At 32.2% G+C, this 144,179-nt stretch overlaps 6 protein-coding genes across 17 annotated transcripts in view; 4 read left to right on the forward strand and 2 right to left on the reverse strand.

Moving 5' to 3' along the window:
- The first annotated feature begins 4,849 nt into the window (after positions 1-4,849).
- LOC143068615 (short-chain collagen C4-like) lies at positions 4,850-8,322 on the forward strand. Its single transcript, XM_076242808.1, has 5 exons — positions 4,850-4,961; positions 5,310-5,494; positions 5,852-5,914; positions 7,128-7,364; positions 8,050-8,322. The coding sequence occupies exons 2-5, from the start codon at positions 5,317-5,319 to the stop codon at positions 8,286-8,288; spliced, it is 717 nt and encodes a 238-aa protein (XP_076098923.1). The 5' UTR covers positions 4,850-4,961; positions 5,310-5,316; the 3' UTR covers positions 8,289-8,322.
- Positions 8,323-30,962: 22,640 nt separating this feature from the next.
- Positions 30,963-41,303, forward strand: LOC143068617 (lysosomal proton-coupled steroid conjugate and bile acid symporter SLC46A3-like). Of its 2 annotated transcripts, XM_076242815.1 has the most exons (6): positions 30,963-31,102; positions 32,421-32,566; positions 33,793-34,928; positions 35,492-35,575; positions 35,970-36,126; positions 40,738-41,303. In XM_076242815.1, exons 3-6 carry the CDS (start codon positions 33,806-33,808, stop codon positions 40,808-40,810), a joined length of 1,437 nt encoding a protein of 478 aa, XP_076098930.1. In that variant the 5' UTR covers positions 30,963-31,102; positions 32,421-32,566; positions 33,793-33,805; the 3' UTR covers positions 40,811-41,303. The 2 variants fall into 2 exon arrangements, with proteins under 2 accessions (XP_076098930.1, XP_076098931.1); XM_076242816.1 differs by lacking the exon at positions 30,963-31,102 and having other exon boundaries at positions 32,357-32,566.
- Positions 41,304-43,849: 2,546 nt separating this feature from the next.
- On the reverse strand, positions 43,850-68,115 carry LOC143068616 (presenilin-1-like). Of its 6 annotated transcripts, XM_076242810.1 has the most exons (14): positions 67,965-68,065; positions 67,709-67,768; positions 57,351-57,508; positions 56,633-56,811; positions 55,015-55,165; positions 54,639-54,706; positions 53,946-54,166; positions 52,966-53,064; positions 51,468-51,566; positions 51,020-51,055; positions 48,233-48,399; positions 45,878-45,995; positions 45,199-45,311; positions 43,850-44,127 (listed from the first exon to the last, which is right to left on the reverse strand). In XM_076242810.1, the coding sequence occupies exons 3-14, from the start codon at positions 57,486-57,488 to the stop codon at positions 43,972-43,974; spliced, it is 1,545 nt and encodes a 514-aa protein (XP_076098925.1). In that variant the 5' UTR covers positions 57,489-57,508; positions 67,709-67,768; positions 67,965-68,065; the 3' UTR covers positions 43,850-43,971. The 6 variants fall into 6 exon arrangements, with proteins under 6 accessions (XP_076098925.1, XP_076098928.1, XP_076098927.1 ...); XM_076242813.1 differs by lacking the exon at positions 67,709-67,768 and having other exon boundaries at positions 57,357-57,508; positions 67,965-68,115; XM_076242812.1 differs by lacking the exons at positions 51,020-51,055; positions 67,709-67,768 and adding an exon at positions 49,851-49,883 and having other exon boundaries at positions 67,965-68,115.
- Positions 68,116-74,299: 6,184 nt separating this feature from the next.
- On the reverse strand, positions 74,300-89,496 carry LOC143068618 (calmodulin-like). The gene is made up of 5 exons (XM_076242818.1): positions 89,473-89,496; positions 79,372-79,441; positions 77,165-77,311; positions 76,212-76,454; positions 74,300-75,167 (listed from the first exon to the last, which is right to left on the reverse strand). The coding sequence occupies exons 2-5, from the start codon at positions 79,400-79,402 to the stop codon at positions 75,142-75,144; spliced, it is 447 nt and encodes a 148-aa protein (XP_076098933.1). The 5' UTR covers positions 79,403-79,441; positions 89,473-89,496; the 3' UTR covers positions 74,300-75,141.
- Positions 89,497-114,615: 25,119 nt separating this feature from the next.
- On the forward strand, positions 114,616-132,795 carry LOC143068619 (uncharacterized). Of its 3 annotated transcripts, XM_076242819.1 has the most exons (12): positions 114,616-114,773; positions 119,563-119,680; positions 120,246-120,382; positions 121,877-121,964; positions 124,365-124,492; positions 126,387-126,477; positions 127,365-127,525; positions 128,487-128,627; positions 129,529-129,711; positions 130,405-130,575; positions 131,053-131,268; positions 132,633-132,795. In XM_076242819.1, exons 1-12 carry the CDS (start codon positions 114,737-114,739, stop codon positions 132,695-132,697), a joined length of 1,536 nt encoding a protein of 511 aa, XP_076098934.1. In that variant the 5' UTR covers positions 114,616-114,736; the 3' UTR covers positions 132,698-132,795. The 3 variants fall into 3 exon arrangements, with proteins under 3 accessions (XP_076098934.1, XP_076098935.1, XP_076098936.1); XM_076242820.1 differs by lacking the exon at positions 130,405-130,575; XM_076242821.1 differs by lacking the exons at positions 130,405-130,575; positions 131,053-131,268.
- A 3,536-nt stretch (positions 132,796-136,331) lies between these two features.
- LOC143068620 (ras-related protein Rab6) overlaps positions 136,332-144,179 on the forward strand; it is a 20,776-nt gene continuing 12,928 nt past the window's right edge. For 2 of the 4 annotated variants that reach the window (XM_076242825.1, XM_076242824.1), the window contains exons 1-4: positions 136,332-136,534; positions 140,919-140,977; positions 142,822-142,875; positions 143,881-143,986. In XM_076242825.1, coding sequence (XP_076098940.1) covers positions 136,465-136,534; positions 140,919-140,977; positions 142,822-142,875; positions 143,881-143,986 — 289 coding nt within the window. In that variant the 5' untranslated portion in view covers positions 136,332-136,464. Of the gene's footprint in view, positions 136,535-136,787; positions 137,093-140,918; positions 140,978-142,821; positions 142,876-143,880; positions 143,987-144,179 lie in introns of those variants that run through there. The other 2 variants (XM_076242823.1, XM_076242822.1) reach the window with 2 other exon arrangements.

Raw genomic sequence — 144,179 nt, forward strand, 5'->3', positions numbered from 1 at the left:
TGCATATAATTTAAGATCCAGTATTTGTAATCACGGATAAGAAGTTTGTTGTGTTCTCCAGTCAATTTTTTTATGTACCGAAGACGTTTTCAATTCATCTTTTCTTTTCTTTTTTCTGCTTTTTTCTCCACACTTATGAATTAGTATTTTCTGGTAAACAAATTCTTGGAAGTACCGTGTTTTTGTTTTTGTCAGGTATATACCTGGAAGTCTGTTTGTACCTGACAGTGCTGCGATCCCAGCATTTATGTTTCGTTGATTTGAAATGTTTACAATTTGTAAATATTAGAATCGAGGTTGTTTTTTTTATATTTTAAGCACTAATAAGCATTATTTGGTCGAAATTCGTATTATCGTCTTATTGAATTCTTGTTGATAATAGATTTGGTATGGCCTCCAAATTTTCCAAATTAAACCGTCAACTCAAATATATGACGTTATACCTTTGAATAAAGAGATTGACGATTCTAATGAGCATTAGTACGTTCTTTTAAAATGTTTCAGATATGGTTATGAAGTGTGAAATTTTATTTTATATTGTATCTTATTTAATGGAGTGGATAACACTATCATATCTCCTTAGAACTGATATATGTATATCATGTAGACACAAGTCTTAAAATCAAGATTGTCGTACTTTAATGTGTAACAAATGAATCATATTCTTAAATAAGTTTCAAAGTTAAGATGATAATATCATGTACAAATTCGATAATCATGCAAACATATATTTCCATGGAAACCTGGAGTGTTTCCATTCTCAATTGTATAAATCAACAAGTATCTTTGCCACAACATAACTATGCGGTAGTAGTAGAAACTTTCCTACATAAACAACTAAACGAAAATATCACAATTTGCTACCTAATATTATTATGATTATGTTAGGACCCTTACAAATATTTGTAAAAAGTAAAGTCACAAATAAAAGAAATTACAATATAATTTAAAAAAAGGATTGTCCCTAATCTAATGGAAATTTAAAATCCTCAAAACAACAAACGAATGGATACCAACTGTCATATATCTGACTTGGTACGTCATTTTCTTATTTGGAAAATGTTGGATAAAATCTGGTTTTAAAAGCTAGCTAAACCTCTCACATCAAATTCCAACCGTATTAAGTAAGCCTTTGTTGATGCTAAAAATGAGCTACATTCAAACATCATTAAAATACAGCAATGACTTAAAACAATTTATATGTGTTACTTAGTTCGATAAGACCTTTGATCTAATATAAGAAAAAAACCTATAAAGCAACCTTTTCAAATGGTTTTCATTAAATGCAAGGCAGTCATTAGAGCTTTGCAAAGACTCTCTCCATCATTATGACAACTACTAGTATACTAGTTCGGTTTGGTTAAATCGATTTACATTTGATTATGGAAGGTTAATTTTGTATTTGAAGTTGCAAGAGTTAAATAAACACACCATAGTGACAACCGATCTCCCAAATGATTTTCCGACATACGATCATTTGCTCTTTCGTATATTAAGGATTGAACAAGTTATACTGTGATAATAGTATCTAGATTTCCCCTTCATAGCACCGGACGATGACAAGAGATATTTTGAAAAACAATAATCAAACATTATACAATGTAGGAAGGTAATAACTCAAATGTTTAGAAAAATATTTTTAATGAAAGAGATTGAGAAACATTTAAGGTAAATTATAACACAGTATCTTGCTATTGCTCGTTGGTCAACCAATACTCAGTGTAACGTTTTCTAGTTTATAAAGAATTGTACTATACCATTACACACATACATGAATATCAATAATGTGGTCATTTCTATAAATTTCCTGTGTACAAAAATTTGGATTTTTCGAAAAACTCAGGATTTTGTTATCCCAGGCATAGATTACCTTAGCCGACTTTGGCACAATTTTTTGGAATTTTTTATCCTCAATGCTCTTCAACTTTGTGGTTGTTTGGCTTTATAAATATTTTGATATAGGCGTCACTGATGAGTCTTATGTAGACAAACCCCGCGTATGGCGTACTAAATTATAATCCAGGTACCTTTGATAACTATTAACACCACTGGGTCGATGCCACCGCTGGTGGATGTTTCGTTCCCGAGGGTATCAACAGCCAAGAAGTCAACACTTCGGTGTTGACATGAATATCAATAATGTGGTCATTTTTATAAATTTCCTGTTTACAAAACTCTGAATTTTTCGAAAAACTAAGGATTTTCTTATCCCAGGCATAGATTACCTTAGCCGTTATGGCGCAACTTTTTGGAATAAAGGATCCTCAATGCTTTTCCACTTTGTACTTGTTTTGCTTATAAATATTTTGATATGAGCGTCACTGATGCGTCTTATGTAGACGAAACGCGCGTCTGGCGTACGAAACTATAATCCTTGTACCTTTGATAACTATATATATGTAGGACTCTAAAGTGCGATGGTACTCTAAAGTACGATGGTCACTCTAAAGTACGATGGTCTACGCTAAAGTGCGATGGTGTCAGACGCTAAATAGCGCTGGTTTTTTTAATGCGATCGATCAGATGACACGCTAAAGTGCGATGGTATGCCACACTAAAGTGCGATGGTATATATTTCACGCTAAAGGACGTTGGTTTTCACCCCAAAGTGCGATAGTGTAACGGGAATGTCTTTTGTTGTTTGCTGTGTTAATATTATTTTAGTTTTTGTATATTGGTTATAAATTATGCCGTTGTTTTTCTCTTTTGAATTGTTGTACACGAGTTAGTGAGTGGTTTATATAACTAGCTATTCGACTAGAGCCGATACTTCACGCCTTGGGTCATAAGTTATTAAGTGCGCACATCAGCACCATTTTGTGTTTGGTGAATAACTGTTTCATTGACATTTTCTTAATTGTTTTTTAATGATTTTTTTTCTGTATACATCAGGCCGTTATTTTTCTCGTATTAATTGTTTTGCAATGGTCGTTCTGATAACCTTTAGTCATAAAACTACTATTTATTTGCTCGGTTAGCCATACGATAAATTATAGCTTCCAGTCTTGCTTGGTATGCCACTATCTTGTTGACGAATATCCATCTCTTTCACAGACATGACACAACATATTGTACCAAAATATTCAGGCTATAAAACTCAATTAGAAAGTTAAAAAGTAGCTTTGTTTTAAGTAAGTTTGATTAAAAACATAGAAGGAGTTTTTAAATTAAATTTGGACGAATTGAAATACTTTGACACTTGGTGTATTTTGACTTTTTCTCTCTCTTTTACGGTTTGAACCTTCCTCTTACTGTCGTCAGTTTTCTATGTTGATGTTTAACCTTTTATCCACTATCCTGACAGAAAAAAAAATTTGTCCGCGCCGACACAGCGATTTCGAAGGATTTGTACTGTGGGTGATTTTATTGGGAAAAAATCCTCCGCATACAGTTTTCTATATCACCTACTAAAAATGTTTCATTTGTATCTCTTGTTTTGTCAAGTAAAAAGCCTTCATCGGGAGTCACAAATATTCTCGTTTACCGGCATGTCAATGTTTGTATGTTCAAATGGCTTAAAACGTCATAATGCAAACGTTCACACTTTTGCGAACAAACACGCATTCAGGTAAAAAACGCACTTTAGCGTGTCGCGGCATTGCTCTATGGCGTATACCATCGCACTTTAGCGTGACCATCGCACTTTAGCGTCCCCATCGCACTTTAGAGTCCTACATATATATCTTCTAAAGTTACTTGGATGTACTATCTTTTTAAATTTTTTTCCCCATTCAAACAGTTTTTAACATAAGTACATATATTTAGGTGTCTTTATTTTAAATATTTTCCGACAAACATGTCAATCAACCAAACCATTAGAGACGAGAGTTGTTGTTGTAAGCCATTTAAGCTCAGCAGACTGCATTCAGTTATTGCCAAAATAAAACCACATTATAGGCTATAAAAGGTTCGAGGATGTGAAAGTTGGAAAGACCTTTCCCATCCCTCGCATATTTACGTAACAACACAAGAAAAACAAAGTAGTTAATCTATTTTTATGTCGTATTTTGAATAAGTACGAACAGCTATCTGCATTTAAAGTATCTATATATGTCTATACCGTTTTCAAATTCCGAAAACAAAATTCTTACAAAACTAAATTGAGCTATATAATGTTACAGGATGTTTTGAAGTAATACTATATTTCATTTTAACTGATGATCGGACGTGCTTCTCCTAGTACATGCGCGTATCAATTAGCGGCTAATGTCGTCTTGCTCCTGACAAATACATGATCGGTGCTAAGTCAAATTTGTTGATGTCATAATCCAAGCCAAGGGGGCGTAAGTGATGATTAACAACACATTCATTGTTATCTGTATCTTGATGGTGGCTGCATAATTTGTGAATGAATGACTTCAATTTGACTTCGAGTGAGGATATAGCTACTGATCAACGTTCCATTACAAGTGGCAACCCTGTAACAAGTGAATCATGACATAGAAAATACGTTATACATAGCATATAAACAGGGAGATATAGCATCCATATGCATACAGGTACGACGTGTTACTTCACTACAGATGAAAAGCGCTAATTTCGAAATTTTAAAGCAGAAATCCCCCTTGTCGTACATGTTGAAGTTGAACTGTCAACGTCGAGTTTGCGACTTTATTAAAATAGGAATTACTTTCAGTTAAAGAAGAGGATTCGATAAAATGATGCCATCACCATGTTCAACATTACTACAAAATTGGTAATTGGTAACATATTTTATTTAAAGGACACCACCTACTAGTATTTACACGAATGTAAAGTTTATGGATAACGGTTGTTGTTCTGTCACAAGTATTCAAATACATTTATTTGTAATGTAACTCCTTGCGTTCATGGAACAGTTAATATATTGTCACGCATCTACCTCATTATCAGATTCTTTTCCTATACGTATAAATTAAACACCAGCTAGACAAGTCTTTTAATCATTAGCCTTTTAATTTTTGGAAGGAAATTAAGGAAAGGTAAGTTGCAATGTTTTCATTTTCATTTATTCAAATTAAAAATGATTATAAACATCAATAACAATGATTATAAATCATACAAGGTACACAAGAGTTGCGTTATCCTTACGTATAATTCGTCGAATAACAAGAAAGAAAGACGACTAACGAAATGCTTATACATATTTGCTTTCGATATTTGTATGAACTTACCATTGACCACCTTTTATCAAACAAAGATAATTTAACAAACAACAAAAAATTCTTTAAGGAACGCCAGCTATCTTACTTTTCAAGAATCTTGATTGATAATTAATCAAGAAGTAAATGAATGTAAAACGTATGATCTGGATTTTATATGATTTGCAGAATCAATATGAGTATGCGGTATGCGACTTTGCTGATAGCAAGTGTTGTGTTGGTTCTCCCTAGTCATGACTGCAGGGACTCTGTACTTTCGGAATCAGACCAATCAATGCTAGATATGATGAAACATTACCTTATCACGTCAAGGAAAGATGAGTGTCCGCAGGAACGAAAAACGACCCACACAGGTTTTTATAAATGTGCCAAGTTTTATATATCGTGTTATATAGTGTTTATATAATTTAAAGACAACTACTAAGAGTGAAAATAATTAACTGATTTGTGTTAACAAATCATAATGTACAGTTTTCCCAAAAACAATTTTGATATAAATGTAGTTATGAAAATACTCATTCATCAATATATACAATTTGTAGTACTATGTTGTATTCTGATTCAAATAATACAAGTGTTATCTTTCTTTAAACATTAAAATAATATTTTCCAAATGTACTTTTAGATACGCCCTATAGAAATGTCAAATCATATTTGTTTTAGATTTGTTTTATTATAAATTTACATTCGTCTTTTATCTTTATCGTTAGGAGTAACTTATATTCGATGGGGGAAGAAAGGTTGTCCAGAAGGAGTTGACATTGTGTATACAGGTAATTTAACAGTATTTTTATATAAGCGTATCGGTATCAAGTATAAAATTTATAATTGTAATATGACGATCGTGTTTCGTCAACCATTTTAATCACAGTATATATACTTTTAGAGCATGGCTTTTCCGCTTTACGCCCATCTTAGTTATACTAGCAAATATTCTAAAATGTTGACATCAAAGTCTTAAGTTTACGTAGGCGGACATTCAGATGTAGAATACTAAACCCCTAACGGGAAGGATTGTGCCTGATGTTTATATGATGAAATCATAATCTTTCAGTCAGTTGAATTGAAATCTGGAGCTGGCATGTCAGTTAACTGCTAGTAGTCTGTTGTTATTTATGTATTATTGTCATTTTGTTTATTTTCTTTGGTTACATCTTCTGACATCAGACTCGGACTTCTCTTGAACTGAATTCAAATGTGCGTATTGTTATGCGTTAACTTTTCTACATTGGTTAGAGGTATAGGGGGAGGGTTGAGATCTCACACATATGTTTAACCCCACCGCATTTTTGCGCCTGTCCCAAGTCAGGCGCCTCTGGCTATTGTTAGTCTTGTATTATTTTAATTTTAGTTTCTTGTGTACAATTTGGAAATTAGTATGGCGTTCATTATCACTGAACTAGTATATATTTGTTTAGGGGCCAGCTGAAGGGCGCCTCTGGGTGCGGGAATATCTCGCTACATTGAAGACCTGTTGGTGACCTTCTGCTGTTGTTTTTTTTATTTGGTCGGTTTGTTGTCTCTTTGACACATTCCCCATTTCCGTTCTCAATTTTATTCAGATACAATATACAATACAATACAAAAGCAAAACAACAAACAAATCAGTCTATTTCGATTAATATATTTAGTGGTAAAATTTCATCAAACGAAAATAACGCGAAATGCTTTGATCGTCTATGCATAACAACGAAACAAGGTGACGTCATATGTGTTTTCGTAAAGAAAAAAACACCGAAAATTTTGAAGCGTCTTGTGCACCTCAGAATGCAAGAAAGATATATTAACAGAACAAACATAGATGAAATATGCGATATAAATTACAAAAACAATATTGAATTTTATAATATTACTAATATTATCCTATGGGGTAAAACGGAACAACCAAAAACAGTAGTGTGTGTAGTGGGCTTTCACGTAGTTGTTTTATTGGATTTTATCAACATTGTTCTTTATTATTTTTTAGATTTATGTTATGCTTTTCAGGACAAGTTGGTGGAAATCAATATACACATGGCGGAGGTGGTGTGAATTATTTATGTCTACCAAATGATCCCGAGAATGGCGAACATCAACCATATGGTAATCCCCAGATATACGGAAGTGAATATGAAGTTTCTTCAGGCCACAAGCCGTCCGGGTGGTCTGCTAATATGTACAACAAGGAAGTCCCATGTGCTGTATGTTACCAAAAACGAAGATCAATTGTCATAATGATCCCAGGTATGTTATTCAACGAGATGTGTACAGTTGAATTTATTTAAGAATTATTTGCAAATACCAATCAGGTTTGTCTGATACACAAACCAAACAATGAACTTTATTGAGAGCTTTTCAGAACAACTTCATCTATACCGTATCCGGAATGCTCGTAACCAAAGGTCACCAAAGAAAAGCTGATATAATACGGTTATTCTATTTAATAAGTGAGATATATGCATGATATATACATACTTTTAAAACCATTCTTAAGAATTTTTCTTCTTCCTTTGAATGTACAGCTTGAATCATTTTGATTTAATATTTTCCCCATAAGCTTAACACAGTTATAATGTTATAACAAACAGCGAAATGATTACAATAAAATTATTTTCATCATTAAATGCTACAATGTTCTTTATATGACGTAGATTATTATATTTTTAAGTTATACTTTTTATAAACTATTTGGTCTACCAATTTACAACAAAAACAAGAAGCCAATGAACAGTTTTAGATAATAACTGCCCATACATTTTATAGTCGTGCTTATTCACACACACACACATAGATACATACACATTGTGGTTTTAAGTTGTTAAATGTTCATAAGCATAGATTTAATCTAAACAAATTAAAAACCAGAAGCTCCTAACTTAAAACATTTTTTTCTATTTACAAATTATTATTTAAATGATTACTTTTGTAGGTCGAAAGTCTTGTTATAAGGGATGGAATTCAGAATATAACGGTTATCTGATGAGTGACCATTATACTCATACTAAGAAAGATTTCGCATGTGTGGACAGAAAAGCAGAAACATTAGACAATAGTAGTGGAAGTGAAAATGGCGCTTTGTTTTATCCTCTACGTACCAGCTGTGGCAGTTTAAGATGTCCTCCGTATACAAATTCTGCAGATGTTTTTTGTGTCGTTTGTACAAAGTAATTCAAAATTTGTGAAAATAAATATAAGAAACTGATATGGCTTCTCTTGGTGAATTCCTTACTTGTTTTATACATCATATATAAGGCTGGTTTGTCTGATTATTGCCTCATGTCTTTACCAATAGTTTTATAGTCATAAAAGTCTGAATAATCTTGTTAATCAGTGGTTTTCTTTTCTGGAACATTACTTTAGTAATAACTATTCATGTTTGCGTTTTATTTGTTTTCTAATGTACTGTTGTTAAAATTGGAATCCTTTGGTTGAGATTTTTAACATTAAGTAGTTGGCGAATACTCTGGAGTTATTACAGCCGATTCCAGTAACTGTGTAAGGGATAGTAATATCTTTGGTTAGCTTGCTTGCTAGCTGAACCGTAAAGTCGCTATTATGTAAGGTAAACGCTCCTCCTTTAAGAATAGACTAGTCCGACAGATAACCAATCTACAAATGTATCTGTCTTTAGGACTAGACTAGTTCGAAAAAAGGATAATTTACCTTTCCTAATAATGACTTCGCGGTTCAGCTAGCAAGCATGCTAAGCAAAGAACCAATCTACAAATGTATCTGTCTTTAGGAATAGACTAGTTCGAAAAAAGGATAATTTACCTTTCCTAATAATGACTTCGCGGTTCAGCTAGCAAGCATGCTAAGCAAAGATATTGAATTTACCTACACACCCCTTGGAGTCTGCTGTAATATTCGTTGGATACTTTTCGTGGATTTTGGGGTACAGGGGGGACCTCGAACTTGAATATGTAAAAAAAAAAAATACAGTTTTTTTTTAAAGGAATGTATGTAGTCTACATTGCCAAAACAATGAAATTAAATAATAATGATTATGCAACTTTTCAAAATCAACATAAATGGAATCAACATAAAATGGTACCCACGAAAATATATGAATCCATAGTATACACTAGCTGTCAGATAACTGCGAGTACTCTCAGATCTGTTCATTATGTCTTTTTGTGTCGGGATTTATAAGTACCCGCCCACGTCTACTTATATTTTTGTCCATCTGATGAGTTAAGCCTTTTTCAACTGATTTTTATAGTTCGTTCTTATGTTGTACTGTTATATCACTGTCCCAGGTTAGGAGAGGGTTGGGATCCCGCTTACATGTTTAACCCCGCCACATTATTATGTATGTGCCTGTCCTAAGTCATGAGCCTGTAAATTCAGTAGTTGTCGTATGATTATGTGTTACATATTTGTTTTTCGTTCATTTTGTTTTACATAAATAAGGCCATTAGTTTTCTCGTTTGGCTTGTTTTACATTCTCTTATCGGGGCCTTTTATAGCTGACTATGCGGTATGGGCTTTGCTCATTGTTGAAGGCCGTTCGGTGATCTAAAGTTGTTAATGTCTGCGTTATTGTGGTCTTTTGTGGATAGTTGTCTCTTTGGCAATAATACCACATCTTCTTTTTATACGTTAGATATATTTTGTTTACATCATTCGATGCGTTTGTATTCATGTCATACGTTTCCGTGTAATCCATTGTTTTCTGCACTTGTTGACAGGTATCTTTTTATAAGGTTAAACTACGGGAATTGTTAACACATGTTAAATGAGTATGTTGTATAAGAACTCATTAGACAACAGAAACCAACAGACAATGATTTGATGAACGAGGTTTCTTTAAAGTATTTAACAGTGACCTAAATACACAACTCATTGTAAGCTATAAAAGACCCCACTATTTCAAAATTGAATTCATTTCAAACAAGGAAACAAAACTGCCTGGTTTGATGCTTTACAATAAACAAGAGACATTAATGACAGACAGCAGAAAAAAGTACTGATGAAATGTAGTTGGTGTAAAGTGTTTACATTCCTAAGAATGTATGTATAGAACGGAAGTGACGTATTTGGTGTGAAGTTTACATTCTAAAGAATGTGTGTCTAGTACTGATACAATGTGTTCGGTGTAAAGAGTTTATATTCATAAGAATGTATATATCGTACTTGGTTTAAAGAGTTTAAATTCTAAAGAATGTGTGTATTAAACTGATGCATAATCAAAACGTTATCACAAATCAATTGACACGTGGGACTTCATTAAGCTTGTAGTATTTTCAAAAACAATCTTAACAGACATGTTCATGCAGCACAATCCACGAACTGCAAGAATTTGTTCAGCATTTATTATATCTTAAATGATGCATGCGTTAGATAAAAAAAAACCAAGACGTTGTATTATGGAGTATTGTTATCTTACTGACTTTTAAGGCTAAGCTTCAATATCTATAAACATATTTAAATAATTAATTTTGAAAATCTTAAACACTGTTCTGTCTCATCCGTCTCATTGGTAAACGAACTTTTGTCGTTATGGTAAAATGTAACGGTAACAGTCTGGGCAATTTATATTAAGTCATTTGCAGATATTTAGTCATGTTTTATATTCACTACGGTAAAATGAAACTTCATTACTGAACATGAATAAATAATCCATTGATAAGAGTTGTTAGATAATGTAAAGGTAAAAAACAAAACGTTTCGGACTTTTGGTGTAAACGCGTTAATATAATGACAAATATACTGAACTAACAGATAAGTTATAAGAGGGGAGGTCTATCAAACTTATAAAATCGAATATCATAAACTAACGGAAAAGTGAAAAACACCTTTTTTATTCCTGAGTTCATTTGATGAGCAATCCTACAAAAGATATGTGGTTTTGATTTAAAGAGAGAAAGTTAAATATTAGTTCGTTTTAAGCAGCCAATTTGGATCAGTTTTATCAAATTAGCTTAAAACATCTCTGATGAATTATTCACTTGTAAGTTATTTGTTGATACAAACTATCATAAATTATTGATTTTAGACTTTTGTTTTTTAATTATATTTTACGTTTCAGTTTGTTATACATAAAATATAAGAAACATTAGTAAAATCGGTGATCAGAAATTTGACATCTTGTGCCTCGTAAATGATAAATGACTGAACTCTAAGTAATAGTTATGACAAAATGAAAAAGAATTGTTACATATCAAAATAACATATTATTGAACTAAATGATATAAAAGAGAAAGACAGTCTAATAAATTATATTAGCTATCGTTTACCAACATACCTTTCTGATATTTCTAGTTTTGAGGTGAATCTAGTATATAATATTATCAGTATTGTTCATCTCCATTTTTCAAGTTTTTTTCAGATTGACAGTATATCTCATCGTTTGGAAAAAATAAGATGAGCTTTTCATTTTACCATACGATTAGGAACTTTCCTTTTTAAACTTTCTTCTAATTTCAGTTTTTTTCTGATTTTACTTTTCTCCTTTCAATCATTTAAAAGAGTTTATACCTATTCGTATGTTGCATATTACAGATCAATCATTTTATTAGTTAGATGAATAAACATATGATGGTCTTTGACAGTAATTATTGTAGTCATTCAAAGTCAGGAGCCTCTGGCCTTTGTTAGTCTTTTATTTTTAAAATTTTAGTTTATTGTGTACAATTTGGAAATAAGTATGGCGTTCATTATCACTGAACTAGTATATATTTGTTTAGGGGCCAGCTGAAGGACGCAACCGTGTGCGGGAATTTCTCGCGACATTGTTGGTGGCCTTTTGCTGTTATTATTGTTTTTCTATATGGTCGGGTTGTTGTCTCTTTGACACATTCCCCATTTCCATTCTCAATTTTATTTTAAATACTAAATAATACAACATTTGTATACCGCTGTTCGAAAGTCATGAAATTCAGAGAAAATAAATAAGAATATGTTACAAACTTGATGATTTCAAACTTTCAAATTGTCAACATCCTATTTCTCAACAAAAGGTATATTCTCCGCTATAGTATGACGTTGAAATATCCACTATTATTTTACGCTTTGCATGTTCACACCATACAGCCTTCATCAACATAAGTTTGCTCTGAACACAAGAGAAAAAACGAGTCAAATCAACGCTTCATAAATTTTACGGTTACAATAATGATTATGTTTGTTCATCGATATAAAAAGTCGGTGTCTAAACCTACTAGAAACATGTTTTCGTGAGAAAAATAATTGGCTACCGACCCACATTCGTTGAATAGGAGTCGAGATTGTTGTTCGGACAATTGCAACATATCCGTGATAATCAGTGGAATAGATACTATATAACGGTGTATATATACTCGCATTGATTATTATAAGCTTTTCAAGGTTATAACCTTGATTTCTCAATTAGGAATGTTTGGTTTTATTGGTTTATCACCATACCCGTATCAGAGAAATCCTGATAGAAAATAAATGCTTTTAAATATCCTACATCTATAAAAGTACATTTTGTATATGCATGAACGTTGCTACATAGAATTGTAAAGTTGACAATTTGTAATGGTTTGTTCTAGATCTAAAAGGACCCTTGTTGATGTGATACCGTCATTGTTTTTCTTCATTAGTCTTTGTTTTATTTGCACAAGTGAAAAGTGGAAATTTATCTTTGATTTAGATAAATAAATACTTGGCATGGATTGGTGGTATTACACATATTCTTAATTTGCAGATGATATTCAATATGTGAGTTGTTTCCTTTATTCAAATATCTGTGTTTAAAAAGTTGATATCACTTTATTTATAAATGAGTTATCAGTGAGGTTTTTGTGCTTTTTATTTGTGAATGTTTGGTGTGTTATGCCGGTTAATGTCACGTCCATCATTTGTCAGATAAACAGTTTCAATTTCAAATCTTTTACATTCGGTCAGGTAACAGGGTACGAAATACTGATGGTATAGAATTTATAGAATGATGTCTTACTTATTTATTCGCATCTGCTTTATGTTAATTACTTGATTCATGTTTAAAAGGAGTAGGTTCGGTAAAACCTCTTTTTGGCCCCAAAATATAGCAGTTTAACCAAAATTGTGAAATTGTAATCTTTTAGCTTTTTATTGGAAAGTAGAATGCTTCTGCTACCTTAATGTTGCCTGTTTTGGCAATACAATGTACATCTATCGGGTACTAGCATTATTAAGTCATGCTAAATTACTGAAAGCTCCACAATTTTAGCATTTTAGTTAAATTTTAAACGGTTTCCGTCTCAAATGAAAGTGGCCGCATTCGTGTTCATTCATAATATTGAAACGTAAATTGTATTTGTTGATAATACATTACATATATAAAGGTTGAGGATGAACACGGATGTGGCGACTTTCATTTTTGACAAAAACTATCTGAAAAGTGAGGTCTCTTGGCATATTTGAGATACTTTTCATATTTAAGCTTGAATTGGAGTATTTGTAATGACTAAATCAGTTATAATCTTTCAGAAAAACTAATTAAAAATCAATTGAAATAGACACCTAAGTGTTTAAAAAGTGTCCAGAAACTTTCGTTAGATGAACCTAAAATTTGAGGCCGAAATCGGCCCTTACCGGACCTACTCCTTTATTTTTATACTAATATTAATACGACGCATGTCTCGTGTGGATATGATCTAATAAGTTTTCTGAAGCCAATGAGATTACTCACGTTTTTCGGCTGGGTTCTTGTTGTATTCAGATCTCTTTGTTTAATTTTGTGTGCTATTGCTTGTCTGTTGGTCTATTTTGTTTTTTATCATGACTTTGCCAATTATTTTCGACCAAAATTTGAAAGTCCCTTTGGTATGTTTCGTCTCTCTTTCTTTTTGTTTTGTTTTACAGGTTATCACACTGTGAGGGATTCTGTGAGATGGAATCTTCAGGCACATATATAGAAGGTATGTAACTTCCTTATCTTCTGTAAACACATCTAAAAATAGTGATGTGGTTTCAACAAGTTTCCAAGTCGTTATAACGACTTATCTTAGTCTTTAAAACAGTTTTCTAACGCGAGGTAATAATAACATAAAAGAACACTTTACCAAGACACTATCCGGTTTTATAGAAACGATAGTGATGCAGAACGGTCTATAGATGTTTTTGAGGTGGGAATTAAAATCAGAGAACGGTCCAAATCACTTTTAAGGAAAACCGACGGAACTATATTTTTTGTTATCATAACTTTGATAGAAAAATGTTACATTATACTGTCTAAACGGTTTAGATATGTCACAAGTTGAATACGGAGCACCGACTTGATCGAAACACTTCATCATTTAAATACGGATTACTAAATCAATCTCAGCTAGATTATGGTGAAATAGAGTATAGATCTGTACACTTTCTACGTTGTGTATTGCCAATACTAATTCAGACCAATTGCCAACAGTCAATTAAGTAGTTTTCAATAGATTTTAAAAGTTGTTATATACAGTTAAGTAGCAAAAATTTGAAAACAACACGTTTAATAATTTCTTGTATCCGAAGCGCTTTTTTGGATTTACCTTCATCAAAAACTCTCAAAGCCAACCATTTAAAATCCGAAGATGTATAAGTACCGAAACCGTTGAAGAGCTATATGTCAAAAATACCTAAAATCAATAGCCAAATTTAAATAAAGCCATCCCTGCCTGAGGGAGCTGAAAACTTAGTTTCTTAGTAGCTTCACAATTTATAACAGACGATTTTAGTAAAGTTTAGGGATTAATAGTCCACCAGCAGAGGTATTGACCATAATGATGTAAAGCATTTGAAACAACACGTTATATTTCGTTTAATAAATCTTGCGTCCGAAGCGCTTTTCTGGATTTACGTCACCAGTGTCTGAGCAGAAAGTTGATGAATCAGGGTTATTTCAAAGAACATATCGTCCTTTTTCTAAACAAAAGTTCATCGGAAGGTACCTAGAACTTGTTGATAAATATTCCGTATCAAATTTTCAAATAATGCAAGATGTTCTTGAAGTATAGATTTTGCGTACTGATGTTGGTTATCATCTTAATAACCTGTTATAGTAGTTTTTATTTGTCTTTATTAATATTACTTTTACTGTTAAGTCCGTTTTTTTTTAGATACTCATTTGACGTGACTCTGTGCTTTTGTATACCATCATACTTAGAACGACAAAATTTATATAATTATTTATATTTCTTTTACTTATGTATATTGTCATACTTTGAATGAAAACAGTATTTTATTTATTACTACTACTTTTTCTGTTCAGTCTGTTTTAGTGACATACCTTTGCCGTGACTCTGTACTTCTGTATCCCGTCATACTTTGAACCAGACAATTATTTTATTTATTATTATTACTTTTACTGTTAAGTCTGTTTTTTGTTATATCTACTTTATTTGATTCTGTATTTATGTATGCCGTCATACTTTGAACGACAAAATTATTTTATGTCTACTTCTGCAAATTTCAAACGCGCAATTTTACACCAGTACTGAAAACCTTCCATCCTTTATGGGTGGATTTTACATAGATAAATAAAATCGTTTAATATATAAGTAAAATGAGGATGTTAAATTTGAGGTATGCCTTTTTGTGCTTCTTCGTTCATTGTCGTTACATTTGATGTTTTTAAAGTGATTAAGATGATAACATAGTGTTGACTGTACCCCTATTTTTGACATTTTTACCCATTGTGTCTGTTTGTTCACGCATCGTTGACAATGTAATGGAATTTGATGCGACAGTCATACAAGTGAGAGGTTTAGCTAGCTATAAAACCATGTTCAATCCACCATTTTCTATATACGAAAATGTCTGTACCAAGTCAGGAATGATGTTGTTATCCATTCGTTTGATGTGTTTGAACGTTTGATTTTGCAATTTGATTTGGGACTTTCCATTTTGAATTTTCAATATTTTTGTGTTTTTACTTTTTACCTTCATCAAGAACACTCAAAGTCAAACATTCGAAATTCAAAGATGTATAAGTACCGAAACAGTTGAAGAGCAAAAAAGCCTGAGGGAGTTAAAACCTTAGTTTCTTGATAATTTCAAAATTTATAAACAGACTATTTGAGTAATGTTTGTTTAATCATGTCAGTACCGAAGTACTGACTACTGAGCTGATGACACCCTCGGGGACTAATAGTCCGACAGCAGAGGTATCGACCAAGTGATGTAAAAATTTAAAACAACACGTTTAATAATTTCTTGCATCCGAATCGCTTTTCTGGATTTACCATCATCTGGAACGCTCTAAGCCAAACATTTGAAATCCGAAGATGTTTAAGCACCAAAACCGTTGAAGAGCTATATTAAAAAAAAAAATTAACTAGCCAAATTCAACTAAAGCCAACTTTGCCTGAGAGAGTTGAAACCTTTGTTTCTTAATCATATCAAAATTTATAAACAGACAATTTTAGAAAAGTTTATAAAATTAGGTCAGTACCGAAGTACTGGCTAATGACCTGATAATACCATCGGGGACAATAGTCCACTAGCAGAGGTATCGCACCAGTGATATAGAAAATTTAAAACAACACGTTTAACAAATCTTGCGTCCGAAGCGCTTTACTGGATTTACCTTTATCAGGAACACTCAAAGCCAAACATTTGAAAACCAAAGATGTATAAGTACCGAAACCGTTAAAGAGTTTTATCGGACCACAGATGAATTATCACGTTATAATTGGTTAAACGCCGTCACGTGGTGACCCCCTATGAGACCGTATGGGATTAGTAAGTTGCATATGGGGTTCATGACGCGTTAATGGCGACGTCATCTATTATTATTATACTTCACGTTAAAATGCCATATTTTTATTGGCTCAGACGAGGGTGTCAATTTAATCTATCACATGGCTGAGCGGGTGACATTTTTTTTTAATGTTACCCTCTCGTCTAGACCAATCAGAAATCGATAATTCAAAGAACAATGAATTGAATTTACATCAAGGAATTGAATACAATTCTTAAGTTCTACGTTTTGGCTCAGATTTTATTATCGACTGTTAGAATAAATAAAATAAAACATCTTGCTTGACTTTTGTTGTTTTTTTTCTAATGCCCGTAACGTTGTTATGAACGTGAAGTCATAGAAAATACTTTTTAAATAAAAGTAATCTGTAACAGCCAATAATGATAGGACAATCAGTATAATAAATTAAATAACACATAGCTGAGAGGGTGATAGAGCAGATTGGCAACCCTCGAAAAGGCAATGTCAACCTTGGCTTCGCCGCGGTTGACAATGTTTTCTCGGGGAACCAATCTGCTCTATCACCCTCTCAGCTATTTGTTATTTATATAATGTTGTTGCGTTTCATTGTTTATTTTTCAACAAAACGCCGCAAAATAAAATCCAGCGTCCGATAAATTCGTTATACGATTAACTACTGACCCCCTACGGATGTAGTTAGGTCAAAACGAACGATACGGAGAGATATCGATTTGCATATGAAATATCTTGGTCTTGGTTTTTGTAGTGTTTGTTAAGGTTCATCATAACTTACGGACAAAAATTGCTGTATTTACACCTCAAAAACTACTCTGAATACAGACTTACCTGTCCGGCTGGAAATGTTTTAAAGCCTGTCATACACTAGATATATAAATTAAAGTAAAATGATTTTTGTGTTTCAGAAAGATGAAATATTTTTATTTATTTTGATGAGCCTATCTATATATTTGAATGCCGGCATATGCAGTTCCCTCTATATGAATTCGTTTAAAAGCATACATGTACCAGAATACCAATAATTTGAAATATGTTGCTCCGTTATAAATTTGTAAATGCCTCTCATGGGAACTCATATAATCAAAATTAATATATTCTTCTCGTCAATACAAACCCTCTTTTAGTTCAACATAGTTCTGAAATAATCTATAACTAACTTGACCGTTCAATTGTTTGTATCTAGGAAGGAAACAGAGTGTCATCAGCTGCTGTCTTAAGTGTCAATTTACCTCCTGTTATATTTTTCTATACTACAGAAACTAAGGTAATATTTGTTGTGTATTTTATTGTCTCTGCTAACAAATAAAAACTTACTATATATTCTGCCTCGCTATGATTCCTACATACAATACAAAAAATCATAATGGACAAATATGTTTTTCTTAAAGAAATTGTTTAAGGAATGAAAGTTTTGAATATTTTAGAAAAAAAAATTCTATTGGTGGCAGGTCATGTTGTGATTCTTGAAAACACGTGTGTAGAGCAAAAAAAAAATGCTGAATCATCCAATACCTTAAGTTAAGATACCCTGACATATATAAATCATATATTAGAACATAAGATATTCATACCATGCCTGTTGGGAGAAAGATAAGATTAAGAGATGCCATATCTGATATATTCTAATAACAGACGAGTATAATTTGATTTGCAAATTCGACCTCAATGTATACCGTGCATATATTTAAAAATACAAAGATTTTGTATATATGTTAAAAAAATATAATTTTAGTTTTGTCATGACCTCATGGTTCATATTGCTCATAACAAAATTTTTCGTATATAGGCAGACATGTTTTCTTTGTTTTAAAACTGTCGTTTGTTTGAATATTTGAAATATCTTGATGTTGCCACGAAATAGGGTTTTAGCGCTGATGCAACATAAAGTAAAAATAAAGAAATTTAGTTATCTTTTATATTTTGGAGTTAAGCATGAAGTTCATTATAATTGAACTAGTACACATTTTTTAGGGGCCATCTGTTGCATGCCTTTGGTGTGGGATTTTCTCGTTTTATTTAAGACCCATTGGTGGCATCCGACTGTTTTCTGCTCTTTGGTTGGGTTGGTATCTCTTAACTGTTTCCATTCTCAAGTTTACCAAATATCTATCAATCAACCAGACATTCAAATCACTAAAATATTATTATTTATAGACGAAAAGAGTGTCTTGTGTTCAAAATAATAAAGCCTGTTTGTTTGTTAAAATAATTTGTTTCTTATGAATTTAATTAAAAGCATTTAATAAGAATTAAGATAAACGGCTAAAATTAAAATGCATCTATGTAATATTACTGTATTGATTGTCTAATGTTTTAGGAAAAACATCTGATACATGTTATTATATATAACTCTTGAATTTTATTGGAAAATACTGTTGACATGAAATATAAATTATTGATTTGGATGAAGTTTAGTATTGAAACACGAATTTTACTACTTAGTGACATTATGTTACATGTATAAATTTGTTTTTAACCTTGAAACTTTGAAGCATTGGTTATATGATCTTAATTACTAAGTTTTATAATTCCAATACAGCTTCTGAAAATTTGATTGTTTCGTGGAAGAAGTGATTCATTCTGCTTATTTTCAAAATTACTCTGGTTTGATAACTGTCATCAATTTATCCTCAAAAAATTATGAAATCTTAATACCTACGATTGTGGTGGTTTTTTTAAATTTTATTCCATTAACCTTAGTGTTACTTAGATCGGTCAGTGAGAACTAGTTATTTGTCCCATTCATACGCATTAACAATTGTAATAAATAAATGCAGTGAGGTTCCATAAATGATTTTAGCACTCACCTTGTGTCTTCTGGTAAATATCAAGCGTTTTTTCAAAGATTTGAAGTACAGAAATTTAGTTTCAAGATAATGTTTTGATGATTGTGATGCATTACATTTATAGCTACAGTGTCCAAATAGAGTGTTCACTCTAGACGTGTTATTTGGGTTTCTTCCAAAGTGAAATTTTATTTTTTGTCTGTTAAATTTTATTTCAGGGTACCAACCCAGTAGTCTGCAGATGTTGGAATAAATATCAATTATATTGTTAATTTTATAAATTAACTGTTGGCAAAAGTATGAAATATTCGACATACTAATGATTTTCTTATGCTCGGCATAGATAACCATAGACGTCTTTGGCTTTTTTGTCCTGCACTACGCCGATTGTTTGTTTAATACTATTCCCGCCATATACCAATAAAAAAATCAGCTATACAAAAATATATCTTGATTCTTTGTTGTGTTTTGTAGATTAGTATTTGTCTTGTTGGTAGTGTTTCGTTTTTTGCAAAGTCGTTGTCAGTTCATTTTTTCGACTAATGATTTTGAATATTCCTTTTGTGTTTACCGCATCCATATTTTGACTGTAAATATATGATTTTTTAACCATTTTAGTTTCGAACAATGTAATTTTTATAACTCCTGCTGTGTTTATGAAGTTCGGTAGTTGGATGTCATTAACAATTCAGAATATTTGTAACATTTCTCTGTGAAAAATGTCAGAACGTATTGGTTATCTCGCTTTTCTCTTATATTGCGAATTAAAAACAGTAAGAATTGGAATACATATAGTAAGAAACTAATGAACACAATACATTACTTCCTATAACAGACACTTCTGATTTCAATTGATATTATATATTGTCTTTTGCTATGTTGTCATGTTACACTAATGTTTCAAGTAAGGGTGAAAGTTAGTACCTATTAAAATGCTTAAACCTGCTGCATTTGTTTGCACCTGTCTATAGTAAGGAACCATATGTTCAGTGGCAGCATTTATTGATTTGTTTCATAAGGGTTTCTTTTTTGTTAAATATTCCGTCGTTGGTTTATCTGCTTGAATTGTTAAACATTAGTCATTTATGGGACTCTTTATAGTTTAACCGTAATTTGACCAATAATGGTTTACGTATACATATTGCGATTTGGAATGAGCAGTGGCTCTCATACCACACCTTTTTATATCTACTTACATTTCAAAACAATTTTATTCCAATAACTTAGAAAAATGTGTCACTGATTTGGATGTTCAAAACAAAACGATAATAAGCAATACAAAAGCAAATTAAATTCTGCGTGTCATAGTAAGTAGGACATTTTTCAACTATAAAGGTACGGTTCTATGTAATTAGGAAAAGTGGAACATTGATTTTCAATGAATTTAAAGATGGCGTTATAACTCTCCTGTATTATCCCGTTGCTACCTTGATGCTTTGATGTTTAGTAAATGATTTATCAAGTTACTCGTTCACTGCTGTCCCAAAATTGCCTAAAATATCAACTTTATCATAAACCACCAAAAAAAAGTTTGGTTCGTAAATTGGTATATTTCTACAGTTTTCTTTGTAAAGAAATCAGTTCTTTTAAATAAAGTACATGATATTCTCCAAAGTAAGCCCATTTTAGACCTATGTCAAACATAATATGATAATTTTGTGCAATTTTCAGACATAAAAGCTTTAGAAGCACCAAGGCCGCCAACACCAATCCAAATGTGTTGTAACCAAAATATTCCAGTTTTGATATAAAATTCATCAATATAAAACGTTTTTATATCGTGGATAGCGACCAATGTTAATTATGCCAAAACAATTAAAATTGTGGATTTGTTTTACCAAAATTTACTCTAAAAACCAATCATGTTTATTTTGCGGGCCATATATTCATCAATTTTAAAGGAAGGTGCCAAAAATATATATTTTTGTCTAACTTGTTTTATCAAAAGTTTTTCTATGTTTAATTTGAAATATTCTGGCCCAATTTAAAACACATAAAAACAGTTTACGTCCAATGTTAACCCTTCGTGAACCTTCTCCTTTTAAACTCTTACGGGAATCACTGTTCACAACCCGGAATTCAACATACAGTTTATTCATATTTTTTAAGTAGTTTACACATTTTTATCCATAACTATTCTCTAAAACACATACAAAATGTCAGACATATGACACATTTAGAAACAGCAGCTATGTTGATCAATTTAAGTCGCAAAAAAATCTTACACATTATATCAGTCGTTTATCTTATAGAAATAATATTATAATATGATAAATATTGCAAAACGTCGAGATCATTTTCAGTTATGAGGAAGCAAAACGGAAAAATGACATAAATCTTCTATTTAACATACAAATTATTAAAAATGAACAACCTATTAACTTGGTCACAAGTAAACACGTAGGCCTCTATTACTTACACCGGAAGGTATATGTTCTGGATTTAATCTGATCGGCCGACGCACTGTTTCCTACCAAAATTCATTTTTTATATAAAACTAATTTATAATCACTAATATAAAACTTGTGAGATATAATGAGGATGGTATTGACAAGTACCAAACTACGATTAAATATTCAATTGATCAATTTGCTATAATTTGCATTCAACTTGTGCAATATTTTGTACACAATTTTCCCATTTTCATCACATATTAAACACCAATTAAAAGCAATGCATATGTCACGTTATCTGTTGACATTAAAACATTAAATGAGAAGATTTTGCTAATGTAGTACAATTGCAAATAATATTTCATTTTCCTTTTTAATTTTTTCCCCTATTTGTTCTCGATACCGATTATTAAAATTACTACTGAAAGGGAGATGCTAAAGATACCAAAGGAATTACCAGGTACATAAGTCGAAACTGATTTTGGCATGGTAAAATAACACAATAATATTTTACGTCTCGACAGACGCTCATTATTCTGTTTGCATTCTTGAAGAATGTTAATCTATAAGTAATCAAGTAAACACTTTCTTGGGGGATATTTATTATATAATATAATGCACTAAAATCATAAAATATATATTTCATATTTGGTGTTTACAACCTAATATAATAAAACATTACACCCATGAATAGGCTAAATACTTTCAGGATTCGGAACCAATCCTACTGAAATATCATGACACCAAATCGCCTGCACTGTAGCCGTCCCGCTAGACCCCACGACCACCTTGGCCTGGTGATCCGATAAATCAATCTATTGTAGAGTTGTCACTGGCTCAGACGTTCTGATTGTGTCCTTGAATCATATCTGCATTTATAACCATTCACAATTGAAATCTACAGGTGTCCCATTGCCATTGGTAAAACATGTCCCACCATTCCAAACATGTATGTAGATCTATATGTAAGATTTTTAGCGTTAAAGGTGAAAGTAAAACCAGAAAAGCGATTCGAAAGCATAAACGTATTATTTGTTTTTTGCTCAAGTTGAAATTCATATATCTTGAACATTTCCCATCGTAACACTGTAACTGAATCAAATTATTTTAAATAAAAAGTAAACATAAGTTTCGTTTGTTACGTTTCACTTTATATAAAACAAAATGAAGATGTGGTATGATTGCCAATGAAACAATTCCCACAAGAGACCAAAATGACACAGACGTTATCAACTATAGGTCAAAGTACGGCTCATTGTCAAATGCCTGAACTAAAACCTGTAAACTTAATCTTACATTTACTTAATAGCTAACAGACATAAAATACTACAAATCTGTTTTTAATTTTTCGTCACCAGGAAATCGGGACCTCAGAGCTTGATTCTTTTTTTTTTTACTGAATAAAACTCATCATATCCCTTTGTCTGAAATAGGATTTATAAAACTGGTATGATACATGGTTCACGTAGAGGAGAGTAAATTTACTAGGCAGCTATAAAACCAGGTTTAATCCTCCATTTTCTACATAAGAAAATGCCTGTACCAAGTTAATAATCGGACAGTTGTTTTCCATTCGTTTGAGCTTTTAGTTTAGTCATTTGATCATGGACTTTCTGTTTTCAATTTTTCTTCGAATTCGGTATGTTTATTTTTAGCTTGTTTAATACTTGAAATGCACGTCTTGCTTTTTAACATGGATCTTTGAAAATTTTAATTTGTAGGTTTGAGACGTATATTAATATAACTTAGTATAGCTGTACATATGTACTTAAAATACTAAATGATAAAGTTTTTTGACATGATACGCGTCATGCCTATCTAAAAAGAATGAGAGGTGGTAGGATTGCCAATCAGACATCAATCAATTAGGACCAGAGCAAAAATAAAGATATATTCTAGTATTAATAGATTCGGTCATGGTCATTGGGTGCTCCTTAGACTATTTATACCTTTACTGTTTCAATCATTGTTAACAAAAATTGAAATGGAGTAAAACATCTTTGCTAAGTTTAAAATAGATATTACCAACGACAGTAGTAATGAGTCATTTATCACTCTTTAATTTTTCATCGATTAATGAAGCACTACATTTCCATTATCTCATATTCAATTCACAAACAAAACATCATTCGGGGTGAAAAGCAATGGTGTATAGTTTTACATCATTTGGGATGGACAAATTACATTGCAGGTTCCTTTTAATGCATGTTACCTTATCTTTGATCTATCCTATTGATGTCTAAATCGAACAATAGTTTTACAGATTTATAGATTGTAAATATATTTCTTTTCTGAAACACCTCCCATAATTATTCATACTTTGGTTTAATAGTGGTGAAGACTGTCGTAAAATGTTCATGTGTTGTTTAAAAGGTTAAGATCAAACGGAACAACTACACGCTCCAACATTAATCATCGAGTCTTATAGTCTGAAGAAACTCGAACAACTTTTAACGAAGGCAGTTTACAATATACTGACGCAGATAAGAAACATATAACGAATTATTTTTTTTCTTTTTTTTTAAGGTGTGATTTCTAAATAGAACTTTTAGACGTGAATAGTTACGGCGATTGTTTTTTCTCTCTCTAAAGTTTTCTAGAAACGTATCGAACCATTTAAAGACTATAATTTTACACTAATTGCAATCGGCATTTAATCATTTGAAGCGTATATTGAAGTATAATCGTAGTGATGAAGATGCGTTGTTAGTCTTTAAGGTGTACATGCATATATAAGATACCCTAAAAACAATCATCTTTGCTTTCGAAGAAAAAGATTCCGATATGAAATATGGCACAATATGAATAAACTGTTTTTCAGGTCTAAAGAATGATTAGCATCGTGTTGCAGAGCATAATATACTTCCTAGATAAAAGAATGGCATTCTACGTGAAATGTCCGCCTATTAACCAGTAAACGAGTTAAATATTTAACTTCATGTGAATCTAGCTTGAATGTTCATAATCAGGGAAGATAATCCCAGTATAATATTTCCAAAGTGACAATGAAATATCTGTCATAGTCAGGTTATACAGGTAAACATAAATAAAATACAAATGCAATCGATTTACACAGTTAAGTAAACTCACCAATTTGTGGAACTGAGTTTGTACAATATATAACATCAACAGCTACACTATTAAACTTCTATCCTAGTGTCCTTATACAGATCAATATATCATGGATCTATGGTCAATACATAATATCATTATCTGAAATCAATAATACAATTATAAGTACAAGATTCTATTAAACAAATAAATCTTTACAAAAAGGTTCTTTCATTTATAAACAAATATAATATCATCTGACTTGTTTACATTTAAATGTCTACGTCATTATTGACAATACCATACTATAACATAGGTCAAGGTCACTGTTAAAATAAATCAAACTCACCCGTACAACAAATACACAAAAGCTCTCAAAACAATCAAATTACATAATCATCTCTCAAACTAAAATCTCACACTCACTTGGACATTGGGGAAACTTACTTTTACCTTGCATATTAATGAAATATCATAATCAGGATTCATACTTCATCCATCTGTCAGAACAAAGGCTCTCAATGTAAATAAATGTAACTTACCAAAATATGCTTTATTTGTGGTTCCTGACTGAATCTAAATGTATCCAATATCACTGATAAGTGCAATATCATCAGCATATAGCAAAATTGAAACATTCAAATCATCAATGTCAACACCCATATTTAGAGCACGTATGTCTTCAGCTAGGTCATTCACATAAATAGAAAATAATGAAGGCGACATTTTACAGCCTTGTTTCACACCAAAATCAACAGGAAAAATATCAGTCAAATAATGTCCTAGTTTCACTGCGCTTTTAGTAGCATCATATAAAGATTGTATAGCCTTTAGAAATAACCCATTTATAGAAGTAGAAGTAAAAAGTAACTTGTTTGCCATCGGCAATCGATAACAGTGATGCTACGCTCACTCAGTATGCCAGAGGCCTTCCAGTAGGGATTTGAATATAATAAAAAGAGTAATGTACGTGCAAGTTCACGAGAAGAAAATAGAAAGTTTAAATATTCAACATTTTAATCAACACACAAGGTTTAGTCCTGTAGTATTTATTCATATTATTTGATTTAGGCGTTTGGAACCTTTGGCGACCCTACAGTTTAAATGTCTATTACACATACAATATGACAAGTGTGTGTTACAAACGAAAGTTCGCCTAAAATAACCCAGTCAATTGATGATCTGACTGCGCCAAGAAATTGTCTTGTCCACGCTGTTATAAAAATGATTCTATGTACATTGTACTTTTAAATCCGTTTGTCATTGTACATTGTACAACACTTAAACCATTGTTGTTACGTCATCTATTCTAGAAGCAGTTGATTATTTTTCAAGAATCCCCTGAAGATTTGACTAATTTGTAATATAACACTACTCACTATGGTTCATTGAATGAGAAATGAGTGGGTAGATTAGATAACAAGTGAAGACATGGCTGATGTTTACCAATAAACAAAAATTGTTGACAATACAGAACACAGAAGAATTATACGCAAGCGTAATAGCGCCACAGTTAAAACGTTTTTCTTATAATTGCTTTTTAACGTAAACCTTTGTGGCGTTACCACGCTTCCGTAGAATAGTTAACTAAACCATCAATAATTCATTTGGTTGGAAAGTCAATTAAATAAAATGCTTGTTTTCTGCTCTTTTGTCGGGTTGTTGTCTCTTTGGCACATTTCATTTTTATTTCTAATGCGTGTAGTAAAAAATGTCATTGGTAACATTTTAACGGCTAACGGCTACATCTAATAAAGTATAAGCACTAATATCATACATTCTTCTTTATAAGAAACTTTATGAAAATGATCAGATATTTATACATGTACATAAATTTATTTCACATGAATTATAGTTGATCCAAGACTGAGTTGTGTATTTAACAGCATATCGAGTAAAAATCCTTCACACGTTACTTTGAATTCCCAAAATTAACTTGAAGCGTGATGTTGATATTATTGCCATCCCTTTGAAAGGTAGACGGTGCACTGTTAATTTGTAGTTCTGAACGGGGTTTCGTTTGTTCTGATGGCTTACTGTTGATTGTCTGGTTGGCCTTTCGTTTCATTTCGGTATTTGTTCTTTTATATTCGCGAACTGCATTACTTTTGTGGCCTGTTATCTCGTCCTGACCATCTTCATATAACCTGGTAGCAGCCGTGGCGCGAAGCGAGTGGTTGGACCTGAATCCCTTCAGTCCGGCTTCTTTGCATAACATTGCAATCGTTGCTGACAGCATCATATCTATACCCACGGGCATAGCAGTAAACCAAACTTGTCAGTCGGTTTTGATAAGGGTTTCAAGTAAAAGGCATTTTTTGGTCTTTTTTCTGGGCTGAAAAATACAAAACACTTAATATCTTTGGAATAAATTCTAAGAACTTACTTAGACTCCCCCTTTCTTGTTTTTTTTTTTTTTTTATTATTATTTACTTGTATATGCCTATCCCTTCAGTGGTTGTTGTTGATTGATGTCTGTTTTATTCTTTTCTAAAATTGTTTTGTAATAAATTAAGACTTTAGTTTACTTAATTGAATTTTATTATAAATTTTCATGCTTGTGCATTTTATGGCCAACTATAAACAGGAAAGGAATTCTTGTTCTGAATGATTAACGATTTTTTAATCACGTACATCAACTTTATTTGAACTTTGATGGATAATCGTGTCATTGGCAATTATCTGCATAATACCACATTTCCTTATTCATATTGTATAGGTAATATTTTAAGGTAAATTTTCGACATGAAAAAAGGTATACTGGCAAATAAAACCTTGTCGCTATAGAAAACCTACCAATGAGATATGTAGTCTCTATAAAATTTAACAATACATCTCTCGGGATTTTCTTTGTTCTCATACGCAAAAGCTACTTTTTGTTTGCACTTTCTAGATTTTAACCCGCCTTGGTTATACTTAAAAACATCCTCTCTGTATACCAGGTAGGAGTCACCATTGGTGTCTGTGTGCTCTGATATTTGACTGTTTTCAATTCGTAGATCTCAATGTTCCTTTCCAGTACGAAACGAAACGATCAGTAACTGTTTATTATCTTAACACTTAGTAAATAATTCAAATAAGATTTAGTAACTGTTTATTATCTTAACACTTAGTAAATAATTCAAATAAGATTTAGTAACTGTTTATTATCTTAACACTTAGTAAATAATTCAAATAAGATTTAGTAACTGTTTATTATCTTAACACTTAGTAAATAATTCAAATAAGATTTAGTGTGAGCTTTTAGTTAGGAACCTGAATTTATATGTATTTTATTGAAAACTCGTCGTGATGAACAAAACATGTATACTGGACTTTGCCGTGTATTTATATGTATCATTCATACTATTTTTAACATTAATTGTGATTAGAACATACTCACCCCTTCTCGTCCAATGAAAAGTCAGTTTTTTCCCCTCCAATTTTCATAGTACATGGTTTTCCATGCACTATGAAATGCTATACATGAATGACTTTTCATTGTCAGTTAATTATGAAAGTGAACTGTCAATAACTGCACTAACGAAGTGTACAATCCCCTGAGGCATTTTCCATGGGAAAAGAGCCTACTGATTAAAGATGAAAGAGCAAAGATTAAAACAAAACATTTTGAATTTTGTAAATTTTCATGCATTTTCTAACGGTACACATATATAGAATAAACAAAAACAATTTGGGTAAGGATGTAGCCAAATAATACTTATTTAATTTATATACCTGACATTTGAGGGATTTTTTTTTTCTCTCAAGAAAAAAATGCCAGACTTCTGATATATAAGGCAAAGATTTTTTTCTCGGAAAAACATGTAAATTTATCAATAAAAAGTAAGCACTGTTGAATGGTCTGAATTTAAATATTTAAACAGAGAGTTTTATATTTATAAAAAAAAGTCAAATTTCAAAAAGGGGATTTATATAACATTGTGTTGCTTTTTAAAATAAAAAAAAATCTCAAAATATATAAGTATTAAATTTTACCTTAAGGAGAAGAAAAACAATTTATCCATTCGGTCCTCACAAACTATGTCCGAGCTTTTTCATTCCATCCATTGAAATGATGATTACCTATGTTTTACATTTAGTTCATTATAAAAAGTGAACTCTTATTTAGGTTGGAATATTACAATGTTAGAACATACTCACCCCTTCTCGTCCAATGAAAACTCAGTTTTTTCCCCTGTAATTTTCATAGTACATGGTTTTCCATGCACTATGAAATGCTATACATGAATGACTTTTCATTGTCAGTTAATTATGAAAGTGAACTCTTAATAACTGCACTAACGAAGTGTACAAGCCCCTGAGCCCTATCGAAGTGTACAAACCCCTGAGGCAATTTCCATGGGAAAAGAGCCTACTGATTAAAGATGAAAGAGCAAAGTTTGAACAAAACATTTTTAATTTTGCAGATTTTCATGCATTTTTAACGGTACACATATATAGAATAAACAAAAACAATTTGGGTAAGGATGTAGGTAAAATAGTATTTATTTGATTTATATACCTGAAATTTGAGGGATTTTTTTTCTTTCAGGAAAACAATGTCAGACTGCTGATATATAAAGCAAAACATTTTTTTGGAGAAACACAAAAACATGTAAATTTATCAATGAAAAGAAAGCATTTAATGTTGAATGGTCTGATTATAAATATTTATACAGAGAGTCTTTTTTTTATTTATAAACAAAAAGTCAAATTTCAAAAAAGGGGATTTATATAACATTGTGTTGCTTTTTAAAATAAAAAAAAATCTCAAAATATATAAGTATTAAATTTTACCTTAAGGAGAAGAAAAATAATTTATCCATTCGGTCCTCACAAACTATGTCCGAGCTTTTTCATTCCATCCATTGAAATGATGATTACCTATGTTTTACATTTAGTTCATTATAAAAAGTGAACTCTTATTTAGGTTGGAATATTACAATGTTAGAACATACTCACCCCTTCTCGTCCAATGAAAAGTCAGTTTTCCCCTGTAATTTTCATAGTACATGGTTTTCCATGCACTATGAAATGCTATACATGAATGACTTTTCATTGTCAGTTAATTATGAAAGTGAACTCTTAATAACTGCACTAACGAAGTGTACAAGCCCCTGAGCCCTAACGAAGTGTACAAACCCCTGAGGCAATTTCCATGGGAAAAGAGTTACTGATTAAAGATGAAAGAGCAAAGTTTAAACAAAACATTTTTAATTTTGCAGATTTTCATGCATTTTTAACGGTACACATATATAGAATAAACAAAAACAATTTGGGTAAGGATGTAGGTAAAATAGTATTTATTTAATTTATATACCTGACATTTGAGGGATTTTTTTTCTTTCAGGAAAACAATGTCAGACTGCTGATATATAAAGCAAAACATTTTTTTGGAGCAACACAAAAACATGTAAATTTATCAATGAAAAGAAAGCATTTAATGTTGAATGGTCTGATTATAAATATTTATACAGAGAGTTTTTTTTTTTTTTTTTTATTTATGAACAAAAAGTCAAACTTCAAAAAAGGGGATTTATATAACATTGTGTTGCTTTTTAAAATAAAAAAATCTCAAGATATACAACTATTAAATTTTACCTTAAGCAGAATAAAAACAATTTATTCATTCGGTCCTCACAAACTTTGTCCGAGCATTTTCATTCCATCCATTGAAATGATGATTACCTATGTTTTACATTTAGTTCATTATAAAAAGTGAACTCTTATTCAGGTTTGAATATTACAATGGGAGAGGATACTTTTGTAAGGTCACTCGAAAGTGTGAATATGTTCTAAATTAGTCAGAAAATACTTGGTCATGTTTTATGAAGGTTTAGGCCCTCGGCTTCGCCTTGGGCTTAAATCTCCATAAAACATGACCAAGTATTGTCTAACCTATAATTGTATTTTAAATTGAATTGATATAACATTTGGTATCCGAATTTATATTTTAATCATTTATACTGAGAGCTTATCACCAGAACATTTGTTATAGCCGGAACCCTGGTATATACTCATGGAATATCAGTTGGCACCACTGGAGTTAAACAAGCAACGATGGCATAACAGATGCTTGTTCCCCGTCATTATAGGAAAGCAGACAATGTAAGCCTGATTTGTCTAATTCAAAACTAAAATGTGTACTGCTTCAATGTGTATTTTTTTCAATGTATGACTAACAATAATATCCAGTTGTTTTTGCTATAATTCGAAAGGGGCAATACCTTTTTATGTTAACCTGTTTTTGGCCTTTTTCAAGGTATTGTTAACTGTTATCTGAAATTCAAACTGTAAACTGTTTTCAACCCACTGTGTTAACTGTTATCAGCATTTGTGAATTTGCTGTTAAAATTTTAAAATTGTCCCCCTCTTCGAAATCAGAAAATATTCTAAAACGACTTTAACCAAGCTAACTAAGATTTGTATTATCATAAGTCTGGAACAAATACTTTTGCTAAATGTATAAGCAATTATACTATATCTCGCTTAGCAGTTTAATTCCAAAATTGGAATTATGAGAATAGTTTGACCAGGGAAAAGCAGCTTCCTTTATTATTTTGGACTTTAATATAAAATTCTCAATTTTGATATTTTAGACTTTAATTTTCTGTGTTTTATAAATCATTTTATTTTATATTTTCAATTCTTTTTTACGTTTCATATACCGGACTCAAATCAACATGCTTTGATATGCAATTTAATTCTCAGTTTGGACATTGAGTGACATGTTTTAGTCTGTTAGCTATTTAGTGACATTTTACATTTTCATAATTATATTTTTTCAAATATCATAATCAGATAAGTAAATTAACTTTATTCTTCGAGTTCTAAAAAAAAGTTTAATCTTTGTCTGTGACCAATATTACTCAAATTAATTGTTATTTGTTATGTCTATATTTGACATTATTTGTCAATTCAAATGTAATTTTGATAAGCAAGATTTGAGCTCTTGACTTTACACTGAATACAGCCCATCTGTGATAAAGTATTCCATGCTGACTTATTAATTTATTCATCGCTAATTCCAGAGTATCAGTAGTTAGTTTTCACTAGAGCATTCGTTCATATTGTGATCAGGTGAATCACACAAGTTTCAGTAACAAGAGGCTCTTTTCAGGCTCTTATTACACAACTTCACAACCCAGTCGCCCAGTTTCCCCGGTGACAATAGGATCATTTCGTCGTATATATGTTTGTCTCTTATTTCGTTTACATAAATAAACGAAAAATAGAATTAATGTAAAAAAAAATACATGTATGAAGAACGTAATTCGTCTATATTAACCAGTGGATAAGTATCATGTCATCCATGTAAATAGATTTAAATGTACATTGTAGTTCATAATCGAAAGATTACAAATCTTATCATAACCAAACATAGTGAGAGTAAGAGTTTATATTTATACTATTTCCCCAATTACAGGTGATAGATTTTTGAGGATAACAATAGAAAATCGAAGTGGCACATGACCCTGTACATAACATTTTAGATAAACTTGTCGATACCATATCAAAATGAACAGAACAATTCTTTCCCTGCGGATAACGGATGGATTAGAGTCTACTAAGGTAATCTTTAAGATTTATTCATATGTAAACATATAGAAAAGCATACTTTATTATCTTATATAACATTATATAACATTAGTTTTATAGTTATCGTCATACATGACCAACTTAAGAGACTTGATAAATGTTGTTCCATTAAATGTCAAATTTATTTGAATCTTTTAAAATAAGAATTTCCTACTATACACTATAAACGCATATATGTATATCCATTGGTGGATCCAAAAGGGGGGGTCCGGGGATTGAGACCCCCCTTTTTTTGACCGATCAATGCATTTGAATGGGGACATATAGTTGGAACCCCCCCCCTTTTGTTCTGGGTTGGGAACCCCCTTTTTAAAATGGCTGGATCCGCCCCTGATATCTACTGTAATTTAAGTACCGTTTTATTAAATGGCTAACAGCAACAACAAAATCTTTATATAAAATGTAAACTTAACTTTACCCATGGTATTAGAGATGCGCTTGATAGAAATTGACCATATGCAAATGTATATAAATACATCTGTTAATTTTTCGAGTTGACAAAATCTCCATGTATATGCAAACTTATATTTTATGCCCCACCTACGATAGTAGAGGGGCATTATGTTTTCTGGTCTGTGCCTCCGTTCGTATGTCGTACCGTCCGTCCGTCCGTCTGTGCCTCCGTTCGTCCGTCCGGTTAAAGTTTTTGGTCGAGGTAGTTTTTGATGAAGCTGAAGTCCAATCAACTTGAAACTTAATACACATGTTCCCCATGATATGATCTTTCTAATTTTAATGCCAAATTATAGTTTTGACCCCAATTTCATGGTCCACTGAACATAGAAAATGATAGTGCAAAGTTCAGGTTAAAGTTTTTGGTCAAGGTAGTTTTTGATGAAGTTAAAGTTACATCAACTTGAAACTTAGTACACATGTTCCCTATAATATGATCTTTCTAATTACATATTAAAGTGTTGACCCCAATTTCACGGTCCACTGAACATAGAAAATGATAGTGGGAGTGGGGCATCCGTGTACTATGGACACATTCTTGTTTTTTTTGGAAGTTGTCTTGATATCCGTGTACTATGGACACATTCTTGTTTTTTGGAAGTTGTCTTGATATAAGAACCCTCCATATAGATTTTGTTTATCCGACGCAGCTCATAATTAACATTAATTCTGAAAATTGTTCATTGTTTCTCTAAAATAACAGCTATAATACAATTTCTTTCTTTTTTCCCTTACCTTTCGTTTAGATAAATTGGTACAATGGATCCCAGCGTTAATACAGAGAAAACAGACATCATGAAAAAAGACACAAAAAACAACGTCCACAATAACTGGCGACGATTTATTGTGGGTCCGATAATAGTCTTTTACACTTTTGTTTTCCAAGCAATATTTACCATAACATCGCAATATGCATTCTACATCCTTCAGAAACAGAAATTTGCCAATAAGACTATGGACACTTCTCAAAACAATCGATCAGTATGCGTGCAAAATAAATCTTTAGAAATATTTCACGAAATGGAGGAAATTCAAAAGGAGGTTGCGACATGGAACGTTTATTGCAACTTGGGAACTGGAATACCGTCTTTTGTGGCTGTAATTTTAATAAACTCGTACAGTGACAGAATCGGGAGGAAGAAAGCTTTCTTGATTCCGATTTGTGGAACGATAATAAATGCTTCATTCTGCGCAGCTGTTGCGTATTTTGAAATAAGTATTTACTATATACCAATAACATTATTCCTTGAAGGACTAAGTGGGGCATGGATAGGAATGATACACACTGGATATGCCTATGTAGCCGATATTTCAGAGGCTGGAAAGTCAAGGACACTAGCCATGGCTACACTAGACATTTGTATAGGAGTCGGAATGGTAATGGCTCAATTAGTAGTTGGATATTTGATACACTGGACTGGTTTCTTCATTCCGATGATAACTATAGACGCTTGTCTTGTAGTGTCCTTCATTCTGGTTCTTATGTTACCAGAAACAGTTCAAGCTGCACCAAAAGAGAAAATAAGCCCAGTGGAATATGTCAAAAATGTTTTCGAATTTTATGTAAGTCCAGAATTAGCCGGGAAAAGATGGAAATATATTATCTGTACAACAGTATTTTCATGCTCCATATTAGCATATTTTGGAAGAATTTCAGTAGAGACTGTATACCAACTGAGTTCCCCATTCTGCTGGAATTCGGTTCAGATCGGTTGGTTCGCTGCTCTCAGAAGTTTACTTCAATTTATGATTGGAATGGGTCTAGTAAAACTTCTACAGAAAGGTTTCTCTGATGAAATGATTGGTTTTGTTGGAGCACTGACGTCAGCTGGGTCGTCTGCATTGGAGGCTTTGGCTTACAATGATTGGATGATGTATTTAGGTATGTATACTACTGAAATGGTGTCAGTAACATGTGCTGTTAGTCTTTTGAATATATATAAAAAAAAACAAGTAGCCGAATAAAACGGATAAGTCGGTATGTCATGATTTATACAAGATTTCAAAAAGTACTAAATTATCAACATAACTAGGGTTTTTTGTTGTATATATGTATATGACATGTTTAAAGCAATCTATGTGTCGATTAGCAACAAAAAAAAAAGTCACTGAAGTGCAACAAAAAAATACAACGACAATTCAACACACATGTAAACCACGAATTCGAAACTGAATGTAATGTCTTATTCAGAAAAAAAAAACTTTTTTAAGTACCAAAACAAAACAGAAAAAAGAAAAGCATGACTTTTTATTGCCAGTCCCCATACCCTTAAGAAAGTTCAGATGAGCATTTCAAAGGCTTGTGTACAAGTTTAATCAAGCCATACGTACATTTGCGTTACAAGTCTTGCTTGTTCCAAAATTTTTTTAACAAAAAGTGATAAAATGTGAATATCCCTTTTTTTATTTTTTCCTGAAGAATAACCAAATAATTATCTATTACAGTTCCAGCGGTTGGTATAACAGCTGTCCTACCCCAGCCAATGATGAGAGGTATCATGTCAAAGATGACGCCCATGGAAAAACAAGGTAAGAAATAGAAAAACGTATATAACACATGTGTAAAGGATCACATTTTTTTTTACAATCTGCACTAACCATGCTAACTGAACGCCGAAGAAAAGCGTGTATTTTATAATCCGTGTGTTGATAAATAGGATATGTTGTTTTATACAAGGAAATCATACTTATGGTCAGATAAAGACATTTATCTTTACACAAACATGTCCTTATGTTAATAAATAGTTTATAAATAGGTTAATCTGGGAAACTTATAATGATATATGTTCCGTCTTTCTGGTTTGATATATATATAATTGCTTTCTAATAAAAAAAAATGTTATTATTGTTCAATGAATGCCAATGTAAAGGATAAACAAAAACTAAAACTTCACTAAATACTACTTTGTAATTCTGTTTCCAGGTGCCATGTTTGGAGGATTAGCCGCCATGGACATAGCGTTCAGCATGATAGCAGCAGTAACTGCTAACTCGATATACTCCTCTACCCTATCTATATATAGAGGCATTGTATTCTTTGTTCTATCATCTTACGATGCGATAGGAGCATTTTTGATATTGTAAGTAAAACAGTTTTAAACGTCATTTCGGTTAGTCTTGACAGACAAATGTAATTCATCCGCTTAACAAGAGAGGTTCAAATCTGTTGCATAGTTTTCGAGCATAATATATACATTTAGGTTCAAGAATGAATACAGTAGACCGAGTTTAATTACTCTTCTAAAATTATATGAAAAGTATTTCTTCAGATTTTCTAGTTAGGTTTTGCTCGAGATTTTTGTCTTTAAATGGTCAGTTGCATCTTCGTCGTTTGTTATTTTGTTGTTCACGTTTCACTACTGTGACCTCGTGTAATGTATTTAGATGAACTGGTAACATAACGAAGATTTCCCTACATAACAAACGGTATTTTAATAAAGTTGCGCGTGATTGTACTTTTCAGCATCTGTTCTCAGGTCAAGTATGGTCCCTAGTACTAAGATGTCCTACCAAAGTCAGTTTCACGGTGAACAACTGTAAACCAATTACTGACAACTGAAACTCGTGCATAATCTTGTTATTTAGACCATGCATTTACCCCCCCCCCCTTTTTTCCTTTCTAAAAATCAAAGAGCTGAAAGCTCTGAAGAAAAATGACGCCACTGTCTCTAATATTGGGATAGTTTTTATGCAAGTCTTGATTTTCACATACCGGAATTAGTTTAACAATGCAACATGTATCGTAAGCATATAATTGATATTCGTATATATGTGTGTGTGTGAAGTGAAGGTGACAACTGGCTGGTTTTTTAAGACAAATGAATAGGTCAAGACTACCTGAATTGTACAAATAAATACCGTAGAAAGGCTTGTTTATTTCTCACTGGTACATAGTCTGAATCCGGGTCCGTTCGCTTCCATTCACGTTTGCGCCCACTCATGTTCACCCCCTTTCACTTTCACACCCTACATGTTCGCATCCAATCTTAATTGGTTTTGTGTTTAATAACTCTGTAAGCAAGTGTTTTCTTATAAGTATAATTGTTGTCATTGTCTCAAAATAAAGTGAGACAGCATTTTTTTTTTGTGTTGAATAAATCTTAATCATGTTTTGCATAGCGTATTGCTAAAAATAATAATAATCCTTTCTAAATAAAGTGGTATTTTGTCAATGTTTTATTTTGTGTTGAATAACTCTTAATCATGTTTTGGTAAGTGTATTGCTATAACTTTGTTTCATTGACTTGTTTCAAAATGAAGTGAGATTCTGACTATGTTTTTTTCTGTGTGTTGAATAAATTTTATCATGTTTTGGTTATATTAGTGGATTGCTATATTTTGGTTTCTATGTTTTATTGTTTCGTTGTTTCAGATCAAAGGGACCAAGCTGTTAAAAACAATTATCTTTTGTGTTTTTCCTTTAAAATCTTCAATGTTTTACTCATACCAAGCTATAAATACATTCAGTATTTACACCAAAGCAATTTAAAACAACAACCATGATTTTCCAATTATTCAACTTGAATTTGAATTAAAATTGGGCGCGAATGAGTAGAGTGCGAACAGACCTAGGGTGCGAAAATGTATTGGGCGCAAACAGACCTGATACCACATAGTCTGAACCCCCTTCTCCCACAAAATATTAAGTAAATAATCTTTTTGTTACTGTTATCAAAGGTCTAATGAAACTCAGATAATTTCAAACATTTGTCAAAGAATTCTAGTCAAACCGGCACCTAGTTAAATTGGCACCTGGACAAATCAGCACCTGGTTAAAATCGACACCTGATATAGTCAATTCGTCACCCATGTTAAATATATATTTTTAACAGTATTTTAAGCAAAAAGAGTAAAAATAAGAAAGGGGTTGCCAGAATTTTTTCAGTATTTAAGCAAAAAGTGTTAAATACTAATTTTCACATTTTTGGGTGTTCATGTACATTTTGTATATATTTATTTTTCTCAACTAAATGACTTTTTTGGTGTATTTTTAATGATATATATATATATGAGTAGTCCAAATAATTATTACGTCTGGCAAGGCTTTTTTAATTTTAATCTGGAACACCTTCCTATGACCGCAAGGCTATGTTAATTTTTTTCTGGGACGCCTTCCTACGAACGTCATAAGAAGGCGTCCCAGAAAAAAATTAAAAAAGCCTTGCCAGACGTAATAATTATTTGGACTACTCATATATATATATATCATTAAAAATACACCAAAAAAGTCATTTAGTTGAAAAAAATAAATATATACAAAATGTACATGAACACCCAAAAATGTGAAAATTAGTATTTAACACTTTTTGCTTAAATACTGAAAAAATTCTGGCAACCCCTTTCTTATTTTTACTCTTTTTGCTTAAAATACTGTTAAAAATATTAAATATTAAAAAAGACGTCATAATTATTTGGACTAATACATGAGATATTGGATATTTTTCTGCATTATTTTAACCAGTTGAGCATTTAACAGGATTGTTGGCTTAATGCTGTTTAAACTTTACTGAAAAAAAAACACCTTAAATTTGCTAATTATTTGGCATGAAAGTTTGATTTATTGAAAGGGACTCGTAGTTTTCCATTTTATTTTAATAATTGTCTAATTGTTAAAACAACAGCTTGGGTAAGGGCTTCGTTGTTTACCTTTATACACAACAACATATTCACTTTCGTTTCGTTGTTTACCTAAATACACAACAACATATTCAGTATGTACTTGGTAACAGTAATTAATTAATTGAATAGAAAATATTATAACAAATATTATTGGATGCCGAATTGACGTCAAATAGGTGCCGATTTGACTAGATGCCAATTTAACCAGGTGCCGACTTGACTTGTACGTTTCAATTCCTCTGCGATCGTTTGCGGTATTTTCTTGAGAAAACCTATTTTCCATCATCAAAGAGAAGAAGAAACTGCTTTAAAATGATTCTGGAACGCTTCATGATTGTTAAAATAAGTTTAATTCACTCAAAAAACAATTTTAAAACTTGCGATGTTAAAGCACGTTTAAAAGAAGAAATTAACCGGTGAGAGAGGAAATCCGTACATGACAGTTATCACTATAGTACGACTTTGAAAGTAAAACAGTTCAATCCTTTTGTAAAACAGTCTTTAATATACCTATCACATTAATGTTTGAAGGGTCTTAACCTTATTCAAACCATATAAGTCGGTACGAAACACCAAAACGGAATGAACAATAACCGATTACGTTTTGTAGTTTACAAATTCTAAACTGGTTCCCGTCAAACTACAACACTTTGTTCGAGTGTAGTGGAATACAAGCAGAAACCAGTTAGTTTGTAAAATAGTAAATATGAAACCGAGTGTAAACTGGTTCCTGACTGATTACTACACAATGATCATGCATAATGATAACACAAGCAGATTCCAGTTTGTATGGAAAATAGTAAATACGAAACCAAGCGCGGTAGGCAGAGAAATGTAATGAAGTTCAGGTCGGCAGTAATGGAACAATGACTGCGTCATTTTCCAAAAAAACCGTACTATATGAAGCAAAAAATACGTTTGTGGTATAAATTGTAGGATATAACATTAGAGAAGCCATGATTGCCCAACTTCAACCACTACTAAACAAAGGGTCAATGGACCCACACAAAAAAAATAACTAATAGGGCCATGCATATATGTCAAATGTATGAATTGATTTTGGGAGTAAAGGGATTAAAACTTTCTGTATGTTTTGGTCGATATATTTTATACATGTGGTGCTTCATTAATTAGCTTACATACTATGACCCCTCAGGTTATCTAAAATACTAACAACTCTGCCCTTGTCAAACAAAGGTTGCAGATAAACATAACGAAACTTTATCATCCATTGTCTAATATCGCACATAGCTGACCTTTAACTGCTTCAGACCAGACTAGGTCAATTAATAGTAATCAGCTGATAACCTTATTGTGATAGCATACATCGATCACTGTTTAATTAATAATATAGATAACTTTTCAAAATACGTTTACCCTGGCACATGTTATTACGATGTCCGAAGTCAGATCCCTCAGTGGTTGTCTTTATTTTTTTATTTTTTATTGTTGTACTTTTAAGAATGAGGTATTAATTTAAGACCTATAGTCTCGTTAAATATTTACAGAGTTGACTCAAGGCAGTTCAGACCTTTTCGATTGTATGGAGGCTCATCTTATTGTTAAAGACGACATTTTGTTGTCTTTACTGATTAATGTTGTTGACACAGTCTTTGTCTGAAGAAAATTGAAAAAGCCGGAAATATTATATCAAGGATCAGGGCCTGAGAAAGGCATATGCAATATTGAAGAATATTACTAGAATATGTCACTTATGTAATTTGTTGTGTACACCTATTTAAAAAGTGTTCTTTTAATATCTACCAATACGTGAGATTAGACGTAATGGTAAATTGTCGAATTTCACTTGGTTCGTGAAGCTTGCATGTGATGTTCACACTCGTTATTGGATATATCATAAGATGGTCCGGGCACTGCTAGACTCCAAAGATACTGTGTGAAGACGTTTATGAATTGTACCACATTGATGATCCAAAATACAACTTTGATACCTTACATTTTTTTTTTTATCAAGTCATGCTGAAAATGGTCCATGACTGAGAAATCAAAACATTATGAAAATGATCATAGTTAACTTTATATTACCATACTACTTTAATTTATTTTTTTAGGATACTTTACATTGGATCATACAGGACTAGCAAAGGCACAGCAGCAGAGAAAGAATACCTCATCTCATCATAAACAAGATTTCTCGAGACTTTACAAGATTTATTTTTTTGCATAATCACAGTATTCAGGAATGGAGATAGATATGATTTTTTGCCCTTGATGTAATATTACTTATTTTATTCTGTCATAGCATGTAAACGTTGATTGAATGTGATTGCAGCTATTAACTGTAACTTTGAATATGATATAAAACATTGTTTGGAAATATTAAAGATAAAATTATAATGTGGAAATAGTTTATATGTGCATATAGAAACAAAGGCATAGTAGCAGAGAACGAATACCTCATCTCATCATAAAAAAGATTTTTTGAGACTCTACGGGTGTTTTTGCATAATCGCAGTATTCAGGAATGAAGATAGATATGAGTTTTTTGCCATTGATGTAATATTATGTGCTTCTGACATAGTATGTACACGTTGATCAGATATAAATGCAACTATTAACTTTAATTTAAAATATGATATTAAAATATTGTTTTGAAAATATTAAAGATAAAATTATATTTTGGAAATATTTAATATGTACAAGTTTAAATGTTCTGGGCTGTTTGAGTTAAATATAATAATTGCTTGGTCTATAACATTGAGGATATTGTCTTATTCAAAGAGAGGAGCTGCATTTCAAGCCTTTTGAAATTGATAACAAATCTGGATAAATAATCAATCCATTGGTTCCTTGTGGTTTGCTTGATATCCAGTGGCAATTATTTCATGCATGTTCAGAAAGAGAATAAAAACCATTGACCAGGATGAAGTTTCACTGCCAAACAAAAAAGGAGGGGGGTTTATACTCACCGTCACCATTATAGGGACAGAGCGTATCTTGCAATCTTGTCACCTACAGACCTCTCCAAGACCTTGTGCAGGGGTTCCTTAACATGCCGATCAGGACATTTTCTGTGCACAAGGCATCAAATATGATAATTTCGTTTTAGTTATGGCTACATACTTAATAATATATCCAGCATAGGAAAACAGATATGTCTCTTAGAATGGGACAAAAGACCAAATTTGTCATTGCATGATCACAGCAAAATGAAAGCCCCTTTTTGGCAAAAGTTAACTAGCACATGGGATATATCTTTTCGTTGTTTGTATTGATGGGTTGTTGTTTCATACATCACAACCCTTATTCTCTGTGTACATGCAGCTTGAGATTAAATTATATACGAGCAAATAGGTTCTTACAAAAAGATATTTGACTCAAGCCTACACATTTTAATAAGACATCTTTATTGTGAGGCAAAAGTTGAAAATGAACTGACAGTTCCATGGCATAAAATGTAAATGAATTGCTTCGCTGAGCGCAGCTTGATACGACCGCAACGGTCCAACCCTGAACTGTTGGGGCAAAAATGAACACACTGTTCACGCTTGATACAGGTCTGAATTTGGAATGTGATTAAATATTTGACACATTGTCCCCCAAAAAAATTCTTTCCCTCAAGATACAGTCATAATCTCAATTCTAATTTCTAATGGAGATGCAACAATAATTACCCATTTAAATACATCATAAAAGTCTTAAAATAGAAAAAATAATATTCCTTAATCAGTATAAATTTATAAGTTAATTGACAGCTAATCACCTTAAGTCAATACAACATTTCTTTATACATAATTTTAAAGCAGTTTAAGGGAGATAATTCATAAATATGTTTGGATAACCTTAATATATTTGGATTACCTCCCTCACACTGCTTTAAAGTTGTTTTTAATAATTGTACATTGACCAAGAACCACTTGTTTTACCTCTTTTTCTGCCCCTAATTCCTAAACGGTTGGAGCCATAACCCCTCCAAAGCCAATCTAAACCATCCCTTTGTGGTACAATTTCAGAGAGATCCATACACTTAAACATAAGTTATTGTCTGGAAACTAGAAAAATGCCTTTTTGGGCCTCTTTTTAACCACTAATTCCTAAACTGGTAGGACCATAACCCCAAAAATCAATTCCAAACTTCCTTTTGTGATTTTAAACCTTGTATTTAAATTTCCTAGACATCTACTTACTTAAACTAAAGTTATTGTCCGGAAACCAACAGTCTTCAGAACAACGACAACATAATACCAATATACGACCACATTTCTTTTTTGCAGTCAAATAAAACCAAGAGACAAATAACAGTACACAAAACACAAAGTTCTCATCAACAGTATGTTGCTAATTTCAATATGAATATATAATCATTAAAATAAGTCAATTTTGGCCTTAAAAAATCCCATGTCTAGCTTGTAACAGATATGAAAGACACTCTTCAAATAATTACTGATGTTTGGCTGATTTATGGTTTTGATCAAATAATATTTTAATGAGAATATTCCGAGCGGTGATCTTTTTTATGGTCACCTTAGTGTTCAATGTAACTTGTTTCGTCTCTGGTTTAGTCAAACCAATCTCAATTAAATTGGTATTTACTTCTTCTTGGCAAAGCATTCAGCATTTAGAAGTAAAAGCAGAGACTACTTTGGATTTGATTAGCTAAATAGCTTGTTATCTGGGACAAATAAAAGGGGAACACATTTTTTAACCAAAAGCAATAGATATAATATTTTCACACAATACAACTGAATTGTATCATTTGGTGGATACAATCCCTAAATTTAAGTGCTTAGCCAGTTACTGTTAATTCAGATATTATTGTGATGTTTTTTTTGTGAATGGTAAAATGCGACAGTATCAGTTTCACAGTAATAATAAATTGCTTTGCTAAGTACAACTGGATACAACCGCACAGGTCCAATCCTGAACAGTTGGCGCAAAAATGGACACAATATTAGCACTTGATACAGGTCAGACTTTGGATTGTAATCAACTATTTGAGACATGATAGGTTTCTGACATAGAATAACTGTAATCGAAAAACTTAGAACTGGTCATATGATTTGAATTTATATTAATTTTTTTGCTTTTTGGGAATCATATTTATTAGATTTAACATTTTTGCCAGGATTCGCAATAACAAATAAACACAATAATTTCTGAATTACCAGTATATAAAAGAAGCATAAAAATTCCTAACTAAAGAGACTATCATCAAACAGAATGTATAAAATAGTTGTTTATTACATACATTATACTAACGTTCACATTTAGTAAAAGAAAATGAAATAAAATGATAAATTACAACATAAAATAATCTCCTGGATTGTTCTTTATTGCACCATGTGCTAGGTGTACACTTGTGCAGCTGCAAGTCTGTCCATAAAAGGTTGAACAAGTTCACTTGTGGCAAAGTTAAAAATCAGTCCAAATGTGATAGAGATAGGTAAGGCTGGTAATGCCTTACGGAATATGGCTAATAATAATAATGTGAAACATAAACCCTGAAATAGAAAAACATAATACCTTATAATTTCTTTTCACAATTAGATTTTATACATTCTGATATACTGTATATAAATATGTTGAAAATTTTCAAGAGTGTGACCAACTAATTTAGACATATCACCAAGTTTATACTTCATGCACAACTAACATGTTCAACCCCACAACATTATTTATGTGCCTGTCCAAAGTCAGGAGCCTGTAATTCAGTGGTTGTCTTTTGTTTATGTGTTACATATTTGTTTTCGTTCATTTTTTTATTTAAATAAGGCTGTTAGTTTTCTCATTTGAACTGTTTTACATTGTCATATCGGGGCTTGTTATAGCTGACTATGCGGTATGGGCTTTGCTCATTGTTGAAGGCCGTACAGTGACCTATAGTTGTTAATGTTTGTGTCATTTTGGTCTCTTGTGGACAGTTGTCTCATTGGCAATCATACCACATCTTCTTTTTTATATCAACCATTGTCATATGTGGAGAAGATGCTGCTTACCCTTCCAGAGCACATGAGATAACCCCGATTTTTGGATGGGTTAGTGTTGCTCAGACTTTACTTTTCTATGTTGTGTTTTGTATACTGTTGTTTGACTTTAGATTGTTTTTTTTTGCCATGGCCTTGTCAATTTGTTTTCGACTTATATCTTGGTATCTTTTTCCTTTCTTTAACAAATTGTTTCACATTATTAGCATGTATGTTTTTACTTTTTTTGTTTTATTTCAACCTCTGGAATTTTTTGATGTCATCAATGCATGAAAACTCTCTTTTGGTCAAAAGCTTCATTTTTTAGTGTGTGCATATGCCACAAATTGAATTAATTCTGTTAACTTTTTTCAGTCAAGTCATATATACATGTATATCTTTTTTTCTTCCTAATGTCAGAAGTTTATAAAATATGATGGGAAAGGTTCCAACCAAAACGGTATTAAAAATTTGTGGAAAAGTACCCAGTTAAGAAGATCTGCATTTTTTCATTTTGCAACATACATTTTTTTTCTCTCCAAAACCTGAATAAACGTCCAGACTTTTATTTTTACTATTTTGTTCCCCAAGATTTCACTCTATACTTACAATTAGAATGGCTACAAAACAAGCTAAAGTTGTATTCCAATCCCCATTGGACGAAGCTTTACCAACTAACACACCATAAAATATAAAGTCACCAAGTCCTAACTTAACTCCTCCTACAAATAAAAATGCACTTAGTAAAACTAATTAATTGTTTTTTGATGTGTGTCCAGTGGCAAATATTTGATAGATATTCTGGACAATTACCATGAAGACTTTATGGTGATGATAAGACATGTTCCCTAGCTTTTGTGCTACATGTATTAAGGTAGTATTTCATTGATTTATACACCTGAATGTCCTATTATTCTCATTTAAATCAGAAAGACAAATGAGATTAAATATGAATAATTTGAATACCACTGAAAAAATGTAGTTGTTGGGCTGTTTATGTGCTGATAGCTTGACACTTGATAGGAATCAGATTTAATGTCTTCATTAATATTGGAATTGAACATATTCTTTAGGAAACACACTGATAAACAATCAAAGTGCTATGAGACAAAAACTTAATAAAAAAAATCAAGGCCTTTCACAAAATCATTTTCATTCTTTTCTATGTCCTTAAAGAAACGACAGGCATAAGGCATTTCAAACAAACCATGGACATGCTGCTATTATTGTCAATTTCTAAAATTCTAAATATATGTTTTGATATAAAATAGAAAGAATGAACACCTACTTTCTTCCTCAGGTTCATCAGTACTTCTTGTACTATTTCTATTTTCTCTCGGCTGTCTTACTTCAACATCACTTCTATGTTGATCTGTTTCTCCCAAAGCATTAACAGCGCTACGTGCCTACAAGGAAATTTACACAAAATCATTATACTGATTGATTAATGGCTGGTAATAATAAGTTGCAAAGTAGGAAGCACATTCAGGTCGGGAAAACCGAGAAAAGATACTTTGACTATGAAATATCCAGTTGAGTTGAAAATTTGGCTCAAATTTAAGGGTCAGTTGCAGGATTTGAGTTAATTGGGACCACTATACAATACTACCCCAAAAATATGAAAAAAATTATGGACTTTTTTACATCAGAATAACTAATTTTGTCAAAGAAAGAAACTGTAGTGATCGGGAAGGACGTGCGCCCTGCGCCTATAACGCATATTGACAAGAAATGGCGCAAACAGTGACAAGTGTAAGCACCCACGTGGCGCACGATATTTTTCACTTCGTTTCGAAACGTTTAGGTATCGTCAAATGAATTTCCGATCGTGTTCCGTGCTGCCATGTGTCATTGTGTGTGTACACAACTGTGTAATGTTCCTCCAATAATAGGAGCACCTATATATTTTTGGGACGTCTTGGGTGTTCCCCTATGATAATAGAACCATGCGATTTAACGTCTCGGGTGTTTTCCTATTGTAATAATATAACCATGCGGTCTAACTGAAAACCCGAAAAACGTAATTAACCATCATTCATGATATATATTTTTTTATAAACAACTTTAAATTTGTGAAATTTGACTAGTACAGACGAGCTTTAACTTTAATAATAATCTCATTTAGTTTAGCTTGCTATTATTTCGATTGAAGAACGGTGACTGAACCCCAAAGACTTTTTAGGAATATAGTTTTTGTCTCCATAAAAGACGCTTAACTGTCCTTGTCATTTTCTGTTCTTTGGCTCGTTTTGACATTTTGTAAACATGACTTCAGTAATTTGTTGTTTTGTTCTATGAATTAATGGTACTCTATACTGTTATTCTTTTCACCGTGAGGAAGTTATAATAATACAAGAAGTTCAGAGGAAATGCTTGAAATGTCCTCTGATACAGAACATCTTGAATAAGTATGGTATCGACGAAGACCCAAATTTAATGTACAAAAAAAACATGAACATGAACAAGGCACAGGAGTTTGAAATCCTATCAATACGGGGGAAGAGAAGCTCTACTGTGATAGTGGACTTTGGTATATTTTTACCCCCTTATTGATAGGATTTCAAACTCCTGTGAACAAGGCAACAGTACCAGTTTAAACATTGTATAAAATAAAGCAGTGGCGGATCCAGGGGGGGGGGGGGTTCCGGGGGTTGGAACTTCAATTTTTTTTGGCCGATCAACCCCCCTTTTTAAAATGGCTGGATCCGCCACTGTAAAGGTTAACTTAATTATTGTTTTGGTTGGAAGAAGTTATTGTATATTCATTGAAATTGAAATTACAAATCACAGGAACAATATCCATGATTTTATTTAAAATCATAAAGGTAGGTATCAACACCTCTTTGCCAAAATATACTGATACTTTTTTTTTTTACAGAAGTCAATTCAAATGGCCCACTCATTTGACAACATGGCCCATTATTTTTTAAAATGACCCATTGAATTTATTTTTGAGGGGCCCTGGGACCATAGTGAAAAAAGCCTTCCAGATCACTGAAACTGTGCAATCTAATCATTGAAATATTGATACAAAAGATTTGAAAAGATAGTGATAATATACATTGTATGCTTATTTCTATTTGCATTATATTTTTGCACAGATTCAAGAAACTAATGTTGTTTTAAAACTTTTTTTGGATCATTTATATTGCTATAGTACAACATCAGATATTCCAAGCAAACTTGTACTTTACAAATGTTTAATTATACTACATAGTGAAAATTCCTTAAAAATTTCATTGATATACTATACACTGTAAAATATATGAGGTATTATCAAAACGTATCTGGCAACAAAAACAATATTTTAACTTGTTTTTATTTTTTTGGGGTCAAAATATGAGATCAGACATTTCTTGTTTACCAAACAGTTTAAATATCAAGTTGTCAATATCTGTTTGCCCCACAGTATAAAGCATTTGACTACTTATGCTGCCAAAAAAATAAAACTTAAAACTCTTCCAAGGGTTTGAACCCCCCCTTTTTTTTGACAATCAATGCATTGAATGGGAACACATAGTAGGAACTACCCCCCCCCCCCCCTCCCCCCTTTTTTCAAATGACTTGATCCACCCCTGTACAGTATGTAATATAGGTATTATAAGCTTAATTAAGATGTTTATATAGTCAAAAGATATCCTACTCGTTGGGATTCTGTACTACTAGAAGACATTGTTGTATCTCTTCCTGGACGTCTTCTGAACCCTCGTTCATCTATATCATCTGTGGCTTCCTCTGATCTTCCTCTAAATCCTCCATCATCATTGTCATCTGTATCTTTTGTGGCAGATGGACCATTTAAACTTACAGCTAAAATGTAATCTTACATCAGTAAAATGTTCACACAATTTTTCTCTTGGTGAAATTTTTTCATTTTCACTAGTTACAATTACTGTAAACCAACTTATTTTCTCGAGCATTTTTTCTCACTACTTTCGTGAGTATAAAAATAATGTGAATATGTACTACCTGGATCTTTCCTTCTCTAATTCTATGGAAATTTGTCCCTTTCCGAATCCATTGTATAAAAAAATCTAATCAACTTGTGGTTGCCGGTGATCTCAAAAGATGATTGGATGATTTTAAGGGTCATATCCTTTTCAGCTAACTGGATGAATCAAAATGTGCTACAGGTGTTAATGAAACAGACAACTTCATGGAATATGAAAGGCACTCGATGGGGATTTTCGTTTAACAAAAAAAAAGAAAAATATTTTTTAATCATTAGAGAAACAGATTCTTACATAGTTACTTGTGTATTATCAGATTTATCCAATCTCGATAGTTAAATTATAAATTTTAAAGTCCTTGCGAAGGTTCGGACTTTAAAATTGATAATTTAACTATCTCGATTGGATAAATCTGATAATCCACTGGTACCAATGTAAGAATCTATATTTATTAAACTGCATCAGGTAAATTAAAAAAATAGCAAACTAAATAGCCACCAAGCAGACTAGAAAGGGTAAAACATGAAATAAATTATAGTATCCACAAAAATAAGTTGGTTTACAGTACGTGTGCTGAAGCATGTTTGAACTTAAAAAGCTCCTTTTAAAAAAAAGACATTTTACACATTACTAATTGTGTCCCTTAATTTCAAGCATGCCCTTCTAAGGTCAAAAGGATAAAAAATATTAAATAGGATACAATAGAATAATATTGAGAATTTCCCATTTAATTGCTTATCATTTTAAATATTTTAATTTGAAAAGTTGTTTGTACATTTCAAACCTCATGTAGCATGTGTAGAGAACACTACAGACGAAATAATAAAAGAATTCTACAAAACCATTCCAAAACATCTACTTCAACTAGAAACAGGATTTCATTCAAACTTGAAATCATCATCAACTAAAGACTTGTCATTCCTTTCCTACACATTCAATTTTGGAAATCCTGTGACTTTGTGTACAGTGAATAGGGCAAAATGCCCTGTGTATTGTTGAAAACAGAATACACAAAAAAAAATCAATTTTGTTTGTCACAATTAAATCTGTATTGTAACACACAGTATTTATATCATAAAGATTCCCTTGAAAGGTTCAAAGGATCAAACTCCACCCTATGTACACAATTTCAAGTCTATACAATGCTTGTTCACCATAAAACATGCAGGTTTACAGCTAGGATATTAAAGTTCAGGTACCATAGAAGTATCTAGCAGTGAGGTATATTTGCAAGTGCATTTTTGCTTTATTTTTAGTGCAAAGTTTGGACCTATTAACAAAATGAAAAGCAAATGGGCAAAAATATTATACTTGATCCTCCTGGCATATATCCTAAGTTTATCTCTGAAAAGAATTTAAAAAAAATATATTTTTTATTTGATTAATCTCTAGGTAAGCCTGGCATGATCAGAGTCTTTTACAGAAATTTTAAAGATGATTTCACTTACAGAATTTACTATCAAGACAAAAGTTATCTTTGGCTAAACAAATGACATTTTTGGGAAATGCATTCTAATTATTTAAATTAAACATTAATCACCCCAGTTATTTAAAAAAAGTGGCGAAAATAATATGACAGCATTGAAAAAATTTACGAAATAAACTAAACCATGTTATCTCAACATGCTCAATAACTACAATTCAAAACAAATCTCCCCGTGGGCACTTTTTATATTAAATGAAAATAAATAACATCATGACTATACATAAAAGATATAGTAATATCAAATTAGAATGAGAATTCAATTCTTTAAAGCAAAACCAGATATAAGGACTGCTTTTACAATTCTTTATAGAGAAATAATATATATATATACAAAGTTATGCAATATATATTCTTCATCTTCTATTTATTGCAATAAATTTTTTTTAAACAATAATATGAGGTCATTTTTGGTTGATATCATATAAACAGAGATATCTGGACTATGTTTTTTTTTTTTTTTGCTGAGAAGCTTTCTCAATATGCTTTATCAGTGGCAGATCCAGAACTTTTCATAAGAGGGGGGCAGCTGACTGACCTAAGGGGGGGACTCCAGTCATGCTTCAGTGATTCCCTATATAATCAACCAAATTTTTCCCACGAAAGGGGGGGGGGCTAGGCCCCCCTCTGGATCCGCCTATGTTATATTTCAAATGAATCAATTGTAAAAAAAAAAGCATCATTTATGTTAACATCATGATAAACAGAACAAAATTATGACAAATGAAATATATACTTTAGACAATTCTGCTTCTATTTGCACAGAGTTAATAAACATCCAACCATTGATGCCTTAATAATAAGATAGACTCCAAATATTGTATACAGGTTGAAAACATAAAAAGAGAGAAACAATACAGTAATATATAAAACCATTATATTGTATACAAGGTCAATGTCAAATGAAATTAAGAACTATATTGTAGATTTACATTGTAAGTACTATATTGTAGATTTATATTGTAGATCTATATTGTAGATTTATGTCGGACATTACCATCAGATTTTCGATTGTTGGTCAATGATGAAAAAGCTGCAGATACAACACTAAATAAATTAACAAAGGTCTATTGACACGCAAGAATAAAAAGATTATTTTAACTCTGACATTATTAACTAAGCTAATGAATATAAATTTATCTCTTCAGTTAAATGACCTTTCAGTAAATCAACAAACTGCATAACTAAATGATCAATAAAAAAAACGTGAGTATGGTTGAATACCCAATGCCACAATTTTGTCTGTGGATTATAATTAATTAAAAAATGTTCCACTGCATTTAATTGTTTTTTTTTCTTGAGTTGTGGAAAGAAAACAATCCGAACAATAAATTAGTTTATTAGCATAGAATCTATTATCATCTTTTTTTCATGACTAGAATAAGAATAAGCCACTGAAGTTGAAAGGATTTAAAAAGAACTAAAGTATTTTAAATTACACCTACTGGTTTCTTTCTGTGGTTTCTTTTTCTTTTTACTGGATTTCTTGTCTTTTTCTCCCTCAGAATCTGAAGCCATTCCTGCTACATTCCACACCATTGTAGCTGTAAATATAGCAATAAATGATCCTACATTTTAAAAAAAAATCATAAAACACAATGTACAACAAATACAATGTAAAATTAAGAATGGAAAGGAGGAATGTGTCAAAGACACAACAACCCGACCATAGAAGAACAGACAACAGCAGAAGGTCACCAACAAGTCTTCAATGCAGTGAAAAATTGCACATGTAATTTTTTTTTTTCGAAGTGAGTTCTTTGGAAAAAAGTTCAAATAGCTTCTACTCAAATATATTTTTTCCTTAAAATTTAAACCATTAGGGAAAACCAAAACACTAAGACTTATTAAAAGTCTCTAATAATGCCATAATGCACTATTAGGAGATTTGTTGCTATCGGGAATCTTAAAAACTGGGGAGGGGAAAATGAACAAAAATTTCTTTCTGAACATTCAAGTCCCAAAATATCAGTTGATTCTGGATACTGTACGTTCATATATAATTCAATATAATTTTTTCTACAATCTGGTTAAAAAATGATCAACAATCAAATAAAGCACAAACAGGTTTCATAACAAAGTAAAAGACACTGTATCACTTTCTTGGCATGATGTGATCAATCAGGTATAGAATGAAATTCAAAACAGTGTGGCTGTGGCCATTGATTGACACATTAAATTCATCCATTGACTGGGACAATTTACGCGAACATTTGTCTGTAACGACCACTGTTCACGACGTACCTACGATAGACATTTAAACTGTGGGGTCACCAAAGGTTTCTTAACGCCTTTAATTATAAAATAATTCGAAAAATTAATCAGAAATAACCTTTATGTTTTGATTTATATAATTGATATAAATCAAAACATCGTGTTATTTCTGATTAATTTTTCGAATTACTTTATTAAGGTGTTGAGAACCTTAGGTGACCCCATAGTTTAAGTGTCTTTAAAAAGTAAATAGTGAGCAGTGGTCGTTACATACAAACGTTCACCTAAATTGTCCCAGTCAATGGATGAATTTTATGTGTCAATCAATGGCCACAGCCACACTGTTTTGAATTTCATTCTATGTAGTCGATCATCTTTAGACTTATAGTAAAATAGTCCATATTTTGATATATATATTTAGTTATAGTAACAAAGTGTTATCACATAAACTTAACATCCTTTTCTCTTTTTAGAGTTTAAAATTTCTGAAATTTGAATGACTTGGTCATATGTTCACAAGATGTTTTAGCTTCTAACAAATATAAAAGAAAGAAATATTCTAAACAGAAGAAGTCTTTGCTGCAATAAATTTTGTCAGAAGATGGTATTTTTTACTCCAAAATGCTATGAAGTTTCTATATTTAGTGGTGTATGAAATTTGTGTATTTTCAGTTAAACACCATTTAACAATATACATGTTGTAGTCATATATATTTCACAAATACTCACATGAATAAATAAGAGCAGGGAAAATAGGTTCATTTCTTTCTTGTGCTGTTTCTACCAACATTTTCAATGGACCCTTTGGACATAATACTGCTACTAAATCTACAAGGATTATACACAAAAATATATTTCATTGATAACTCAAAAAACATCTTTCTATGCCATTGTATGTCAGAATGCTGACATAAACATGTTTAAAAGGTTTTTAAATTTTAATGTTTAAAATAAAATAAGTATATTTGCAACAAAGATTTAATAACCATGGATTTCAGGATCATATTGCAATGCTGCAGTGTTATATTTATAGGGATTTGTCCTTAGTGTGCACTATTTAGTGAAGACTGAAGTATTGGTTAAAGTTGCCACAATATTTTTTTAATCACACTTGTTTCAACTGTGCACACAAAGTGTCTTTTTTAAACGAGTGCTTGAATAATATCTTATAAACACATATCAATTTACCAAAATGTCTGTCTTACCTTAGGTAGCAATGCTGCAAACACCCTTATTGCAAAGAATTCAACATTTGAAATAATCTAAAATTATTTTTGTTATTACCACAATGGTATTTTTCTTGTACTTTTATGTTTGCAAAACTGAATTACGATTGTAATCTTTGTCATTGTTTCGTCCATAAAGCGCAAGGTTTGGTAAGCCCTAAAACCAGGTTCAACACATCATTTTTTCTTAAAATGTCCTGTACCAAGTCAGGAATATGGCAGTCTGTTATTTAATAGTTTGCTTCTATGTATGTAGCATTGTCAGCTGTTTTTTGTTGCACTCAGTGTTTCTGTTGTTTCATTGTTTTCCTCCTTTAGTTGATGTGTTGTTTCCCTCAGTTTAAGTTTGTGTCCAAGACTTGTTTTCTCTCAATCGATTCATGACTTTTGAACAGCAATATACCCCTCTATATTCATTGCCCCCTGAGGGACCCAAATTGAAATAAAACACATATTTTGTAAACACATAAGTTCAAAACTTACCCCAGACTACCATAACACCTAAGACAGCCCATGTGGTCCAATCAGGTAGGTATTTAATAAATATCAACGCCATCAAAGCTGATATCACAATGAGATAGGCCTGCTGGAGAAATAATGGACCTTTCCAATGTATACAGACCATACCTACTACACCAAAGTTCCACATCAATATAGCCACTGTTATGTAGTCCATAGGCACATTGTAAGCTTGTAGTACGACACTGAAAAAATAGTACATTTAATTTAATCACAGACTTAAATTTATAATACTATTTCAACCTATAATCGTGATAATGAAAATATAACACAGATTACATCTGAACAAAATCTCTCAACAGAAATAGGACAATTCAAAAAGTAGTTTCGCATTGATCTCAAAGTATGGACAAAATCAAATGGATCAAGATTAGTAAAATATCAAACAACAATATAAGAACCAGTAACATGAAAATTATATTTTTTTTATATTCATTAACCTTAACTTGTTAAACTGTAAAAAAAAATTGTGCTGCAGAATTTGAAACAAAATCTTTCAGGTTTTGTATGATAAACAGAGCAAACTGAACTTTTATGCACAATTAACACACTCAAACACTACAACACTCCAAAAGTTCAGTTGTAATACTTAGCACTACTTAGTTAAAGTACATGTCCCTTACTCATCTTGTCTTCCCTAATAACAAAATTACTCACCCAAGATAAATATATGAGAACAAGAACAGTAACATTAAAGATGACATAATCAGCCAGCCATGTATAAACTAAAATAATGAAAAATTATATAGTATTATATACAGTCCATTGCATTGTGTTACTAGTTCTGCTTAAACCACATACAATATCATACATAGGCATTAACTCATTTGAATTCATTTAGAACACTTGACTGCATATATTTTCTAATCATATAAAAAGGTCAATGAGGTTGAAAAGCATTATTTCCAAAAATAAAGATCAATCAATTTGACATGAAATTTAGAATTTAATTTCTTATTCTTTTCTCTCAATCAGTACCAAAGGTTAACACCAGGTAAAGGTAAACTTCTACAACATATTTTCAGTGGCTTACCTTATAACATCTATATTTATACAGCAGAAACAGTATTATCGTCATGACAACAATCACCCCCAGTAAAATAAAGGCATTAGCTAATGACTGCCAGATTTTGGTGCCAGTATTGGTCTCTGGTTTGTCTGCATCATGAAATGGTGTATAAATCCTGAAATAGTATATTTTGCATATATGCATGTAAAACAGTTTAAAACAAAATTGATAAAATGTCAACTTTTTCATCAACTAGTAAGCAGATTTGTCTCATTTCCATATAAACTGCTATGCAATAACAAACTTGAATTGTAAAAAAAATGTACTGTCTATCAGACCTTAAACCCTAATAAACAGCTGCGCCATGAGCGCATGATACGCCCAACGTCTTGTGTGGAAGTTTTATGCAATAATCATAATTAGTTTCTGAGAACGTTTAAAGCAATAACCATATATTGTTTTTGAGACATGGCAGGACATGTGAAACCCCCCACCCTGTTTTTTTTTTTACAAAAAACTAAATATCACTAAAATAAAATTTTGAATCAAAACCAAAAAGTATACAGATCTTTAGATTAAAATTACAAAGAAGTGTGTAAAGTTTCAAGCAATAATCATAAACTATTTTTGAGATAAGGCGCGGCATGTAAAAAAAACCCTCCCCTGTATAACAAAATACTCAATAACTCAAAAATAAAATTTTGAGTCATCACCAAAAAGTATACAGATCTTTAGATTAATATAACAAAGAATTGTGTAAAGTGTTAAGCAATAATCATAAATTGTTTTTGAGATATGGCACAACATGTAAAAAAAAAACCCTCCCCCTTTTTTACAAAATACTCAATAACTCAAAAATAAAATTTTGAATCATCACCAGAAAGTATACAGATCTTAAGATTAATATAACAAAGACATGTGTAAAGTTTTAGGCAATAATCATAAATAGTTTTTGAGATATGGTGCGACATGTAAAAAATCCCTCCCCCTTTTTTACAAAATACTCAATAACTCAAAAATGAAATTTTGAATCATCACCCAAAAGTATACAGATATTAAGGTTAATATAACTAGAAAGTGTATAAAGTTTTAAGCCATAATCAAGAATCGCTTTTGAGATACGGTGCGACATGTGAAAAAAACACACCCCTGTTTTAGTTACAAAGTGCTGTAACTCAAAAAGTTTAAATCTTATTTTCACCAAAAAGTATACAGATCATTTGATCATCATAAGAAACACTCATATTGAGTTTCATGAAATTTGGATAAGTCGTTCTCAAGTTACGGTGCGACATGTTTACACCAGACAGACAGACGGACGGACACAGGACATTTGTATACCATAATACGTCCCGTCAAAATTTTGATGGGCATATAAAAACTCTGATAAAAGTGAAACCAAATCTTTTAAACTACTCAGTGTAATTTGAGTAAGTGTGCAATAAATCAACTGGTTTCTCTCTAGGAAATATCTGATTTGCATACATTTAAAGTTAATGTTAACTTTGTTTTTCCTCAATACTGAGTGCTCACAAATTTTTCCTTTTTCATATCAAGTTTTCAAGAAAATAATTTTGTTTTTGCTGTAATATGAAATCCCCCATAAAATATTTTTTTTTTTGCATATGAATTACAAACTTACAAATAGCCACTTTTCTTTGTGTAGAAATTGACAGAGCTAATGGTTGCCACAACAACCAACATGCAAAGTGTGACTGGTACAAATAACATGATGACATGCTTTGCTCCATAGTAAAACTCTTGTTCTTCCTGTTCCTCCTCCCCACTGGTCCCTCTTCTTCTCTGTGGCCTCTCTCTGGCCTAAAATGAGAGAAATAATAATATAATAAAAATAAAAATATTCTGCTATACTAAAAACTTCATAAACCAAACAGAGAAGTATGTATTTAGGATTTCCCTATTGAAAAATAGGGTAGGAACCTTTTTATATTGCTCAATTATTTAACCCTATTTTGACAGGGAAACTTAAAATTTTATGCAAAGAAAACCAAACTTTAGGGTACCCATTTTTAGGCATTAAAAAATTGGGTCAGTGAAGAAATCCTCATCAATACAAGTATTCAATATTATAAAATAATCAATGAAGAAATTCATGATTACATAATATCAAACTTGAGATGAAAATTTGATTTAAAACTAAAGCTGCATTTCTTAGCTGACATGTACAACTAAAGAAACATGTTAAGAGCTTTAAAGTTTTAAAGACCATATTGATAATTCCAAAACGGAAGAAAAGGCAAACTATCAATTACACTTGATTGCTGTTACTGTAAGTCTCTATACTCTTACTGTCTACAACTTCTCCTGGTTGTGGGGTCGATGGAGACAGGCTTACTTACACTAACCCTTGGTTGTTGTCCCTCTAAGTCGTCATAGTCCTCCTGTCTAAAACCTATCCTGGTTGTGGAATCGATGGAGGCAGAAGTATCCATAAGAGGAGTCCTCTCTGTATTTGGTTCTGTTTCACTTTCACTCATGTGGAAAAAACAGATCTATACTGGAAAAACAACAATAAAGATAACAAATAATTTGTACATATTCTATGTACCAAGAAAGACTGATATTGATCATGAGTAATTGTTACTTATTAATAAACAACTCAGTGCATTCATTTAAAATTATACATGTAATAATTGTATGTGGATAAATAAACACTAATAAGCAAGTTATCAAAAATGTATACTGAACAAGCTTTCTACTTTAAAGGACAAGGTACACTAAGGGCCGTATTTGGCCCCCTATTTTGTCAAAAAATAATCTTCATCTTATAAATGAACTGAGCATCATAAAATATCTTAATATATTTGTTCTTCAATACCACATGCCCAATTTGTCTTCTAGTATGGCAGAAACCTGATTTTGGGTTGGCTAAAGTGTGTTGAAAACGTCAAACGATAGAAAAATGTCCATTTGTGGACTGCAATCCTTCGTTTTTAAAGGCCTCCGCCAATGTGAGCCACAGTAATAATTAGTGATAAAGATGGCATACAAACAGGGTATTCAAAATATGAAAAGAAATTATTGGCTCACGTTGGCGGAGGTGCTCAAAAATTAAAAAAATCTCTCGTTAAAAAAACAACAATTTGTGTCAAAATAGTAGTATCGGAATAAAATCGGAGAAAGAACTGAAAATATCCGCATTCGGCTGTTACGGCAAGACACCCTCAACTAAAGCAAGAATACTTCGATAGGTGCTCAAGGTTTTCAGTTGTAGGATTTTGCAATGATTCAGTTTCAAATTGTATTTTTTTTATCTTTATATCAAGGTGGAGTGTGTTTTATCGATTTAAATCAACACCTTACATAGTGAAAACATATGCACTTGGCACACACGATAAACATGAGTTTTGCAAGTGTCCCCCTCATAAAATAAAGCGAAAAAAGTTTGAATATTTTTTTTTCCTTTTTTGGGTTCTTTGGAATAATGTGTAAATTCGGGACAAGATACCTTGGGTCGAGTCTGTAATTGCATATGACTTTGCAAAAGACCACTGCCGAAAAGAACAAGTTAATTCTGTTTAATATTAAAGGGAATCTTTTTTTGTTTTGAGTACACATCGTCTAAAGGAAACAAATTGAGAGTTGTCCCGGGGAGATAGTTAGCCCTAGTGCCGGACTTTTTTTCCATTTCTATCATGACTTTACAGTATGCATATAAATACATACATTTAACACAATTGAGATATTGTGGCAACGTAGTGAAGTGGTATCGCGTCGGCTTTTGAATGCCGCGATCTACGTTCGAATCTCACATAGTGCATAGTTTTGTCCAATACGTTTTTCTTCTAATAATATTTAAAAATATATTCAACGAGATAGAATGGCTGGAGTATTTGTTTTGATTATAATAGCTATCAATTTAGTTGGTTGTCAATACACATTCTTTTTTAGTATTTTTCAATGGTATGTTTAGGGACATTCTTCACGGTTCTAGTCTCACTTACAGTGTTTCTATATATGCCGCTAATTTCCGCTGTTTCTGGCGAATATAGTCCCTAGTGTTGACAGTGGGTTGTTTGCCATTAATTTTTATACCCCTTCCAAATTAATTTCTCCATGTTTTTTACCTCAAATTGCAAGTAGGGGGGGGGGGGGGGGGGGGGAGGTGAAATTACACTGTAAAAAAATTTGGGTCCAGAATTTTAAAGGAAAGTAGTGATTTGGTCCAGCTGAAAAAGGTTGAAAATTAGCACTTCGGAAGCTTTCAAAAGATTTCAAGACGCCCTAAACATAAAATTGTCCATATTATGAGTAAGAGCCGATGCAGTTTTCTATAATTTTGATATAATTTGTCCCAAAAGTAGTACAACACACTGTAAAAGATTCTTTGAGAAAGCGCAGGTGGGATTTTTTTTTTTTCATTGATGTTCTAAAAGAAATGCACTACGAAATAATTGTGGTCTCGGACCTTCTGGGTGGTTTAGTTTCAACAAAAAAAAGCTGTAGAGGCTTTTTGGAAAAATAATATTTAAGGAAGTACCTATCTATATACATCATGTAGTTTCAAACGCACATGCATTTTTAAGGGTGTAACTTTTGTCAATTGATAGCAGACAGATGTCCTTACAAAATGACTTGTATTTTAAAAGTTGAAATGAATAATAATCATGACATGATAAAAAGGTATAAAAAAAATCTTGGCCAATCTGATCATTATGATATGTAACGTTTGCTATAATATATATATTTCTCGCAAACTCTTTTTCAAATATGAAATTGGCATCCTGAAAATGTAAACCATGGGCGCAACATAATGCAATACATGGACTGTCTTGTGTCTGTTCTCAGTAAATGGTATAGTTATTTTGTAGTATATCATTAAAGACTTAATGATTTTTTGTATTCAAAGATCAGATCACTTTTTAAGCGATCGGGAAAATGTTTGCGTTCGTATAATATTATCATATGTTGTTGTTTGGTGTTTGTTGTTTATTTCTTGACCAATTTCAATGGGATTTAATTCCGGGGGTTCTTTAAAATGCGGCATCTAACTGTGTTTTTATGTTTTTGGATTCAAGGCCCCGTGTTTAAATTGGTCTAAACGTGAGGTCTAAAGGTCCAAAATTAAACTTTGTTTAATTTCATCAAACATTTTAACATGTATGCCAAATATATCCGTGAATATATTTTTGTTTATTTTGGGCCCGCCTTCATATCGGTCTACAATGAGGTCTTAAGGGTCCAAAATTATATTTTTTTGGTTTTACCAAAATAAAATTCTTGCGGTTCTTTTGACAAATGTTTGATGAGCTGAATCTGTATGTGTATTAAGATATTTGATTTTGGAACTGGTTTTCAAATTGGTACAAAACAGGGTTCAAATTAAATTCTTCAACAAAAAAGTGAATACATGGGATACTTGATATGTATGTAACGGTTTATATAGATTTTAGATTTTAGGCCATGTTTTCAAATTATTCTACATTGAGGTCTGAAATTTAACTTTCTTTGATATAATAAAATATGAATTAGTGGGGTTCTTCGATTTGCTGAATCTAATAACATATAGAAATCAGAGTCCAAAAATGATGTTATGTATCTTTATGAACATTCATAGAATAAAAGTTATGTATCTGCTTACCCTTCAGGAGCACCTGAGATCACCCCCAGTTTTTGGTGGGGTTCGTGTTGCTTATTCTTTAGTTGTATATGTTGTGTAATGTGTACTATTGCTTGACTGTTTCATTTTTTGTCTTTTTCATTTCCAGCCATGTCGTTGTCAGTTTTTTTCAATTTATGATTTTGACAGCAGTGATTTTCCTAGTATTTAGGGGAAGGAGCCCAGGACCCATGCAATTGAGAATAAAGTTCGTGAAATGTTGGATTGTGGGGAAATATATTAGTTTATTTATACCGATGGCACACAGCATCAACCGTTTGCAACTTTGAAGTGGGGTTTGGGGACTAGGTCCCGAGTCAAGAAAATTTTGAAAATTATGTGCAAAATTCTGCATTCTGAGAAGGAATAAGTTATAATTGCATAAATTGTGAACAAAATTCAAGAGATTTGTAAACAAAATTAAGAGATTTGTAAACAAAATTCAAGAGATCTGTAAACAAAATACCACAGTACGACACCAACAAAATCTTGCAACGATGTCTATATACAATGATATACAACTGGTAATTTTAGAGCTGAAAATTGAGAAAAAAGAGCATATTTCTCTTTAGGACAGGGGCCCATAATCGGACCCAAATATGAGGGTTGAAAAATCCCTAGACTGTCCCTCTGGTATCTTTCATCCCTTTTTTATGAAGTCTTATTTTAACGTAATTACTATAGGGCAAAGATTAATCATTATTTTTATGATGTCATGAGTAGGTCTGCATGAAGGTCGATATAATTTCAATTTTGGATAAACACTTTTTTCGTATGTCATGTTTATTTATTTATTTATTTGCTAATTTTACTTTTTTTGGGGGGGGAGGGGGGTTGTTTGATGAAAGTGAACACCAAGCTGTTTTCATCCATAGTCGGACAGAGATTAATCTATAAAAGCTCATTTACTTAAACAACAAAATACTATTAGAAAAATACAACATCAACGTAAATCATAAATGAAAAAGGTCGTTGCTAAGCAGTTATTATGGTTGCTAGGTAGTTTCTTAGTTAAAAAAACATCCCAAACAGATTGTAAGATTTGTACAATTGTCCTAAAAGTACCTAGCAATAGAAACCTAGCTTTGGTTAACATATTATTGTTTACATAAGCCATGAACATATACCAAAATCTACTGTTGCTTAATAAACATTACTGTTGCTAAGGGCCATACTCGTGGTTAAGGTGTTGATAAATACTCGTTCAATTAATATAGATAAACAAAACATTACTGCTTTAGATTTCCTTATATGTATTTTACAATTATACATTTTGATTCATATGGAAAATACGTTTTTTTGTTTGATAAGGGTTAAAATAGCATATTATTGACAGGTTTCAAATCTGTTGCTAGGCAACCAAAAAATGAGAATCACCCAAAAAAAATGCCATTTTTTTAAGCTTCTATACCTAGTCTATTGAAATTATAAAATTTAATGTCTTTCAAGAGGGGGCCAAAATTGGCCCTTATTGTACCTTGTCCTTTTAAACCAATGACTGAGAAAGATGTGGTTTCCAAATGGTTATTCTATACAATACAAAATGTAATGGGGCGTATTGCATTTCCGCTAATTTTTCAAAGTCCCAATGCTACGTTTCCGCAAATTAAAAGTATACGTTTCCGCAATTTGTATTTATTACTTTTCCGGAAATTTACCTGGTACATTTGTAAGTTATAAATATTTGAATATATATTGACTTGAAAAATGTTGCTATGTCCTTATACAGAGACAGGCAAAAGCAGTTTCCAAAATTACCTAAATGTAGATTAGAAATTCACGAGACATTAAGACAAATAGATTTGAACACTAACAAAACTGAAACTTATTTTCACTTTTAATTAGTCAATGATTTTGATTCGGGAATCGTTATACTTTCATGTTTTACCAACTTGGTATGTCTATGTAATGAAATGACTGATATTTTCATAGATAGCACATTGTAAATTAAATCCTGTTCGAAATTCTTCTACCAACTCAGTTTATTCGATACATGGATGTAAAAATGGTAACTACATTCGTCTTGTATTTGCGTTACTTCCACTTAAATCCGAGGAATGTTACACGAAACTGTTGGATCGGCTTATTGATGTGTGCACTACCCGAAGAATAACTCTCCAGCCCGAGGTACATGTGTAGTTCATAATGACTTTGAATGTGTAATGCATACTGCTGTTACGAAAACACGAATAGTGCCGAGTCTTTTCATGCCCACTTGAACGAACAGTTTTACGCTAGCCATCCTAACATTTTTGTTTTTATCGATGTGTTATTGAAACTGCAAACAACATCTTACATAAAAATGAGAACTCTAACTGTAAAAGCACCCGTTTGGAAATGTGAATAGGAGAAGATGGACTTCCTTCTTGAACAAAATACAAAACATGTAAACGGTGAATGTACTACTGTGGACTTTGTGCATCGTGTTGGCTACACATATTCTGCCAGAACTGACTTATGAACTCATATCAAGATATTTCTGATTAGTGCTGACTTTTAAACATACGTTTTCATAGATTTAAATGATGAATTTTACTTGCATGTTATGATGACCTTTGACTAACTAAATATCTATTTTATATTATGGCTTTGCTTTCGATCAACAGGTATTCCTCAATTATTTACGGAAAAGCAATAATTTTGGTTTTCCGGAATAGTTACTTTTTTTCCGGAAAAGTAAGATATCTATTTGCAGAAACGTAAACTTTTTTTCCGGAAACGTCATCTTTTTTTTCCGGAAAAGTAATGCCAATTTGCGGAAACGTAAAACGCCAATGTAATGACTATTAATTATTCTGATCCCTTTGTTTGACAACTTACATAATTATCTTTTAACTATCTGATCTCACCACAAAAAAAAGTATATCCAACGAATAATAATGAATCTACAGTAGTACTTTTTGTACATTTCAAACATGTGACAATATACAACATGTACAAAAATGGAACATCCTTTTGCCAAAATATGAAAAAGTACTCATCTTGATTGCATACATGCATTCACATGTGATGTGCTAACTGTTTAAATTTGTTTGGAAACATAAAACATGTTCGATACACAACAAAATCTTTTAAGAGAAAAAGTATAATCTCTTAATGCCTAACATTATATTACACATTTTCCTTTAACAATATGGGGCAAATTTTTATGAAAAATGAAGGGAAAGCTAAATAGGTGCAACTTTCATCATTTTTTGTTGCCATGGTAACTCATTTTTAATCAAAATGCAGAGATTTTAAATTTGTGAAAAAAATCCATATATCTATACTATTAAACGAGAAGACCTCATTTTTGGTGTCGCTTCTCTTCTTTCCAGAATAAATTAATCAACACGCCTCTATGTCCTATAGGTACAGTGCATAGTCGCATTTGTCATCCATTCATATGATTATTCAGATTGAGTTATTTTAGGAGAAAAACGAGAAAAAAGGCATCCGGATATTGTCCCGTCATTGTACGAAATTTTAAGTCAGATTAGACTTCCGGTTTGCGTTTTTCTGTATACTTTGAACATACATATACTACGAATAAAGTGTATTTTCAGAATTTTATCTGCTATCATTTTCAAGTTTACTATCCACGGCGGTCAAAGAGTTTATTAAATAGAGAGGGTCTGTATACTATATCAATGATCACCATGGATCGATTAGGGAGCTACCATTTGATTTTTATGGGGGGAGCTAGGATGAAAAATTTTGTCCTGCATTTTTTTTTAGTTGTAATCTCTGTCCTGCCTTTTTATTTTTCACTCTATTCGATCCTGCCTTTTTTTTTTATTAGTTTATCCTGACTGTTTTTACCTAAATTGTCATCCTGCCTTTTTTTTTTTTGCAAAGTGTCTCATCCTGCCTTTTTTTTTACTCAAAACTCCTGTTCTGCCTATTTTTTTCAAATTTCATCCTAGCACCCCCATAAAAATCAAATGGTAGCTCCCTTAGTAAACTTAGAATTGAAAGTAAATACGCTTTATTTATATAGTAATGAATGTTCATAATATACAGATAAGCGCTAAAATTATTCATGTGAACTTTTGATACTTTTTCTGAAATTCTCCAGTCATTAAATCTTTTACAAAATTCATTGATTACATAAAAAAAAAGAAGATGTGGTATGATTGCCATGTTAAGACAGCTCTCCACGAGAGACCAAAATGACACAGATATTAACAACTATAGGTCACCGTACGGCCTTCAATAAAGAGCAAAGCCCTACCGCATACTCAGCTTCAAAAGGCCCGAAATGACAATGTAAAACTATGCAAACGAGAAAACTAGCGGCCTTATTTATGTACAAAAAATAAACGAAAAACAAATATGTAACACATAAACAAACGACAACCACTGAATTACAGGCTCCTTACTTAAATAAATGTTCATAACATACTAAATGTATGTTCATATTGAAATTGATAGAAAACCAAAAATTGGGAACTTTGGAAATAAAGGTGGAGGGTAAAAAAAAATTCCTGTCCCCAATAACCTATGACTTATGATACTTTTGCTGAAATTCTCCAGTCATTCTGTATTTTACAAAATTCTTCCAACAACACTTTACATACTTTAAACTACGCTCTGAATGCCCGCGATTTCGCGGGTGTGTTCTAGTAAATAATAAATATTATACAATAAATATCTACATTTGTAAATGTATAACATACATGTAGTACATTCACCTATTTAGTCATTGGAAAACTTAAAAATCTTAAAAAAAATGTCACAACAAAAAGAATAAATTGTACATTTTGTAAGTACTTTGGAATGACTGATAAAAATAGTGCATTGTGGGGTGGCATTTGTAAACTTCATGCAATGGTAAGATGGTGTTGGGATGAGAAAGAAAGTTTTAAAATAATGGGAATTAGCTGAAATATAGAAGAGGTCAGCATGCCCTAAGTGCCTGTAATTTGAATGTGAACTTATTACTGTGAAAGTACTTTTATTCGTGGGGTACCAATTTTCGTGGTTTTCATGGATGACTTTATCCACGAATTTAAGTGTCCAACGAAATAAAACAACCATTGTCCAAATCAAGACATGGAAATATCCCCATCGGTAGGTTAGACTATTGATATGATCTAGAGAATATATTGAATAACGTTAAATCTGAGAATACTTTAATATCAGTCACAGAACTACAACCGCATGCAGGATTATACCCATTTAATTTTTAATAACCTAAACTGTACAACTTTTGATCTTTTGATTCTCATAAAAAATATTTATGATCGATGAAAGTCAGATTTCCGGTATTGATATGCGAGTATGATAAAGTGTTCATTTTATATCCTCATAGTTCTCGTACATATGGGAAATAATAATTTCATGCTGGGCTTGATTTTGATAAGAATTATTTAACAATTCAAGAAACGTTTATAGCATTTGTTCATGTCACTTTTTTCTTTAGGTGACATGTTTATGGCCTAATTAACACCTTTGATAGTCTTTAATCTGTTGATCACTTTATCTTGGGTTCATTAGTGTTATCACTACGATTTACACGGGTCAATGTTTATTTTGCAATTTCCTTCAATGAAGACTATTTGTAACCTTCGTTTCTAAAGGCTTTAATTTCAAAATTTTTTTTTAGGAAACTAAAATCCACGAATTTAAAAACCAACGAACATGTAAATATTGCTCAAACCACGAAAATTGATATCCACGAATTAAAGTACTTTCACAGTACATAAATTATAAATTAAACTATGTTTCCTCTTATAAGTTGACCATGTTTTTTGTTATGATATACATGATATAGAAACAAAATGAAAATGGACTGAATTTTTTTTATCACAATTTTGTTAAATATTTTTTTTTTTAATATCAATAGAACCAGGTATTATTTAATGTCATATTGATCTCATGGTTATGATGGTGGCCAACCCACCTAATGAAAGATGCAAATTTACAATCATGAACATTACAAACTGTGTATTTAACGTAAACCAAGCACATGCAAATTGATTTAACTGGTCTACCACTCTCAACACAAATCTGAATTTCAATGACTATAATGACTTTTAGCAATGTTTAGCCTGTTATTGTTTTTGATACTGAGGGGTAAAGGTCATCATTACATGAGTGTAATGATTTTATACAAAAATTATCTTATAGTAATCCAGGTGGACTATACATTGGCATGGTTCTCGCTAAGGATTTTTGAAGGCGAGTCCAGGGACTCATCCTTTTAAGGTTTGATGAGTCCAACAGCAAGAAGAAAATATTTTATTGCAATATAAAGTAATATTTTAGTCTCCATTTCCTAACAAAGCAATGAAATCAAATCAAATTCAGATCACTTTTAAACTTTTGCTATTTTGGTATTTGTGTTTAACTGTGTTCAGTTGACAGTTTATACAAAATCTTTCAATCTTGATGCATCTGTGGACTCACCAGTTTTGAAAATGGTGAGTCCAGACAGATTTTAATGAGTCCAGAACTCCTGGACTCGCCTTAGTGAGAACCCTGCACTGGTCAATACTACACTGTACTACTAGCATGGACCAGCAAAGTAAAAAAAATGTAGCAAATACCGGGAAATCTAGCAAATACTGTAAAACGATAAAAAAAAAGTTTTGTCATGGAAAAGTTTGTATTACTATGCGAACATGAACCAGAAAAAAAATACTATTTGACTATAGTGTGCACATATTAAAATATGTTTTGTAATACAATGTAATAATTTAAAGAAAATGAGTAACTGTCAATAACATATACTTTTATGTTTGAACAAATAATTTAACTGTGAATAATTTTATGTTATTGCCGATTCAAAATAGTCATGATAGTCATGATAGTGTGTTGTTTAACCATGTTAACCGAGTAACTTGGACGTGAACTACAAACTAACTTTTAAATTCACAGCAAACATGATATTACTTTCTACTCTTACATTGTTGACTGAATATGATTTATTTTAAAACTAAGTTAAAAAGATTGACAATAGACACTAACCCTAGTTTTGTATGTGTAGTACAAGGGTATCCTTTACAAATCTCTAATAAGGATATTTGGAAAGCGATCATAATTTAAGCTTCTGGCAGAGACAAATATAATTTCTAGTGCAGGATGAAATTAAATTATTTGTATAAAAACACCAACCTAATATAAACTGAATATTAACAGCACAATTCAAACCAACAGTATGTCCAAGCAATCAGTCTGAAAATCAGATATTACTGTGTTTTACATGACACGATTAGTACTCTTTGTGAACAATGATTCATGACATGATGAAGAAATGTTACCGATATCTGAGTAAATTTTTAAGAATTCATTATTGTTCACGTAAAATAAGCCTTTCTGCTATATATTCAAGATGACAAATACATGTATTAATAATGTCTTATTGACATACTCATCAAGGAAAACATTGTTTTCCTAAATTTTATTTCCTGGTTCAATAGTTCTGCTCCCGGAAGTTCTTTCTGTTCAGCAGGAACGATAATCAATATTTACGAATACATCTTATGTACCGACATGAAATTGAATATGAATTGGACAACAACTTCCCGATATGTTTGTTGTCGTATTGTAAGTAACCTGGGGTAGACTTCAATCTAATTATATCATTTGATTCTATCTCTTTAAAGGTTGCAGCTATACCCAATTTTTAAACGTGTATACTTTTGTCTCTGAATGGTCAGCCATTATGGACAAATTGTGCCGGTGTTATATAGCCCCCCATGCCAGTTTTTCCCCCGGGGGACAAACTGGCATGAACCAATTCTTCCCCTGGGGAAATTTTGGATCATTGCCATTCTTCCCCCGCGGAAATTTGGCAATACGTATACATATTGTCACTTTTCCCCCATGCCAATCTTTCCCCCATAGAATAGATTTCACTATACCGGTAGTATTTTAATATATCAGTCTGAAAATCAAACCCAACAGAGTTGGAATTAGATTTTTATTTCCAAAAGTCCGTTTACATTTTAATCGGTCTGTCTATGTGTCTACTTGTCTGTCTGCATGTTTAACAGTCTGAGTTCATATTCACCGGTCCGTCTATGTCTAATATTATGTCTACAGGTCCACCCGTCTGTCTCCGTGTTGACTAATCTATCTACATGTTTACAAGTCAGTTTACGTTTACACCAGTACTAGTGTGTCTTCATCTCTACTAGTCAGTGCATGTGTCCACCAGTCTGTCTACATATCTACCAGTCGGTCTATATATATCTCAATCTGTCTGTCTTCATGTTCATCAGTCCGTCTATATTTTTTTTTTGCCGTCTGTAATTGCATTTTTTTGGGTATTATTTTGTCTGATCGTCCGAATTTTCAATATGCTGACATTTACATGCATTCTTTTGACCTGGCAACTTGCAACTTATTTTTGTTATTTTTATTTTTTACAAGGTGTATACTCCATACTAATACCATAATCCTTTGAACTGCCAGCAAGTTTCCATACCACATCTTCTTATATCTATTATCATTCTCGGGGGAGGTAGGGTGGGAGGGGGGAGGGGGTAGGAAGGGTCCTGATTCGGAAATCCCGGGCTTAAAAACACGAAATCCCGCGGAAATAAATTTAAATCCTGACACCCCGAAATTCGAAAAAAAGAATTCCCGGTGTTATATAGCCATTCTTCCCCCATGCCAGTTTTTCCCCCGGGGGACAAACTGGCATGAACCAATTCTTCCCCTGGGGAAATTTTGGATCATTGCCCTTAGTGAGATTGGGGGAAAACCAGGATCAGGCCAATTTTTCCCCCTTATAGGACGAGAAGCTAAATTTTCCCCCTTGAAATATAATGTTATTTTATAAATATTTATCCAAAAAATAAGAATAGTAACTTTTTTTTATTAGTTTACCAAACCTTCATCGTATCAATATTCATTTGATATATATTTCGGGTGTTTTTAAGCTCGGGATTTCGGGATTTACCCTTTCGGGATCCGGTGTCCTATAGCCATTCTTCCCCCATGCCATTTTTTCCGGGGGGAAAAACTGGATCATGCCAATTTTTCCGGGGGGAAAAATTGGATCGATCCAGTTTTTCCCCCCGGAAAAAATGGCATGGGGGAAGAATGGCTATAGGACACCGGTCTGTAACAATGAAAAATCTTCCCAGACACACGACAACTGCACGTACAAAACGTAAAATCCCAATCTTATGAAGTTTAAGTACACCAGCACTAAGATTATTAGTGAACAGAAGGATCAGTTACTAGTCATGAAAACAGTATTTTCTTATGTGGAAGTTGTTGTAAGTTGATTACCATTTACTTTGCATTCATATTTCACTAACTTAGCCTATATTGCATAATTCACAGGACTAAATACTTATTAACACATGATGACAACATTATAAAATACAGGAATCAAATAAATTCTTATATGCTATAAAACTATGCCACCCTTGATTAATCCTGGTGATGGAGTATTTATAATTTAGGGTAAGAAAAATCTATATTTAAGATTGTGATAGCACATCCAAATTGGGATGGAAAATCCAAATACCAAAGACTTGGCTCATTCATATAACTAACTTATGTCCGGCCGAAATCCAAAGGACTAAATACTTATTAACACATAAATATAACAGCATTGTGAAATACAGGAATCAAGTGCATTCTTCTATGGTTTTAGAACTATGCCACTCTTGACTAAGCCTGGTGATGGAGTATGTATAATTTAGGGTAAGAAAAATCTATATTTAAGATTGTGATGGCACATCCAAATTGGGGCTGGAACATCCAAATACTAAACAATTGGCATATCCATATAACTTACATATGTCAGACCGAAAATAACGATTTATCTTTAGTGAAATCCTAATTGATAGTTCCTTGTTGAATAATCCTGAGTTAAAAGGTCGATGTGATGGGGAATAACTGCATATTGTTACATTATGAAACCCTCTGGGGCAACTGGACAAGGTAGGAATTGATATCCGTTTCTTTTCCTTATTTCCCATTTAAATTATGTACGTTCATGTGCTGAGTAAGAAATGATATAATGATTATAATAAATATTCACACCTCTACTGAGTTGTGGTTTTTTTTCAATATTAATAATTCTATAATATCTGATATTTTTAATTTACCCGCCACGGCAGCGCTTCGCCATATTGATGATGTTTTTTTAACGACCTTGACTGGTTTTACAGCCCTCGCATGGTCGGTTCGCCATATTGATGATGATGGAAGTGTTTAACGATCCTGACTGGCTATACAGCCCTCGCATAGTCGTCTCATGCACGGAGGCGATTGTTGAGCATTTAAATATTTTCTACAGTCGCTCAGAAACAGGTGGAAGGCGCCATCTTGGTTTACGTGAGTTGAGACTGAATTGTGTTGTTTTGTTTTACTATTTTGTTGTTTTCTTTGCAGTCTGTACTCCACAACGGCTGCTTTCAGGGTCAGATTGGTCAGCTTGGCAGTCCGCGAACCACGATGATGAAGTGCTTGGGTTGAAGTCATAAAACTTTTGCTCAGTGCTTGGAGCATCAAAATCATGCTTAAAACATGAAATCCAACATTTTGATTGGTTGATTTTGGAGTACTAGTACTAAAACTTTACTCGACAGTTTTATGACTTCAAGGCCTGGTCGATGGGTCTCAGACAAAGTTATAGCGATGACAAGAAGCATTATCAGGACCAAAGTCGTAAGTAGACAGTGAAATGGCGGTTCATTATCCAACATCTAGGATACAGACCCTCGGACGTCAATCGGCATACATTCCCCACCATCCATAATGGTTTTTGAGTATATACAAATGCGGGTATTTACGAAAACATCAAGTTTTTGAACGTACTGTACCGTGTTGGATTAGTTTCTGTCATCGAAAGTAGTAATTCGTTGGTTATCAGGACCAAAGTCGTAAGTAGACAGTGAAATGGTGGTTCATTATCCAACATCTAGGATACAGACCCTCGGACGTCAATCGGCATACATTCTCCACCATCCATAATGGTTTTTGAGTATATACAAACGCGGGTATTTACGAAAACAACAAGTTTTTGAACGTACTGTACCGTGTTGGATTAGTTTCTGTCATCGAAAGTAGTAATTCGTTGGTTATCCAACTATAAGTAAACCAACATCGTAGATAGTGCATGGTAAAGAGAAGCTGACCCAGCACGTCAGTTGTAATGACTGGGACCGATAACTGAAGTATGGACGCATGGATTTCGATTATGTCTGTAACGTTCACCCGACTCATGGTGGCGACTGCAGAACTTGTCAATTGATAAAGTCAGTCGTTTTTATTCGCAACACTGTTCGAGTTGGTTTTCGTGTTAAAGCTAAAGCATACCGTAATAATGACAACAAGGTCTAGCATATCTTTTATTAATAAATATTATTCGTATGAATGCAACACTCCTGTACTAAAATGTCATGAGATATGATTCATGTGGTAATGTATTGTAATTTATTGTGCATTAAATTATAACACCTACACGAAACACTTAGGACTTTCTACAGCCTCTTCTCTGATTTTGACAGCAAAAGAAACACTTTGAATTACCATTTTCTCTCTTAAATATCGTACTTGGAAGATATGCAGGTGAAACGTTGGATTACCAGACGAAGTATTGATTCCACCGTTTTAATAGAGGCTTTCACAATAATATAAAAGTAATGTTTTCTGAACAACACATATGTTAATAGTTCAATGTAGTCAAATTGCTTCATGATCTTTAAACACATGAACATTAAGGTTGTTTATTGAAAACTTTGGCAAATTTCATACAATATATACACTAGAACTTTTAGTGATCTTACATTTGATAATGAAAACATTAGATTGAAAAACTCCAATGGAAAGAGGGTGAGGTCTTTTTGATTTCTTTTCGAATATTAAATGTTGCAGTTATTACGACTTCACTACGACCATCACGCTCTCATCGCTACCAAACTACGCTACCACTACGACTATACCACGCTGTTCACGACCATAGTACGATTCTAGCACACCCTTGCCGTCCTCATCACGCTCTTTTTACGACCTGACTAAGTTCATACTACGACCATCATTCTCATTGTCAGTTTCACATAAAATATATTAAATCTCTCTAGGTTTTGTTTGTTTGTATGTAATTAGGATTTCTTGTCCATTTTCTCGAACGGCTCAACCAATTAAGCTTCTCGTTTTTATACGCCCGTCATTACGGACGTATTATGGTTTACAAAGTCCGACGCCCGTATGTCTATCCGTCTGTCCGTCCGTCCGTTTGTCCGGCGTAAACATGTCGCATCGAAACTTGAGAACGACTTGTCCAAATTTCATGAAACTTAATATTGTTGTTTCTTATGATGTTCAAATGATCTGTATACTTTTTGGTGAAAATTAAAATAAAACTTTTTGAGTTACAGGACTTTGTAACTAAAACAGGGGTGTGTTTTTTACCATGTCGCGCCATATCTCAAAAACGATTTATGATAATTGATTAACACTTTACACACTTCTTAGTTTTATTAATCTAAAGATCTGTATACTTTTTGGTTTTGATTCAAAATTTTATTTTTGTTAAAAAAAGGTGTGTTTTCACATGTCACGCTGTATCTCAGAAACTATTTATGATTATTGCATAAAACGACGGGCGTATCATGCGCTCACGGCGCAGCTATTTATTACATATATTTGACCGTTGGGTTTTTCCGTTTGAATTGGTTTTACACTAGTAATTTTCAGTGGCGGATCCAGAAATTTTCATAAGTGGTGGCCCACTGACTGACTGAGAGGGGGCCCGCTCCCGTTACGCTTCAGTGATTCCCTATATAAGCAACCATTTTTTCCCAAAAGGGGGGGGGGGGCGGACCCCTGCCCCCCTCCCCTAAATCCGCCTCTGATTTTTTGGGCCCTTTATAGCTTGCTGTTCGGTGTGAGCCAAGGCTCCGTGTTGAAAGCCGTACCTTGGCCTATAATGGTTTACTTTTATAAATTGTTACTTGGATGGAGAGTTGTCTCATTAGCAGTCATACCACATCTTCCTATATCTATTAATATCTATTGCCACATCTGTGTCATCGCTGATATCGTTCCCTGAAATATCGTCATTTGAGCTTCATGGACCAGCAATAGGTTGTATTTAGGTTGGATTGGTCGGTCCGACATCTCTGCTTGATCAGGATTCGTACAGCTCCCTCTGCCTCTACATCAACCCCTACCATCACGCCCACGTGTTCTAGTAGATTTTGGTGGCATGACTGTATTGTTTCCGAGAAATCTACGTATTAATCAGAAATAGAAGGAATGGAACTGTAAAGATGTGGAACACGATATTGACGTTATTGCCGAGAACGTAGTAAGATCGCGGTATGAAAGTAGTATAATCGTGGTAAGAACGTGCCAAAATCGCAGTAGAAGCGTGGTAAAGATCGTGTTGCAATCGGATAACTTGTGGTATGGTCGGAGTGAGAACGTGATGACGTAGACAGATCCTAATAAGCGTAGTGAGGTCGCTGAATACGCGCGGTGAGAACGTGGTATAATCGTGGTGGGATCGTTGTAGAAGCGTAATGAGGACGTAGTACTTAGCATCGTGAAAGCAACGAGAATTTACATTTTCATGCCGCTCATACCGATAATACCGCGACCTCACCACGATCTGAATTTACTTTAGATCGCGGTGAGCGTGGTGCGATCGTGGTCTAGTGGCACTGGGGCTTAATTAAAGACTGACTGATGGTCGAAACCCCATACATACCTACGATATCACACATACAAACACCTCAATTGCTACGCGAATATTTAATAAAAAGTTAGAACAAAAGAAAAAAAAAAACAATTTATAAATACAAACATATTTTTTATTTGAAAATTTAGAAAACATCTGAAATAGAATCTATATTAAATAAAATATACATTTCAACATAATCTAATTGCACTATAGGAATTATTTGTATACTAGAATATAAAATATAACATATCAACATTAAAAACAATCAATAAGAATGTATGATACAAAAAAAGGTTAATAGGTGACGTTGCAATGCTTAATTGCTACTTTATAAAATGAAAAGATGTTGACACTTCACTGGTAGGAGTTGTGTCTCTTTGATCAAGAAATTGATCTTCCTCAGTTCTCCTGGATACCTTATCACAAACAACGCGATATGAGCAGATCAGTAATTTTGTCTTGTTTCTCGAGTCGTTTAAAATTGAAAACAATTTTTTATCAGCTCCTAAAACGGGAATCACGTTACTGTGAAACTATAACTACTGAAGGGGTATAATGTTTTAGGATAGGAAAATTTCTTTACGTATATATAGTCTAACTTTGAATTGAACATGTGGAACAATGAGGAAAACAAGATAAACCAGTGAGTGATAACGAAATACGTTTGTCAACTTAATTTAAAATGGTGCTAGTATGTAGTGATTAGATTATTTGCAACACTTGAGGCATGACCATTGAAAATTGGAATACATGTATGAAATGAAAGCTAAAATAGTTGAGAGGATATCACATTGTTGTCTACACAATTGTAAAATTTATAATCCTCATTTGTTTTTACACATGTATCTTTTACAATCAAATCACTGGTTTTCGTCCAGATACTGCTTTTTAAGGGACATCATTGTATCAGCATCTTCTCAAATTCTACAAAAACAAAAGAACAATTATTTAAAATGCACGTAGGAGTTAGAGAAATAAATTATTATAATTGCTTAATGCTGTAAACTTTTTTGTGTGGCCATTAATTTGATGTTTGATATATAAGAATCAAGTCGGTAGCAGTAAATTTGTATAATATCTTTAAAGAAGATTAACTGTACACAGCAATCTTGGAATGGAAAATAGCAGTACACAACCTGTCAAATACTTTGCTTTTAAAAAAAATCTACAAATTTTGAGATAGATTGGCAATAAATGTGTTATAATGATAGTTTGAATAAAAAATAATAAGTAATGTATTGCATTATACGAACTGTTTTTTACAAATAACAAATATTTGTTTTTGTTCGAATAAATGTTATAACTTACCCTTTTCAGGGGAGATAGCTCTAACAGTGAAAGATTTACAAAGGAACGTAAGAGAAAGTTTCAATTTGTACTTGTTGCAAGAAATCAGCTTCGGTGACACCACTTTTTCTGTATATTTTCATAAGTAGATTATTAAACGTGTCTTCTCATATTTAATTTCCTTTTTAATACAAAGATTTATTTTTATGCCCCATTTATGGACATTATGTTTTCCGTTTTTTCGTCTGTCTGTCCCGGTTCAGGTTAAAGTTTTTGGTTGAGGTAGTTTTTGATGTAGTAAGTCCAATCACTAGTATACATGTTCCCTATCATATGATCTTTCTAATTTTAATGCCGAATTAGAGTTTTTACCCTATTTTCATGGCCCACTGAACATAGAAAACGATAGTGCGGATGGGGCATCCGTGTACTAGGGACACATTCTTGTTATTCACATAAAAGTGTTTTTCATGAACAATCTAGCAAAAAAGGACAATTTTACACGACTTGAAGCTTGAAATATAGCATACTATTGACTGTTTTTTTTAAATAAAAATCTACATTTCGGTAAAGTATGAGAAAAGTCTATCACAGGAATTGTATACATATGAACACCTTTAAATGCTTAAAAGGCAAAAGAAAAAAAATCAGAGATTTAAGTTGTTTGTTAAGTAATTATACCTGAAAATTGTATTAGACCGTCATGATTCTCGTCATAATCTCGTAAAATCTCTTCAACATCTGTAGATGATAATCTAGGTCCTAACTGAGCTAAAACTTCAACAAGTTCTTCTCGGTTTAAATAACCATCTTTATTGCTATCAAATTTATCGAATAATTTCCTGCTTTCTGGATCTTCATCCTCATTTTGTTTTCGTTTGACAGTCATAACAACCATTTCCTCGAATGTGACCTTTCCGTCACCTTGAAAATTCAAAAGTATGATATAAAAAACAAGAAAAGATTCTGAAAACACCTTCCAGAAAATCACTTCATAACCTTTTTTAAATCAGTTAAAATAGTTGCAAGAAAGAAGTAATTATTGCCCAAGACATTTGATATGTAATGAATATGTAACCTAATTCGATTTTTTTAATTCTAAATCTATAGTTAGTGCGGAGGAATTAATTTGATATTTAAAGAAATTAACTGCCTGGTTCTAAATTTCTTGAATAAGTTATTTGTTACAGAAAGGAAAAATTGAAAATTAATGAAAAAAAATAAATAATTATAAAATTGTTGTATCTGTGTGTAAGTGAAATTTCAATTTGTTTGTTTCTTTGTTAAAGATGAAAAAAGAGTTTGTTCCGTGTAAAAAAAATCGCAATACCACCAGACCAGATTCATGGTAAATATTAACTTAATAATCTGAATACAAGAATTAATGATTAAAATAGTCAACACTGCATGGGAGGAGGTTTTGTTAAAACAATATTGTACTTATATTTTTCTTTTGTAACAGCACTTGCTTTTGTTCGGGGTTGAGTAGAATGCAATCTTGCAAATTATTTTTCCTTGTTCCCGTTTCCTACACAATATGTTTTATTATGGGGAATAAATGAACGAATGAGTCATTCATCAATTTGTTTTAATTTTCCAAGTAAATTGAGCATTCAAATTGTCGCGCAACCTACCATTTATATCGTATTCTTTTAACAAGTTTTGGACTTCCTCTTCTGTTGGAATGGTATTACCCATGCGTCTCAGAGCTTTGTCAAAGTCATCGGCGGTAATGTACCCTTTCTTGTCTCTGTCAAAGAACTTAAAAGCGTCTCTGTAATCTGAAGGAAAAAAATATGAAAAAAAATATGTCTGTTTACAAACATATTTGGGGCCCTTTATAGCTTGCTGTTCGGTGTTAGCCAAAGCTTCTTGTTGAAGGTCGTACCTTGACCTATAATAGTTTACTCTTATAAATTGTTAATTGGATGGAGTGTTGTCTAAATGGCACTCATATATACCACATCTTCCTATATCTATATATTGTTTAAAATTGAAAATGGAAATGGGGAATATGTCAAAGAGACAACAACCCGACCATGCATGGAACTCACAACAGCAGAAGGTCACCAACAGGTCTTCAATGCAGCGAGAAACTCCCGCACCCGGAGGCGTCCTTCAGCTGGCCCCTAAACAAATATATATACTAGTTCAGTGATAATGAACGCCAAACTAAACTCCAAATTGTACACAAGAAACTAAAATAAAAATTATACAAGACTAATTTGTTTATTTCCTTCAAATACATATCTGTGAAGTTTCTTAGGTGTTTCGGGTTCGCCATTAAAGACTTTTAAATGATATTCACCATGCACTTATCTGGAATGACATAAGAAGCTCGGGGTTTTTCAGTATATTTTTCAACCGTGAGCTCCCGGTCTTGTTACGTTAAGTTCGATGTAATATGACATGTACCGCCGATCTGATCAATTACACTAAAAGCTTAGACAATATTCACACTTGTATAGCGGCATTATGTTGTTTAACATAATTCTATATTTTCCTTGTTTTATGGCCATTGGCTTAGGATTAATTGTTATTCCATGTTTAAAACACATTAAGAAAATAAGATTACATGATCTTTTAAATACATTTATATTGTTTAAATGATGTTATGGTTTTACTTAAGTAAGCGACTGGGTCTTATGCTTATGACAGTGTTATGATTGAAATTAATATGAATATAATCTGAGAAAAATGTGCATTGATAGAAATGTGTTTTTTAATATGTCACAAAGAGCAAAGGGATTGCTAAAATAAACTATTACACAAGTCTTCGATTAGTTTACTGCTTAGTTGTCCCTGTTAGAAAACAAGTACATAAAGACAAACAAAGGTACTCTTTTTCTTATGTTTATTGTGTCGTTTTTTTGCTATCTCACTGACGCATACCCTGTCTCTACTTTCATGTACCAAAATATGGTGAAGTTGAGAAAGTCATACTACCGCTAACCATAATTCGTAATAAACAATAATCTTGTTAGAACCTTGAAGTACCAAATACCATGTAGATTTGGTACTATAAATGAAAATGGAGATTGAAAAAAATGTTGAAAATGTCAATTGCGTGAAACATCATCAGACATGCCAAGAAATTGCCTTCGTAGAAATTCTGCAAACACCCCATAAAGCAAATTACATGGATGGTTAATATTGACCATTTGGTATATGGCCGTGTTCCAAGCGACACGTAAATGAAGGTCAAAAATTAATTTCTTGAATGAAATCAAATTTTTAGCTACTAATGACTGCCGTAGGAGGTCGATCGGAATTTTAAGCGAGGATTTGTTGGCATGGAGTAACAGATAGAAAACTCTAGGTTAGAATTCATAGAACAGAAAAGGGGCAGTGGCAAATATTTCATGTATATTTTTTTGAACAACACCCTTTACCGACACAATTTACCGACACCCTTTGCCAAAAACCCTTTCTTTTTCTTATTTGTGCCTTTGGACTTTATGTTATGAATTGTAGTTTCACTTTCCATATTCGGTATTTATTCAAATGTAAGCTCCACGTGGTAAAAATCACGTGATGCAGGAATATAGTATCTTGGAATTTTGCTATTTCTTTCCATGCCAAGAAATTGCCTCCGTTGAAATTCTGCAAACACCCCATAGAGCAAATTACATGAATGATTAATATTGACAATTTGGTATATGGCCGTGTTCTAAGCGACACGTATACATGAAGATCATAAATTAATTTCTTGAATGAAATCAAAATCTTTATAGCTCTACTAATGACTGCCGTAGGAGGTCGACCGGAATTTTTAGCGAGGATTTCTTGGCATGGGGACTTACACTACCAGTCTCTGATAATAATAGTTACATGTACTCACATTCTATTTCGACTTGCGTTAACGAATTCATTGTTTTTGAAAATCTGACGTACTTATTTAAACTGCCTGCCTGAAATGATAATAAAATACTGCTTTGAAATGTTTTAGAAATTTAACTATTACAACTTAGAAGATACTGTTAATGATGAGTTGCAAACAAAAATTGTCAAGCAAAAAATACTAATAACACGATTTTTGAGTAATTTGTCATTTTCATTGGCGCACCTTTTTCGATGTAAACCTACAAAAGTATCAATCAAAGATTTGAATTTTTCAGCGAAAAATTAAAACTGAAATTACATAAACAAATATTTTCTTTGTATACCCCTCTTTGACTGAAGAACCGGCAAAGACATACATATAAGGGGTTCTAAAGGAACTCTTGCAAAATATTTAACATCAAAATTTCTCAAAATATATTTTTTTTACCTTAAATGAAGATAAATCCTTTTCTATAACTGTAATATCAACTGTTTATATATATATAATAAACATAGTCTACGCAACATGGTCGAATACTGAATATCAAAAATGACTACCCCGTTCTAGAATTTGATTAACACGGATAACGGTTCTTTTGTGGTAATAAAAGTCATGGGCAATCACTTGCTTTTAATCCGATAATTTACCTATCATATCACCTGTGTACAATTCTTATTAAAGAAACCGTTATGAATCAAAACACCTTTAAGTCAAATTCGTTTTTAATATGGAGAATATGTCAGAAAGACTATTAGATTGTGTCGTATGACGTCTTATACTTCGTTATAACTGATAACTCAATTTATTTTGTAGGGCAATTGACCAACAAACTACTTCGAAAGTAAAATGCGATTTTAATTTTCATTTAGGTAAGTATATGCAATTGATTTTGAAAAAAAAAACAGATCTATGTTCGCATCAATAAAACGTATATAAGAGTTCAACCTTCCTTTCTTACATCATATATTTTATTTCCCTTAAAATTGGATTCTTCGTTTTGTGCATCTGTCTGTATGACAAAAGTGCCACTTAATAATTTAAATTTTTACACCTTTTCCATAAGTCCCGTATAAACATTTAGAGATTTGCAGACCAAAATACGACATTACCACTATATTGTACGTAAATAAAAGGTTAAAAATTAAAAAAAATCACATGTATATTTTTATTTATAACATTTGTGCGAATAAAAACACATACCGAATTAAAACTCGGGACTAAACTATTTTAAATAACATAAACATAAACTTTTGAAACAATAAAAACGAATAGAATCTCAATATGACGTCAATATGTATTGACGACATTACAGCATAAATATCAATGATGGATAGGTAAATGCTTTACCCGTCCGGAGCACTTGAGATCACTCCAAGTGTTTTTGTTTTTGTTTTTTTTTTTTGGTTTCGTGTTGCTAAAGTCTTTAGTTTTCTATGTTTTGTTTTGTGTCTTGTTTGTCTGTTTGTCTTTTCCTTTTTTAGCTATGGCGTTGTAAGTTTATTTTCACCTAAGAGTTTGAATGTGCCACTGGTATCTTTCACCTCTACTCAACGACTTGCGGCTATGGATTATAAGATGGATGTAATTTTAAACGTCCAAATTAAAGATATATTCAGGACGAGAACACGAATATACAAGACCTGCTTTAGACTAGACTAGATTGTTCAAGACTAATGTTTACACAATATTTTAACCTCTATATAAAGGATTTTTTTTCACTCAAGTAACAATTGTTTATTTATTTTTTTATGTTATTCAGCCAACATCTTACTAGTACAAACAAAAACCTCTGCAAGCTTTTATATTTCTTTGTTTTTTACTGTTTCGTTTGTGTGCTTTTTCTTGTAGTGACCACTGATACCAGACAGTAGCTGTAGTGTGCAATATATGCTTACAGCCGATTGCATTGAGTGTGTAGGCAAAGGTAATATCTTTGGTTAGCTTGCTTGCTAGCTGAACCGTGAAGTCGTTATTAGGTTAGGTAAATTACCCTCCTTTAAGTGTAGACTAGTCCGACAGATAACCAATCTATCTGCCTGTTGGACTAGGCTACTTCGAAAGGAGGGAAGTAAACCTGACCTTATAATGACTTCACGGTTCAGTTAACAAGGAAGCTAACTAAAGATATTACATTTGCATACACACTCAATGCAATCGGCTGTAAACGCTCGTATACCACTCTTTTCTTCACTGCTGAAATACCGTTCATGAAAACCATTTTGTTCAAGTTCTTTTACATGAAATACTCATGTTCGGATGATATCATTTAAAATGAACATTTATACGAAATTAATAAAAGTATAATCAAAACAGTCAATCCCGTCACTAACAAGGTAATACTGTTCATAAAACAGTTTCATAACGAGAAACAGAGTATCAAACGAAGAAATAAAAAGTAATTACAACAGAAATGGGAAATCAATGTGCATTTGTATGATACCTTTTGATGACTAGTGGAGTTCAAAATGTTTCTGTAAACACCGAAGACAGCATCTTGTAATTCATCATATTATACCATTTGTAGTTGAAAAAATACATTTACTACAGTTGAACATAGACAGAAGCAAATCAATTAACTGGCATTCTGCTGTTCTAATTGTGGATATTTGCACTTAAACTATGTAATTCAAAACTACAATTACATAATAAAAAATTAGAGACAGCAAGCAATCGATTAAAAAGGATAAAGTGAGAGATGCTAGTCCAGTAAAATGAAAAAGTACATGAATATTCTCTTTCATTGAGCGTTTTAACTGGTTGTTAAATATTAATTAGGAGAATGGTTAACTGGTTTTTCTCACAAAAAATAGTAAGTTTCATTTGTCCTTTTTTTTTTTTGTTATGTCCCACCATCTTTTATTAATGGTGTTTAATCCCACGTCCTTTAGTACTTTCTTGCTTCTTTAACTCAATAATTAAGTAATTCTGTTTCCATTGCTAGGCCGATAAAATTGAGAATGGCCGACCATAGAACAGACAACGTACAACAGAAGGTCACCAATAGGTCTTCAATGCAACGAGAAACCCCCACACCCAGAGGCGTCCCTAGCTGCCCCTAAACAACTATTTATACTAATTCCTTGATAATGGACGTTATACTAAACTCCGAATTATACACTAGAAACTAAAATTAATAAGCATACAAGACTAACAAAGGCCAGAGTCTCTGGACTTGGGACAGGCGCAATAGTCCGGCGGCTACAAGCATATTTCAGACGAATTGTGCACATCCTGCTACAAGCATGAAATTTGGCATAGATCTTCCTCAACTATTACTCTTTCATTTCAGATAGGAAGGCATTTGAAAAAAATGGCTCACTTCCGGTAAAATCCAAAATGGCGGACATCATACTTAAATCAGCCCTATATCGAAGTCTATTAAGTGTAAAGGTGTTATTATCATGCTACTAACATACTATTGGGTATCAACCTTTGTTTTGTACTACTTTTGAATATATGTTATAGATAAGATGTCTTCAAAAACCCTACTTCCGGTAAAATCCAACATGGCGGATATAGTACTACAATAAGCTTTGTTTTAGGAAGGGTCATTGGAATGTGTTTTAATGCATTGCTATTATCATTACACTGGGCAGGAACCTTTCTTTTGTGCCTCTCATGGATACAATGTATAAGACATATCTCTTTAAAAACCTTACTTCCGGTAAATTTTAGAATGGCGGTCATAGAAATATCAATTTTCTATTTTAATATTCAACTTTTTTCAAAATGTAAAGAAAATGTTTTTTGTTGGTTTTTTTTGCTTGTCATTAAACTATTAGCTTCTAGTTATCCTCAAAACCACTAAATTGTTTCTAATGTAAATTTTTAAATCACACTTCCGGTATTAAAAAAAAACCAATATGGTGGAAATTTCAAAAATGAGTCCTCAATACATATCTTTGATTTAGAGTTTTAGATAGATTGGTTAAAACAAAATAAATTTATTGAAGTACTCAAACATTTTTCAAATTATTACTATTTGGCTGAAAATACATGTTTATTCACAGTCACCACATGTAAACAAAACTGTGCACGAGAGACCCGATTTTCCACATTAACAACGACCGCGACATCCTCTGTATCTGTATCTGTATGAATGCGTTGTCAATACCAATTCTGACTTTAATATAACGGTTTGAGAGAGTGCCGCCGATTTATTGACGAGCAGTAAGAGCAGATTTGACGCTCTATATGCTTGATGTGCGCACTACAGTGTCGTCTTGCTGATTCGACGCGATCACTGTCTTTACAAAGAATGAGTTTGAGTATTGTGGTGTTTTGCTTAGTGGAATGTCAAAACACTTAGAATGATTTTTTACTTGCTTTTCCACAATATTTGTTGCGTGGTATTCTTCGAACTTCTTTGCAGTTATGTTTCTCTTAGGACGTGCTTTTTGAAGAAAATTCGTTTGGTTCAATAGCGGGAATCAGCCCCTAAACCACTTTGTACATAAATATCAACTTCTAGCTTGTTCGTCTTGCAATTGTCTGGAGGTCTTGCTGTTCCTTTTTGGCAAGCATATTGGAGACACACCCGTCCTCTCTTGACTTGTAACCTATGGTGATAAATCTTGCCGCTTGACGTTGTATCCTTTCTAGCTTATTTATGTTTGTTACCATGTTGGGGTCCCATACTATGGCTCCACATTCCATCGTTGATGAACGAGCGAGATGTAAGCTGTTTTTTTGCAATCTTGTGGGCAGTATTTCAAGTTTTTTCTTTGAGAGCCTAGTGTTGAATTTACTTTCTTTGCCACGTTTAATATGTGGGTGGTCTATTTGAGGTTTTCCGAAATTTGTAGGCATAGGTATGGGTTATGCTTGACTAGTATGTGTCCATTTAAACTATAGATTTTATGGCTTTTGTTTCTGATGCTTAGGATGTAGCATGTTTTGACATTAAACCGCATTCCAAAGTACATACACAATGTACAAGCTTCTGACAAAATGATGAGGCCTTAGAAAGAGTTATTTAAAAGTTATCCTCTCTGTCCCTTCGCCATTCATAAGCGCTTGAACTGGGTATCATAAGAGTCAATTCCACGCTCGTCCCCCTAAACACCTGCCTTAGTATATTGCACGTTTTACCCTCAATTAGTCTTCCCTTTTGCGCAAATAGTTATTTTCTTGATTCGTTAACCATGTTTTCCCCATCTGATAAGTTTGTGTGCTTTTACAGTTAAGCCACGGTGAATTATGCTGATCAATCATCATTCTTTATGTCAAAGTCACATCTTCAAATGCCATCAATGTCTCCCACGCAGTCTTATTTTCCTTTTCAAGCAATCAGAGAACCGTATCACAACTGGTAAATACATGGAGCACAATAAGTGTGTGTAATCACTCATTGCTAGGTGCATTTGTAAATATATTTATCCAAAGCTTTTTGCCCTCCCAAACACAATCCATAGTTCGTCTACCCCTGTCACGGAATAGCGAAACAATAACGACTATTCGAATCATGACTCGTGCAAGTTCGTGGTTCATTGCATCAAACACATGCACCATGATTATATTGTCAGCCTCTTAATGTGAACATGGTGATAAACTTGAAATACATCTCGAGGTAGATAAGATAGAATATCCTGAGCATTTGTTATAAGAAGCAAGAGCTACATTTAGGGGAAAGGGAATACACTGACGAATCAAGACTCAAAACAAAATTACGACAATAAGAAAGAACTTTTAAGTTTTCATTCGCAACAGCTTGCTCGATAGATTTTGAGGGAAAGGTAGTTGTAGCAACAATTACTCAGGATGTTGTGTGCTATCCATCACATGGTGATGTTTCAAGCTTAGCATCATGTTCACGTAAAGAGGCTGACACTTGAATCAAGATGCATGTGTCTGCTGCAGTGAAACACAGACTTAACTGAGTCATGACTCGAACATTCGATACTAATGTTGCTGTCATTGCGGTTTCGCTTTTCAGTGACCTAGGGGCAGACAAACTTTGGCTTGCATTTGGAAGTGGGAAAAGCTTCAGATATATATCTATCCATGACCTTTCAAATACACTAGGCATTGAGATATTACACGTTGCTGGAAAAGGAACTGCGTTGGTGACATGGATGGTGTTTAAAGATGTGACTCTATCATTTAGAATGATGATTGATCAGCCAACATCACCAGATATGGATTTGACAATGTCATTGATAGAACGATACGTGGTTTTGTTGTACGATCGAACAAACTTATCAGATGGGGTTAACAAAGCAAGAAAAAATGTGTTTTTGGAAGAGGAAATACTTATTGAGGCTATTCCCACGACTCGGTCTAGTCTTTTTCAGCAAGTAAAACGTGCAATATACCATGGCGGATGTGAATGAGTAACAAGCTTGGTATTGGTTCCTTTTCTAACTAGTCCATCCCTTATGAATGGCGAAGGGGAAAATATTAGCCATGGCACCCTTTTCAACAACTCTTTTGTGAGGCCTCTTAATCTTATCAGGAGCTTGTACATTATAGATGTAGGAAACAATACCACGATCTTTGTAAATTTGAAAAATAAGCTCTCCTATTGTGAGTAAACATGTATATGCGGCCATAAATAAGTCATTCTAAAAATGTTTAACAACTTTAGTGATTTTATTTTGTTTTAATCAATCTATCCAAAACTCTACATCGAATATATGGATTGAGGATTCATCTTTGTAATTTTCGCCATATTGATTTTTTACCGGAAGTGTTAATTTGTATTGAATCATATGCAATTGAATAGAATTAGTGGTTTTGAGGATGACTTAAAGCCAAAAGTTTAATGACAACCCCAAAAAATTCATTTTATTTACAGTTTGAAAAAAGTTGAATATAAAAATGAAAATTATCAATATTTCTATGTCCGCCATATTGGATATTACCGGAAGTAAGGGTTTGAAAGACATTGTATCCATGAAAAGCACCAAAGAAAGGTTCCTGCAGAATATAATGATAGTAGCAATACTTTAAAACACATTTCAATTATCCTTCCTAAAAATAAGCTTATTGTAGTACTATATCCGCCATGTTTGATTTTACCGGAAGTAGGTTTAGACATCTTATCTATATCATATATCCAAAAGTAGTACAAAACAAAGGTTTGTACCAAATATTATGATAGTAGCATGTCAATAACACCTTTTCACATACTAGCCTTCGATATTGGGCTAATTTAAGTATGATGTCCGCCATTTTGAATTTTATCGGAAGTGAGGCATTTTTTTCAAATGCCTCCCTATCTGAAATGAAAGAGAAATAGTTGAGGAAGGTCTATGCCAAATTTCATGCTTGTAGCAGGATGTGCACAATTTTTCACAAAGCCGCCGTACTACAAAAATGCGGCGGGGTTAAACATGTTTGTTGAGATCTAAACCCCCTATACCTCTAGCCAATGTAGAAAAGTAAATTATGTATTTTTGACAAGACAAATAACAGTTCTAGTACACAAAACATAATAAAAATTAAAGACTGAACAACACAAACCCATGCACAAATTACCATTTTAAATGAATTTGTACAATGCAGAGTTTCATATAAAAATACAAAAAGGGATTGCAACTACCAATGCTTCCAGATTTACTTTACCAGTACATTTAAGTTTAAAGTACAGTCATTCTAAAAACCTACGTATAAATAAATTATTCAAAATAATGATCATGGATTTTCAAAATGATGTTGACTAATGAATGGTATAATAAGTTTTTTTTTCTCTCTAAATATATCTAGAATGAATAAATGATAATTTAATATTCATAGTTTTTGGAAAACTAATATTCTTTTGAAAAACACACAATTAGAACTATCATTGGATATATAACATGCGTTTAAAATAATTGATTTTGTTGCTTAAATTACATATTTAATTGTCCAAAAACCTAACGCAAATTTAGGAATAACCAATCATTTTTGTAAGCGATAGATTTGTTATTTAGTTTGTATGTTTATAACAAACATATCTACTGAACTTTTAAACTATTGGTAATTTTGTCAGCATTCCCTTGATCAAATATTACTTATTATTGATCATCATTAAACATACAGCAAATAATGTTCTATTTATATTGTAATTATTGTTAGTTTAAGTAGAGAAACATTTTAAAACAAGTTTTTATGTAATCACAGACGAACAGAACTTTTGAATCACATTACCGACCATTATTGCTAATGAATACACAAATCTATAGATACGAGATAAAAAGAATGCACACGTTTACAGAAAGACAGTTAATAAACTCATCATAGATACCAGGATTGATATTTTATATTTACGCCAGACGCGAGTTTCGTCTACAAAAGACTCATCAATCACAAAATGTTAAAGAGGCCAAATAAAATACGAAGTTGAAGAGCATTGAGGACCCAAAATTCCGAAAAGACTCCATGATTTCATAAAAGTTTGAAATCCGAAACGAAACATACGAAACCTATGAAATACTTCAAGAGGATAACAGGAATATCCAAACATATTTGTTATGCAGTAAACTAAATTAAACCAACCATTAACTGCCCGTTTTTCCGTTTATAAACACTAATGTCAATGATCAGCACACTGTTCAGTTAAAAAATGTGGTTATACTATAACCCTTAAATACAGGCAACAATAGTATACCGGTGTTCAAAGGCTTTGAATCGGTTTCGAAAAAAAGAAAAGAAATCCGTGTTACAAACTAAACCCGAGAGAAACACATCACCTATTAGAAAACAAACGAACAACAGGAACACTGAAGTGAACAAAAACCCCACTAACAAACATAGAAACGAACTATTTGATAACAACTGTCATATTCCTGACTTGGTACAGGACATTTAAAGACAAAAAATATGGGTTGGACCTGGTTTAATAGCTTTTACAAATATAGCTGAAATGACAACACTACGTGACATACACACACTAGAGCACTCATCACAGAGAAACGCACAAACAAAAAATATAATAGTCGACACAACATGCAAACTGCAAACAACAAAGAACATATTTCATCAACGACAAACACCACAGGATATATAAAAAAAACAGTGACTATAGTCGCCGTCAACTGAAATTCGTAGCGGTTATCGGTAAAAATAATCTAAACTATCAATCGCGTTCACTCGAGATATAGTTTTTCACATTCCATTCATAAATCGCAAAAAGAAAAACCACTACTGACCTACCTTTTAAGTGATCACACTGTAATAATCCTGACCTTCACATTTTCCAGAATATTTTCCATTGTAATTCCGCCATCTTCGTTTCTATGAGGATCATTTGTTTACATATGACATTCGTCACTGTACGCAGTTTCCTGAAATGTTCCTTTCATTGATGTGATAAGGTTTCCCGCGCTTTATGCAAATTTTATGAAATTGAACTCCACGGAAACACTTCCGATCAAAACAATGGCTGATTCCACCATTCAAAATCGTCTATGAAAAAGTGAAGGTCAGGATTATTACAGTGCGATCACTTAAAAGGTAGGTCAGTAGTGGTTTTTCTTTTTGCGATTTATGAATGGAATGTGAAAAACTATATCTCGAGTGAACGCGATTGATAGTTTAGATTATTTTTACTGATAACCGCTACGAATTTCAGCTGACGGCGACTATAACATGCAATCTCAAAATTTCTACAATTATTTTCACAATACTCGTCCAAAGAAATTTAATAACAATAGTGTTATGGAAATGCAATTTTATAATTCTTTGGACTGCAAACAAAACCGAAACCATAACAGAAACAACAAAAACAAATACATGAATGTTAGATGTACAAAATACCGAGACACGTCGTATAGTAATGCAAACTCACACTCGGTATAACAGCCGTATTCGGGAATATGACAATGATCATATTGAAAGATAATTTTATTTGAACAAAAAACGAACATTATAACTCATTATTTAACCGAAACCATAACAGAAACATAAAAATAAATACATAATTGTTTGATGTACAAAATATCAAGATTTTTTAAAACCTCAATATGATGCACATCAAAAACAATATATAAAAATAGACAGTTATGGTTAAGATTATGAAAATTTTCATTTAATTGTAATGAAAAGGTTTTTTTTTTTAGATTCGTTCAATTGATAAAAATCTACAGGAAGAATTAATATGTAGGTAAGAAAAAACAGAGAGGAAAACAATTTCCTTACCTTGTGATGAAATACATATATATGTAAGTACAATTTGTATAAAATATATATCCTGATATTCGAATTTATTGCCGATAACCTGTCTTTTTCTAATATCTTGACAATTTTCCAATTTCATATTGTTCGTCACTAAAAGGTTTTTCTGAATAATGTTCAAATGTCAAGTGTTCGAAATTTCGAACTTTATAATTTTTTCTAAAAGCAAATAGAAATACTTGAAAGCAGCACTGCATTGCGAAATAATAGATAATGGTCGGGAATATCGCATTTACTGTATATTAGTTGTGTTTGGACAAAACATGTTAAAATATATATCATTGTTTACAAAAGTAAGTTAAAGTCAATACGTACTTGACATGATACACTGGGCAACACAAACCACACCAAACATATGAGGATAATCTCAGATGCATATATCATAGATTCTTTAAGTTAACAAATAAATGGCAGACGTGAAGAGAATCATGTTATCTGAAACGTTTCACTACTCGTGTTAAGTACCATAAACTATGCATTTCCCATAGCGTTTGTAAATCTCTTAAGATATTAATGGATTTTCTTTTACTTGCTATTTACCATCACATTAAATTGTCCAGGTATATTTGATTAATCTTGCATAATCTGGACTAAATCGTGCTTTGTCTTCGGTATTTTTGAAAATGGAATTAATAATCTTTTTTTTGAATGGTTTGACTATTAGAACTGGAGAGAGGGCTATAAGTACCAAAGGAATATTCGAACTCATAAGCTAAAAACAAACTCAAAAGAAATCCAAAACAAACCCAAAATACCATGAAAAATAAACAAACAAAACACAACATAGAAAACTAAGTGACTGACAACTCGAACGGGGTGATCTCAGAAGCCCCGGAAGGGTAGGCAGATCCTCGTCAACATAAGTCTCATTTGGGGATGTCATATTCCAGGGGAAAGAGAATGGATAGTGGTTACGACCATGGAACATAACGGTCAACCAGCCTGTTATATGATGTCTGTAAAATTTTCAAGTAGGTGACTGCAACTCCGCCATTTGAAAGCCACGATCTAATATCTCAAGATATGCAGTAACCCTTTATAAAAAAAATATACGTCAAATTGTTTGTCCTGTATTGCTTTTTATTGTATGTTTCGTGTTGTTTTTGTGAGTACACATTCTAAGATTAAATGAAGTAGGACTGAGGTCTGACAATAAACTTATAATTTGATTTATATACATAAGTACTTCTGAGCCAGTGACAACTCTACAACAGATTTATCCATCGGATCACCAGCAGTGATGATGATACATGGCTGTGTACATTATGTATATACAACTCGTCTAAACATTGACCCAACAATGTTAGATCTGTAAATTTGCTTTCGCAAATTTTTTGTTCTTCCCTCGCCGGGATTCGAACCCAGGCTACTGAGATATCGTGACACCATATCGCCTGCACTGTAGCCGTCCTGCTAGACCACACGACCACCTGGGCTTCATTAGAATGAAGCTTTTGGTGGCCGGGTGTTACCTTTCTACGTCAGTTTTAATCTAGCGTTGTACTACAGTACATGAAATATAAGGCATGGAGATGTTTTTGTTACAGATCAGCTAAATTATCTATAGTAAAGGATCCTACAAATATAGTAAATGATCTACAAATTGTCCTTTTTTTGCCAAATACAGCTAAGGAAATCTATTCCTGAGGTAAAAAAAGCCTTAGTATTTCAAAAATTGAAAGTTTTTTTAACAGTTAATTTATAATTATGAACATATCAATGATAACTCAAGTCAACACAGAAGATATTGCTTTAATTTTTGATATCTTAAAATTATATTTAAAATTACGTGAAAAAAACATATATGAAAAAAAAAATCACGAGAATTCACAAAAGAGAAGGATTATTACAATAAAATTGCCAAAAAATCATTATAGTAATTTTATTCAATAGTTATCAAAGGTACCAGGCTTATATTTCAATACGCCATTCGCGCATTTCGTCTGCATAAGACTCATCAATGACGCTATGATAAAAATAGTCATAAAGCCAAACAAGTACAAAGTTGAGGAGCATTGAGCCTTACCCTACCTTCTTTTTTATTACAAGTTCGGTAAACATGGTATTAGTTTTTAAAAAGTTTCTGCAATTATTAGATTGGCCTAAACAGATTCATTTGGTAGGGCCTTACTCAAACTATTTGTTACGTTTAATTTCATCTCATACCTTATTCATTACTATTTAATTTCATACGCTAAAGCACATAGCTCTACAAATATAAATATATTAATAAAATAATTGACGGAATGACATTATCAATGGTGTAATGATTCGTGACCTGACATACACACCTGATCAAATTGGAAATAAATTCAAATGCATTCAAAATACAAACATCCATGTTTAATGTCAAATATTAAAATGCAGATTTAAATAAATGTACCGAAAACCTGTTAAAAGGTTTGCACTAAGTAAAAAAATGCACCACATCGATGCATCGCAAAAGTCTAACATAATTAGTTATATGGTAATGAATTGAATTACAAAATGTATATATTTTTCTAAATATATCGAATGAATTCGTTTATAAACTCTATCTGTTTTCAACTTGTGGCTGATTTGCGTGTCCAAATCATTTGGGTCATTGTTTACAAGTTTTTTTTGGTGCTTTTCTTATTTCATTTTAAGAAACTTAAAAATTATAGTATAACACCAAATAATAAAAAAAAAAACAAAATGTATATATACATATACTATTTAATTAAATTATATAACATCAAAGTTTCTATTAATACACATTCACAGAAATTAAAAGAAAGTAAAAACAAATGATTTTTTTTTATTACAGCACATAGTGGAATTTAAAATGATAAACACAAAAATAAAAACTACATACCATTTCTCAATATTATTCTTGCTTGTCAAATTCCACTTGTCAATGTCAATGCTACCGAATAGTGTTTAGTTCTATTTCAGAATATTTAATAACTAAGCCATGTAGAATTTCTCGCATCACCAAATTTTGCAATAAGCTATAAGAGCGTTGGCATGTTTATTGAAAACTTAACGGAATCGTTGAAAGTCGATATATTCATATTTCATTGGTAAATTATTTCAGTATTATTTATTTTTCTCTAATTAAGTCATATGTAAAGATGCTCAGCACATAGATGCTTTAAGTTTGACAATATCCAAAGTATCAGAGTAAATAACTTGATAGTTTGTGGTAATTGAAACCAACTCAAAAATAAATAATAAAGCAATCTAAATTATGCAAAAGATTTTATTTTCTGATTCATGTCAGTAACTTCAAACAATAATGCAAGGAATTAATACTTTGATCGATGAGTCAGATGTGTAAAAATAAATCTAAGAATTGTATAATTATCATTCCAATATAATCTGAATGACATCAAACTATCACTATGAAACGAATTTAAAATAGAATGCACTAATAATAGCATTAATTAAAAAATATTTAGAGGCAATGTTTCTTTTTTTTTCGTTTTTATTCTTATACTTCGTACTTTATTTGTCCCTTTAAACGTTTTTATACGAACGTCACTGATAAGTCTTTTGGAGACGAAACGCGTGTTTGGCACAAATACAAAATACAATCCTGGTTTCTATGATGAATTTATTTTGTATAATGTAGTTTGTGGACGTCGATTTCTTTTTTTGGATCTAGCATTCATCGGCGTTTTATTTAACGTCCTTGTTAATTTGTAACCTTTTACGAACTTTATTTGGGATCAGTCTCCACAGATGTGAAAGTTGGGATACCCCAACAGTATATTGATGATTGTGAGCATAGATATTTAAAACAAAATACTGAATAAGAATAGTAGAAAAAAATAAATTATAAAAGAAGAGGATTTAGGGTCAACAAAAACATACAATAGCATATTTCGAATTTAAAGTTATGTGTATCAATTCTATACATATACGTCATAAAGTTTGAAATACCTTTATAGGGTATACACAATCCAATTCAGTTGGAAAGCAATCTTTATCAAAATGATGATCTGGTAGCCCGAAGGTCACGTGGTAGAATGATAACATCGAGTATAGAAAAGAAGAGAGGGATGAAAGATACCAGAGAGACAGTCAAACTCATACATCGAAAATAAACTGACAACGCCATGGCTAAAAATGAAAAGGACGAACAGAAAAACAATAGTACACATGACACAACAGAGAAAACTATAGAATAAACAACACGAACCAAACCAAAAACTGGCGGTGATCTCAGGTGCTCCGGAAGGGTAAGCAGATCCTGCTCCACATGTTGTACCCGTCGTGTTGCTTATGAGATAACAAATCCGGTAAATAGTTTAATTCGGTAGGTCACATTTAAGATTTATGAAAGGGAAGGGGATTGTAGTTACGACGTAAGGAACAAATCCGATATCATTTGTGAAACGGTTATTCCATAACGGTCAACCAACTCGTGATGGCGTCCGTAAAATTTACGAAGAGATGATTTCAACTTCACCATTTGGAACTCTTGATTTTATAGCTTCCTTGTGAGCAGCAACCCTTTATCAAGAAAATCATGATATGAAATGCAAGCACGGGAATATCGTATCAATTGGGAGATATATACATCGTATGCAGGTTCTGCTGGAATGTTGCTACCTAGAAATGGAGAGTTCACAATTGGAAAGCTGCAATCATCTCTTTTGTCGTAAAGTTTTGTTTTCAATCGACCCTCGATGTCAATTTCTAGATGTAAGTCAAGATATGAGGCCGACTTAACTGTATAAAGTGTAGAAAAGTTAAATGTTTTAATACTAGTATTACAAGATGAAAGAGAGTTGTATTGTATGACCTCTAAAAGATCTTTGGAATTTTTAAGTATCCACATCTGATTCACGCCACCTCTAGAATAGGCAGTTTCACAATAACTTCGAAGCCCGTCTTTGATTGCTGATAAAAAAAAAATGTTAATAATTTAGAAAGAGGTTTCCCAGAGCACTTGGAAGACCCAGCAATATACCGTTGTTTGTAAGGACACTTATGCAGTTTAGGTATCCAATACAGGGATGGAAGATCCAGTTCATCATCTTTGGTTGAAATTCCAAAGGAACATAGAACAGACCTATGATTATCCAGGATTTCCTCTTTCGTAAGTGTCGTGAGGGTATATGTTGTGTTTCCAAGTGAATTGTCAATACCTAATTCTTTTATCAAGCAGTTAATGTAATGAGTTTTACACACAAAAACGATGTTGTTTGGGGCTTTATCTGCGGGGACAACAACAAATTTGTCATTAAGGTAGGATAAGTATTTTGAAACATTAGGGTCTGTAAAGATTGACGTAGTATGGGCATTGATAGACACATTTAGTTTCTTAATTCTGATTTATATCAACGACCTCACTGCCTTAATCCATTCAGAAAGAGTGTCTACGTCTTCCTTCTCGCGCTTATCCCATTGCCTGCCATAATCCACGACTGAATCCATCAAAATTTTAAAGTTGTATAGCCAATTGATGAATTTCGGCTCACGATATTTTGAACCTTTCGATAACACATTTCGTAGGGAAGTGTTATTAACAATGTTGAGGTCACCGGTAATAACGTGGCCAGCCGGATTATATGTGAACTGGGGACTAGCACAAGTGCGATCAGGAGGTTTAGACTTGAAGTCGTCAATACTGAGATCCTGCAAAACGTGTTTGTAATTGAAAATTTTAGTTGCAATAGGTTTTGTATAGGTATAAGAAATGATTGGTACAGACTGGTCTTTGAAATAAGGAGGTATTTTCGATTGAACTAATTTATGATGAAGGATATTGCCAAAGTTGACGCCATCAAGACCTTTGTTGGCAAAGGAAAGATTAAGGAAAGATCTTTTCTCTTTTTCATCTTTTCCAATGCAGACTGGCTTGAAAATTCTCTGACTTGAAATATCCGAAATTATAGTGTAAGTTTGTCATGGTCCGACCGTGTCAAACCAAAAACTTATAACTAGTAATCAAAGGTACCAGGCTTATGATTTGATACGCAAGACGTGCGTTTCGTCTACATCAGACTCACCAGTGACGCTCAAATCAATAAAGTTTCAAAGCCAAACTAGTACAAAGTTAAAGAGCATGGATGACCCAAAATTCCCAAAAAGTTGTGCCAAATACGACTCAGTCAATATATGCATGGGATATGAAAATCCTTAGGGTTTTTTTTGAAAATTTATGCTTTTGCAAACAATAAATTTATAAAATACCTTATAGTTGATATGCATGTCAACACCGAAGTCATATTCGATGCTAATCCTTTAAACATGTAAACATTGGGAGTAAGAGCAAAAAATATAATCTTGATGTTAGGAGTCGGAATATGTTATTCGGTCTGGTGACATATCGTCTAATGGACTTTTGGTTTGTGAACTAACGTTAAATATATAGTTATCAAAAGTACCAGGATTATAATTTAGTACGCCAGACGCGAGTTTCGTCTACATAAAACTCGTCAGTGACGCTCATATCAAAATAGTTATAAACCAAAACAAGTACGAAGTTGAAGAGCATTGAAATTAGACGCTATTCGCCTGTCAAACTATAGTACAAAGTATGGTTAATATTCACGTCATATTAGCATGTTACCGTCCTTATAGGCATGGTACAAATGTCACATAACGTTAAAAAAATAAATGAGTATTAAGGTCAAAAGAATTGCTAAAGATAACAGTCGAAAAATTTCTTATTTACAACTCCAATAACAGGATTGATTACTTAATCCTCACTCAACTAAAGTACTGGCAATTGGTAGGATTGAAAGTCAGGACTTACTGTTCACCAGCAGCGTTACAAACTTGGTTGTAGCTATGTTAACATTGGATATGAAAGGGATTGACACAACGGCTTAAAAAGAAAAGACAGGATAACATGGCACACTTTAAATAACTGCAGTTATGTCGTTTTTTTTTTATTAAATTAGTAAAATATACAAATAAAACTTCTCAACGATACAAGGTAAATCATTAAGAACTCCAAGGGGCACTCAAAACGAAAATTCCCTTAACAAATGGCAAATCACAAGGCTTAGTTGTTTGCCTCCGTTCCCAATGAAGGTTTATCCATATAAATGCTACAAACACATAGAATTCATAAACTGTTATTTTCATTTAAGTGTTAGCTCACATATTACAGTACACTGGATGACATGTCCCCGGGCTGGAAACATGAGTCAACCTCCGAATCGACAAGTCTTTGATATGGATAAGACTAGTTTTAAAGTTTATTATTCGACCTAACTGAGGTGCAGCCCCCTCTATTTTCTGCAGTCGAGACAGGGAATGCAATCATGAGATCAGCGAAGTAGGATTTCAAATTAATGGAGACGGTTTCAGAAGATATATACATGTAAACTAGTTTAAATTATCCTAAAGAATAGTCATAATATTTTACCATTAATACTCCAACATGAAAAATTAAACATATGATACAAATACTACTCACCATTCGTATAATTGTGAATAAAGGGACGACCATTTGATATTCTGGGGGAGGAGGATTTTGAAAATAAATAACTCAGCATTGATAATCACAAAAATAAATGGTTTGTTCTGTGGTAGTTTGAAAATAAATTACCTGACTTGCAATGTATTGAAAATAAATAACTCATCAGGTCTAATTGATTGTATGAGATGGCACCAGATTCTTCATAAATTCACCTTTTCCCAACAAAAAAATCTGGAAACACTTCCTAATTTTTTTAATTATTATTTAAATATACTTGAAATGTCTGCAAATTGGTTTCATTTAACTTGAGGTATATTGTGTCAGGAAACCTTACCTCACTTTTATTTTAACAGGGCCGTAACTACATTGAGACAAATGCCTCATGTAGGAAATTTCAAAACAAAACGCTTGTCTCCATATCGAATTGTGTTCACGGCGAGTGCTTTGCAAGAAGCAAGTTCTGTTTTCCCTCAGACGTAGCCCTGATTTTTCGGGATCAATGTTTCTTATTTATTTGTCTTTTGTTCATTGATTGCCCTTCTGTATTTTGCTAGTGTTGCATTCCTTTTGTAATCTAGTAATTTTGTTATGAACTTGATCATGAGTTTTAAAAAACAACAGCAGCCACAGACTTGGTCCGTTTCTGTGTGTGTTAGTTACATTGTAGTGTTGTGTCGTTGTTCTCCTCTTATATTTATGCGTTTCCCTCAGTTTTAGTTTGTTACCCCGATTTTGTTTTTTGTCCATGGATTTATGAGTTTGAACAGCGGTATACTACTGTTGCCTTTATTTAACTATGTGAATTCCATTTTTGCTTTATCATGCATATTGGTCTTTTGATGTTATCCCTAGAAACTTAAGTCTTACACTGAATCTATACATTTTGCTTTCAGACCAAAATATTGTCAAAAAATTATCAAAACAGAACTTGCATTTTCAGATTAAGGAAAGGTTTTCGGAACACCCAGAAAGCACGTTTTTGCATTATTTGTTCTATAGCTTCTTGGTCCTTTAGTGGCTCCAAAACTCTTAAAAAAAAATTTCCCTAGCTCCGCTCGGCGAAATATTTATGCCAATACTTTTAAAAGAGGCCAGTTAAAACCAAACTTAAATACTATGTATGTATGCAATACATGTATATGCAGTTGGTAATATAAAAGATTCATTTCTGCAGAGGATGATGATTAATTCTGATTAAATAATACATAATGACTTGACTATACATGTATTATTTATAATAAACAAATCATTTAAAAATTGTATGTTTTCGAATATCATAAATATAGTTGTGAAAATGAATAATCAGTCCCTTGCTTTCATGAAAATGAAAAATCTTGATTCAATAGTGCAGAAAATGAATAATCTGTCCTCTTAGTTTACAAAAATAAATAACCGATCAAAAACAAATCCTCCTGCCCCCCCCCCCCTCCCCCCAGAATATGAAATGGTCGTCCCCTAATGATACTGGTTTGTCAAGTTACAATTTTTTATATCTGTTTTAGAATATTCAATTAAAATTCCGGGTGGTGGAATTTCTCACCTTGCCAGATTTGCAATAAGTTTCAAGGATTTCTATGTTTAACCGAAAGCGTGATGAAAGACTAAGCGTCAACATTTATCTTTTTTAAAATTGTTTTCTTTTTTAGTTTTGTTTACGGATAGATGCTATGTATATGAGAAATTAATAAGTTGTCAATTAGAAAAGTTAGCAAAGTGATACTAATGTGTTTTCTCAAGGAAAAAAAATCAAATTAAGAAATAAATCATTTCAAGTGAATTGAAAGCAATCTAATGTATGCAGGCGATTTCGATTGATGATTCATGAAAAATGTGCGAGAAACTTGTGGTGTTTGCAACGTCGTAGGCATTGAAAAAAAATGATGAGTTAGATTGATTTTCGTCAAATTAAGAATATGACCTTGTAATCTTAAAAAAGGTAAAAAGTCAAATTATCAATAGTGAAGATTCCTTGTATGAACACATAATGGCGAATTGTTCAGATCTTAAGATACATTAAACGTATATTCAAAGGACAATAACTCCTGTACTATAAGAAAACAGCTTTCAACATTTTGGTAGGTATGAGTGACGTCATTTTATTTATATATTACAGTGGGATAACGCCACAGGAAATAGAATATTGTAAGGTATAATTCGTTGGTACCGATTATATTGAATACCAAGATTGTTACTTTGATAGAATATTTCAGTACGCATTCACGGATGATGTATAACGATGATCTGCGAAATTGAAATAGAAACTAAATGCAAGGGCAAGCATATTTTAAAGGTTTATTATGAACAAAATATATCGCTATGTCCTACGGGAATGATCCTTGCTTCTTTTGGAGGTAGCTCTTTGATATGTGAGACATTCTCATTCAAGATTTATTTTAAAAGATCAAAAAATAAAACGAGTATTAACACGATAAAATATATTTAATACGCGATTCATTGGTATAACATTTGTAACGTCGGTTACCCTTAAACGGGTTACTGAAAATGAGTAAAAAACAGAAAGAAACTTGCATCAGAAAAATATGGACTGATCCACGTCGTCATGCAGCGTTTACCGGTCCGGATAAACATTATAAAATAATTCGTAAAGAGGGGAAGTTCGACATAAATATGTTAATAAAGGCCACGGTAGTATACCGCTGTTCAAAACTCGTAAATCTACGGACAAAAAACAAAATCGGGATAACAAACTAAAACTGAGGGAAACGCATTAAATATAAGAGCAGAACAACGACACAACAAATGTAACACACACAGCAACGGACTAAGCAATATAACATCAAAACCAAATACATGAATTTGGGATAGAAAAGTACCGTGACACGTCTTATAGTAATGTGAATTCACACTCAAATATAGGAGAAAACAAACGACACAACGTAAAAATGTTACACACACAGAAACGAACTATGATATAACAATGGCTATATTAATATATATAATAACTATATTATATATATATATATGTCCGGTTTGTTTTGGATCTAACTTTAATCATAAAATATCGTACAGATTACGTTGAACAAAATCAAAACTAATAAATGAAGGCGGTGATTAATTTTTATTTCCATAACACATGAATATAATAGAAAAGACGTCAATCAATTTGACAAAATCCCATGAAAATTACAAATATAACAAATATAACATCAAACTAAATACATGAATTTGGGATAGATAAGTACCGTAACACGTCTTATAGTAATGCAAATTCACACTCAGCAAAACAGTCACAATCGGGAATAAGTCACGTTCGGTAATTAAAAGATTAGACGACGTAATGACAAACCACAATCTACCATGTGGTAAAAATGTCCTTAGCTAGTTTGGTTAAAGACACATTGTATGGATCAACTAATTCGTGATGGTGTCCATAAAATTTACGGAGTGTCAATTTTAATCTGTCCTCCTCATAACTTTGTTGAAGCAGTTTCTGTGTAAGGAGCACACTTCTGTATATGAAGTCCGTATAGTGTGAACATGCACGAGAATAACGTATCAATAGTGATATGTAAACACCATACGAAGGAGCAGAGGGTATGTTACTGCTGAGAAATGGGAAATTGATAATTGGGAAGTTGAAATCGTCCCGTTTATCGTAGATTTTCGTGTGAAGTCGTCCATCTGCGTCAATATTAAGGAAAAGATCAAGGTATGAAGCAGTCCTAGTATCAGTAGTAACCTTAATTTCAGGTTCTTTGGGATATATGAGATGTAAGTATTGGCTGAAAAAAATGCTCAGAATCGATTATCAATGATAACGAATTAAGACAGGACCAAAAGCTTTCCCGAAGATACAAGAAATGGCAAGACTAAATTGAAATATATGTAATTGCCTTTTATCAAAGAATACAATTTGAATTCTTCTCTTTGTAATCAATGATATATGCATCAGTCTCAGAAACATATCAAAGATTTCGTACGACAAAAACGTTGTTTTGACTTAATAAGGCTCATCTGTTGTGACACTGGACGGCCAACTCATTTGAGTGCCATCAAAAACCAAACATTCCGCAAGGTTGGGTCAAATACGACTAAGGCAATACATGCATGGGACAAAAACTACTTAGTTTGTCGAGTAATGACTTATTTCATAAAAAGTGAATTTACAGAAAATAAACGTCAATTTTATTTTAGGTCAAAACAAAAGTGATGTTTACTGAGATGGTTGTAAACATTTAAACATTGTATACTTTTTTTTTCTAAACACAAATTATTCTTTTTTGATTTAACATGCGTTCTTTAAGACTACTTTTTATCTATCCGTAAAAATGCAGCTTGATAGGACAGACAAAGCAAACTATGGATTTCTTCTGTTTTTTTTTATTGCAATTGATCAATAGTTTATAAATTGTTACTGTTTGGCGTTGTAATAAATAGGATATCGTTGATATTTTGGGAATTTTAATTCTAGATTAAAAAGAGTTTATTTTTTTGAACATTTAGAACTTTGTACTTGTTTGGCTTTATAAATATTTTGATATGAGAGTCACTACATAAGACTCATCAGTGACGCTCATATCAAAATATTTATAAAGCCAAACAAGTACAAAGTTGAAGAGCATTGAGGATAAAAAATTCCAAAAAAGTTGTGCCAAATACGGCTAAGGTAATCTATGCCTGGGATAAGAAAATCCTTAGTTTTTCGAAAAATTCAAATTTTTGTAAACAGGAAATTTATAGAAATGACCACATTATTGATATTTATGTCAATTAACACCGAAGTGTTTACTACTGGGCTGGTGATACCCTCGTGGACGAAACGTCCACCAGCAGTGGCATCGACCCAGTGGTGTAAATAGTTATCAATGGTACCGGGATTATAATTTAGTACGCCAGACGCGCGTTTCGTCTACATAAGACTCATCAGTGACGCTCATATCAAAATATTTATAAAACCAAACAAGTACAAAGTTGAAGAGCATTGAGGATCAAAAATTCCAAAAAAGTTGTGCCAAATACGGCTAAGGTAATCTATGCTTGGGATAAGAAAATCCTTAGTTTTTCGAAAAATTTAAATTTTTGTAAACAGGAATTTATAAAAATGACCACATTATTGATATTTATGTCAATTAACACCGAAGTGTTTACTACTGGGCTGGTGATACCCTCGTGGACGAAACGTCCACCAGCAGTGGCATCGACCCAGTGGTGTAAATAGTTATCAATGGTACCGGGATTATAATTTAGTACGCCAGACGCGCGTTTCGTCTACAGAAGACTCATCAGTGACGCTCATATCAAAATATTTATAAAACCAAACAAGTACAAAGTTGAAGAGCATTGAGGATCAAAAATTCCAAAAAAGTTGTGCCAAATACGGCTAAGGTAATCTATGCTTGGGATAAGAAAATCCTTAGTTTTTCGAAAAATTTAAATTTTTGTAAACAGGAATTTATAAAAATGACCACATTATTGATATTTATGTCAATTAACACCGAAGTGTTTACTACTGGGCTGGTGATACCCTCGTGGACGAAACGTCCACCAGCAGTGGCATCGACCCAGTGGTGTAAATAGTTATCAATGGTACCGGGATTATAATTTAGTACGCCAGACGCGCGTTTCGTCTACAGAAGACTCATCAGTGACGCTCATATCAAAATATTTATAAAACCAAACAAGTACAAAGTTGAAGAGCATTGAGGATCAAAAATTCCAAAAAAGTTGTGCCAAATACGGCTAAGGTAACACTTTGGGCATCGAATTTTCAAACAAAATCAATATCAAGACGTGCAATATGGCTTAATTATATTTCAGATGAAAAAAAACTAATGGTACTTCGAATTGTAAAGAAGAAAAATCTGGTTTAGATATAGAAAAATATCATGTGTCACCATTTTTAACTACAGAAACAGAAACGTTTGAAATTGAATATGCATAGATAGATATTCTGGCAGACGAATTTCATTATCAATTGGAAATATGCGGTTTTCGTTTCCGTTTATGATTCATCCTTAAAGTTTGGTCGTGCGTTTGTTTGTTTATACGTTTCATCGTTTGTATTTGAATGAACCTTTTCCGGACCCGTTATTTGTTGTTATAAAATTTTAGAAATCATTTCAAATTAAGGAATTTATTTATATGAATATTATTATAATATTATAGCTCTGCAGCTTTATCGGGGTTTTGGCTTTTTTACCTGTTCGGTTTTATTGACTTTGTGTTTTAAGGCTTATTGGATTTTGAATTTTAAAATATTTTAGCCTCTATTATTACTGAAAGACATTTATTGTCGAAATGCATACAGTGGATTCATTATTATTTGTTGAATACTAATTTTCGTGGATTTCGTTGGTATAGTTGAACCACGAAATTAAATGTTCAACTAATAATACATTTATATAAGGTTTGGTTAAAGACTTCGGTAAAACTACGAAATTAAATATCCACGAACATTAAGTTTACCTTAGTCCATGAAAATTGGTACCAATGAAAATAAATGAATCCACAGTATATGTTGCAGTCAACTTTGTACTGTTATTGTTAAACCATGAACACAAATGAATGATTCAGAACAAGTATTGTTAAAATCGTAACCTCGTTTTCTTTTTTTTGCATTTAAATCTTATAATATTGTTTGATTGGGACAGTGTCATCTGACATTTTAAAGTCAAACATAGAACTATCGAAAACATAACAGTCTCCTTGATTATTCTAACGTGATATACCGTTTAGCGGGTTATTTTCGCGATTTTCAAGGCATACAAAATATTTTGGAGGTTAAAAAAAATGAACATTTACATCCCGCGAAAAACCCCGGCTATATTGTATCTTATATTTATGAAAATATAAAGACGATTGGTACGAGACGGTAGCTTACAACAAAATCAAGAAACACTTATATCACCTGTATACTTTCACCTTTGTTGTCAAAATTTTATTGAACAGACAATAGAGCAAATAGAATAGTAAATGAAAACGGGAAGTATGTAAAAAAAGAAACAATTCTACCAAAGAGCAGAAACAGCATAAAGCCGTCAATGGATCTTCGTCGCAGCCAGAATTTCCCATATCTTATGTGTTTTTTGGCTGGCCCTAAACAACATGTAAACTGGTTCAGCGAAATAGACGCCACTTTTACCTCCGAAACATATAAATGATCCAAGATTTCAAAATGCAAAAGACTAACAACGACAAGGCGTTCCTGGCTTAGGAAAGACGCAAAAACTAGGGTGAGATCAAAATGTTTTGTGAGATCCCAACCCTTCCTTATACTTCTAGATTCTGTGGATCAAACAAACACACATTAACAGTAAACGTACATTAAAACTCCGTTTAATGAGTGCGATGTTAGAATAGGTAACAGAAGAAACTAAGCAAAATGACAATGATGCATAGATTAACAAAGAACTTATAACTATTACTGACATTAGTTGATGTCTTCATCAAATGAAATTCAACTGCACCCCCTCTCGTAAGGTTTTTATTAAAGTGCCATCACAAATTATACGAACAGAAAATTACCCGTCTCTATACAACTGCTGATTTAAGAATGTTTTTCCAATGAAAATGACACTATGAGTGAGTCTTAATAGTATTTCAAAAAATGCCACCTTTAATGACTTGACAAAAGTAACGTGACTATGTGACTATATATCTTGTGACATCGAAAACCCTGGTGTTATAGTTTTTCAGTAATACAGAGTTTTATTTATCGTAAAGTCGAATACAGTGTCTATTGAATTTCGCACAATAGGAAAATGTGCGTTACATAGGACCATTTTTTAAAAAAAAACTAATGTGTTTGTGTTCAATTCTGCTGTATTTGATTTGATTTATTTCATCAGATTCGTACACAATCCAAAAAAGTTTACAACCAAGTATGTAGAAGTACATGAACACGTTGGGACCAAATGGGACATACAAATAATAGCTAAAATGTTTTAGCTCAGCCCTGCCTGAGGAAGTTGGAATCCTGTTCTATCAAAATCTTCTTTTATTAAGTGAGAGTTTAAGAATTGTAGATTATAAATCTATCAGTACCGACGGAACCTTTAGCTGTATAGTTGATAATACATTATGGGACTACTGTCCACCAGCAGTGGTATAGACGCCTGTGCTAGTAAATGAATATAACACCTTATGATTGAAGTGCATTTCTGGACAGGATTTCTATCCATATATGGGAATATTTGAACCTTTTCTATTTAAGGATGTTTGCTGCTCAGTTTTAAAATAAATAACTTTTCATAAAACTAGTATATATTGATAGGGAATAAACTGAGGAATCAAAAAAGCCAAAAAAATATAGGGGTCAATGTGCTTGTTTTCGAGATATTAACCATTGGAATTTTGGCGGGAAAATGTTCTCTCTTGATTTTTCCTAGCTTTATCATTGACCAGTTAAAGTTCTCAAATACTATTATAAAATAAATAAAATTTTATAAGACTTTTAAAAATGACTTATAATTATACATGTAAAAGATTTATGAAAAGAAAAATGGGGGTTCATGGGGAATTTTTTTAATGCATTCAAATGGATAAAACTAGAGGATTCCGAAAATCTGACAAAAATTCCAAAACTTGACAAGCAGACATCCTTAAACGGTATTCAAACGTTGGAATGATTCCATCACAAATATATTTTTCTTATTTTTTTTATTTTAGGTTTCTGTTTTTTGGTATATTGTTTATTTGTATTGACATACGTATGTTTTGTTTTTATTGGTGTTGTTTTTGATTGGATGATTCCTGTCTTTTTCTCTCTCACAGCTTTCCTCTTGATCTCCTAATCTCAAGAATTGTAACTTTGCAGATACATCACAGTTGTTTATTACAAATGAAATAAAGTGTCTTTAAAACATGCCTTGCAATATGCGCTTAATAACCTATGAGGGACATAGAATGGTTCCCTCTGTAAAAGTTTCTGTAATGCACTTAAGTTACACATTATGAAGGACCATTAGCTACGAGTGATGAAAACAAAATAGAATATATTTTAGTTTGGTTCAATCATTAGTTAAATTGAAATAATGAAATAATAATTCGCTTTTAGCATCCAATTTGGTTCAATTTTATCAAAAGAAGCTAAGAGACATTGATGATGAATTATTCACTTGCAGGTACAGGTAAAAACGATAATTGCTTTGCTTTGCTGTTGTTTTGTTGAAGTTGTTTCTTTTTTTTTTCTTTTTTTATATATATAAAGGGGGGCTTGAAAAAACCTAACGGAATGCATCTCTTTTATCATTTATCGAAAAAAACGATTAAATGAGCCGTTTAATGAAAATGCCAATCTTATTAAAATAAGTTATCATCACTTGCTCTTCGATTTTTTATATGTCGCCGTGTGTCGACACATACAAAATCGAGGAGGAAGTGATGAGAACTTATTTGAATCAGATTGTGAAAATGACCAATGAGTTGTATTTTACATTTTACGTAATCAGTGTTTTAAGAGTAACCCAAATATTTAAAATCACACACATAAAACAGTTCATGAATCATAAAATAAAATAACGATATATAGTTTATGGAAGTAAACAATTCCATTTTATTGTTAAAATATATTTTATCAACATAAAAATCATTTTCAATCATAAATTGTATATTTTCACATACTTTGATATTTAGCAAACAAATAATTACCCAAATTGAATGTTATTTAAATGATTTTATCATAAAATTTATAATCAAAGTGTTTTATTTACTTTTAGTCAATATTTTCGGTTGACATCGTTCGATGATTTCAAAGTAAGGACATCTGCTTTAAAGCAAAAAATAATTCGAGGAAAGAAGAAGGATATATGTTCTGCCTTTTCAATGTAACTTATTTGGAACAATTTTGAACAAAAAGGTATTATGTTCATACAGTTTAAAAAATAATATTACCGTTTTTAACTCCCTGATTAATAATTGAGACAAATTAAACCTAAAATCTAACAACAGTAAAAAAAACATTTCAGGCATATTTTTGAAGTTATTTTAATCTGATAATTATAATGACGACGAGTCAACTATGATGCGATGATGATGATGGCGTTCGTGTCATGTTCAAACACTTCTACATATACAAATCACTGCAATTAAGAGGCATTAAGATTCATGTGTTTAAGAAAATAATAGTAAACAGTCGTCGTAAGGTTTCAAACTAAAATTACTTTAATTGGAGTTTATCGACTGGAGTTTATCGACTGCACTTAGCAATGAACTAGAAAGTGTATAAATTGAAAACAATTTTGAAAATAAATTACATGTATTTTTCAGGTTACCAGAAATGGCATATAGTAAGGATGGCTATTTTAAAGATTTACAAATAATTCATACAAAAGTTAATCCTTCACCAAGAGAAACATCAGATTCTCCTTCTCGGAAACGGAATAAACATCGAGAAAAATTGCCAGACCTGAGAGTGCCGTCTGTTATTGTTCTTTTCATCTTTAATAATATATTTGGATTTTTAGCCTACCATTTTGCAGGTAATAACAATATATTTATAAATTACATACGTCCGAAGAGCTCATATAGAATTACATTAAATAGGTCGCTTTTCTAGAATCACATTCATCATTTAGCATGTTTAGAGGAGAAAGGGCATATCTTGATATCACCAACTATTTGACACTTTCCTCATGATATTCACATAAGTGGCTCATATTACAATAAACGCTTATGGTATTAATAAGATTTTGCCACAGAAAAAATAGACTGCATTATAGACTATCAATATAATGATGATAGGCCTGCAATACTGCAAAAAAGATACGCAACACTATGATATATATAGGCCAAATTAACTTCTACTAATAATGTGATAGTTATATGCACATACATTATTATTGTTCTATGGGTAAGTGCGAATCTGATGGTAGATAAAGTATGTCCTGAAGCCATTGCCTCGATATTTTCTTGATTTGAGTACTATAATAGTCTGTATATTTCCTATTACGTTTTGAAGCATATAAAAGCTATAGTTTTACATAAAAACATATTTTTTTTTCAATTCCTATGCAGAAACATCATTTTATATTTACATAATGATATGGTGGTAGCGAGTATGAGTGATGGAAGTTGATCAACCATTATTGATAAAGAAGGTACAAAACTCATCAGTTCACTAATTGCCTTTTCATGATTTGATATCATATATGTTAAATAATTAGGATAAAGGACTTATTTTTAACGTTAGACAGATCTAATCACAAGATTGTGACAGTTTTTGGAAGGAGACATAGTTATCTGATTTGCTAATTGCATGATAAATTACGCTGCCTTTTCCTGATAATCACGCCATCTTAAAAAAAAGAACTATTTGCTCAAAGATATGTTTATGACTGCACCCTCTTGTTTGATCTTGTTAGACCACATGACATCAACATAACAAACAAAATAACGCATCTGATGGTTTGTTTCTTTTCAGTTTCATCAAAGAATGAATGGACAAAAGAAAATTACAAAAAGGCGAAAGAGCATTTCAAAAGTTCTTTGACATACCTGCTAATTGGTATTCTATTTGGTTTAACAACATATACACTTCTGATTACACTATATGTTAACCACACGCACCTTTTTTGTTCAACCGGAAATGACGTGCATATACAAAATGTCGTGAAGAACAAGAAAAATGGTTGTGGTGGAAAGTGTGTTAAAACGAACTTCATAAGCATAAATTCTTCTGGAACGTTTCAAACAATAGTGCGGTCTGATGGGACAACGAGTTTTAGTTTATTTTCTATAGTTAACGACACACTTTTGACATCGAACGACACGACGCTATTTATTGCAACAGAAATGACAAAAATATATAATTTCACAGTTACAAATGAATTATGCAAGACAGATGAAATGACAACTACAGAAATTTGGAGCACAAGCTTATTTTCATCGGCGGACCAGACCGAGTCCACATTCACCTCTATAACAACAAACGTAACAAACACTTTTGACACTCTTAGTTCAACTAAAGTTTCACCAATAAATAATTGATTTCGACGAAAATATATTTTGAACAAGAATGCAAGAATGCAAGAAAAATAAAATATCTTAGATATTGTTTAATCCTTTTACGCCAAATATAAAGGAGATATAACCTTTATTCAATAGAATATTTTGCATAACTAGTAGTCTTTTTTGTTTCTGTCTATTTTAGATTTTGATATAAAACAAATAATCATATAATTGGGTGATTTGAATCAACAACTTAAGCCATAACTTGAATCAATACCAAAGATAAGGGAAGAAATGACCCCCGCTTCTCATACCACAGAAGTTACTTCAAAATGCGCAAATTGTGCAGAAAAAATTGTACCGTTAATATCATTCTACATATGTGCCAATACTTCTGCTGGTGGAATGTTAGTCCCCGAGGGTATCCCAATCCTAGGAGGCAGTACTTTGGTACTGGAATGAAAATATGGAGTCTGTGTTATTAAAATTTGTTGTTTCAAAATTTGGAAATTTATTTTGAATGAAGGAATATATCTCCTGCATAAAAAGCCGTGATTTCTTTCCTAACTTAGGCTCTACTCGTTTTTATTTGTTTCTAAAAAGCTCTTGTCATTTTTTATCAGCTTTAGATTTTGTCTAAATGCACATCTTGTCCTTAAAACATGGTACCGTTAATGTTACACCTACATATTTCATTTGGTTACATGAATAAAATTGGCTGGAATAGTTAACAGTCGCTGATATTATTGTAGAGTGGTAAAACTCAAACTACGATTTGCTTTAATATAAAGTAGTTATTGCCTACATATTGACTGATTTTACTTAGCCTGAGCGTCTTTGTCAAATAATTTCACATCGTTTCACATCGATTAATTATCGAAATAGTCTGTTGAATGCGATTTATAAATATTAAAAACGTCAAAAATTCAAATGAGAATTTCAACAATCTATTTAATTATTGAGGTTTTATTTGCACAAGGCCATTAAATTACATTTTAATCAGTCCAATGGATGACGAAATTATCTTATGAAGTAGAATTTTTACAAGATTAGTTTTTTGGTCAATATATATCATTACATTTTTATTTAAGAAACAGACTTTAAATTTCCTGTTGTTTACGTATCGAATAACGTTAATTCAATCTCATGCAAATGTGTATAATTGTTTTTTAACCGTTGTTTAATTTTCGCATTTTTTTATAATTGTTCGGTTGCTCTTAGATTGGTTTCTACTTTTATCATTTTTCTTTTTTATTAAGTAAAAAAAATCATGATGACTTACTTGTTTAAATTAGTGAAAAGGAATTACATATAGAAACTGTTATATTATGTATTTATGTATTTTATAGTTCTGAATGTTCTTGTATTTATTTATACTATATTCATGTCACGTAATGTTGTCATGCTGAATTTAAATATTACATTCTACCTGCCGTTTTATTGAATCTGCATGCATTAAGTACCTTTCTTGTGGATCAGAGGACTACATATATTGGATTGCAAACTACATGTCAACGTGTCAAGATGTTTGGTCATTACTGCGCTTTTTGAGGATTTTTGTGTCTAGTGGTATTCGTCTATATGAAGTATTGATAATAAATTCATCCAACAAGACTTTAAAAAAATACTGTTGTAACAAGTTTAAAGTTTCCGGTGTAAATCTGAACCTTATTTGATTTATCCAAAATAAATTAATATGCTGACGTCACGACATTGGTTTAAGGTCTGTGCCTCCCCGTCCAGTGTAAGACATAGGAATTTGGTCAAGGTAGGAATGAATTTTTTATCACATCAATATACACAGGTTAATGATGGTTTGAACTTTTTTAAAATGCTATATCAAATCACAGATTTTACCCTGATTTCGTGGTTCACTGAAAATGAAAATGTAAAAGTGTGAAATAAGCAATATATTGTCATGTTAACGTGATAAGAAAAGGAAGTTTACAATAAAGCGGGGTTAACATCAACTTGAAACTTGATTATGAATATCATTTTTCATTACATGCCAAATAACGGTTTTTATCCTCATTTCCAAGTTCGCTCAATATGGAAATATAATAGAGGAAGTTAGGCATCGTGTCCTATTGACACGCCACACATTTTTGTTAATATCCTAAACACAAAGCTGACATAAGACATTAGTTGCAGTTCGCTCTTCTATCTAATGTTCGACTGTTTATGATTTACTTTCTACCTACGAAATATATATTTAGTGTATCATTGCTCTAAGATAATTAATGATTTGATTGTAGCTCTTCAACATCCATTTACTTATATGTTGTACCAACTAAGAAGAAGTATAATTCAACGATAAGCAGTGATGATGAGTCATATTTGTGGCAAACACATGTAACACAAATTTTAAACAGTCAAGTAATTATAAAGGATTATTATATAAAAAAGGAAGAAATAACAAAAATATTATATACTTGATCAAGCTAAAGGATGGTGGCGATTTAGAATAAAAAAAGATGACTTATTTCCCCCATCAAATGGTACAGGGCTACATATAGCGGTATTCTTATCATACACAGTTTTGTTTTAAAGGTAGATCTTGGGTAGTTTCTGTGACAATTAATTCATACTACAGTATTTACAGATGGTCTTGTTTAACTTTGTTTGTGTGACTTATACCCGACATTCCTTCGCCTAGAGCATTTGATTTTCAATTATCGAAAACATCAAGCAGAGTATAAATAACATTTTTTTTTTACTTTTGAGCGTTTTAAAGACTTTCAAAATGAAATGAAGATTAAGAAAATTCATACTTGTGATTATATCTTTTCGTGTTATTGACCTTTCCTGGGAATGTTTTTTTCCCTTTATGACGACCTTCTGATAACACTTTATTTTGATTTTCAGTTTCTTTCATCAACATATTCATTTTGTAATATTCAGATATACCAGTTTATAGTTTGTACATTTGTCACAAATATTTGACTTTCAAAATTGTTTTCAAAACATCAACTTCAATCTATGAATGAGCAGTGTTTACAACTTTTATAAGTAAACTGTTTTACAAAACAGACTCCCATGGCAAATACAAATAAAAAAAAATATCCAGAGAGACTTGTACATTAGTATCCCTAGTCCTTTGTTATATGCTGAATAACTATGCAAGGCATTACATGTCTTCAGTAGAATGGTTACAATGGTTTTGGAGTTGTCAGTAAAATGTTGCAGAGAAAAACATCTCTAACCTACATCAAATAATTTGTATCTGAAAGACAATACATATAACTTTACTTCATATATTGTGTTTATTTTTGGTAAGGAATGTCTTTGTCATACTTTTATTTGTTATATACTCGATTTCAACAACAAACTTTTAAAACAAATCTGTTTTGAGCCTGAATTTCACATTTACAATTAGAATACAGGTTCAGAACTACAAGATAATCTTGTCACAACTGTTTACAACACTTCTTAAGTTGTTGTGTAATGGGATTTAATACAGATAGAGCAATTGTATTGACAACATCCCTTGTGTGAAACATATTTATTGAAATTTGGCAGAGTTAGACTATGATTATTTGACCGCAACGGGCGTCCTCTGTACACGCGCCTACATGCTCAAACAGTTTCTTCAGACCACTTTTGTTAAGTTAAGTGTGCACATGTACATGATCTTATCACAGGAAACTAACCCATACGATTAACCAATAAGGAAAACTATTACCATCTTATTTCCTCTTTATTTCCTGTATTTAGTACAGAGTGGTGTTATGTACAATACCATTTATCCGTAAAACAATTTCAACAGAAATATAATATTGATGAGTAAAGACTTTTATCTGTATAAATGTTTAAATTTTGGGGAGTAATTTGACACAGCCTTTTTTCCCTCTTGTAATCTATTTACTTCATAAGAACATATTTTCTTATATAGCCCTTATATATTTTAAATTTGAAGTATTGAGATTAGGTTTTATTAGAATGTCATTGACTTTTAAAAAAGAGAGAAAATATTATTTCCAGAAAAATAATCATTGAATGGTTCATGTGTGTCCCAGCCCTTTTACAAAATTTTAAATTTTACGGACGCCATCACGAGTTGGTTGACCGTTATGGAATAACCATTTAACAGATGATATCGGTTATATTCCTTATGTCGCAACTACAATACCCTTCCTTTCTCACGAATGTGACCTACCGAATTAGACTTTTTACCGGATTTGTAATATCATAAGCAACACGACGGGTGCTACATGTGGACCAGGATCTTTTTACCCTTCCGGAGCACATAAGATCACCCCAAGTTTTAGGTGGAGATAGTGTTGCTCAGTCTTTAGTTTTCTATGTTGTGTCTTCTGCACTATTATTTTTCTGTTTGTCATTTTATTTTTAGCCATGGGGTTGCGATTTTTTTTTTCAATCTATGAGTTCAATCGTCCCTCTTATAGCAAAACAATTTACGAAAAACAAATATAACGGACATGAATCAACGACAACCACTGAAGTACAGGCGCCTGATGTAGGACATGTAAATAGGCTCTTGATCTAGGACAGGGACATAAAGAATGAAGCGGGATTAAACATGTTCGTATGCTCTCAGGATTATAATTTAGTACGCCAGACGCGCGTTTCGTCTACATAAGACTCATCAGTGACGCTCATATCAAAATATTTATAAAGCCAAACAAGTAAAAAGTTGAAGAGCATTGAGGATCCAAAATTCCAAAAATGTGTGCCAAATACATCTAAGGTAATCTATTCCTGGGATAAGAAAATCCTTAGTTTTTCGAAAAATTCAAAGTTTTGTAAACAGGAAATTTATAAAAAAAAAATGACAAACACCAAGATAGGATATATGTGCATCCTTATCACTAACCAAAATAAGAAATACACTAAGTACAGATCTGAGAGTACTCTCAGTTACTGGAAGCTAGTTCAAAGCCAATAACAACTAATAACATTAATCATGTATCTAAAACGAAAACATCAATCAGTACACATCCAACATTCAGTGTACTTAGTGTTAAAACATCATTAAAACTCAGAGAAAAGCATAACCTTGTACAATGCCGAAATATAGCTATCAACATATTGTAGTACCGTGAAAGAATATGTGTGTAATATTTAGTATGGTTTTAGTTTACTGATAACAAAGTCAATACCTTGACCAATAAAACAATATTTTCAAATTTAATTACAGTGAAGAATTGACAAACTTTAATAATAAGTTTATTTAAAGGATAGATAAGTTTATCCGGATCGTATCTTAATTTCTGGGCTCAGTTTACAACATCACTGTAACATATACATGATATAGGAATTGCTATTCTGTTACAAATAAGTTTTCTACAGGTACAACCAAATTTGCAAACCAAATATATGTATCAATGGAATATTTCAGTCAAGATTTTAATAAATTTGTAATAACAAAATCCTTGACTTTATAATTTACTACAATATTTGTTTACGTTCACTTTATAAGTTACAATACATATTACATTTTTATTGTTTCGGTTTGGGCGTTCCTGATGACGGTCAATCCAGAAAAGTTTGTCGGACGCACAATGTGTTAATATCGTTCAAAAAATTGTTGATTTGGTATGTATTTCAATGTTATTTTTTTCTAATTTCAATTATATATACTTACTTCACATACTGTGCGTTTACGGTATAGTTATGAAATATATTAAGTTCATCTAGATAAATACATTTTCAGACTAGAAATTTCATACTTCATACAGCCATATTAATTAATTTTAACACTAACAGACAACTACTTGTATCTTCTTCAAGTGTATGATGGATTTAACCGTAATGACCCTTTCACACGATTGTACAGTTTTTTTGTTATCTCCTAAAGTGATCAGTTTCCGTTAATTCAACAGCATAGGAGGACGGAAACGTGTTGTACATGTGATTTTTCAGCTAATTACTTACTCAAAATATATTCAATTGTGAAAGATGGTTCCAATTATAATTATATGTTCTCTGATATTGTGTAAGTATATTTTAGTATTTATTTATTAACATAAAAGATGGTTTGTAAAACTTTGAAAAGTTTAAACAACTGTTATTATGAATCGACAGCAATTTGCGGAAGTAACTAGGAAATCGATGTTATCTTTATTTGTACAGTTTATTGTTTACGTATTGTAGAGTATTTAAGATATAATTCATGGGGGCTTGAATATATCGTGATTTTACCATGGATTGGCCATTTATAACAAATATTTTACCCTGAGCGATAGCGAGGGGTAAAATATCGGCATAAAGGGACAACCCATGGTAAAATCACGATATATTAAAGCCCTCATGCATTATTTTGATTTTAATAGGACAAATACGGCACTTATTTTAGATCGAAGCACTCTAAGTGGAGGCAAATATTTGCCGTTCCCAATAATAAACGTACTTTTAAACTGGCGTATAAGTACGGAGCAAACTGAAGTAGTGAAATTCTTAGATTATTCACAATAACGTATTTAGATAGTTTTGATAAATTTAGATCATAATTTACTATGTCTTATATGTATAAAAATAATTTGCTTATACCAAATTTTAGCATCGTTTCTTTACGTTTCCTTGTGATGATTATCGGTGTCTCAAGCGTGTATTTTCCCGTAAAATGCTTATATTCTTACGTCATCTATCTATGACGTCGGGTACCTTATTCATAAAAAAGCATATGACGTGGGAGTACGATCGGAACAGCCCAAACAATATATTCATATTTTACCACATGTGTGTACTCAAAGCGTTAAAAGGACGTCATGTTAGAATTTATGTTATAAAAAAACTATGACTCTAACCAAACATTAAATATCCCATTGTCTCAACTTCATTTTTTAATGAACATTTCAAAGTGGTTAGATTACAGATATTTACAATGCAAATTTTGATATAATTAGTTATAAAAGGTACCAGGCGTATAATTTTTTATAAGCCAGACGCGCGTTTCTTCTTTATATGACTCATCAGTGACGCTCAAATCAAAATAGTTATAAAGCCAAACAATTACAAAATTGAATAGCATTGAGGACCCCCAATTCCAAAAAGTTGTGCCTATTAGAAAATCCTTAGTTTTTCAAAAATTTCATAATTTCATAAACAGGAAATTTATATAAATGACAATATTATTCATGACAATATTATTCATGTCAACATCGAAGTGCTGACTACTGGGCTGGTGATACCCTCGGGGACGAAACGTCCACCAGCAGTGGCATCGACTCAGTGGTGTATATAGTTATCAAGGTACCAGGCTTAATATTTAATACGCCAGACGCACGATACCGACAACATAACAACACATTAGTCTGTGTGTGCGAACAAACATGAGAGCAACGGAACTTATTATGTGTACAACAACATCAAAAGAAGAATAAAAATCAATGTAAAGAAAGAAAAATATCACAAAAATGCCAAACTCCAAGATAAATTCAACAAGGGAGTCTCACAAACACGGACAAAATTGAAAGTAATAAACCAACGAAACGAGTGGAAAATAAGTGTCATATTCCTGACTTAAAAAGGTATTTTCTGTTGAAAAGGGAGGGTGAAATCGTACAGTAAGGATTTGACTGTACTTTGAAAACCTTCGACTACAGTACATAAAAGTTACTACCATATAATCAAATATATGCCGTTGATTTACTAATGCATTATGGTCTTCTTGCATTTCATTTTGGTGACAGAAATATGAGTGACTTAGGATGTAAATGTTTTTCCTAATGTTTTTGTTTTGTTTGTTTCCTGATAACAGTTGAAGACGGAAATGACGGAATGGTAAAAAACTAGACTTTTCTAGACATAGTATGTGTCTATTTCCTTGTTATAGATCAGGAAACTCATAATATATATGCCGTTTTTTTTTTTGGGTGTTTTTTTATCAATCTAGGAAATATCATTATTCATTTCATATCCCCTTCCCACCTTTCCGCTGTTTGTTGAAGACAGGTTTTATTTGTCTATAGTATAGATAGTATTTCGTTTGATTTTGATATTTGGTCATCGTAAACTTAAATATCCTATTGTGAATTTTGGAGATTTTGGATCAAGAAGAATAATGTTCAGAGCTGATATCATTTAATGATAATAATAAAATAGGTTTATCCATTGTATAAGAAACACTATTAAGTGGATGGGGTTAATTCACAAAATACCTCATTGATTAACAAAATAATTACTTCTACGTTGTGATCATTTCAGATTGGCTTACTATTTATTCAAAAAAAGTAAAATCACAAAAATACTGAACTTAGAGGAAAATCAAGTCGGAAAGTCCATAATCACATGGCAAAATCAACACAAAACGCATCAAAAACGAATGGGCAAGAACTGTCATATTCTTGACTTGGTACAGGCATTTTCAAACGTAGAAAATGGTGGATTAAACCTGGTTTTATAGCGCTAACCCTCTCACTTTGATGACAGTCTCATCAAATTCCGTTATATTTACATTGATGCGTTAACTAAACAGACACAATAAATAAAATAGTCAAAATATGGGTACATCAGTCATCATCGTATAACAATTTTAAAAGGAACAATTTAACAAAACACAAATCATCTATCGACAAACACATTCATTGATTTGTGTGTCTGACGTCACATAAATTTGTCGTTCAATGTGCATACAAACAATTTTAAAATTTACATAGGCAATTTTAGCATATAGGGTTAAAAAATCGAAAGTATGTAAGAATAAATTGCCGAAACAGACCGAGATTGAAAATAGTCCAAAAGATATATATAGCATTTATAAGAATCAACAAATAGTTAATTCCACTACGCGATTGAATGATTTTGACTTTTATGGTTCAACGTATTTTGTTATTCATAATAGAAATATATCATAATGACATAAACTAGAACAATATCATACTGACGGGATCTTTCAAAGACTTAGTACAGAGTCACGTTATAAGAACTAAAGAAATACAAAAAGTCGCATATACAAAGCACGCCACCAAAAAAAGAAAGACAATACAAACACATTGACGAGATGCATAAGTTCTGAGACCATTCAAACGGATAGCACATAAAACCATTCAACAGTAAACGTAATATTAATAATAGAACAAGGACAAATGAAAGAACTATAAAACACGTTGTTAAGATGATAAACAACATGCGTATACACGTGGATTGTGTTTGTGAAAAGTTCCGGATAATTAAAAAATCATTTAATTTGTTTAATACCATAAAACGATTCATTCATTCAGAGATTTGTCTTTTTGTCTTATCTTCAAGTCCAACACAATTTCTCACGTTTCTTACAAAAGTTATATTCTTGTGCTGTATTCTTTTGTTTAAGAATTAATATTGCACCTTTTTATATTTTTTTTTTCTTTTTTTTTTTTTTTTTGTCTCATTGACATATAGGACAAACTGACTACCTCTTCATTCATATTTAAAAACATACGAGATGGCATCAATACAAATTCATGACACAAAATAACAAAATAATTTCAAGTTCCTTATATACATATTTTTTTTTAACATTTTACCAATATATTAAAACGTAAATTCAAATTTCACAAGGTTTAATTCAAATAGCTTTTTGACTTTCGTGTATTTGCACCACTTTTGAAAGTGGATTATGCATTTGTTCTAAAATAAAAATTAAGACCATATAAAAGTTTAAAGTTTAACCGCAAAAAGATAATCAATCAACACATAGATATAAGAAGATGTGGTATGAGTGCCAATGAGACAATTTTTCATCCAAGTAACAATTTATAAAAGTAAACCACTCTAGGTCAAGGTACGGCCTTCAACACGGAGCCTTGACTCACACCAAACAGCAAGCTATAAAGGGCCCCAAAAAATACTAGTGGAAAACCATTCAAACGGGAAAACCAAAGGCCCAATCTATATAAAAACGAAAAACGAGAAACACATATGAAATACATAAACAACAACATGCATTGTAATTTTTAAAGCCAAATAAGACATTTTTTTTATGAAAGAACGTGCGATATCTTATTAGTAAAATTGATTGTCAAAACATAACAAAAAATCAAGTATAGAAGTTTAAGTATTCAACCTTTATAGCTTGCTGTTCGGTGTGAGCCAAGGCTCCGTGTTGAAGACCATTTTTATTTATATTGAAATCACAAAGCTAATTCCTGATTAGTATTTCTAATTATTTTATTTAGGCGTTGAGAACCTTTGGTGATCTCACAGTTTAAATTTCTATAATAAGTACGTCGTGAGCAGTGAGCATTACAGACGAACGTTTACCTAATTTGTCCCAGTCAATGAATGGCCGTAGCTACACTGTTATGAATTTCATTCTAAGTTAAGACCACCAGTGACATTGTTAATTATTTGTTTTGTTAAGTTGTGCCCTACAAGATATAATAGATATCGGAATATGTGGTATGAGTGCCAATGAGACAACTCTCCATCCAAGTCACAATTTATAAAAGTAAACCATTAAAGAACAAGGTACCTTCTTCAACACGGAGCCTTGGCTCAAACCTAACAGCAAGCTATACGGAGCCTATCTTTATAATAAAAAAGAGAGAAATGAGAAACACTTATGCACCACATCAACAAACGACGTCTACTGAACATCAGATTCCTGCCTTAGGACAGGTGCAAACAATTGCAGCGAGTTTAAACGTTTTATTGGTACCAAACCTTCACCCTTATCTGAAACAATAGTGTAACATCACAAGGAAAGACGCTCTATAAAATATCAATTAGAATGACTTAACTCAACCAAAAAAAAAATAATAATGCATATTTTACCCTATACATTATTTAAAATACTATTTCAGATTCACTTACCGGAATTGACTCTTGTTCGCATTTAGATAGCTGTACACATCAATTGGAGGAATTTTTCAATGTCACACGTGCAAGCAATGATATTTCAGTTATGATTCCACTTTGCCTGTGAGTTTATCTTAAAATGAGCTTTTTACACATAGAGACATGTATTCTGAAAAAAAAAATGCCTTTAAATCATATTGAGATGTCGGGTTTCATTCAAGGACATACCAACTCCCAACTACGAAGTAATCTAATGTCAACAGTCTTCAGAAACACATATCGACACTAAGAACAAGGTCAAAAGACAATCGGATCCAACTAACGACAAACGCTAGTGAGAATCCTGGCTTAAAACAGATACATATATATATTTATATACATATATAAATGAAGGAGGATTATTTGGTTCATAAAAAATGGATTAATGAGTTATTAGTACTAAGAAGCATTCACAAGTTGGTAAAACGTTCACCTAATCAATAAACCGTCACTCAGTTATTCTTTAAATTTCGACCTTCGTTCTAGAACCTCGTGCATATCCGTACTACTAGTATAGGAGACTAGTGCACATTTTATTTACTCTTTATCTTTATCAATTTTTCTCGACGAGAAAGAGCACTGATCTTTGTAAGTATATACCAGGATTCAAATAACTTATATGTAGATATCCTTAATATTTCTTTTACAGGAACATAGTAGGCAGGAGGAGTAAATTACAAAAGTGTGAAAATAACGCTGTAGTAAAGTGTATGTTTGGTGGACATGAACCCGAGTATTCTGCATATAAAGCTTTAAAAATAAAAGCTAAAAACAAATGTCTTCAAGGTTTGTGAAAGTCCATTTGAACTATGAAAATATGAAATATGAAATATTAATTGATGAAGAAAAAAATCCACAATGACAACACCAAGATGCTTGATTTGATGAAATCACTACATATTTATACTTTTGGTGAGCCTGTTATTTGATGAAATCACTACATATTTATACGTTTGGTGAGCCTGTTATTTGATGAAATCACTACATATTTATACTTTTGGTGAACCTGTTATTTGATGAAATCACTACATATTTATACTTTTGTTGAACCTGTTATTTGATGAAATCACTACATATTTATACTTTTGGTGAACCTGTTATTTAACAGATAGTCGGCTTCTGTTCATAACTGTCACCTTCTGTGCACCGAATTCACCTTTTTGTCATTTCTGTAAACATCTTATAGAAAAATTAGGAGCTTCCCAGGAAGAATGAAAGACAGATAACATTTTTCTTTACTTTATGCTGAGAATATAGATGACGTCCCCTAATTGACATATTCAAAGTTTGTTAACTACATTGATTCCTTCTTTTGTGGAACTTGACATAACAGATTGATTTTCTTTCAATCGATTAATGACTTTTAAACAGCAGTATACTACTGTTGCTATTTTTCATACTGGTATAATTGACGCAATATCTGGTCGTCCTTTAGTGCACATTGATGACAATCATTTGTTTCTGGTTTTTCTTCTTTTTCTGTTCATGGTAACTGTTTATCCTCAATTTATGTTTTTTTTTTATTAATCCTGCAATATCTTATGTTATCTGCTGTTATGTTTATCAGAATGCATGCAAAAGGTATCAACATAAAAATTAAGGAACACCATATGGTAATTTGTTTTATTGGTCAGCGCTTTTTTATAGTTTGTTCATATGTTATACTGTTACACCAATGTCCCTGGTTATGGGGACCTTAGCTGCTACTAATATGCTTAACACCATCACAAACTGTATTCATGTGACTGTCCCAACCCAGGAGCTTGTAATTCAGTGGTTGTTTGTTGCTATGTTACACATGTAACATATTTGTTTTTCGTTCAGTTTTTTGTACATGAATTAAACCGTTACTTTTCATGTTTGAATTGTTTTATATTTTTTGTTTCGGGGCCTTTTATAGCTGACTTTAAGGTATGTGCTTTGCTCACTGTTGAAGGCCGTACGGTGGTCTATAGTTGTTAATTTCTGTGTCATTTTGTATCTTGTAAAGAAATGTCTCATTTGCAGTCATACCACGTCTCCTTTTCTAAAGTTAAAATAAAACCGCGATACAGTAGAAAAACTAATGTCAAACCAAACGATTTAGCCATTTATTGTAATATTTGATTTTTGTGGTTTGTTTTTTAACCTTTTTTATTTGTGTTTTATATTTCTTTCTTTTTTTCAGGGTGCTTAGTTATTGAAAGTTGTTTGTATCTTGGGGAAATTACAATTTGACGGCGAATAACAAATCATTTTATAACAAAATAATCAATTCTAATTTATTTATGTTTATTGTAGACTGTCCAACAATGGATGATGTAAAAATATGTCAAGATTTAATAAAGTATGACACCATACAAACGTCAGGGTATTCTCAATTCTGTAGGTAAGTTATTATAAAGTTACATTTTGAAAGAACTTTCTCTGGCAGACAAATAGTGCTGTATAATATATATTTAGACTCGTATGCCTAGGTTATCATTCTGATTGAACCTTTAGCAGATTCTTATATCTTTCAATTGCTGTCTTTGTATATGATACTAAATGTTAAAGTTTTCATAAACAAACTTGAAAAAATAATAAGTTAAGATATGAACAAAAAGAAAAGCGTGGTCATCGTAAATGCAACCGTAACCCTTCAATTAAATTCAGCTTGGTTTGACATCAAATGCTGTCAGATTGCCCAGAACAATCAAAATAACATTTGAACAATCACAAGCTCTAATGCACTTACCATATTACATATTAGTGAGTATATGTCTGTGTGCCTCTGCGTGCATGATGGTTGCATCACTAGATATAGCCTTTAACTCTACTTTCCGCTATATAGATTATGTTCTTTCACTAAATAATTCAAAATTTGGTGACTATGTCGAATGCATCTATCTATTGAACTAGAGATAAAGGATACAAAAGATACAGTTAAGTCGACCTCATAAATTGACAATGAGGGACGATTGAAAACAAAACTTTACGACAAAAGAGATGATTTCAGCTTTCCAATTGTAAACTTTCTATTTTTTTTAGTAGCAACATTCCAGCAGCACCTGCATACAGTGTATATATCTCCCACTTGATACGATATTCCCGTGCTTGCATTTCCTATCATGATTTTCTTGATAGAGGGTTGTTGCTCACAAGGATGCTATTAAATCAAGAGTTCCAAATGGTGGAGTTGAAATCATCTCTTTAAAAATTTTGCGGACGCCATCACGAGTATGGAATAACCGTTTCACAAATTATATCGGATATGTTCTTTACGTCGTAACTAGAATCCCCTTCTCTTTCATAAATGTGACCTACCGAATAAGACTATTTACCGGGTTTGTTATCTCATAAGCAACACGACAGGTGCCACATGTGGAGCAGGATCTGCTTACCCTTCCAGAGCAACTAAGATCACACTTAGTTTTTGGTGGGGTTCGTGTTGTTTATCCTTTAGTTTTCTATGTTGTGTCATGTATACTATTGTTTCTCTGTTTGTCCTTTTCATTTTTAGCCATGGCATTGTCAATTATTTTCGATTTATAAGTTTGATTGTCCCTCTGGTATCTTTCGTCTCTCTGTTTTAAGGTTGGAGCAGCGATGAAATATTGTGTTTTGTAATATATGAGAATATACCACAGCAAAAAAAGAGTTATCTAGTGCTGTTATATTTCATATTCAACTGACAATAACATGTAAACTTAAATAAAAGTTGAGGGGCCCAACTTTGAGAATGACTTATTTAACCGAAACATTTGTATCCGCTACGCACTTTTACATTTTTTCTATGAAATCTTGGTAAAAACCATCATGTAATCAGGTATTTATACACCTATGGCTTTAAATTGTTTGGGCTTGGTCGTTCCTCATGAAAATATCACTGTAGGCGCTTCAAGTTTATAAAGGTTATTTTCATTCACATGTTAAAAGTATTATAACAAAAATACAATACTCCGAGGAAAGTTCAAAATGGAAGGTCCCCTATTAAATTACAAAATCAACTGCTCAAAGATATCAAACGAACGAAAACAACTGTCATATTCAGTACTTGGTATATGCATTTCATTATTTAGAGAATGGTGCATAACACGATAGGCGTCAATCGATACAGAGATTGGCAAATTTGTTTTCCACGATAACTAACAAAATTCATTTAATAAGAATAATCGCCGACACGCCACAACACCCGATAAGACTGAGTTAAACCTCTTGTTTTAAAATGGAAGCATATCCGGTTATACCAGTTAAAGCTAGGTCTGCAACAGAAGTGAGACTGAATGCGTCGTGCGGGTTTGTGTTTCATGCTATGCATTCAACAATACACTCAGTCGAAATGTCACAATCGGGAATAGGTCACAATCAGTACATTTACAGATCATGTGACCTATATAGTATCGAACGATATAAGACAGCAAAAACGTATTGCTAGTTAGTTGAGACACAAGTCGATTTTATTCGTTTTTTGTTACACCGAGTTTGTTTTTTGTCCATAGATTTATGAGTTTTGAACAGCGGTATACTACTGTTGCCTTTATTCGTCGTCAGGAGCTATTATTGTTTTCAACACAAATTTTGAAACCTTTACAAAACTAGATACTCGACTGTTTCAAACACATATAGAAGTTACTAATTGGGAAAATGTTAATGTCTGACACATTTAATAAATAAAAAGCGAACTAACCTATACTTTGTCTTAAATTGTAGCTGTAAGCAAATAGAAATACGAAATATGCGAAATATTTAGATATTTGTGTCATTAATGTAAAATTAATTAACTTTAATGAACTTATTAAAATTGTAGTAATTACACCAATATAAAAACAACGTGTGTGGACACGAAACTAAGGACATGTTCCTTTCGAGACGAGTTGTTCCTGTCTGGATTGTCTGGTGATGTAAAACGTATTGTTCAAACAATCTGCCAGTCAGGTAACTAAGTATAAGTCATAAATACATATGAAGTATAATTGCAAACGACACAACCAAACGTATAGGACAGTTCACTTCAGTTCACTTCAGTTCCTTGTATGTTCCTTCGTGTATTGTGAAGTACTACTAATAGAGTATAATTGTAGCAACTATATACACCTTAAAACTAAATGGGACATATAGAGTTATGTACAGATAAATAAATTAAAACAATATTTTTATAAATTTATAGGATAGTAAATACAGTTTTAAACCATAAAATTGAAACGATTCGACCAATTGCAGGCTACCGAACGGCCTCATAAAATGAGCAAAACTCATACCGAATAGTAAGCTGTAAAAGACTCCGATGACATTATATCATTACTACACAGTTTTAAAAAAAAGAAAGGCAATGGCTACATCGTTATAGGAAACTATCATCTTGACATATATCAAACAAAAACAGTGGTAATTTCTTTCCTTTATCAAGGCCTTTCTACTATTCAAATTTTAAGACGTCAAATATCAGTAAAAATGAAAAACAAAGAAAGGCATCCAATACAATCGACACAACAAAAAATAAAACAAATTAAACACTAATTGTTCAGAGAACAATTAAAGGTCTTTCTATTTTTTTCAGTTGATTTTGATATGAAAATATTAAAATTTGATTCAAATGTCATTTCCAGTGTCAAATGACAGGCAATTCTTAGATGCTTCCAAACAGATATGGTTTCTATACATTTTTGCATGAAATCAGTCAAAAAAAAAAATACTTCAGCTTTAAACAAGGTCACATCCGGTGTGCTTTTCAAAGTCATATGGCTTGTAACCTAAAGCACAAAGTCATATGGCTTTATGATGTATAAATATGAATTTAAAGCAAAGGTCAAAATCTAGAACGTCCAATTAACCTATAACCTCAATTTCAAGGTGATAAACCAATGACCTCAAATCAAAAGACCCTTAGACTTTGATATGTATGGTTAATGAGTGATATTACTTAACGCATGATTCTAAATATAAGAGGGGCGAAAACTCCCATTAATTGTCTACGTACCCTTTCGACCAAAATCTATGAGTTAAGACATGTCGCAAATGACAATTTCATATAAATATATTGTCAATATCTCATATGGTTTTTGAAAAGAAGTGAAAATAAGCCAAAATTAAGAATATGACTTTGACCTTGACCTAATTTTAATTTTTTGGACCAAGGACCTCAAATCAATAGACTCTAGGTCTCTATCACTTATGGTTACCAGTTAGAAATTCACATCAATTATCCAATGCATAAGGGGAAATAACTCTCATATGGAGTCCCTGGAACGCTTCTGTACAAACTAATCTCAACATCCTGAGGATATAACGAGCAAATCTGTAAAATAATGTTGTTGTTATCTTTTACGGTAACGAAAGAGAAGCAAACCCAAGAACAAAAAAGTATTTGGATAAGCAGGGTCAGTTTTGAAAGCGCATAAACTGTTCGATATCATATACAAAATGTCAAAGCGACATCTTGCGACTAAACAGCAAAGAAAAAAATGAGACGGAAGAAAAAAAAAATAATCAGAACAAAATCAATAGGTTTTTCCACAGAAAAGTGGAAAGAACTAGATATGATTCAACTTAAAAAAATATTATAAGTTTAAAGTATGAAAATAAAAGTAAGATTCGAACCAATATGTGACTTGTCATTAAACGGAAGAATGATAAGAATCGCTTTTTTTTAAATTTCAAATAGCTCGATCCGTCCAAAATTACGTTAATTTTGCTTATAAACAATTTGGATAACATTCTTAGGTCCCTTTAGTTCAAACATGTGAAATAGTGATAACCGTAGATAGTTATCAAAGGTACCAGGGTTCATAATTAACATATATATTCCAAAAGTTCATTTTCACTGTTTCAGGTTGTTCGTCAATTGACAAGACAAAACAAATAATAGACGCATGCAACAGTAAGATCACGACATCAAGCGAAAATGATTTTGCTGACTGCAAGTAAGCTTCAGATAGTTAACGTTAGTGCATGCCATTTAAACGTTTAGTGACGGATAGTATTAGGGTTTAACTTAAATAATAGATGCTTTTTTAATTGTATGTATGTATATCCTTCATAATGAATTTTCACTTTATATCAGCGATCTTTGGGGTAAATATTTTCTATCTTAGAGTTGAAGTTGCAATTGAAAAACAACACACTCTCTATACATATATATTAAGTTTAGACGAATAACATACCACTATTAGATAGGAGTGGCACTAAGTTGCATTTACCTCAACACTCTTTTGTCCTTTTATATGTCTGATCTTTAAACCAATATTTTGTCACGATTTTCTGATGTACTACGGAACAAAATTACAGCGTATATTGGCATCAACTTGATAGTGATAAATTGTAAAATATGAGAATTTCGGGGTCGTTTGGATTTGTTTTTTGTCCATGGATTTATGAGTTTTGAACAGCGGTATACTACTGTTGCCTTTATTTATTGGACACAAACTGTCTATTTGTCGATTTTAACATTTGTTGATCCAAATCTTTTGGTTTTCAGTACTCTTCAGATGAAATAATACTTTTGAATTATTTGTGTGCGTTCTAAGCGTTATCCTGGGTTTCCTTTCATGATGAAAGGTCACACCTATACATTTGAACACAACAGATGAATGAATACGAAGGAACATATCAGTTCCTACTTCAAACAGTAGCCAAGTAAACTTATTGATTTGTGGCATCTATTGTTTTGTTTCGAGCGTTCTTTTGAAACATGTGTAGACGAATTGACTGATCTATGCTTAATCTATTGTGGATGTTTTGTCACTTTTCTGTTGTTTTTTATCCTGTTTTGAAAAGACTTATTGATAAACAATAATGATTATTGTTTAAGCGTCTACAAGCAGTATATAAGTTGTATTGAGAAAGAATCGCCTTGCCCCCAGTTCAGACAAGTTGCAAAATATTCCAAACCAACATTATCAGAAGCTCAAGTCAGATGCGAGCCAGCTACAACAACTAAGGTTCTATCAACAGCAGCTGCTCTTACGACAGGTAATTAACATAAAAATTAATATTTAGATGCTCTCTTTTACATTTACTAATTTATGCTAAGCAAAATAAATTCTGTCTTGACCAAGCACAACCCAATGCTTGGCGAAACGTTTTAAAGTCCTTTTGCAGCTTGAACTTTCACCACTGCATGCTTTAAGAAATATTTTTTCTATTACATTCTATTTTGATTACTTTTTTTATAAACAACATGTCTCGTTTCATCATAATCATCAAAATCATTTATCTGCAACATCAGCACCGATCATCATCATCAGCATTATCATATTGATCAGTATCAGTATCATCGTCATCGTCATTATCGTAATTATCAGTTTCATCAGTTTCATCATGATCATCAAATTAGCAGCAGCGGTATCATAGGCAAGGACGACGATGACGGCTTGAACAATTACGAATACATGTACATCGATCAACAAACAAAGTCACTTGTAGATTTTGATCTATCCTGAATAAAGTTCATTGAAGGTGAGAATTCAATGCCTGAATAAGCATATAATGCAAATAAGACATGAATGTTTATATGTATAACCACTCAAAAAAGAGTTGTTCATATTGTCCATATATATTCTACTTGAACGTACTCAAATATATAATAACAAAAATACTTTATTATACATCTTGTAAACAGCTCGCACTAACCATTTCTCATTTCTGTATATATATACAGTTATAAATACACAATTTACTTAACTAACGATTTGTCATGAATTTAAATGCATTATCTAGAGAGACTTTCTGTGTCATTGTTGATCTCTTGTAGAGAGTTGTCTCATTGGCAATCATACCACATCTTCCTTTTTTTTATATTTGCATGCACTAACATTTTTAACTAACAGTCGGTAATAACAATATAGGATGTCTGATACGTGCGATATTTCACTTTTATGTATCATATTTCTTACATAAATGATACAAAAGATAAGAATGTCTGTATTACTAGTTCATAGGACCACTAGACCTCCTAAAACAAGTCCAAAACAATCCAGTACAACAAAGCCCAGTAGCGTCACAAAATTTGTTACAACAGGAACAACAGATGGAAACGCTGGAAACCTCACAATGACGACAACTCATGATAAAGGTAAAAAAAAATTATCAATGTTATACTCATTGATTAAAACATTATTTATAGAATGAATCTACAAATTGCAGCAAGTAAAACCAAAACAAAACAAACAAAAATTAAATTATAAAATTACAGAATTTTAAACAAAACCAAAGATATAAAATTTAAAATTACAGAATGTTAAACAAAACCAAAGATATAAACATTTAAAATTACAGACAGTCAAACCAATGTTAAAGAACAAAATAATATAATAAATTTGTAGAAAGTCAAAACAATTAAAATGTATGACAATATTAAAATTCCAAATAAAAAAATACATGACGCTATGTATGCTCTTAGCTCATTTTAGTCTTTTATAATAAATTGTCTTTATATTTGATTCATTAAAACATTGACCTATTGTTCTGATTTCATAATTTCCCTTTGGAAAGTAAATTACTTCAAGGCGAGAATATGTATTCTAACCTTTTGTGAATAGTATGTATTAATTCATCAGCGATACCAGGATTAAATTTTAATATACGCCATACGCGCGTTTCGTCTACAAAAGACTCATGAGTGACCCTCGAATCCAAAAAAGTTTAAAAGGCCAAATAGAGAACGAAGTTGTTTAGTTAATTTTAGTATAACTGCAAGCAATAAAATATTCTTTTTCATATTAGAAATAATCATTTTAATGGTTCAATTGAATTGAAATAATTGCTATTTTTTCAGTTTACTTTACGTTTCTTAAACATACTTCAATATGGTTCCATACTGGTGAGTCTAACAAATGTTATTACATTGTTACATTATATGTATTTGTAATCATGGTTATTGCATATATGTACTTCAATTAAAAATACGAGACTTCCGTTTTTCATACCTCTTATGAAAGTAAGAAGAACTTCATCACATCTTCTTTGTTTTGCAGAAGCTACCAAAAGATCTCTGTCTACTCACAAAACAATTGAGGTGTCCACAACATTCAGAGTCCGTTCCACAACGAAGAGCATTTTGAAAATACCTACAATTCCGGATATTAAAACACAAAACGTAAAAACAGTCACGCCATCCATCACTTACACCGTCAAAAAGCAAAATATTGCTTCTGTTGGTAAATGTTTTATCAAAACTGTTATGACGATTGAAGCGGTATATACTACTGTTGCTTTTATTTATTTGCATGATTTTCTGTAATTTTTCTCTAAATGTAAAAAAAAGGTTTCAAACTCATAAATCGAAGACAAACTTACAGCGCTTTGACTAAAAATAAAGAAAGGCCTTAAGACAAATAACAGACAAAACACAAATAGAAAAGTTAAGACTGTGCAACATGAACCACACAAAAAACCAGGGGTGCTTTATTTGCTCTGGAAGAGCAATTACAAAATGTGACACAGAAAACCAAATATTGAGGAACACAAACCCCATCAAAAACTAATCTGCTCTGGATGGGGAAGAAATCCTATTTCAAATGTGACACCTGTGAAGTTGCTCATCCTAGTACAAATACGGTAATTAGTCAAATTCGGTGATGTCACTGTCGATGAAAAAAAAGACAATGGAAATATAACTGTCATCTGTGAATCAATTAATCATTATTATAGAATGTCTAACTCCTGTTGCTAATAATATTTACAAACAAAAGTATCTTAAGTGACTGGGTATCATAAATAAATGAGAGAAAAAAAAATTAACATTTAACAACCAGAATAAAAAGTACCTTTAATCGTCAAAATTCAAATGAAATTAATTTAAACGAATTACTATTATTTCAACTATATTTTATCTGTCTTGTTTATTTTAGTTGACGAAGCTACTAACTCAATAACAAAAGACAAAATAATAACTATGGATACTACTGACTTAATATATCATAATACTATTTCATCACAGACCACTAATCCGTTTCCAACCAGGAAATCGTCTGTGGAGGCGACAGATTCAACTAGTCAGTCTACCAAATCTATTCGTAAAGGTCAACAAATTTGATTCTTCTTTATTTTACAGAACTTAGAGGCTCTTTGTTAACATCCAAAAACAAACAAGGCATCTGCAACCTAAAAAAAGATGGAATAATAATAAAAAAAACATTTATAAAGGGATATTTTAACACAAGATGAAACACTTACAAACAATCACGCTATATCTTGGTAAAACAGTTAATATGCAAAATGTTGCTTCTGTTGGTTAAACAAATACTAAAACTGTTATGCGCATGACTTTTTTTTATAGTGGTGAATTTTTGGTCTTGATTAAAACGCTTTTGCCAGTAGTACTAAGTATTTTCCAACATGCTATATGCATGAAATATCATTGCATGTCTTGCATCCTCATTTGATATTTCATAAACAATATAAATATAACTTTTACTAATAATTGATAACATGCTTACGGTTAGTCACTTATAATCAGTAAATTAATTTTAACTCTATAATTAACTTGTTTATTTCAGTTGATGGAGCTATTAGCTCAATAACAAACGACAAGATAACAGCTATGGATACTACTGACTCACTTAATCATAATACTAATTCAATAGAGTCTACTAATCCATTACCAACTCCATTACCAACTCCTGCATTCCAAACTCCTTCATTACCAACTCCATTACCAACCAAGAGATCGTCTGTGGGTACCAAATCTGCAAATAAAGATCAACAATATTCTGGTAAAATCAATGCTAAAATGATCCAAAAATTCATTTCAATATTATGATTCTTCAATTTCTTTCTACGATAAAACATTTGGAATCAAAAAGTTACATAGGTATACAAGTATAGATGCGAAAAAAAAATGTCAAATACTAAGTGAAACCTTGCAAGTTTTTTACCTCAGGTTTAGACTTTGTATATAACATATCAAAATGATCGTATCAAAGATTTGTTAACATCTACTTTTGTTACAATTTATTTTTAGTAATATATAATAATAAATTCACTTATTGGACACACAAATAAATTATAAGAAAAACATACCCTCATCAAAGATACTAGGCTTATTTTGTGTGCCAGACGCACAAAAGATTCATCATCGTACTCGAACCAGGAAAGTTTAAAGCCCAAATAAGTTACGAAGTTGAGGAGCCTTGAGTGCCAAAAATTTCAAAATGTTTTGCCAAATACATATAGGGTGATGTTTTCCTGCAGTACAAAATCCTTGGTATTTCAAACAATTCAAAGATTTTGTAAACAGTTAATTTTCTAGATATGACAATATCAATAATAATTCAGGAAAACAAAGAAGTGTTGACTACTGGTCAGATGAACCATAAGAGACTTTGTTTTTGTTTGGTTGGGTTTATATGTTCTTTTTGGATCCCTGTATATGTCATTTTTCTACGTATTTATACACCCCTGGCTGGTTTCGTTCACGTTTGAGTGTTCCTGATGAAGGTACGCACAGAAATGCGCTTCGAGCACACAATGATTATGTACATTTGTATAATTGTTATTTTTCTTTTAGAAAGTATCATATACATTAAGGTGTGTTTTTAAAACAAATATAAGGTATTAAGTTAAGTAGTCGTAGAGGACCTGTACTTTTTTTTTCTCGCAGATCTGCTTCTTTATTATAATGAATGTCATTGTATGGGCAGACTTCACAAAATACATAGAGTAGATTCTCTAGATATTGATGACGACATATTCTCTCTGAAGTATTCATTTTTGTTTCTAAATTTACAGGAAAAGTTAACCTCGGCAAATGATAATGTAATTGAACAAAATCAGGAACTTTATCAGTGGATGTGTTTAGTTATATCTTAATGATTTTCAAGGGAATTTTATTTAATGGTAAAAGTTCTTCAATTCATTCGCTACTTGGTTATGTATATCTCAAGCTGTTGGTGCTGTCTTTCATCTAAATCCATGATATTTTAATCTGGGGAAAATATGGTTATTCCTAAATCAATATGAATTGGCTTTGACCTAACATTTAGTGGTAACGAGAAACCTTAAATCGGTCCTTCATGTTTTTGTCTTTTTATTAATTGTTGCCTTCCTTAATAACTAGAATATTTTGGTTTTATTTCAGGGGCAATGAAGACAGGACCAACTTCACTGTGTATTACCATACTGCTGTGTTTTGTACTGTTTTAGTCTTTGTTAGTCTCTATTTGTTCCTTTGTCTGTGATTTATTTAACACTTTGTTGGTTTAATCTTTTTATTTAGTTTGTAAATAAATATATTTTCTTAACGGGTTGTTTAGTCTATATACGAAACTACAACGGCGCGTGTTCCAAATTTTTGTTGTACAAACCTTAGGATGTGTTTTGCCATAAATACGTGTACGACATTTCCATATTTTAGCAATAATAAGAAGCTACTAACTTCAGGTATCTCATCATGGGAAAAAAGGTTAAATGTATATGACTGTTTTTGATGATCTTTGATATCAATAAAATGCCATGGTAGAATTCATTGCAGGTGTTTTAATAATTAATGTGAAAGAATGAGTAGAAGGTACAATATTTTTCAGATTTAGAATAAATAGTCATTTTGATATTCAAAGAAATAAAATTAACAGTAAAAAGAAAAATAACAAAAATACCGAACTCCAAGGAAAATTCTAAACGGAAAGCCCCTTATCAAATGACAAAATCAAAAGCTCAAACACATCAAACGAATGGAAAACAACTATCATATGCCAGACTTGACATTTCTCACTTGTATGACAGTCGCATAAAATTGCATTATATTGACAACAACGTGTGAGAAAAATAAAAAAAGACATAAAAGGTAAAAACGTCAAAAATTGGGGTACAACATAGTACAATGTTATATAATCTTAACCACTATATGAACTTTGTCAAAATAGAAAATAAAATGACATGTATACACTCTATAAACAAAGCACATAAAAATTGTGCAAAAATGAAAGACAAGAATACAAAAGAAATATCATAACACAATAACACAACGGGTGGATGTATAAATACCGAGTCACACTAAAGGGACGTTCCCAAAAATGGACAAGACAGCAAAGATTGAAAATAAACAAAGACAAATAAAAAGAACACTATAACACGTTAAATTGTATGATTATAAACAACGTCAGAAACCATAATCTCTACTTTAAGACCATCGTGTGAAGATGATATGGAATATTTAAAAACAAGGGGATGGTATCTTCTGATTATTTTTTAAAGGACGAGACGTTCTATGACACAACCCTTGTTTGTCAACCTTCTGCTCAGACAGTGTTAACGTTTTACCAAGTCTGAGTAGAGCTGGAAGCTCTTGAATATCGAATGAGTTGAAAAATGTATATCCCATATACAGGTGGAGTTCGTAAATTGCTGCTTTGGTGGAGGAAATTAATTTTATAATTTTTCAATTATGTCATAGTTTCTGGTACTGAGATGTCCAATGTGATCCGGAGGAAGTTGTGTAGGCTGTTTCTTTAGTTTCTGGTTCTGGAGGATATATCAAAGGAACCGTATCAAAAAAGTTTGGATTTTTATCAGAAAGAACATCATCAATAATTCTTAGTGTGGAATTAAATGATCTGGCTTTTTGGTCTTCTATGTTTTGAAAAGTGTCTGGAGAAACTCCGACTCGTATGAAAATAAATAGAGGTAGGCAAGGAGAGGAACACAGCCTGTTTCCATAGGAATGCCGACAATTTGTTGAAAAAGTCTACCTCCGAATTCAACAAATATGTTGTCTACTAGAAAATCAAGCATTCTGATCATTTGTTCCTCGGTGTAGTATGTTTCAGTTTTTGTTAATTATTAACCAAATATGTCGGATGGTATCCCAAAGCAATAAATTTATAGTGTATGCTATAATTTCATACTGAAAGTTTTGTGGATTATTTCTTTAAGACTATTTTTCTGTTTAAAATAAGGGTTTAAAGAGTTGAAAATCTAAGGTTTTGATAGAACTAAATAAGGATAAGAAGACGTGCTTGACGGAGCGGAACAAACGGAGCTTAAAAATGTAAAAATGTAAAATGTATTTATGACACCTTAGAAAGTTTTCGGACGCCATTTAGATATGGTTGAGCTTTTTTGGAACTTCGATTCCATTCCCTTATCCTAAATTGTGACATTACCGAAAACGACATGTCACTGGATTTGAAATTGCTTGACCCACACGACGCGTATGACATGTGGGGCAGGAACTGTTTACCTTTACGTAGCTTTTAATGCGAAATAAATGCTTGCTACAAGTGTTAAAGTTGTAAGAAGTTTTCAATTACGCTTGTGAAAAAAAGTATAAATTACCGAAACGTCGTAGAACAGTACAAATTGCCAGGTACACAAATGGGCAATTTCATGAAATTCTTATGTAGTTTTTCACAGGTTGTGTATGTTGCCGGAATATAGCGTTCAATTACAGACAATCACATGTTTAAAACAGAAGGATAAACCTAAGGAAAACACTTGCGCTTTATAACATAAGAACAAACTATGATAATCAGTTGAAAAAAAGGTTAACTCATCATACATCTAACAAAAATACGGAGTGGACGTGGACGGGTATTTGTAATCCCAACAACAAAAAGACACTAAGTACAGATCTGAGAGTACATGCAGTTACAGACAGCTAGTTCAAAGCCAATAACAACTAACCAAAAAAATCATGCATCTTTAGAAGACTCGTTTATCATTCAGTGCACATCCAACATCCCTGAATGGATCTAGTGTAAAGACGTCATAAACACTGAGTCAGAGAAAAAAATGACCTCGTGCAATGTCCAGAAACCGGTATCGAAACTGATCCGGACCCCCCCCCCCCCCCCCCCCCCCTTGGATCCGCCAATGGTATTATAGTCTTTAGTTTCAGATTTTAATAGAATGATAACAAAATCAATATTAAACCAAACAGACTGTTATAGAGAAATATCATTTTTGACTTAACATTCAGCGTACATCGATATTTTAAACCAATAGTTCTAATTTTGAATTGGTATGAATGTATCTATATACCTCTGTATTTATACAATGCCCTTCTTATGTTGTCAGTTCCATGCATGGTCGGGTTGTTAATTGTCTCTTTGACACATTCCCCATTTCCATTCTCAATTTTATTGTTAATGACAAATTGGCTTTTTCATGAATTTATCATGCTTACCTTTATCAGTAACACTCTCAAAAAGAAAGAAGGCGAACGAGTTTCTTGCGAGTTTCTTTGTGTATCATATGATGTTCCGCGACTGAAAACAAACCGAATAGTTTCTTACGAAATAATGACGTAAACACAACATATGTACATGTATGTCCATTCTTTTTTTTAAAATGCACCCAGTTGAACAAATAATTCAAATAAATAGATGGAACTGTTTCAGTCTTCACGCTGAACTGCTAAATCTACAGGCCCGCATCTCAATTTTTGAAAATTTTTAGTTAGATTCTGTTGGCCTGTAGGTCTGATTTTTACAGGCCCGAGAGCAATTTTACCAGCCTGGGCTGCCTGGGCTGCCACTCGTCGTGAAGACTGCTGTTTGTTCAAATTAGTAAACTAGTTTGTGTACCTCAGAGGTGCCGCCGGCTTATGTCGGAACTTTTCGATATATTGATTTCAAAAAATTATTTTTGAAACTAGACCAAAAAATTACTTTCATGTTGAAATTTCCCCATCCAGAATATTTTTCGTTATCATAAATTAATGAACTAACAGAAAAAAAATAATCAACAAAGGGAATGTTGAAGAAGACCGAATATGTTGTTGTTTAAAAATAAAAGCAACACTTTCATTCAGAACGAAATATTTGACATTTCCGGTGTGAACACGCATGTCTGTAATTTATGAAGACTCGGAACGTGGCGAGTTGAAAGAAGACAGCTAAATAATAACGTACAGTCTCGACTCACACCTACAAATTAACTTTCATATTTCTACATAGGAATCAGATATCACAATGAGTTCCTCTGGGGAATTCGGGAACCCGCTGAGGAAGTTTAAATTAGTTTTTCTAGGTGAACAAAGTGGTAAGTTCCGATGACGAGGTAGCGGAAGTGGTCGTGTTTACCTATTTGACTTCGTTGTGAACCAATCATGTCATGCACACATTGAGTCATCACTTGTAATAATAAATTATTTTTCATTTAATATTAATTTCCATACAATTGGCGACCTATCCGTTCAATAAAATTGTATTTAGAAAAACAAATTTCATGCACTAGTGTTGTTGGAATGTAATGCAGACACATGACATAAATTCAAGATAATTAGATGAACAAATTGCAACTAATATTACTAATGAGTGCTAGAAATGAAATTTTATCATAGGAAATCACCTGCCAGCATGGAGCTTATGATATAACATATATTTTTGAACTAGAGACCACATTTAATGACACATAAATTAACAATTACAAACAGGATATTACACAAGATAAAAGTTCTTAGACATTTTAATCCATTTGAACATCCTTATTATTGTATTAAAATGAGTTTTGCTCAGAAAGCAATGGATATCTCTAACAATAATTATGTCAGGAGCTCGTTATTGAAGTTTAAGTTGGCTTTTCTTGGTGAAGCTGCAGGTAAGTTTAAATGAGCTATGGCCCAATACTCAATAGAAAATACTTTTCGCTATCTTGCCTTAACCTTATTTTTTGCTGCAAGACTTCCATTTTAAACACCCCCTTTTGTGTCCTTCTATGCTTATGACTCAACAGAGGGGTTTGATAGATCTTTGCATTTTTGTGCATACCTTAATTATAAAGTTAGACTATTTTTGTCATTCTAAAGCAGGTACAACATTGTTTAGATATATAAAGATGTGGTATGAGTGCAAATGAGACAACTCGCCTTCCAAGTCACATTTTATAAAAGTAAACCATTTAAGGGTAAAGTACAGCCTTCAACATTGAGCCTTGGCTCTCACCAAACAGCAAGCTACATGTACATGTATAATGAGCCCAAAAAATAACTAGTTTATGGCATTAAAATGGGAAAAACAATGGTCTAATCTATACAAAAAAACAAGAAAACTTAAGAACCACATGAACAAACGACAACTACTGACAACTACTGAACATCAGATTCCTGATAACTTAAAAATGTAGGACAGGTGCAAACAAATGCAGCCAGTTTAAACAATTGTATTCTAGTCTGATTTCTCCCTAAGCTGTTAAGACTTGCCATAAATTATTTCCTTACTTCATGCTATTGCTTCCTACCCTAATTTGTCAGTATGTTGTGGAAATGGAGGTATATTTTAGGCCTAAACTTTCTACATGTGTTTCCTGGGGAATACCAAAATATCTGATCTCTTAGTCTAAATGGTTTATGTCTCGCGTGTGATGCTTGATATGGGAGACTTACAAATGTAGAAATACTGGGTGTCTGTCCTGTTCTTGTTATTTGTGCTTATATATGTAATTCTTATTGGGTCAACCTTCACTAAACTTTTGAGTTCTCAAGCCCAAAGCTCAATTTTTTGAAAATTGTACATGTGTAGTTGGCTTACAACTAGAGAAGAATTTTACAAGCCGGAAAGCATTATTACATGTACAAGCCAATGCTGTAGAACTTGAGGTTAAGCTTATGGTTCCACTAAAGTCAAAATATAGGACACTTAATAAACATCTAAACTTTGCCTGTATTGTTCAACCTACATATATAATGAATAAAGTCCTTAACTATGAAAACATATGTTCATTCAGTGTTCCAGCTAGAATTTGAAAATAAAGGGGCGCGTTTATAAAAAGGGCACTTTAGCGCGTTCTCACTGAAAAAAATCAAATACTTTATGTTACCACATAAAGACATATTTTTAGCAAGCATGTAGCTAAGTTAAATAGCTATTATATACAAGTTTAAAAATAATTTATTTAGAACATATAACATGTATAAGTTAAAATCAAACTGATAGCAATAATAGACATTACTATATTCATTTCTCTTTCAGAACTATAGATTTGTTCAAAGAAGAGTTCAAATGCAAATAAATAAACAACAATGACAAATCTTCTGTTTTTCTTTTTGAAGAAGGTTGTCACACATTGATCAAGATTTTTTTTCAAATTTAGTTTCATCACAGTTTAATTTTACAGTTAATATTTTTGTTAATGTCTGTGTTTTCAAGTTTGCCCTAGCTGCCTGTGACTTGTCTTTATCAATTTGACCTGAGAGAATATTTTCTCCACCTCTGCTGTACTGAGTGGTTGTACATTGTACATGTCATATTGCAACACTGAATAGTTTTGCAACAAGAGGATACATAGATAATAGGTTTTTATCCTAATGACAAGGTGAATGAAATAGCTCTAGCAGACTAGATAAGGAACGATCTGTAAGTTCTGCTGATGACACAAGAGCTATAAAGTCCTGTTATTGAATAAGAAGAGTTTCAGGGTCCATGTCAAATGTATTTGCCAGAGCTTCCATCTCTGTATAACCATACATTGTTTCACTGTTGTCTGTTCAATTCAACAAACATCTCCGTATATTTCATGTTGAGCGTATCTAATAAAATCAATAAGTTTGTCAAAACGGATTTCAATCTCAGGCACTTGTTCATTGGAAGACCCCCTATCAACGTATATTTACGGAAATATACGTTGATAGGGGTCTTCAATGGATAGAAACAAGTGCCTGTGATTTCAATAAGAAAATTGATACAAAAATCGGACTTTCGAGAGCTCCGTAATCGGCACAATAATAAATTGATTCAATTTTGTAAGTTTATTATCAATTCAACAAGCATCTCCGTTTACTTCATGTTGAGCGTATTTAATAATATCAATATTAAAGTTAGTCAAAACGGATTTCAATTTAAGAAAAAATGATATAAAAATCGGACTTTCGAGTGCTCCGTAATCGGCGGAATTTACAATAGAAGAACAATCGCGATATCTGATAGAAAACTTTCTTCTTCTCGATTTTTCATAAAGGTAAAGAATTAAATTATTTTTTACTTTTGATGGTCATTATTCTTGAAAAAAGATACATAATAGACTGGCAAGTCTTTGATATTTTCTTTTTGTCATTTCTGAGATGGTCAATTTTTCTTTTTTTCGTCGGCATTTTGCGTGTTGACCTATTGGAATGATTCTTTTTAAATGAACATTATTTTATAAATAACAAATACAATAGAAATGAACACCGTTCTGCCGTTCACATTTATTTTATAAATTCTATTTTGCATTGATGTTTGGTGCTTCAGGGCAAAGGGATTAGACAGGGTCGTAAATTTCACCTGATTAAGTAATTGACTCTAATCAAATAGGTGATTATATACAGGTAACAAGTGTCAACAATTTTAATCTGTTGTCTTAATGAAGTGTTTGTATAAAGACCTCAACAAAATGGCGACGATATGAGGAGGGGTGCAGGGGCGCTTAAAAAAGGCAGAGGGGCGCAAAATTTCGGGGGCGGGGCTAGCTGGAACACTGGTTCATTTAAACATACTTAACACATACACACTGTGTAAATTGTAAATAAACTTGAAATTGTTATGTGGTGGCCAAACCCGTTCTTGAGGTGAACACTAAATTTTCTAAAAAATCTGTGAGAAGACTTAATTTGTTTAAAATTGGTATAGATGACTTCTGTTATACATGTATCTAATGCATGGCAAGGTCATGTTGAATTTTCAGAAAATGTATCGATTTTCGAGTTTCAGTTAATTTTATGTATCTACATGTAGGTGAACAAATATCGAAGGAACAATACAGAATTGGACAAATATGCCATTAAAACATATGTATGTGACAAATCAACATGAGCTTGCCCTGCATTACATGTAACAGTATGCGTCCATACCAATTTTAAGCAAATTGAATCGTCTTGCAGGCCTAAAGATATTTTTTTTTTTGAAATTTTAGTGTTCACCCTAAGAACCAGTTTGGCCACTTCATAACAATTTCAAGTTTATTTACAGTTTACACAGTGTATATATATATGTTAAATATGTTTATGACTTTATTCATTATAGGTTGGAAAAAAACAGGCAAAGTTTAGATGTTTATGAAGTGTCCTATATTTTGACCTTAGTGGAACCTTAAACATGTTAAAGACTGTCAATGGGACCAGGGTTACTACATCTCATTTACATACATTTTGTACATTTTTCGCTGGCATAGTCTTTAAAAATTTGCACTCTTTTTAATGCATTTTGTAGTCCACAAATAGTTCTGGCAAAAAAAATGCAAAAATCATTTGTTATTTCCGTTATTGAATATTTGTTTCTAAGTTGATAGGTTCTAAATGTCATAACCAATTTCCTGTTTCACTTATATTTTCATTTTGTCTTATATATTGTCAACCCTTTTCTACATGATGTATATTTGTGCTTTTATAAATTTTCATTTTACCTGTTTAATTATATATTACATGTATTACAAGGTTTTTTTTCTGTTTCAGTTGGTAAAACCTCTTTAATAACAAGATTTATGTATGACAGCTTCGACAATACCTATCAAGTAAGATTTACAATAAACTTTTCAATATGTTTTGAATTGACAGCACACTTTTACGTGTCATGGAATTTCCTAAAAGATAGTGTGCTTTCAATTGACTCTGTCTTTTCCACTCTAGTACATTGTATTACATAAAATTGGAAATGGGGAATGTGTCAAAGAGAACAACCCGACCATAGAACAGACAGCAGCAGATGGTCACCAAAAGATCTTCAATGCAGCGAAAAACTCCTGCACCCAGAGGCATCTGTCAGCTGGTCCCTAAACAAATATATATACATGTATACAAGTTCTGTGATAATGGACGTCATTCTCACTAAACTCCAAATTATACACAAGAAACATGTACATTGTCAGGATGTAGAAATCATAGCAGAAATTCCAAATTTAAACAGTTGCCACATGTGGAGCAGGATCTGCTTATCCTCCCAGAGCACTATAGTTAACCCCTGGTTTTTGGTTGGTTTAGTGGTGCTCAGTCTTTAGTTTTTTAAGTTGTATATTTTGTGTACAGATGTGTGTGTGTATTTTTTTGTTGTGTATTTTTTGCCATGTTTGACTAATTAGTTTGAATGTCCCTTTGGTATCTTTTGCCTCTCTTTTATACTAAGAGAAAAGACAACATGTACATATCTGTTCTGGAATTTTCACTTATCATTAGATCTACTGATTGAAAGTCAATAATATAAATCAACATGCAGACCACTAGGTGCAGAAATTGTAATTCTCCTGTTCTTATTAGAAATTGATGATGCAAAAGATAAAATCAATACTTACATGTCTGTATCAATTCATTCTAACAGCAAAAATGCAATCAATGAATTCTTGTGTGATTATTTTAATTTCTTTGGCTTCAAGAAGTCAGCTCAGATATAAATGCAGAATGTGTTTGAGAAATTGAGAAAATGCTAATGTAGCATTGTGAATAAGGTGTTGTCTGCAAAATATTTTCAACTTGAAACTCCAAATTAAAACAGGATCCGTATTACATGTATGTATCAGATTACTGGTAGTATCACACTATTAAGATCCATCAGAGGAAATTAGTTTTTAAAATATAGTGAACAAAAACTTCAGGAGATTGTTTAAGCTGCAGATCCAATATTTAAAAGGAATCTAAAATCCCCAAATTTTGCATGCAAAGATTTTCCCCTTTTACAAATTTTGTACTTCCAAATGACATCTATTTCGATCTAATTGCATTTAATCATGATATACCTGAAAAGCAAACACATTTTTTTTTAAACTTTACATGTTAAATTGGAATATGACAGTTCTTGTCCATTCGTTTTTGATGCGTTTTGTTATTTGATTTTGCCATGTGATTATGGACTTTCCGAATTGATTTTCTTCTAAGTTCAGTATTTTTGTGATCTTACTTTTTTTTGTATGTAATACATTTGACTTCATTGTTCATTTTAAGCAGGTGTGAATCTCTAAAAATAAATCTGGTACAATACCATACTAATGACCAGATAAAAAAATAGAGATTAGGAGATGTGGTATGATTGCCAAAGAGACAACTATCTACCAGTTATATTTATTATTTTGCTTGGAGACTGAATTTGAAATGATAAAATGTTGACATAAAATTAGAGCCTTAATTCTTTGATGATACAACAGTCTGAAGTGTGTAATTAATGGCAGCTCAATATTTGGAGAATCAACTAATCAATTAACTTATTCTGGAATTCATTCATGATCATGTGAAACTGTGTGTAGCGACATTTGAATTTTACATTTCTATGTCTGATTATAAACCCACATATACCTAATTGACGTTTTGTATTTACAATCAATCACAATTTAGGTGCACTTAACCATATATAATTGCATTTGTTTTTTAGGCTACAATTGGTATTGATTTCTTGTCCAAAACGATGTATCTAGAAGACAGAACAGTAAGTAGAAAAAAATGTGTCTTATTAAATTTGATTTTTTTTAAATACACTTTGTGCACAATCTGACATTAAATTTAAACTTTATAGCATTTGAAAGGGGACCTTGGCAGTAGAGACCAAATTTTAGGTAGGGTCTTTTTTCAAAATTTTGGAAAGATTTCTTTCTGCTGATTTATTAATTAACACCAAAAAGTTTTAGTCGATTACAAAAGGTAATTTGTATGGCCAGAGAGAAACAATCAATATCCACATAAAAGTAGTAATCCATTAAAAGTGGGGCATCTTTAATGTTAATTTAAAAAAAATCTATTTCAAAACTAATCATCTGGAAAAGAAATTACTTTTTTTGTGAAATACATTAGCACAGTTTTTATGATAAAATTTTGTGACCACTTTATATTTTTTGGAAAAATTGGTATATTGTTCTGTTTGGTCTGTTAATGTTGTAGAAATTCATACAGACATAATAAATAAAAAGATCAAGTCTAGACAAAAGGGCTTGAGGAGTGCTGCATCAAATGTAGTTTTGTGATACAGTTAGTTTCAGAATTAAGTCTGCAAAGAATACTGTTTGGTTTTTTTTTGCATTCAATTTCTTAAATAATCTGTATTTTAATGGTTATAGTATGAATACAGATTGCCATGGTAGAGTGTCAGAATTTTAACCTTTTTTTAAAAATTGATTTTATATTGCTAAGTTTTCTGATGTGGTACTGGTGTTTACCAAAAAATGTGTAATTAATATTTATGAATGAAAATGGTGCATAAATGTATACAGTAGTCATCTAGCCGAATTGTATTTCCTCCTTTTCTTCTCTTACGACTCAATTAAACTTATACTGTAAAGTCATGACAGTGTTTTAATGTAATTATTTTTATTTTGTTACATAATCAGTGATTCATATTTCTGTGTTAGAATTTTCATTATATGATAAAATGCTTATTTTCCTGTGCATGTCTATATGAATCATACTACATGTATAACAGAAACTGTTTTCCTTTCAGATAAGATTACAATTGTGGGATACAGCTGGTCAAGAGAGATTCCGAAGTTTAATTCCTAGTTACATAAGAGATTCTTCTGTTGCAGTAGTTGTGTATGATATAACAAGTAGGTTTACCCATGTTATATATAAAAAAAAAAAGATGTGGTATAATTGCCAATGAGACAACTGTCCACAAGAGACCAAAATGACATAGATATTATCAACTATAGGTCACCGTACGGCCTTTAACAATGAGCAAAGCCCATACTGTATAGTCAGCTATAAAAGGAACCGATATGACAATGTAAAACAATTCAA

This window comes from Mytilus galloprovincialis, chromosome 3 (assembly GCF_965363235.1).
Source record: "Mytilus galloprovincialis chromosome 3, xbMytGall1.hap1.1, whole genome shotgun sequence".
NCBI lineage: Eukaryota > Metazoa > Mollusca > Bivalvia > Mytilida > Mytilidae > Mytilus > Mytilus galloprovincialis.

What these genes read in the sequence shown, in the direction of transcription:
- LOC143068616 (XM_076242809.1), bottom strand. Translation starts at nt 57,488, where the DNA reads ATGAGTGAAAGTGAAACAGAACCAAATACAGAGAGGACTCCTCTTATG. An exon ending in CAACAATCGAAAATCTGATG is followed by an intron (nt 48,400 to 51,019) that starts GTAATGTCCGAC and finishes ATTACATTTTAG; the next exon opens with CTGTAAGTTTAAATGGTCCA. An exon ending in TGATGAACCTGAGGAAGAAA is followed by an intron (nt 45,312 to 45,877) that starts GTAGGTGTTCAT and finishes TTTTATTTGTAG; the next exon opens with GAGGAGTTAAGTTAGGACTT.
- LOC143068615 (XM_076242808.1), top strand. Translation starts at nt 5,317, where the DNA reads ATGAGTATGCGGTATGCGACTTTGCTGATAGCAAGTGTTGTGTTGGTT. An exon ending in ACGAAAAACGACCCACACAG is followed by an intron (nt 5,495 to 5,851) that starts GTTTTTATAAAT and finishes CTTTATCGTTAG; the next exon opens with GAGTAACTTATATTCGATGG. An exon ending in AATTGTCATAATGATCCCAG is followed by an intron (nt 7,365 to 8,049) that starts GTATGTTATTCA and finishes TTACTTTTGTAG; the next exon opens with GTCGAAAGTCTTGTTATAAG.
- LOC143068619 (XM_076242819.1), top strand. Translation starts at nt 114,737, where the DNA reads ATGGTTCCAATTATAATTATATGTTCTCTGATATTGT. An exon ending in AGCAGCTGCTCTTACGACAG is followed by an intron (nt 127,526 to 128,486) that starts GTAATTAACATA and finishes CTGTATTACTAG; the next exon opens with TTCATAGGACCACTAGACCT. An exon ending in TAAAGATCAACAATATTCTG is followed by an intron (nt 131,269 to 132,632) that starts GTAAAATCAATG and finishes GTTTTATTTCAG; the next exon opens with GGGCAATGAAGACAGGACCA.
- LOC143068618 (XM_076242818.1), bottom strand. Translation starts at nt 79,402, where the DNA reads ATGAATTCGTTAACGCAAGTCGAAATAGAAT. An exon ending in AACGCAAGTCGAAATAGAAT is followed by an intron (nt 77,312 to 79,371) that starts GTGAGTACATGT and finishes TTTTTCCTTCAG; the next exon opens with ATTACAGAGACGCTTTTAAG. An exon ending in CGGTCTAATACAATTTTCAG is followed by an intron (nt 75,168 to 76,211) that starts GTATAATTACTT and finishes TTGTTTTTGTAG; the next exon opens with AATTTGAGAAGATGCTGATA.
- LOC143068617 (XM_076242815.1), top strand. Translation starts at nt 33,806, where the DNA reads ATGGATCCCAGCGTTAATACAGAGAAAACAGACATCATGAAAAAAGAC. An exon ending in TGATTGGATGATGTATTTAG is followed by an intron (nt 34,929 to 35,491) that starts GTATGTATACTA and finishes TATCTATTACAG; the next exon opens with TTCCAGCGGTTGGTATAACA. An exon ending in GACGCCCATGGAAAAACAAG is followed by an intron (nt 35,576 to 35,969) that starts GTAAGAAATAGA and finishes TTCTGTTTCCAG; the next exon opens with GTGCCATGTTTGGAGGATTA.